This window comes from Gorilla gorilla, chromosome 4 (assembly GCF_029281585.2).
Source record: "Gorilla gorilla gorilla isolate KB3781 chromosome 4, NHGRI_mGorGor1-v2.1_pri, whole genome shotgun sequence".
NCBI classification, from domain to species: Eukaryota; Metazoa; Chordata; class Mammalia; order Primates; family Hominidae; genus Gorilla; species Gorilla gorilla.
The window spans coordinates 91,760,320-91,904,498 of NC_073228.2; the positions used below are offsets into that span (position 1 = coordinate 91,760,320).

The following is a 144,179-nucleotide window of genomic DNA, read 5'->3' on the forward strand; positions in this document are numbered from 1 at the left end:
ACATTTTGATTTAACAGAAATATATTTTCCAATCCCAATTTCTTTTTTTAGTCTTTTATTAACTTGGGTTACTTCAGCACCACAGTTACATTCCTTTATCCTACAGGACCCTGCTTAAAAAGTCAGTAGAGTAGAAGTCCTAAACTGTGTTCAACTGTTCTTCAAAACTTGAGAAATTCAGCTAAATGCATGGGCTTATGCTCATGTCCAGGTGCAAATGCACATACACACACACAGATGCCACAAGCTCCCACTGTGATGGGTGTGTTTAAAGCTTAGAAGAATGCAGCTTATTCATTATTATAGTGGCTGAAATCACAGAGAGACCATCAGTGCTTCAGATGAAGTCCCATAATTACACTCTATTACACTATTTGTATACGAATTGCCAAAAACAATGCTTTCATCTGCCAAGTAGACCCAGAGGTGAAGGTGAACAGCAATTTTGCCAGCAACACCTTCTATTTTAATAGGGGACACGAGCAAACCAATAGTTTAGAAAAAAGAGACCCCTAAACCAATGCAAACTACTTATGTGTTCCAATAATGATATAGACCCCAGGCAAAGGAGGGAAATGTGGTATAGTTTTTTGAAATGTAGAAAGTCTTTCTATGATATAAGTTGAGTATAAGTGTAAAGATAGTCATGTGGAGGATTATTTTTGCCTAAGATGCTTTACATAAAGTGTAATGACATGGAAGAAATGAGAGAAATATGTAAAATTATAAACAGCATTATTAGTTCTATTTCATACTTTTTACATGCCATCATTACTGTAAAATGTTTAGGGGATATATGTGAATAGTCCTACCCCTTATTCTCTAAAAAGGGTTAAAATGTTTCAAGATAATTGTTGCTTTTTATTTACCTCTTTCAAAACTTTCACTTTAATTTTCCTTAAATGTCTGCTGTGTAGCCAACTAGATATTTCACTTAAAGGTACCCAAAACCATCTGAGGAAGGACAGCCAGACCAACCCTCCATGAGGCAAACAGGCAATGTCATTAAGATGGACTAAACACTAGCATCACTATAATTATTCTATGCTTCTTGCCATAATATACTGCAGCAATTCATCAAATATGACAAATATTGCTGAGTGGAGACAAACAGAGATCAAAGAGATAATGTCTTTTAATGCACTTAATTGATAATGATTTCTGAGCACCTAAAGATCTAGGACCCAGCTTTAAATTTACCCTTTGTTAGAGTGACAGAATTTCTTGGTATATAATGTGCATGCATGCCTATGGTGTACGATTAGTGCAAGACTACACATTATATACCTCAGCCATAGTTTTCCTACAACCACGGTGTTCCTATGTTCTTTTGCTAGTGACTTTGTCTTAAGCAAGTTGGCCTTATGAATGCAATACTAATATGTATGAATTTATTTTCCCTTAAAATGTGTAAACCTAGATTGTTAATACTGAACTCCCAACTAGTCTAGTAAGAAATAAAGTCATTTTCCCACAAAGTTTCCTTACTATCAAGATTAAACTAAATAACCGGGACAGTTATTTTTATTGTCTTGTCTCATGAAGTAAAATTTAAATAGTTAAGCAAATAATTTATTTGTTTCCAACATACTGTTGCAAGGATCTGCTAAAAATTTATAATTTTTATTCACCATTTACCCAAGTATTCTATATTATGTAGCATTTTCTACATTTAAATAATCTTTAACCTGACAAATTTATGTTAATTTTAGTGTCAGCTGAAAAAAATGCATCATGTTACAACTTTCACAATTGCATGTGTATGGAAATGTCATTTTTTAAATGAAACTTGCAGTTGTTTCAGTGAGTGTGGGCATGTTGCAAAGAATTATAGATGATGATGTATATGCATAATTTCAAAAAGGTAAGTAATTTCCAAAACAAGTTTAAGTCAATGTTATCTTCAAGTTCCTGTGTTTCCCTTCCAAACACTGTAAAATTTTATTCTGTAACTCTATAGATCTCACACTATTTGAATAAGAAGGATATTCACTACTTACCTATTTTAACCAAAGTAATTTCATTATAAATATTACATGATAATTTATGTGTTAACTGTTTAGAAATTATCTAAGAGAAATTTCATGTTTTTGAGCTATAAAATAATGCATTACTTACTATTTTATAACACAGTTATTCTTTAAGAACCATCTAAACAAATACCAAAATGGCAGAAACTAAGTAAAAAACTTGCTTAATCTACATTTTGGTTGGTATAAAATGGCATAGACTTTAAGAGATACTTGCAGTATGAGGTATTTACACATTTAGAAGGTTGTAGATGTAATGTGGATTCATGAATTTTCCCCCAAATCTGTAGAGTCACCTTGTCAAATTTAGATCCAACCAAGTTTCCTGAGATTCTTCACACTGGCACAAGGTTCCATTGTGACATTCTGGTTATTCAGGTATTGCCTTGGTTTTTATCTTTATCATGGGGTTGATATCAGTAACTACATGAAAACCTGTTCTTTAAAAGTAAAATACAGAGGCTGGTGAAACTTCAGCATGTACACTATTGGGCCATGTCACTTATAAGATACATAATCAAATTTCTATTACAGATGTTATTCTACTGAAATCTTGGATTATGACATAAGCTATCCCTTAGGTAAATTCATCTCAGAATAAGATTCATAAGTTGGTAATATAATTCAGGAAAAGAAATCAATTCTTGCTTATTTAAAATTTTTGTTTTACCAGGTGTTAAATGAAGCATTTAACCTAGTTATAATGATAATACTATTCAAAACAAATGATAACACTTGAAACCAGATGAAAAAAATGAATATTTTTCCATCTTGGAACTTAATAATATGACTATTTATTTGTGAGTTTATCAATGTAACATCTAGTTCATATTAAGAGCTTGATTGAGAAAGATGTTTAAAATCACTGATGTTTCTAATTCCAACACGTAGCATCCATCAGAATTCTGTTTCCTTTAAAAATGTATTATTAGTATTTTTCACCTCTGAATGATTTTGCATGTCTCCCAAAATATAAACAAAATGTTTAAAGCATAAATAGACATTGTAAGTCCAGCATTGTATGTCATTCTCTATCAGTTATTTATCACTACAGTTTGTGGTGTAACAAACCACAAACTCTGAAACAATTATCATTTTAAACATATATGGGCTAATTGGCTAGGAGACTCTGCTGATCATGGCTATTGTTGCTCAAGCGTGTATGGGTAGGCTGGCTATTGACTGACCTGTGACGGCCACAGATGGGACAACTGCAATGACGCAGCTTGGTTTCTCATGTCTCATTCTCCAACAGCTCAGTTGCGGTCTCATGGCAAAAGCAGAGAACCGTCTGCATGGGTCACATCTGTGAATATCCAATTGGCCAAAGAAATGTACATGGTTAAACTCAGTATCAAGGGGTAGTGGAAGGAGCTTCAAATTTATGTGTCAGAAGGTGTTGAATTAGGTACAGGAGAAGAATTTGGCTAATAATGCAACTATTTCCCCAGTCTACTGTTTATTTCATTTTACTTAAGAAATGACTCTATTGATATATTCATAGCTATCAAAACAAATAAATAAACAAAATAACATTAAATAATTTAGAGAAAGAGAACTTTCTGCCATAATGGCACAACCTGAATGTTCTTATATTTCAGTGTGTATTCTTTCAGGCTTTGCAAAGTATTTGTGACACATGAGATTAAATTATGAATTTGCTATTGTTACATAAACTGTGGGCAAATTCAGAATATAAGGAAACTTTAAAAAACTTTAAAAAAATTGATCTGTGCAAACCTACAGTAAACTCATAGTCAATGATGAAATTTTAGAAATATTTGTTTTAAAGTCAGGAATAAGAAAATGAGGCCCACTATTATTTCTTCTAGTCAACATTATCTTGGAGTTCTCATCAAATAAAGCAAGAAGGAAAAAATCAAAGGAATATATGATGAAGAGAAAAAAATAACATTTTTCAGACAATATTGACAGCAAGAAAAATCTAAGAATATTCACAAATCAAGCTATTAAAATTATGAAAGGAATTCAGCGAGTTTGAAATCAATAGCATTTCTAGACACCATCACGAATGTATTTAAAAAAAAACAAGTCATTCACAGAAGAAAAGATATAAACACCTAGGAATATTAAACAAGAGATGAGAAACATGATTATGGAGAAAAATTAAAATGTATTCTTGAAGACATAAAATGCCAATAATAGATGCTGTGTGCTATGTTTACATATAAGAACATTCAATATGGAAGATTTTGCAATATTTGTCAGATTAGTTTAAAAATCAATGAAATTTCAGTCAACATCTGAACCAGAGATTTTGAAGAGGTTAATTTTAAGAATAATCATGGACACCTGAAGAAGAAAAGGGAAAGGGAACAGGATGTATTTGCCCCTTATTATAATTCCTAGTAAATTTCAAAAGTGTGGCTTTGATACAAGGGTAGACAAATAGAAAAATGTGGCAGAATAGAAAGCCCAGAAACAGACATGATAAACACAAAGAAAATTGGCACATGGCAGAGTAATTATTAAAAATCTGTGGAAAAAAGATGGACTGTCCAATAAATATTGCTAGTGGGCTAAAATTTATTAGCCTAATGAAAAAACCTATCATATTTTAATATCTATAATAATAAGCCCAAGATGGATAAAGACCTAAGCATGAAAACAAAAATTTTAAAACTTTTTGAAGAAAATGGTATTTTTGTAATTTTAAGGTAGAAATAATTTTGTAAACAGGATACAAAAAGTACAAATGTTAAAGAAAAATATGGGAAAAATGGAATATAAAAAAAGGAGCATTACTACTGATCTTACAACCTTTAGAAATATAATAAGATAAAAATGGGCCAAAGACCTTAACAGACACCTGGCCAAAGACACATATATATATATATAGCAGTTAAGCATATGAAAAGATGCTCTGCATCATATGCTATATGCAGAGACAAAAGACCCAGAATAGCCAACATACCATTGAAGGAGAAGAAAAAAGTTGAAGGACTGACACTATCTGACTTCAAGACTTACTGTGAAGTTACAGTAAAGAAGACAGTGTGGTATTGGTGAAAGAATAAATGTAGATTAATGTAACAAAATAGAAATCTCAGAAATCAGCCCACATAAATATAATTAATTGAACTTTGACAAAAGGGCAAAAGCATGACAATAGAGAAAATTGTTTGTTTGTTTGTTTGTTTCCCAACAAATAGTGCTGGAACAAGTATACATCTTGCATATATGCAAAAAAAAAAAAACAATTAAACACAGACCTTATCCACCCTTCATAAAAAATAAATCTAAAAGAATCGCAGACCTAAATGTAAATGTGAAACCGTAGAACTACTAGAAGAAAATCTAGATGACCTTAGGTTTGGTGATGACTTTTTAGATACAATTCCATATGTATGATTCATGAAAGAAATAACTAATAAGTTAGACTTCATTATAAGTAAAAATTTCTGCTCTGAGAAAGACACTGTCAAGAGAATGAAAAGACAAGCCACATAATGGGAGAAAATATTTACAAAAGACATCAGATAAAGGACTGTTATTGAAAATACCCAAAAAAAGAGTCAACGATAAGAAAAGGAACAAGCTGATTTAAAAAAATGAGTCAAAGACCTTAAGAGACATCTCACTAAAAAAGATGTACAGATGGCGAATAGTCATATAAAAAGATGTTCCACAACATGTATCATTAGGGAAATGCAAATTAAAGCAATAATGAGATACTGTTACATACCTATTAGAATGGTTAAAACCCAAAACATCAACACCAGTGCTGGCAAGAAACTGGAACAACAGGAACTGTCATTTGTTGCTGGTGGGAATAAATATAATAAATTTGAATAGGCCAATATACATGGAAGAAATTAATGTGTAATTTAAGACCTTCTTATAACAAAAATTTCAGGCCTAGATGGCTTTACTTGTAAATTCTTCAAAATATTTAAGAAAGAACATCAATCATATTCAAATAGAATAACGCATAATAGTGTAGAAAAAAAACTTCTCAAGTCATTTTATGAAAGAAAACAATAATCTTACAGAAAGAAATCTTATAGATAACTCTTTCATAAACCTAAATGCAAAGTCCCCCCCAAATTTAGCAACAGATTCCAATGATTTCAAAAGCATAATAAATCATAAAAAATTGATTTATTTCTGAGATTCAATTTTTCACATTCTGAAATAAATTTAAGTCAGAAATCAACCAAGTTAATATAAAATAAGACAAAAATTACATAGTCAATTCAATAGATACAGAAATTTACTTGATAAAATAAAATTCCATATTCATTCATGATTAAATAAACCCTTCTAACAGGCTAGAAATGGAAGGGAACTTCCGTAAGAAAATTTTTACTTATAAAGAACTTACAACAAACACTAAGTATTTGTTGTAAGCTCTTTATGTACTGAGAAATATTTCATATTTATATACAATGAGATATAGTGAAAGTTGTTCACCTGAAACTGTGACAAAGACAAGTATGTTTTTCATTAGTATGTCAATTTACCATCATGTTAAAGGTCTAAGCCAATGGAATAAGGCTAAAGAAATAAAAATTCTATGAATTGGAAACGAAAAAGTAAAGCTGTCACAATTTGCAAATTAGTATGGTTGAGTAAGTAAAAATTTGAAAGAATGCATAAATAAATATACTTTAATGAGTTTAGTAAGGTTTCTAGATGCAAGATCAATATACAAAACTAAATTATGTTTTTAAATAAGCAATAACTAAAAATGAAATTCTAATACATAATACACTACAATGGCATAAAAATTACCTAGGAATAAGTGAAAATTTGTAAGACTTCCTTAGCAAAAACCACAAAATATTTTTGAGAAAAATTAAGAAGACCTATACAAATGAATGATTCAAGTTCATGGAAAACTCATAAGGTAAAGATGTCAACTTTCTCCAGATTGATCTATAGGTTCAGTACAATCCTAAAACAAATCCTAGGTTTATTGTGGGAGTTGACAAGCTATTTTAAGATATATATGGTAATGATAAAGTCCAGGAACAGCCTAGACAATTTGAAGAAAAAATAAGTTTGATGATCTATTCTGCAGATATAAAGACCTATTGTGGAGGCTAATGTTAACTCTATCTTGGAAGCTAATCTTCCATGACTTCCAATTAATCCCAGTTCTGGGGATGCCTTTAAGATTTCCAGTTCTTCTATTGTTCCTTGTGTAAAAGCACATACTTACTGCAAATCCTGCCCTTAGATCAAATCAACTTTGATAAACTTATACTTACCATAAATCTTGACCTTAAATCAAATTAAGCATGTATACCTTTTCCCTATGGTATATAATCCCTGGTTCTGGGGGTCAATGGGATGGAGATCTACTTGTCTGTGGCCACTCAAGACCACACTTCTGTCTGTTATGTTCCCCAATAAAATTGTCCTATAAGGACAAGCTTGATTTGTTTGCCTACTTCTTAGGTTTCTTGGTTTCTTCTGCATTTGTTGGTTGCTTTGCACATACAGCCTTTTCTTGAAATACCTATTATAAAGTTTTAATAAGCCATGCCATGTGTTATGGGCAAAAAGTTATCCAAATAGAACAATAAAAAAGAATCAAGAGTTAAGAAACAGACTCATGATATTTGGTGACATGATTTTTGAAAAGTTGACTGCAGAGCAGTAGGTAAAATGTGGTATTTTTAACAAATGATGTGAGTAATTGGAAATACATGTTGGGGGAAGGAAAGATTGACTTCAGTTGATCCCAGAGACACAATTTAATTCCAAATTGGTTATAGATCTAAATTTGAAAGGTAACATAATAAAGCTGCTAGACAAAATTATAGGAGCATGTATTCATGATCTTCGGATTGGCACAGATTTTTTTAAATGAGAGTTGAAAAGTGCTAATCATAAAGAAAATATCTGATAGTTTTTACTATGTTAAAATTTAGGACATCTATTAAAAGATACTTTTAGGAAAGTAAAAATGTAAGCCCTGGAGTAGGAGAATACATTCATCCCAAATAATGGTCAAAGGGTTTGTATATTGAACCTATAAATATGTTTTCAAGTCAATATAAGAAACACAGATAATCCAATAGAAAAATAGAAAACATTTGAACAGACACTTCACAGCAGAGAATATCTAAGTGACCAAGAAACACATGAAAAGATGCTTGGCATTATTAATAATCAGAAAAATACAAATTAAGATGACAATGATACACACTTCATATCCACCGAAGTGGTCAGGCAAATAGGAAAAATACTGACATGACGAAATATTGGTGATCGTGTGGAGCAACATCAATACTGTTGCTGGTGGAGTGCCTATTACATTAAGCACATTTGACAACTTTTAAAAATTGTCTTCTCAAGTTGAATTTATCCTGTATTCTAGAGATTCAGTTTCTAGGCATACAAAATGCACCAATACATGAACCAAGAAAGGTATACATTAATGTTGATAGCAGCATTGTTCACAACACCCAAGAACTGGAAACAACCCAAATGTCCATCAATAGCAGACCAAGTAAGTTGTGTGCATATGCACAACAGACTGCTATACAGCAATGAAAACGAAGGAATTATATTCATCCTCACATCTGAATAAATCTCACAACCATAATGTGGGTAGAAGAAACCTCAAACAAAATAGTACATACTCTAAGATTTTTATCTGTAAAAATTCCAAATATATGCAATACTAAAGTACAATATTTAGAGACAGATGATTTAGAGGAGGCATGAGGATGTTTCTGGGGTGCTGGCAGTGCTCTTGACCTGGTTGATGGTAACATGGATATTTGCTTTGTATTATTATAATGGGCTGAGATATACATTTTTGTTTTCTATATTTTATAAATGTGTTATATTACTATAGAATGCCTTTGATAACAGAGATTACTTTTCTAAAATTGGGAAATTTGGTTGTTAGAAATGCTGGAAATAATCTTATCACAGGTATTCTGGTCAGAATGATACACCAGCACTTGCTGTTGGTAAACTTTGCGGATGAATGTTCTTCAAAAGGAGGTCCTATCTCCCCACTTCACAAATACAGTTTAGTGTCCTCTAAGTATGGTTGAGGGTTTTTCAGTCTTCCCCACTTTTTTTTTATAATGTCAGAACATGCAATATATTTTAAATCTATGCAAGATCTTCCTTCCTGCTGTGCTTAATTTCTGAATCCAATGCTGTCACAAAAACAGATGCAATGTGATGCCCGGTGGAAAGAGCAAGTACCGATTTTCATCAGCACTGCATAGCCCCTCCTGTAAATTGGTCCTGTGCACCCTGTTCAGGCAGATGAACCACATGTTTCTTGATGGTTTTATATTAAGATGGTAATGGAAGACAAAGTTACTTTTTAAAGTGAGGTAATTATTTTTCACAGTTTGGAAACAAAATCATCAAAGTAGAGTTGAGTTTGTTTTTTTTTTTTCCTATTTCAAGTATTTAACTTTAGCTTGTGTCAGAAAAAATATTTACTAAAATTATTTCAAAGAATACTTATTAAACTTGGTAATGCTAAAAGGCTCATAATATCTGTTGTCTATTTTGAGTCTGATTTGAAACTAACTTGATGATTAGATCCATAATTTAAAGAAAGATGCCAGATCTAAAAACATTTCTAATTATTATAAATAAATGAAAATGAGAACTCCTGGTACACCTAAAATGTTAATTTGTTTAAGGGAGAAGATAAATATTCTTTCTCCTTTAATTGATTATGTAATCATCTCAATTGTGAATCTGACCTATCTATGCAGCAAGCAAATAGATTTCAAAAAGGAATTATTAAGTAGACAGACCTTAGTCAGGCAGTCCTTTTTTTTTTTACATGAAAATTGGTCCTGCCTTACAAAACATGCAATTAAAGTATTGAGTGACTGTAGGTAGTTGGAGAAGTTACCAGACAAAAGCTTCACATTTCTGTTTATATATAATATCATGTTTCCAGCCTAACTCATGTTGAATGTTACTGAAGGAGAAAGAATATGTTTCATTTATATTATGACTGGAATATACTTGTCCTATATATAAATAAGACTTTTCCCACTTCCTCAGTTTTGGTGGTACAAAATAAATTCGTATCTGCAGATTATTCAGATTAACTATTTCAAGTCTTGTTTGGCTTTCTCAAGCTTATCTTTCTTTCCTATCATGATTCTTTCACCTTAACTCCTTTTTGATAATTCCAGAAACTCAGAGGTTGACATTCATAGCCTAATTCCTTTTACAACAGTGTTACACAGAGAAAGCTGGAAACTCAGAGTCCTCCTTGGCAACTGGTAATACCTCATGATACTTTCTTCCTGCAAAGAGTCAGTGCTAAAACACTGATTCTGCCAATACTTGCCCATTGTACGATGCTTGTAACAGGGAGGGAGGGTGAAGTGGGTGGGGGTGGGGACAGTGGGGTCTGTCCTGCTATTCCGGCAAATTCCTCTTTGACTTCTACTAAAATATGCTTGAGTGAAGTATGATCACCTTCAAAATGTGGAAACCTAGCAGCCTAATGTGATGCCTACAGCTACTTCTGCAGTTACACAGCACTAGGACTTCCTGTGTCAATTGCATTGCCCCAGCTTGGCACCTACTGAATACTTAACAACATTTTCAGGTCAATTTGTATTTAGTTTGCAACTAGCCATCTTGGGTTTTCCATCTCTGGAGTACATTATTTTAGACTTGTTCCCATTTCCTCTCACCCTCTACACTTTTTCTCTCCCCAGTAGTACTGTACTATCCTTATTTGCTTCCCTTCTCTTTATGAAAGCCTACTCCAATTTTCAGTTCCCAGGAGAAACAAAACTCTCTTTTTGAAAAAAATCCACTTTTTCACTTATAGAGCTAAGATTGGTTTCCAAACTTCACAGATATAATTACAGTTAACTACTAGAAAGCCTTGAATGAAGAAGTATAACATTGATTACTTTTTTCCCCAGCAGTGACTTTAGTTTTACTCTTTACTCATCTCTCTTATTCATTCTCCTCTTCAAGTTATATTGTTTTCTTCTCTCCAGTTTCATTCTTACTACTTAACGAGGGCCTCCATCAACCATCCAAAAGTCTCCCTCTGCTTTAAATTTACCTCTTTTGGCAGGTAAATGGGAGTGCCTATCCTCACCTAGGTCCAGGGGCATAGGCCCAGGGGTGGAGCCCTCGCCAGGGACCATGCCCTTCTCTACCCAGCACTTCCCTGATCCCTCCAATATCACTATCTCTCAAATCAGTCTCCCCAAGAACTCAGAGGCTAGGGTTTTTATGGATAATTTTGTGGGTGGGAGCTATGGAATGGATGCTGCTAATTGGTTGGGGATGAAGTCATGGAGTATGGAAAATGGTCCTTGTGTGCTGAGTCCATCTCTGGGTGGGGGGACACAGGACCGATTGAGTCATGAGTCATGGGTCTTGGACGGGTCAGTCAGTTCCCAGAATGCAAAAATTGGAAAAACTTCTCAATAGACCAATCTTAGCTTCTACAATAGTGATGCTATCTATAGGAGCAATTGGAGAAGTCACAAATCTTGTGAACGCAAGCCACAGGATTTCTGAGCAGTAAGAGATTATAAAGACTATGCCTACGTTTTAGCAGAATTCAGGACCCTCTCATAACTCTAATCTTGTGGCTTTTCATTCATTTTTTGTCCCTAGCAAAAAGGGACTTAGTTTTAGGGAAGGTCTATTATTATCTTTGTTTCTAAGTTAAGCATAAACTAAATTCCTCCCATTGTTGGATTGGCCTACACCCAGGAATGAGGAAAGACAAGCAGCCTGTAAAGCTAGAAGCAAGATGGAGTCAGGCATGTTGGATTTTTCTCACTGATACACTCTTTGCAAAGGTGGCTTCACTTTCTTTAGCAATTCATTCTTTTCCATCATGTCAGTTTGTAACAAATTATCTTCACTTTCCTTTATCCAAGAATGTCTTTTTTTCACCATTATTCTTGAATGATATTTTCATTGGATATAGAATTCCAGGTTTATAGTTCTTTTTTTCCATCACTTTAAAATGTTGCTGTTTCTTTCCGCCTTACATGGATTAGGATGAGAAATCTGGAGTTAAATTTAGTAATGTATTATTTTTCTATGGCTGCTTTCAAGATTCTTTCTTTGTCCTTAGTTTTCAGCAGTTTGATTATAATATGTATTTTGGAAGAGATTTCTTTGGCTATGTCATTTTTATGTGTGCTGAGCATTCTGAAATTCTAAGTTTACATTTTTCACCAGATTTGGGAAGCTTTCAGTGATTATATTTTTAAACATTTTGTTCTGCATACATTCTTTTCTATGTCTGGAAATATAAATAAATTTAGACCTTTTATTATTGTGTTACAGGTCCCCAGGTCTCTATTTTTTCAATCTTTTTCTCTGTCATTCAGATTGGATAATTTCTATCAATCTATCTTCAAGTTTATTAATCTTTCCCCTTTTATTTCCATTATGCTATTGACCTCAACTGAAAATTTTTTATTTTCATTGTTTTATTTTTCATTCTAAAATTTTCGTAATTTATATTGACTATTTTCATGTTAAGACTTCTTATTTTCCCATATATTTAAAGGATGTTTGCTCTTACTTCCTAGAACATGGTTATACTCACTATTTTAAAGTGTTTGATAGTTCCAATATCTGTATCATTTTGGTGTAGTTACTCTTGTGCCATTTTTCTTATGAGATGTTGAAATGTGTCTGGTGCTTCCTACACCAAGTGATTTTGAATTGTTTCCCGTGCTTTTAAAGTATCATATTTTAAAACTCTTAGTCTTGTTTAAATCCTATATAGAATGTTGATATTTGATTGTTTGTTTGTTTTAGCAGGCAATTGATCCAGTTGGGCGCAGACAAGTCCATATCTATCTTTGTATGTTGTGATTTCAATGTTAGTTCAATTTTTAAAGCCTTTGCAGTGGTATTCCCACATGCACACCACTTAGTGGACAGTCTGGGACCTGGGCTGTAGTCAAGACTACAGTTAAGTTCTGAAAGCTTTTACTAAGCTCTTCAGGGTCATATTCATGCACATGCGGCCCAGGAGTGAGTCATGGCATTCATATGCAACTTTATGGAACTGCTTTTTAAAGTTCCCTCCATATCTCTCTAACACCTTATAGTTCCCAGAGGCCCTCTCCTTCTGGTTCTGTGGCTAAAAGCTGGTGTTCTTGCTTCTCTGGCTCTGCCATGTACTTTCCATTACCCTGTATACCTACAGGGCAAAATGGTAAAAAGAATAGAAAGAGATAAAAAGGAAAAGCAAGTGGATTCTCCTGTGCTCTTGTGACTACAGGTCCTCTGATCAGAGAGGTTTTCTCTTTGATGAAGTTGTAAATATCTTTCAAGTTATCTTTTCTGTTTCTGCTACTGCCACTGTGTGATCTCCTGCGGAGTAGGGTGGTAAGACAAGAGAGCGAGAAAAAAAATTGAACAACACAGAAAGTTCCTCATTATCTTTGACAAAAAGAGATCCCTCATAACAAAAATAGAGAGCTTCTTTTGAAACACTTTCTGTCTGTACCTTGTATACAGTATTGGGTTCTGGACTGCATTTGCATTCAGGCCAGGTAATAAAAAATGAAAAAAATCTGTTAACTTACTGCTTGTTTAGTGGTACTATCATTTACTTCTTAGTTCTCAACTGTCCCGTATATTCTCTTCTGGGATTTTAGTTGCATTCATTTTGAGAGACAAGTTGAAGTGTATTTATTCTATCTTGACAAGAAAAGAACTTTCATTTAAAAAAATTATAATTTTTAAAATTGTGATAAAAAACATAAAATTTACCATCTTAACCATTTTTAAGTGTACGCTTCAATAGTGTTAAGAATATTCACATTGTCATACCACAGATCTCCAGAACTTTTTCAACTTGGAAAACTAAAGCTCTACACCCATTCGACAAAAACTCCCTAAATCTCCCTTCCCAAACCCCCTGGCAATCCTCACTTTACTCTTTTGTTTCCATGAGCTTGACTACATGAGATGTCTCATGTAAGCGGAGTCACACAGTATTTATCTTTTTGTTATGGGTTTGTTTCATTTAATGTAATTTATGCAAGGTTCATCCATGTTGTAACATACGATATGGTTTGGCTCTGTGTCTGCACCCAAATCTCATCTTCTGACTCCCATAATTCCCAAATATTGTGGGATGGACCGTGTGGGAGATAATTGAATCATGGGAGTGGGTCTTTCCCGTGCAGTTCTCGTGACTGTGAATAAGTCTCACGAGATCTGATGGTTTTAAAAATGGGAGTCTCCCTGCACAAGCTCTCTCTTTATCTGCTGCCATCCACATAACACGCGACTCGCTCCTCCTTGCTTTCTGCCATGATTGTGAGGCCTCCTCAGCCATGTGGAACTGTAAGTCCATTAAACCTCTTTCTTTTGTAAATTGCCCAGTGCGGGTATGTCTTTTTCAGCAGCATGAAAACAGACTAATACAGCATGTGACAAGATTTTATTCTTTTCTGAAGGCTGAATAATATTCCATTTTTTATATATATATACATTTTGTTTATCCATTCATCTGTGGAATAATGCTGCTATAATCTTGGGTGTGCAAAAATCTCTTGGAGATCTTGCTTTCAATTCTTTGGATATATATGCCAAGAAGTGGAATTGCTAGATCATATGGTAATTCTATTTTTAGTTTTTTGAAGAATTTCCATACCGCTTTTCATAGTGCTGTACCATTTTATGGTCCCAAAACCAGTGCTCAAGGGAGTCTAATCTCTCCACATTTTCGGCAAGATTTGTTTTTTCCTGTTGTTTTGATTGTTGACATCGTAATAGGTAAGAGGTGATATCTCATTATAGTTTTGATTTCATTTTCCTTATGACTAATAAGGTTGAACATCTTTTCATGTGCTTTGTGACCATTTGTATATAATCTTTGGAGAAATGTCTATTCAAGCCCTTTGCCCATTTTAAAATTGTGTTATTATTTCTTCGGTTGTTAAGTTGTAAGTGTTCTTCGTATATTTTGGACATTAAACCCTTATAAGTGTTTAATTATATTCTCCCATTCCAAAGACAGAACCTCCATTTTCTTTTGTCTTCCAGTGTCGCTATTGAGAGATCTGCCTTCTAGATCCTTCATATGAAATCTTTCTACTTCCACACTCTGAGAGCTTTTATGATCTTCTCTTTTCCACCAGCAGTACAATATCTCATGGCCATACACTTTGGCATGTGTGTATATAATAATTTGCTCCATTATTATGGGCTCTTTTCCTTTGAAAACGTTTCTCCTTCAATTCTGGGAAAAAATACTTGAATTAGTCTGATGATGATTTCTTTCTTTCCATTTTTGGTTTTTGTGTCTTCTCTTATATTAGAATAACAGAAGACACAAAAACCAAAATTGAAAAACTCACTTGAACTTATTTTTGAGATTTAGCTTTTATCAGTTAAATTTATATTTATCATGGCTACTAGTTATTTGAGCTTTTTCTATTATATTGAATGTTTAATTTACTGTATTTCACGTTTGCTTCTTTTTGTCCTCTTTTTAGGCTATTATTAGATTGTTAGAATTTTCTTTATTCTATTTGATGCTTTCTACTGGTCTGAAATTTACAATATTCTCTTTTTTCCATAGTGATTTAGCCTTAAGGCCATATCTTCTGGGTCCATGTTGATGTTATAACCCCAGCCCTATTCTCTTTAACCTATATTCAGTATCCCATACATAGTCTGTGGGCTGCCTAATACTTACTGCCACCCATTGAGTTTGGTCCACTTGTGGCAAAAACAAAAAAACAAAAAAACAAACAAAAAAAACCTGCAGTGGGTAAATTTGTTTATTGTATTTCATCCAGCACTTCTGTGTTTGTAACATTGAAGATTTCAATCTATCATGTTGCTTTACAGAGTTGTTTACCTCTAGCAAGTGTCATCAAACACAAATAAGTATGAATGTATAGTCAGTCCTCTGTTTCTGTGGGTTCCTCATCCATGAATTTAACCAACTGCAATAAAAAATATTTGGGGGACAAAAAGAATGGTTGTGTCTGAACTGAACATGTTCATATTTTTTATTCTTGTCATTTTCCCTAATATTTGTTAATATATAGATATATAAATTAGAAATTATGGCAAAACATACAAAAATGTTAACTGATTTTCTCTGTGGCGTGATATTATTGGTAATTTAAATTTTCTTCTTTATGTGTATATATTTTCCTAAATTTTGCAATAGTAATATTGTTTTTTATAAAGGAAAACTAGAAAGATTTTTCTTTAAGCTTTTTATATTCATAGTGTTAAAACACTGTTTTATACATATATCAAAGAGATGATTGAACACTAGCTTAATTAATCAATAGTATTAGTGTGGAGAGAAAAATGTGGGCATATGGCTTTAAGTTCAAGTAAAATATGCTTGGAAGAAGTCAGGAGTTGGTAGTATCGTTTAATTTTTAGAGTAGTTTTTAACAGGAAGAGACTGAGAAACTGTTACCTTTTCACCTCTTGTTTTAAACAGAATTATGTATGTTCAACCTGAATCTATGGGATGATATTTTGCATTACAGTTATTTACATAGCATTTACATTGTGTTAGGTAATATAAGTAATCTAGAGATGATTAGATGGGAGGACGTGCATAGGTTATATGCAAATACGACACCATTTTATATATGGGATTTGAGCATTCCATCTCCCACGGATACTGTGTACATATATGCATGTGTGAATTTATCAATTAAGTGATGTAGTAGAACTGGTACATTATTGTTTCATTTGATTCCATACTATATAGCCTATGTTAGCATTAACTTGATAAAAAAAGAGCTATGTTATTTTGTAGTAATCAAAGGCAATTCTTTACAATTGACATCTTTCAAAACCTTTGTAGTTTTAGAATGAACTCTGTATAATATCTCAGTGGAATTTGAAAGATAATGAATATTGCAAACAATAGTGTACTATAATCCCCAAAACGAAAAATTTGTAGCTATTGCAGGGACTGAAATTTGGAAGCACTTATCAGACCTTCTGAACTTTTAACAAAGTTAAAAAGCCTGGCAGCATATTTTTCTCTAAAAAATGTGCTGGTTGACTTAGAAAACAACTTTTCCATTTGAACCATGGCTTGTGTGCTTCTGTGTTAGCCATAGCAAATGCTGATCATTATTTTAAAAGCTAGAGAGTAGGAGAGAGAGTAAAATATCTGCCTCAAGCATTTTTTTTTCTCAAAAAATAAAAATAAAAAGAGAAAGGGAGGGAGATGCATAAAACAATATTACACTGCATTCACCACTTTGTGTTCAATGCTTTACAATTGCCTAATTGTTCATCAGCTTCACAAAAGAAATGCCTTTTATTTTCTCCAGGCACTTAGAGATGACTAAGTGTCATTTAGTCAATTGGCAGAACAAAGAAGTCAATTTATGGATTGCGTTTTCACTGTTTCGTTATTCTTAAAAATAATTCAGTTTATTGGTTTAGTGTTCTGAAAAGGTGAGGGGGGATTGACAGGTCTGGAGTACAAAATATCATCCCATAAATTCAGGTTGAACACACATAATTCTGTTTAAAACAAGAGGTGAAAAGGTAACAGTTTCTCAGTCTCTTCCTGTTAAAAACTACTCTAAAAAAAAACAATACTACCAACTCCTGACTTCCTCCAAGCATATTTTACTTGAACTTAAAGCCATATGCCCACATTTTTCTCTCCACACTAATACTATCGATTAATTAAGCTAGTGTACAATCATCTCTTTGATATATGTATAAAACAGTGTTTTAACACTATGAATATAAAAAGCTTAAAGAAAAATCTTTCTAGTTTTCCTTTATAAAAAATAATATTACTTTTGTAAAATTTAGGAAAATATATACATATAAAGAAGAAAATTAAAATTACCAATAATATCACACCACAGAGAAAATCACTGTTAACATTTTTGTATGTTTTGCCATAATTTCTAATTTATATATCTATATTAACAAATTATAATCATATGAATGTTATTTTATAACTTCATTTTTATATTTATAAGCATTTATAGGAGGTCATCAAATATTCCTCTAAAATGATTTTTAATTGCTAAATTATTTTCCACATGGATATATCCTTATTTATAAAACCAATCCCCTTTTATTAGACAGTTAAATTATTTGTAGTGGTGTAGTTATTATGAAAACAGTGCAATGAATGTCACTTGATGTCTGTCTTTGTATGCATCTCTGATAAGTTATAAATTATTCCTTAGAATAACTTGCTTGTGGTTAACTTACTACACTAATACATACTGACATCTTTAAGGTTTACACAGTATGTGGCCAAACCCCCTTTCCCAAATTTAGTAATTTACTATCCTAAGAGTACGATAGTATATTCATAATTAACTTTTAAATGGTGAAAATAATAGCTTAACAATCAATGATGATGGATGCTTTGAGTCAAAGGGTCTAATTTTTCCATTAGCTTGTATAGAAAATTAAATTTACTATTGAGGAATGTTTGTTTTTTTATTAATATATCTGTAATTTTATCAGCATAAATTATCTTTATGCTTTTAACTATCCTTTAGTCTTTTCTACTATTAAATCTCATAGATATTGTTATTCTAATTACTTTAATGTAAATGTATTACTCAGAAGTGTAAAACATATTTATGTAACATTTTCTTATTTTTTAAAAAAGTTTTCTATTAATAATTATGAAATACAGGATTTTACTCATTTTTTTACACAAACACGAACTATTCCTTTTTAAATTGAACAAAAAACTTTGGAAAATTTGATGAAAGTTGGAGAAAAAAATTGAAGAAAAGATGCACAGATGTTTGCTATTCTCTTTTAATCACTTTTTCCCAGAAATTGTTCATTTCACCAGAAAATACTAAATGTAGGAATAAAACTGCTGCATAGTACACTCTATACTCACAAATGAAATTATCTAGTTATATTCAATCTATTTTGTATTTTTTTAACAGCAAGTGGCTTTTCTATATGCAGACTGAGCATTGAAATGCACCGCAGCCACAAATTGTGATTAGAAAAGCTGCTTGTTTAGCAGTTTCAAAGAGAACCAACATGACAATCAAACATGCAAAGAGCAGATGGAAAATTTATTTTAGGACATGCAGCAATAATAGAGAAATTAGGGAGCAATTAAAACATGAAAAAAAAACAGTTTAGCTGAAAAAGTAAATCCAAAGTTATTTCAGTTCAGTTCCCAATTATGCTTTTTCTTAAACCAAGGTTTGAATTAGGAAGAATGAAATGTGAATGTTCCTTTAGCAAGTAAGGTACAACTTAGAGTGACATGTGGTGATTGTTTAAAACAGCCTTAAAAACCAGAGCAATCACTCGATACTAGCATTTCTTTTTAGATAGTTAAATTGTTGGTAGATGTCAACCTGTATTTAGACTGTTGGTAGATATCAACAGTATCTAAAACTTGTATTTAGCTTTGTACTTTAAAAATTTAACTATAAAAATTAAAAATCTGTTTTAAGTTGGCTGCCTAATAGTTAGGGCCCCATGTATTAGTTTCTCAGACATCTTGCACCAAATATGTCAGCATAAATTAATGTAACCTTTGAAAATAAAGCTTTCTGCAGGTCTCTACTTCTGGGTCTGAATGGAATATGCCAAGGCACAAGGGTTCCTTGTTATAGACACCAAATACACAATGTGAACAAAATACTTTCACTGGGACAGTTCTAAATGTAAATGAATTGTAGCATCAGGTGGCGGTGACTCCAGATTCTTACACAAAATCGTAGTACTACTGGTGCTGGAGCTTAATGCACAAGGCTACAGCTGTACCCTGAGAAGATGGGGCCCATGGAAGAGCAGTGTGTTTGCCAGTGTTAATGATAGTGCCTCAGGTTGGATTCTTTAGAAGCAGAGCCTCACCCAGGGATTCATGTGCAAGTGATTTAGTAAGGAAGTCCTCCCAGGAGAAACCAATAAAAGAGAGACAAAAGCAAGACAGTGAAGAGGTTGAGAGTAACCAGGTGCGATTTTAGACAAAGGCCCCTTTAGACAAAGGGTGGCTTCTGCCTGATCCAAAAGGAATTTTGAGGTGTTAGTTATGCCATAGTTTATTGAAACACATAATTCCTCCACCAGGGAACATGTGGTTAGATTAAATCAACTTGTCACCAAATGGCTGATTGGTTTCCTGCAGGGTTGATAACATACTGAACATTTAGACTCCATTCTTGACAAAGTCAGATATGCAGCCTCAATGAGAAAAAGTCCAAGTTTGTGCTGTTGGGCCCATGCGTAATCCCCAAGTCTAACACCATGGCTACATTTGTGGGCCTGAAGTGGGAAAGACCGTGGTTGGAGCAGGATTTTGTTTTTGTTTTTTGGATGGAAAGTGTGTTGGTGAAGGAGGAAGAGGTGGAGACCAGAGGTTCAGTCTTGTATTGCTATGAAACATCCAAATGGAGATGTCACATAGATAGTTGGATATACAGATCTGAAGTTCAGAGGTTTCCATACTGAAGTTATAGAAATTCAGATATTTTAGGCTGCAGGTAGTATATAAAGCTAAGGAATAGAAGAGTTCTTCCATGGATTGATGGGCATAGAGAAGAGGTTCAGGACTAAAACCTGCTGCATTCCAGTGTTTAACGGTCAGGGGGATGAGGACCAGAAGTGAAAGAGACCAAGAAGGAGCAGCCAGTGAGGAAGGAGAAACCCAGGACAATAACACGTCATGCGATAGAAGTCAAATGCTATTGATGCCTCCGATAGGATGAGGGGTAAGAATCACTCATTAGATTTAGTAAGGTTTACATCATTAGTGACCTTGCTTTTGACAGAGTGATGGGAACACAACTCTAATTATGGTAGATTCAAAGGAGAATGAGAGGAAAGAACTTGATGGTGGCAAGTAATGGACATCTCTTTGGAGAAATTTTTGTTGTTGCTGTTGTTGTTGTTGTTGTAAAAGGAAGTAGAGAAATAGAGCAATAATGGAGAGAATTGAGATAAAAAGAATTAAAAATAACAACATTTTTATTCGGATGGGAATGACCCAACATCAAGGGGATTTTGATATTGAAACAAGGAGAAGACAGAATCAACAGAGCAACATCCTAAAGTATCAGATGTTTGTGTTAACAGTGTAGGAGTAGAACATAAGAATCAAGTACATATTATCCTAGCATTCATTCTTTCATTTTTGAAGAATGAGTAAGAGTAACAGACATAGTTATCTGGACCTTCTCATTCCAAAATTTTTGAGGAATGCATCTAGAAGATGCTATGTGTGATGGTGGTAGAAAGTGTCAAGAAACACAGCTGGGCCGGGTGCAGTGGCTCACGCCTGTAATCCCAGCACTTTGGGAGGCTGAGGTAGGCAGATCACTAGAGATCCGGAGTTTGAGAACAACCTGGCCAACATGGTGAAATCCAGTCTCTACTAAAAATACAAAAGTTAGCCAGGCATGGTGGTGTGTGTCTGTAGTCCCAGCTACTTGGGAGACTAAGGCGGGAGAACCACTTGAACCAGGTAGACGGAGGTTGCAGTGAGCCAAGATTACGCCACTGCACTCCAGCCTGGGTGATAGAGTGAGAGCCTGCCTCAAAAAAACCAAACAAACAAACAAAAGAAGAAACACAGCTGAAGCATGCCAAATCATGGGTAACAGGATTATGACTCATTACAGCATAATATTTATCCTAGATTGGTGGAGAATTGGTATACTCTTGCTGAAAAACTTCCATGTAACATTCTTGGAGAAGAGAGGACCAGCATATCTCAGTTATTCAAAGAAAGTGTTGAGTGCATAAGATATTGTAAGATATCATGGTGTGTTCTTAATGCTGGCTAAAAAGAGAAAATGAATTGAGGCTTATATAATGGCTGACTTCATAAAAATCTTTCTTTTGCCACAAGATATGTTACTTCCTAAAACATACCAATGATATTGAAGGGGAAAAATACTATAAATCCGTTAGAAATTAAAATAAAATCTTGACTGCAATAAATATTTGTAGATAATACCATTTAATTTTCTAATAGTAAATATAATTAAATAATACCTTGGTACTTCTTTCCACTGGAAGTTTTAAAATATATCCACAAATTTTTAAATATGTCTTCCTTCAAAACCACCTCCCTACTGCTTTTTGAGAGTGGAAAAAAGTGACAACTGTGATTAGGACATGAATGACATTGTGGCTTCTCTCTCACTACTCATTCTGGGGGAAGCCAGATGCTGTGTAATTAGGGCAATCACGCAGCCCTAAGGAGATATGTACTTGGTGAAGGATTTTGGAGGCCTCTTGCAAATAACAGCAAGGAAACTGAGTACTTTGCCAACAGCTTTGTGAATGATCCTCTAGCAGATTCTGCAGCCTCAATCAAGTCTTCCTATGACTGCAGCTGTAGCCTACATCTTGACTCATAAGAGACTCCGAGTCGGAACCACCCAGCTAAGCCACCATCAAATTCTTTACCCTTAGAAGTTGTGACAAAATAAATGTTTGTTCTTTTAAGTTGAAAGTTTTGGGGAGATTTCTTATCTGGCAACAGATAACTAACATAGACTTTTTCTCTGAATTTTAAAATTTTTATTTATTTTTTAAGCTGGATATTGCTGCATCATCTTTCTTCTCCAGAAGAGCCAAGAATTCATCTCTGCCTTTAAATCAGAGGCCAATTTAGCTGAGCATAAAATCCTTGGGTTAGATTTCCTTTTCTTCACAATTTTGTACATTTTGATTGTCCATTTTCCAGCACTGACTGTTTTACTCATTCCTTTACCACAGTTTTTGCATTCATTTATTGAATGTTTTAACTTGGTTGTTAAGTCTTTTTGAAATAAAGTTAATTTTTAAGAAAAGTTTTAGATTTATGGAAAAATTATGAAGATCATTCAGAGACTTCCCATATGCCCTGCATTCAGTTTCCCCTGTTGTTTATATCTTACATATATTGAGTTGGAGGGTTCAAAGATTTACAAAATGAGTGATTCTGACTAGACATTAAATATAGGTAGCTTTGGAGGCTCTCAACATGGAAGAAATTGCCTGGGGAGTGAGTATAAGAGGAAAGAAACTAGGGTAATGCTTTTTTAAAAATCCCAATACTTACACTGGAGAGGAAGAGGCAACACAGTAAAAATACAGGAGAAAGGTCAGAAATATTGGAGAAAACAAGGGAAGCACTGTGTTAAATAAGCCAATGTTAAGAGTTTCTAATGAAAGAAGCAGTCAAGGTTACTAAATGCTACAGAAAGATGAAGCAAAATGAATATCCCTTCAATAAGTGACCTGGAGATCCCACTTTAAGTAGGAAAACAGAAAACTCACCAAAAATGAGCATATTAAGTATTTCAAAAGAAGAGTGACATTCTAGGGAATGTTAATAAAGATAGTGTAATATATTCTAAAGATTTCTATTTATAGTTTTCAATAAAATGTAAGGCAAAGTTTTATTTATAAAAAAATTATACGCATTTCTGAATTTCCAAGTTCTGCATTTCCAATTGTTGTATACAAGTTCAACCTATATGTTTTGGGGACATTTCAAGATGCATCAGTCTCCTAGGCATAGTTGATTAGACAAAGGGTGAATGCTTGATTATTATATGGCCCTGTCAGGGTTCTTCCCCAAACCCAAATTAGGATTAGGAGTGAGAGAGCAAGAGTCAATTAATTTCTCCATAAAATTGCAATAATAATAAACTTGGAGATCATTTTGCCCCCAGCGAGGTTTGTAATCACCAGAAAGCCATCTGCTTACCAAAAACAGGCAGCTCATTTTAATCTCTCATTCATTAATTCTCTCGTTATGTCTTATTTGCCATTATACTATCCAGAGTATTCTTACCTTTTTTGTGTGCATTTTATCCACAGAATTTCTAGTTTTTTCAAAGAGATTATGTCACTTTTCATAATTTCTAGTTCTTAGCTGATATTTGGATATTATACTTTTAATTCTAAGAGCATAGTAAGTCATCATTATTTTACAGTCTGTTGCTAGTAATTCCATTGACCAGAGTGCTTGTGGATCTATCGCACTTTTTATCGTGTAGATTGTTTTCCTATATTGTCCTTTTTTCTCATATTTAGTTGTGTGCTGAATGTTTTATTTTAAAAAGTCATTTGTAGAAATAATTTGAAGTTAAAGTTTATTTCCTTTGGAGGAAATTTTCTTTTGTTTTTTTTTTCAGGTATTTTGGGGCATGTGCAAAGCAAGTGATCTTAAGTTAATTTCAAGATGTAAGGTTTTCTGTGTCCCCAGATGTCTCTGAGGTTGACTGAAGTGCTTGCAAAGGGTGCATTACTTTCTGTTCATTTTTACTCTGAGTGTGTGACCCTCAGGAGTTGTTTACCATAGACATCTTCCCTTGCCAAGGCTTGGACTCCACTTTTGTTGCTCTATATCAAAGAATTTGTCAGAGGTGCTCCTTAGGTTCTCAATGTTCCTTCTAAATCTGTGCACAACTCCTGCACAGAAATAGTCCTGAAGACCAGGCTTACCTGGATTTCTCCCGTTTCTTTGTCTTTCTCTCTCTTCCTTCCCTTCTTCCTTCCTTCCTCTTTCTTTCTTACTTTCTTTCTTTCTTTTTCTTTTTTTCTCTCTTCGTTCTTTCTTTATTTATTTTCTCTTTCTCTCTTTTCTTTCTCTTTCTTCTTTCTTTCTTCTTCCTTCCTTCCTTTCCTCCTTGCTTCCTTCTCCTTCCTTCCTTCCTTCTTCCCTCCCTCCCTCCCTTATTTCTTTCCATTCCTTCCTTCCTTCTTTACTTCCTTCCTTTTCCTTTCTTTCTCAGTCTCACCCTGTCACCCAGGCTGGAGTGCAGTGGTGTGATGAACACAGCTCACTGCAGCCTTGTCCTCCTGGGCTTAAATTATCCTCCTGCCTCAACCTCTCATGTAGTTGGGACGACAGGTGCCTGCCACCATGCCCAGCTCATTTTTCAAATTTGTAGAGATGAGGTGTCACTATGTTGCCCGGGCTTGTGTGAAACTCCTGGGCTTAAGTGATCCTCACTTTGGCCTCCCAAAGTGATGGGATTACAGGCATGAACTACCACTACCAGGCCCAGCCACTTACCTGGATTTCTATATTTTCCTAGATCTTGACATGGTTATTTTTCACCATCATTTTGAAATTTTTAATTGTTTTTAGTGGCTGTCCTATTTTGTGGAGCCCAAAGCTGACCCAACTTGTAGGTTCCTCTTTAAGAAACAGAATGCAAAATTAGATATGAGGCCTTGGGAGGAACTGTGCAAGTGAAGAGCCCTGTAATCTAAGCTTAAGTAGGTTCACAGTAAGTCCTCCTCTGTTGGCTTCACTTAGTGGTTAGGTCCAAATTATCTCCTACTCTGTCATTACCAAAAGTGGAAGGCATCATGACGTATCTTTAAAACCACATATCATTTTCACTGTGGTGTAATATTTGCATCACGAAGAACAGCAAAGCTAACAGAGCAGAACAACTCTCCCTTTTCACATGCACCTTCTGTTTGAGTGGAACAGCAGGCAGAATTACCCACACTATTTCTCTATTTATTTATATCTCACTCTCCCTCTTTTTCTCTCTTATAAGTAAGCATAGTTGAATATGCAAAAGCTAAATTTGCTATGATGGAACTCCATTATTATCTGTAATTTGTTGTGGGTTTCTTTAACATGAGTTACTTCTAAGTGCATGCCAGATGAATTTTTAGCAATTTTTATTATTAATTACCATTATTATTGCATTGTTACTAATGTTATAATCTGCATGGTTTGTACTTTTTGGAATTGGGATTGTGTTGAGGCCAAATGGTTACCTTTTAAAGTTTTGTGTGTTTTAAAAGAATGCATATTTTATGTTGATAGCAGGAAACTCTATAAATCAATTAAATTAAGTTTATTAAACTTAAGGATAATAACATGAAAAGAGAAAGCTTTAACCCATTGGTTTATTTTTCTAAAAATATACAACTTTATTTAGAAATAAATATAATTTTAAAAATAAATGAAAATTTAGTTAATCAAAATATAAGAAGATGTCAAAAAAGAATATATATTACACAAAATAAAACATTAGGAATTCCTAATAAGAGGCAGCCCATAATGTAAGGTAAATAAAGGCCTATGTATGTCATCCTAAAAAGTTGTAGGAAGAAAATGGGAAATAGAGAAGGACAGGATAGCTGACAGATGTGTGTTCTATGAAACATTTGGGCTTCCACTTGGAAAAAAGGAAGTCTTTTACACAGGCATAGGAAATTTCAAGGGAATATGGTCTTCCATTAGGGCTTGGAAAATTTCTCTTTAGGGCTTCAGAGAGAGGTAATTTCTTAGGATGATCCTCAGGTAATCTTCAGTTTCCAGGCAATCTTAATGTCCCCTGTAGGAAGAATGGAATCCCACAGTTCCTAGAGGATGGTACTTGGGTAACAGCCTTTTGAGAACTAAAGTGAATACTGACATACTTGAATTTTTAAAAATATTTTATTTCGTGTGATGATTTCATAAACATCTTTTTAGTGGACCTACCATAGGGAAGAGTTGAAGTAGTCCTACTGCCAGAAAGATGATGTGACAGACAACTTCAGGAAGAGCTAATTTTGAGCACTCAGGGTGAACTATTAGAATCTGCCCAGGTTTGGAGAGACCAATTTTTAACTTCCATTTTGGAAATGAGCAAGTCACCCAGTGATCAAATGAATCAGAGGAAAATTTAAAATGACTGTGAGGATACAAGCATTACTTCATTCATTCTACCACTAGGAGTTTGTGTGAGCCCTTCCTCTTTCTACCATATACCAAACACTAAAGGTAATACTAAAAATATTTAAGAACCAATATATTAAAGGTACTGAATAATTGAAACAGACACCTGTTTCACAAGAGTTAATAGAATATCAGCTGAATGTCAGTTCTGGAACACTGTCTTAGAGATAAATGAAAGAGAGAGTGAAATGTGAAAAAACGAGCAAATAACCCCAAAGACTTAGCATTATCTAAAAGAATTAGTTAGCTTACTGTATTGGGCTAAATGTTAGGAAGTGTTTGAGTACTTTCCTACCACTTCCTAATGGGTGAGGGCTTACAGGGAAGACCAGATAGATCTTTGCAGGTCTGAGTTGTTTGCAAATTTGTGACTTCACACACACAAACACACACACACATATATATATATTTCTATACACACACATACATATATACACACACATATAGACTTTAGACTTTTTGAGACAGGAATGAGAAACCAAAGGGGAACTCACTAGTTCACTGCCATATTGAACTCTTATGAGCTGAGGTGAGTGAGCTCTGTTTAGTTTTTTGATTTAGTGGGACATCCTGGGCATGTCCAACTAGATGTTGTTCTCAGGGAAGATTTACTGTACTGGACTTGTACTATATTTTGTAATCAAACAGGAGTGGCATATGATACCATGGGAGAGAGAAAGATTGTCCAGATGGAAATTTTGTAGCAAAAAATAGAATGGCCAATCTATATTTAACTTATGGATATAAAAAGAGTAGATAACAAATGATATGTGAAAAGCTGCTCAGAGACTTATGAAACAAAACAGGAAAGTAAAATATCATGGAGAAGATGGAAAAAATATGACAAGTTCTTAGTATCATCAAATTCTAAAGAATCAGGCAGGCCTGTGTTCAGAATCTGGCTCTACCAGGAGTTGTATAACTATGAGTTATTTATTTAAATTATCCAAGCTTTAATTTCTCTATCTGTAAAAAATAATAGTTGTACTTATATCATAGGTTTAAAATAAGGATCTGTGAGATAATCCATGTAAAGTATTTAGCACAGTGGTTAGCATAAATTCTCAGTAAATATTAGGCATTATTATTATTATTGGTTTTTGGATCAGAGTTGGTCTGTGGCAGGAAGAGAGAAATCTTCCTTTGATTCAAGGACTGAAAGAAAGAGTAGAGCCTGAATAAATTTGGGGGTGAAAGATAGAACATACAACGGAATTTATGTGAGGTATCATTTATCTCATTGCAGTGATCAAGATCGAATGTGATCATATGAGTTAATACTGCACTCAAAAAAAAAGAAAGAAAAAAAAGAAAGAATTTAGAGTTCATATGCCTGACTATATGGGAATGGGAATAAAGTAAATGGATGTTGGGTTTATCCCTAAATAGGGTGAAGAGAGCTCTTAAAGTGGATAGTTAAGGGGATAGGACACATTTAATGTGGCTGATTGTGGAATAGAGATTGACACAGAGCAAAATAAAAACTGGAAGGTCTAATATGCTAGATGCAATGAGAGGAAAAGAAGCTTAAATGGTAGAGGGGAAATGAAAGGTAGTGGAAGAGAGGAAGCAACTCATAGGTATAGGAGAAAGATTTGAGAGGAGAATTTTTGTTCATAAAAAAGGTGCAGAAATATTCCAGGTGATGACTAGGTTTGAAATTTACAGAAATGGAAATGGAGATGTTTTAAGACATTGAATCCAGATGTAGAAGTCAGAATCACCAAGTATAATATAAAGGATGTTTGAAAATAGGTCCTTTGAACCAACTAATTAAATCTTTGAGAAAGAAAAAAAAACCTGGAAGGCTGTGAGTTATTGCAATGAAGATGGGGAGATCATAATACAAAACAAATTTTATAGACACTACAGATACATTGTAGTAGACCATTAACCTTAAGACACTAGCTGTTTACTATTCTGCAAATATTCTTATCCAAACACTATTCTGTGCTCTGAAATATTTAAGTTCAGAAATTATCTTTGGAAATGAGACCCTAGGCTGCAACAATGTTACCTATATGAATATTAAACCATAGGTTAAATCAAGCCATAAAATAGCCTCATACCCTCACTAAAATTAGATTGGTAGTGTGTTTTTAAATGTTATTTTTTTCAAATGAATTTACTCGAACAGTACTTCTTTGTTTTGGTTTTAAGGCTTAAATTAGGTGCCACTGGAACCGTTACTGGCTTGGCAGATACTTGCTTCTATAGTGTGATTTGAGGGGTGTTTTGAGAGAAGGTTCATTTGAACCTAATTGTCTCTACCACTGGCACTTTTATTATCTATTAAACTGTTGCTCAGATGAATTTATCAAGATAGTTTTAATGAACCAGACGTCAACCAGAAACTTTAAAGAAGAGAAAGCAGTAAAAAGAATTTTGAGATAGAAGGAAAAACAAAATCAAGAGCAAGGAGTATTGCCAGAAGAGCTGAACGTCATGAGCATCTCTACAAATGTGGCATAAGGTCAGTGCATACCAAACTAAGGGAAGAGGAAAAAAAGGAAGAAATATTTTTTACCTATTTTTCTGATTTGGGGTAGAGAAGGACTAGTTGTCTGTGCACTAAATTCCCATCTTTATGTGTAATAAAAACGAAATGTTCAAGAAGCAGTTAAGCCTCCTTGAGTTGATTTAAAATATTTTCCTTTTGTGAAGATAGAGCCTTATTTTAGAAAAAATAATCAACTGAATCGTCTTATTAAACAGTGGTGATAGCCGGGTATGGTGGCTCTCGCCTGTAATCCCATCACTTTGGGAGGCCAAGGTTGAGTGGATCACCTGAGGTCAGGAGTTCGAGACCAGCCTGGCCAATATGGTGAAATCCCATCTCTATTAAAAATACAAAAAATTAGCCGGGTGTGGTGGTGGGCGCCTGTAGTCCCAGCTGCAACTCGGGAGATTCATAAACATACTTATTTCGAATAAAAATATATAAATCAGACATGGCCAGTGGATTTAAAACAGTCTCAAAATTTAGAACTCCCCCAGATTTCACAAATCCAACTCAAATGCAACAGGTCACAAATTCAGATACCTGCAGGAGTAGCATAAAGGAGAGAAGCGTCCTGGTAAGGACTCCTAGCAAAGGGAGGACTCAGGAGGCAGGAGAATGGCGTGAACCCGGGAGGCGGAGCTTGCAGTGAGCCAATATCGCGCCACTGCACTCCAGCCCAGGCGACAGAGCGAGACTGCGTCTCAAAGAAAAAAAAAAAAAATTAGCCAGGTGTGGTGGTGCATGCCTGTAATCCCAGCTACTTGGGAGGCCCAGGCAGGAGAATCGCTTGAACCCAGGAGGCGGAGGTTGCAGTGAGCCGAGGTCGCACCATTGCACTCCACCGTGGGCGAGGAGAGCAAAACTCCGTATCAAAAAAAAAAAAGGGGGGGGGGGTGTTATCTAATTGTAAGTGTACTTGCTTACCCTCATGGACAATGCTTGCTAAGGACTCAAGCAGGAGAGAAATGCTGCTTTAGGTAAATTACAACTAAAAGTATAAATTATCGTAGGTGAGAGTTGTGGAGTAAATAGTTTCTCTATTACAGTTAGACAGAACAATTGTCTTCTTGTGACTGGACTAGATCACAAGGTTTTTGCCAAAGGGTTCGTGTGAACTCAAGTAATCAGTCTTGTTTTGTGTAGGGGCCACATGGAGGAGAGAATGAGGCGGTTCTCAGGAGTGTCCCAGATCTTTTTTTTTTTTTTTTTTTTTTTTGCTTTTCCTGCACTCTTACCAATTAGAGAGGCAGAGTATTAGGTACAAATCCTGAAAGCTAGGAGGAAAACTATGAGGACTGTGATCTCTGGTGAAACCAGAGATATGTTCTAGAAAATTAATGTATTTGAAAGTTGAAGCAAGGAGAAAAGAGAAAAGACTCAGGGTTCTCTCTTCAAAGTTATTGCTGAAAAGGATATTTTAAACAGTTGATGGTATACCTAGTGTACATAAGGGTGTGTGTGTGTGTGCATAGTGTGTATTTTTATGTATGCTATAAAGAAATAATCTGTAAATATTTGTATGATGTTTTATTTGACTTTTCTATTAGAGATGCTTTGTTGATGTTTTTTATTAAAAGGATAGCATGATAATACCTGGTATAAGCAGAATTGTCAAAACGTATACATAGAAGCAGCCTGGATACCTAGGGCAGCTTACTCTTTGTGTGGGTTACCTTTTATTCTGAATTACTTGAACAATAGATTTATAAACATACCTATATCGAATAAAAAATATATAAATCAGACATGGTCAGTAGATTTAAAACAGTCTCAAAATGTAGTGCTCCCCCAGATTTCACAAATCCAGCTCAAATACCAACAGGTCACAAATTCAGATACCTGCGGGAATAGCATAAAAGAGAGAAGCGTCCTGGTAAGGACTCCTGGCAAAGGGAGGACTCAGGACTCGCTTAGAGGGGGATTCTCTACCTGGCTCCAGGGGTTTGTTGCCTAGTGGGAATGTCAGCTCTGATTTTCCAAGGAAAAAAGAAAATTCTGTTTTTTTTTTAATGTAAAATCTTATAATTTTAAATACTGGTATCCAGTTTTAATTTAAAAACATGTATAGACCAAACAAATTTTACATCAGAGATAGTCAACTACCGATTTCACCTGATTGACTGAGTTTTTGTTGAATCTCTCTATATATTTATTCGCATTTTTTTGAATTTGTTGAAGTCCAAATGAGCTGCTCAAAAGGGAGTTCAGACTTCTAACATAAATGTCAAATGCGCTAAAGTTTACCTCTTTGTGAAACATTGCAAGAATTTGTAAATAGTCCTTTAGGACTTTATTGTGCCCGCAGAGTAAAATAGTGAATGAATTATGAATCTGGAAATTATAAATTCATAATATAAGTCAGTTAATTCAGTCTCAAAAGCATTGATTTATTTAATCTGGAACAGATGATTTTGATTCTTATAGAACTGAATTCACTGACTAAGCTATTCTTGCCCTGCACAGATACCGGATAAGAGGTCTGAGGCAACCATGGCCTACAGCAGTTTGGATTTGGTTTATAAATATTTTAAAGTTGTCAGAAATACCTCAGAGTTGTACAGGGCCAGAGATTAAGAGATTCAATCCAAGAAAGGGAAGGAAAAATTCCACTAATAATATCAAAAATTGGACAAAGGACGACATTAATGATACCCCTTACATTTTCCTCTGGCAGTTCATTTGAGGTGTGTGTGCAGGGCGGGGCGGGAAAGGGGGTATATTTTCTTTGAAAATAAAAATATCTTTCTGAAGGAAACCTTAGCTTTTTTGCAGCCTGAAGCATGGTCAGTGTCACTTAAATAAGCAATAATTAGTCTTGGTAAAACTTGTGTTTGAATTTTAATTTGAAAGTTGGAAAATTTTGATATTTAAAATATTGACTTTTTCAAAAAAGGATAATTTTTATAGCAATAGAAAACCTTTATTTATTTATTTATTTTTTTTATTATACTTTAAGTTTTAGGGTTTGCTGATTAACCTAAACATTGTTTCTCAGAAGCTTTTAGTTTAGGATTCTTTAATTAGAAACTTTAAGAAATTACTAGTCTACCTTCTATATAATATGTTCTTAAATCAATAGAAGAAAAAGAATTGCATGATGATAAAGGAAAGTGTACTACTAGTTATACATTCATTTTATTCTGTATTTTGTATGAACAGATATATATAAATATAATTAATTAATTAAATGAAAGAAATCACCAATAACAAAAATGGAAATTCACAGCTTCTAAAATTTTAACAACTTAATTCTTAATTTTAGATATGTTGATCACAGTGTTTCAAGTCAATTCTGAAACTTAGCAAAAGAGAATTTTAAGGAGACGTTAATTAGATTAAATAAACGCAATATATTTTATAGAAAATGTATGTATATGCACATCACTATACATCTGTGAAGATTACTGTCATGGAAAGCTAAAGAGCAACTTTACAAGAAAGGAAATTATTTGCAACCATGAAAGCTGTAATTAGGAAAGCATAAGGTGCCACAAAGAAGTCCCTCTAAATCCTTCTAGGAAAACAATGTCCAGGAATTGGATTCAGTCTTCATAGCATTTATGATAAGTGTAGCCAGCTTTGTATAGATGCTTAAAACTTTAAATATTATTTCCTAGAAGTGCTTGAAAATTCATTATGTTATCTGAGGGAGACCAAAGTCATTGTGGAATGACGATGTGAGAATTATTAGGAAACCATTGGAAAATGATAAATACTCTTCAGTCAGTGGTAACTGCCATGGAGAATATTGCCTTATTCTTATTTTTGAAGTTTTGAATGTATGTGACAAAAAACAAAGAGATGAACAAAAGCAAACAAAAAACCTGTAAGATACATTCTAGCATTTTTAGCCATCTCTGATTCTTATTCAAGAAATAAAAGTGAAGATCCTTCTTAACAGTATAAAGCATTTTATGCCAGACATGTGTTGTATCCTTTAAATATTATGAATCTTGCCAATGTCTTTAATCGGTTCTCACATACATACGTGAGGATTCACATTTTTTCATGATTAGGACACTACATATTAGCATGCATTTCAGAGAACATTATTGTATGTGGGTTCTAAAAGTGAAAATCCTTGGAATTTAAAGTCGCATGTGGCAAAATCTTCTTGGCCAAAAGATTCAGTCTCTCATCTAATATAAAATAATCCCCATATCAAATGAAGCAGATATCTATCAATATTGAGAAAGCAACGTGCTCGACATGTTGGAGGTCTTCCATTGACACTACTTAGTAAGGTTTTACCAATGAAGAATCAGTACATAAAAGACTTAATATCGTATCACACATGGGTCTGTGTTTGGTTATTATTCTACCGACTCATATTTTTATCATAATTGTTTCTTTCTTCACTATTCTATGCTTAGGAGATCTGCTAATATGAATGGCTAAAGGATAAATAAAGCTGACAAACAAACATGAAGATATCTCTTGGCATTAAGATAATTATAGATCATTACATGGTAGGAATAGCCGATAGTTCTAAAGTAATATAACAATTTAAACCTGTACTTCACCTCAGCTTTTTAATATTTTACTATTTCTCCTTTGTTGCTTCAAAGCTATGAATTTCAAGATTTATTTGTCACTCTTCTCTATATTTTCTGCTGTACACAGTATTTGTGGTCTATGGCAACCAATCCCCTTGGGCGTTCTTTTGCTTTAATTTGCATAAACACAGGCATCATATGAATATTCAGTGAGTGGCTTTGCATTAAGTAAGTGCCCTTAATCAGCTTTTCAGTTCAGTTTTATTGGTTGCACGCACAGTCAGTTATTTCATCCAGAAAATCTGAAGGCCCTACAAACTAACCAGGTAAGGATTGTAATTCCTTGATGCATTTAATGAAAGAATATTATCATTTGATTTCATAGGTTCTAGAGAATGCTAAAAACATGATGGGGTTTTTTTTCCCTATGTTTTTTCCTTCACTTGGTGGTCAGGTGGATGCATGATTCTCTAATTTGCATAAACATCAGCTCTATGAATAATTCATCAGGGTTATTTTAAACACTAGGCTTCTACTTTGGATGGCACTAGGGTACCACCATTTGATTGGCTGGATGCTGTTTTCATCACCAGCAGAATTCCTATAACATGAAAGCACCTAAAGGAGCTGAATTGAATATACAGTTTTTGTTTTTTGAAAAATATCTGTTATCTTTTCAAAGCAAATTGTGCTGCTTTTCCCCTTCCCTACCATTAGAGCTTCTAGCGTTTCATAAATACATTACAAGCTCAAATGTGGCTCTTTGTAGACTTGACCGGTGTCTGTGATTTCTGGAGAATGGGGTAGCAGCTGTATTCTTCTGAACATGCATAAACATGAGCAACATGTAAATAAGAAACCATCACATGCATATGGAGCCCTGGACAGCTCCATTGCTAGGTTTCATCTATTTTCTTTATCAGAATCTTCTCTTTGAATGATAACTTTGAGACAGTTTTATCTATTTTAAAATGCCATGAACAATTATGGTACTATATATGCATATAATAAGCATATATGATCAGACAAATTATTCCTTGTTGAATATGTTATTTATAGTTTTTTCTCAGCTCACCTGCAGATTTTTAAATTTGGTAGCTCTTTGTAATACAATAGTGGCAAGAGAAGTGTTAATCAAGAATGACCAGGATAATTAATTTAAATATTAGGGTGTAATTCACTCCCATAATTTACTAAAAATAAATTGTGCCTTTCTTTATGCTTGTGGAGATGAGGAATATGGAATTTCAAGGCATTCTTTGTTAGTCTTCTCAACATCACCCATTTGCCTCTCTGGTCTCAGAGTCCTCACTGACAAGATTTTCATTGTAAACATTTGTGAAAGTGAAACATTACAGACATACAGGACTGGAGAATGGTGCAAATTGAATTTAGTCTTTGGCACATTCCATTTTTGTTTTCCCACCCCATAGAGACATATTGCACAAATAAGATGCTAAGTATTTTCTGTTATGAAAGGTGTATTAAATGTTTTGTGCAATCAGTCTGTGAAATCAACTATAAAATACTCCACATTCACTGTATTTCCTATACATTGTATGGATAAAAATACCGAAGACATCTTTAATAGGGAATAAAGAAGGCTGAAATTTTTTCAGTATTTAATAGGTTTTCCACATGAAAATTTAAATGTTCCCTTTACATCAATTTTGCACTCTAATATTCTTCACTGATTTTTTGTAAATAATATGCAAATATATGAGTTACATATGATGCTAAAACTGAAGAAAAATAAAATCCTTTTTACTTTTTCTTTCTAGCTTTCTATTCATCTAATGATAGAGTTGGGCTAGTTCCTATTTTCCTTTATTTGAATTATTTGTAATTAGGTGGGTCTATTTCTATTTTCTTTTCTTTCTTTTTTTTTTTGCTATACCTTTAGAATAAAAATATTAAAGGAATAGTTCTGAGACAATACTCCTTCACTCAGGACCAATATTCATAAACACATTTGACATATTTGTTATATTGTCTGTTGTCAAATGCTCCATAATTTAAAAAATGGAGTAAGGAATTCAAAACTAAAATTGCTTAAAATGAGAGGAAATTGCAAATTTCTCTCAGAATTCCATGTGACCATATTAGGAATTGTGTTTTACATGTAATTATAAATAGTAATTTAAACCTCACATCTGCAGTGTGCTATGTTTAATTAAATCTTGCAAGATTCAATATGGATGCTGTTTAATTATCAGCCATTAAATGTTTACAGCTGTAATAAACACCATGCAGTCTTTACCATTACTATATGAAGATTGTAGATTTGGAACCATTTAGCCAAAGATGCTATTTAAGTGGTGCTCATTCTATTGAATACTTTTTTAAAAACCAGCTAAATATATATATATATATATATATATATCCAATGTATATTTCTTTCATTTGTTTCAAAATAATCCAAATTATTTTCTAAACAAGAAATAAATTATAATTTCAGAAGAGAGTCCTATTATTCTGTAGATCTGTAAATATATGTCTATAATTCTATTTTATGTGTGTATAATTTTGAAAATGAAAAATTCTCATCTAATTCTTTTTGATTGAGCAATTGTGAAATGTACAATTTCACATGATAAACTGAATTTCTTTATGTTTTTGCCATTTATATTATTTGTAGAAATCACTGAAGCTTCTTTAAAGAAAACATATTTTTAATAAAGTTGAAAACTGCAAAGCTAGTGAGTGACCAAAGAATTTACCTTCCATTTCAGTAGAGGATTCCTCCTAGAAGGGCAAGAAGCATCTTGTATTGTATAAGCCTTGTTTAAATAAAACAAAGCATTCAGTTAAATTTTAAAAAGAAATCATCACATCAATGAAATTAAAATTATAATACATTTCTAAGGAGGAAAAATAATTTATATCTTGCACATACAGTCTTTTATTTCATGTAGTGCTTTTATATTTTTAGACATTTTTAAAAGAAAAACAGTGAAATGTTTTATATATATATATATATACACACACATATATATACATTCATACAGTCAATTAAAAGATATTTTCATTAACATCTATCTGACCATCCTGCATGTGGTGAACAAAAAAAATCCATACACTATTATCTGTAATTTTGCATCCTTGTTTTAATCTTCTGATTACATTGTCAAAAAAATGTTAGTGAGGGATTTAAGCAATTAAGACTGTGTATATATCATTGCTAAATCCACTGGTAGTTAAGGAAAATTGCAACCAACCAGTGCTTTAGTCTGAAAAGGATAAAACCTAAGTTAATCTACATGGAGTGAGTACTAAACGAGGAATATTTTGTCTGCACAAAAGTTTTGGAACGGAATGATACCTTAAGGCAAGAAATATCAATTAGCTCATATACATCCCCTAGCAAATTCACACACCTTTATGAGAGACTGTTCTCAATGAAGATAAGATAGACCCTCTTAATCTAAACTTAATCTGACTGCTGGTTGTAAGTGTATGACTTGCACACCTATTTTCAAATCCCTCCACCCTGTGGCACTCATCGCACAGGAACCCAATCATTCAGATTTGCAAACTTACTTAAAGCTTTCTTGTCATTGTTCTGAATGGATACTGTTTAAATCTAGATGGACAAAATAAGTCAGACTTAATAACCTGTGTCTGAGTTAGCCAGTTAAGTTTCTTAGCACAGAAAAGGATGAGGAGGAGGAGGGGTGTGGCTTACTTTTGAGCTTTCCTGTTCTGACTGGAGCTCCCTCTACCACTCTAATTGCTCAACTCCATTAGTTAGAACTGTACACTTAATTTTTTAATAGGGTTAAATTTTATAAAGTTATTGGGTAACTTGAATTTGTATAGCTACTCTTAAAATATGATCCTAATTATAATTAGGTTATCACCCAATCGAAATAAAAATGCTGTAAGCTTTGGTAGTGTGTTTTGTAATTAAATTTTTAATTCAGACCCCGTTTGAAATTTCCCAGTGGCATTCTGAACTTAGTGATTAGGGAAGCAAACAAGTAATATTTGTGGTTAAAATTCCATTTTAAATATTATTTTGGGTGAAAATATACCACTTTCTGTCTCCTTTTATCATACTATTTATCAAAGGCATATATGACATATTGATAGTCTACCTGGAATGGATACTTAAAACAGAAAAACTTTTAGAAGGAATGTTTAATAAAGGAGGATCTTTTAGAATTACCATGTGTTCTTTTTGTGTTTGTTTGTATAGTGCATTAAATATACAGATTTTTAATAGTGAATTTTAAATAAATATATCCGGATTCAAATAGTATTATACATAGTATTTTTTATATTTCTACTTATAAGTGAGGCTGGTTAAAAATGGAGACATTATATTTTCTTTCATCAAGTTATGGTATCAAAGTTATATTAGCCTTATAAAATGTGTTGGACAGTTTTACCTCTTCCATTGTCTCTGATACAAATTGTACATGAATTATCCATTTCTTCAAGTTTGGTACAAATTGACTATAAATCCATCTGGGCCATGTATTTTTTGGGAGGAATCTTTTTTTTTTTATTCAATTTCTTAAGTGGTAGTGATCAGTTGGGTTATTTATTTCTTATTGCGTGTATTTTGATTATGTATATTTTTCTAAGAAATTTTTCTTTTCATCTAAGTTTTCAGTTTCACTAACATAAACTTATTCATTGTATTTCTTATGACATAAAACTTGTACTATGTGAACAATATGCCTCCTTTTCATTTTGTATTTTATTTGTCTGTGATTTTCTATTTTCTTCCCCTTGGACTTTCTTGTAAGAGTTTTGTCTATTATCAGTCCTTTCAATGTAACAGTTTGGGGTTTTGCATCTTACTGATACTATGTCCTTGTTCTTCATTTCATTGATTTTTGATCTTTAAAGCTTTGTGGTCTTGGATTCCTTAGAGGTATCTCTAAGAATTGTACCAGATCTAAAATTCTATGATTCTGTGAAAAGTTATTCGATGTTTAGAAGCCATTGGAACTCTCACATAAACATAAAAGGAAGTGGGATACTAGTTTTTATTGGGTGAATTTACTTATGTAGGTATCCTTTGTCTGGAGTAATTACAACTAGAGTATTTCACATTGCTATGAGTAGACTTTAGCCTTTAAGGAAATCTACTTGGAAAGACTCTTGCAACTCATGATAATAATATGATTTAAAAAATATTTTTAGAAAGTCTATCATTTTATTTAGACAGAGAGAACTCAATCTGCAGAGTAGTATTTGGGATATGTTGTTCTTAGAATTAAAAACCAACACATTAATTGCTTAGAAAAGGTTTGTGAAAAGTTCACAATATAACATGAAATCATTTTATACTCATATAAAGGGTCACTAAATCTAGTTGGGTTTTTTTTTTTTACATTTTCTATTTTGTGAGTGGACCACTCATATAAAATTATTTCAAAATCAAGCAAAGCTAATAAAAGTTCATCAGGATTCTTTGAAAGCATTTTCTTAGTAAAATAAAATTCATGCCTTTGGTATCTTAACATTAAGTCAAGTTAAACTCTTGGTTAATAAATAGACACACACACAAATCACAGACTGAATTCTTATCTGAGTGAAGAGTTGGCTTTTGTTTGCTTGCTTATTTACTTGCCTTTTGGTGAACTGTCCTAAAATGAATTGTTTATTCATAATAGCATTTATTATTTTTCTCTTAGCCTGCTAATGTGATAAATTGTATGGACTTAACAAATGTTGTAACTGATACTACATACTGGAACTATTTGAGATTTTATGCAAACATACTTAAATAAACTGTAGGAAGAAAATGAGAACTTTTTTGAATACAATATTTTAACAAAATGATCTGTTGTCTTTTGGAATATAGTAGCTTGGAGAACTATAACATTAGACTTTTATCATCAGTTTTAACCCCTTTACCCCTCTTTGATTTATAGAACACTAGTTTGACATACTTTAGTTAATAAAGTCACTGGTTCATTTATCTGCTTAAAATGGTAATATAAATTTGAGAAGGTTGAAATAATTCTTTAAAGATTGGTATGATATACAAGTGATCCAAGATGTAGAAAATAATTTTCTCTTAAATATAAATCATACTTACTGAAAATACTTTTCTAGACATGATTATTTTTATTCCAATGTGATCAGTTTTACATTTGCTTTTTAACATGGTTTCAAGAGTAATTTTCTACTTATTCCAAGGTCTGTAAATTGTTTAGTTCAATATCTGGTTCCCAGATACTTGTATCAAAATATGTCTGAGCTTGCACCTATATTTTCACATGAAATTAGAACATTAAACCTAACTTCAAATATTCAATTCTGTGATTCTTTTTCTCTGGGAATATCCAAATTCGTTTGCCACTAATTTTAAAGTCTTCTGGTCACAGTAAGAAGAATTTTGCCTACCAACAGACTATTTTAATAAGTTATATAAAGTACCCTGGAGAGAATTTGATTTCACATAGAAAAGATAAGAAAGGCTCAATAATAGTTGCTTCTTGATACATCTGAGACAATAAATTATATTTTAAAAGTAGTAATATCAAGATTTTGAGGGGTTTTACTAATAATTAACTTACAATACTTTTGTGCAATGTGATAGGATTTTTACCTGGTGGCCGATTTGTATAACATAATGGAACAAGCTGGGAATAGACTCAAATCTCATAACAGGCCTTGCAATTATATAAGTACTCTCCTGGAAAGGCATTATCATTCTTTTTAATGTAGAATGCAACATTATTTTGCCAGTATTTATATTTCATAAATTAAACATCAAATGTCTTCTGTCTTCTAGTTCCTTCTGTGAGAAATAAATGATAAATAACTTTTTATAAGTACTGAGACTCACATGAGGCAATCTGTTGAGGGGAAGCCACAATAAAAAAATATGTTGCTACAAATACTTCTCTTTTTATGTCAAAATTTGTAGGATTTTTCTCTGTATATTATCAGAAACAGAGAGGAATCTTGCCTCAAGTATTCATCCACTTCTTCTGTTTATTCTCCACCTTAAATGCTAATCTTAGCTTATTATACCACTATAATTCTCATTGAGGCTTATTGTAATATTCCAAACAATAGATCCAAACATGGGAAGGAAAATAAGGAGAAATTGCAGGTGATGATTTAAAAAAAAAAAAGCAAAAAAGAAATTCATGTAAATGCTTGAATGTGGGGCAAGAGAGACAGTGAAAGACAGAAAAGAATAAAAGAATATTACAATATGCATATGCAAAAGAATGAAGTTGAGTCCTTATTCTACATAATATACAAAAGTTAACTCAAAATGCATTGATAACCTAAATGTAACACCCCAAGCCAAAAAACTCCTAGAAGGAAACATAAATGAAAATCTTCATGATATTAGATTTGGCAATCGTTTCTTGGAAATGATACCCAAAGCATAGGCGGCAAATGCAAACATAGATAAATGGGACTATATCAAACTAAAAAACTTCTGTACAACAAAGAAAACAATCAATAGACTGAAAAGGCAAAATATGAAATGCATTAAAATGTTGGAAATAATTAATCTGAGAAGTTAGTGTCCAGAATGTTTAAAGAACTCCTATAACTCAACAACAAAAAACCATCCAATTAAAAATTAGGCAAAGAACTTGAAAAGATGCTTCTCTAAGGATCATATCCAAATGGTCAGCAAGCATATGAAAATATGCTCAATAGCAGTAACCATTAGAGAAATGCAGATCAAAACCGCAATGAAATACTACTGTATATCCATCAGGATGGTTAATATCAAAAGAACAGAAAATAAGTGTTGGTGAGGATGTGGAGAAATTAGAAACCTTATGCACTGTTGGTGAGATTTTAAAATAGAGCACCTGCTGTGGAAAGCAGTATGGTGGTTCCTGAAGAAATTAAAATTATAACTTCATATTACACAGTAGTCACACTTCTGGATATACAGTGGTCTCTTGGTATCTGTGGGAGATGGCTTCCAGGACTTCTTAGAGAAAATCAAAATTTATGAACGTTCAAGTCCTTGATATAAAATAGCACAGTATTTGCATATAACCCATCACATCCTCCCATATACATTAAATCATCTCTAGATTACTTCTAATACCCAATATAATGTAAATGGTTATTATACTATATCATTTAGGGAATAATGACAAGAAAAAAATGTCTGTACACATTCAGTGGAGGTGCAATATTTGTTTCCAAACACTTTGATCCATGGTTGATTGAATCCACAGATGGAAAACCCATGGATATAGGGGGCCAAGTATCTAAAAAAATTTAAAGCAAGATCTCAAAGAGACATTTGCATATTCATGTTCATGGCAACATTATTCACTATAATCAAGAGGTGGGAACACACAAATGTCCATCACTGGATGAGTGGCTAAACAATATGTGTCTATACACACAATAAAATATTATTTAGCCTTAAAAAGGAAGGATATTCTTTCACATACTACAACATTGAATGAACTGTGAGGGCATTATGCTAAGTGAAATAAGACTGTCACAAAAGGATAAATACCAGATGATTCCATTTATACAAGGCATTGGCAGTAGTTAAACTCACAAAACAGAATGGTGGTTGCCAGAAGCTGGGAGGAAGGAGAAATGGGGAATTGTTCAATGGGTATAGAGCTTCAGTTTTGCAACATGGAAAAATTCTAGAGGTAATTGCACAATGTGAATATTCTTAACACTACTGAACTGTACACTTTAAAATGGTAAATTTTCTCTTATGATTTTTTGTACTACAATAAAAAAATTTAAAAGAACGTTGCATAATTCAATATGCACTAAGAAATATAGATGATTTTGCCAAACTTTTCACTATTAAGAAAATTGATTTAAAGTGAATTAAAAAATATATCTCCACAAATTTTTGAAAGAATAGTGTAATGCCAAAGTATTTTTATAGTGAAAGTCAGTAACATACACAAACTTAGAGTTTGAAAAATCTGGATAATTGTTACATTATATTGAACAAACAGGCAATTTGGCAAACCAAAAAAATGTTCATTTCATTCAAAATGTTATCTACTTATATTAGCTTTTGAGAGACTTAGAGCACATTTATATTTTATTTTATATCCTGATTAGAATTTTTGTCATTTTATGCTTCTAGTATTTTAAATTATACAACTGGACATCTAGCTCTTTATCCATCCATCCACCCACCATGCAGTCATGTGTGTAATATTTATAATATATAATTTTCCTCCTTTTTCTTCCCTCTACATTGTAATACCTGTGAATTATTACCATTGCAATACCTGTGAATTATTACCATTGCTATGTATCTCCAAATATCTTAATTTTCTAAGAACTTAAAGAATGATGAAAGAAGATTCGTTACGATTTTTAAGAATTATGATAATACTTGATGATACGGTGAGGCAAATCTTGTACTTTTTTATCTGTTTATAAAATCTCTGAAATGATAAAAGACAGCAAACTTTACTCTTACCCTTTTCTTAAACTAAATGAAAAGAGAGCTGGATCATGATTCACAATAGATGATCTTCTCACTCACTAATAACAACTATTTCATTTGCCATTCTTCACACCAGTTGCTGTGTCAGGACAACCACATATTTTGTACAGCGCTCTCTAGCACGTGGTTTGAAATTTATCCTCCAGAGACCATCTGCTATAAATGGGCTGCAGTGCAGTTAATGAATATTTTATTGCTTTCTCTCCTTTTTCTCATCTAGAATGGAAACCATGGGGAAAATGTGAAGTGTCAAATTGACAGAGATGTTTCGTTGATCCACTCATTCTCCGAAAGTGTTTTGTTAAGTATATGTGTGTATTTTATGTAATCAATTTACTAATGCAGATACACATCAGGGAAAACATGAAAGACTCAATATTAATGTGTCTAATTTTTAAGCATAATTTCTGCCATTATGAGTGCATCACTTTTTATTAACTTGAAATAAAATAGCCGTTGACTGGAAGAATGAATCTAACAGGTCATACGTTCTCTAGAAAGGCAACTGTTATGAGAAAATCTGTAGTGAAATTATTCACCGCCACCATATTTCTGTTGTCACTAAAAGATCATCTTTGCCTTGTGCTCCTGTGAAATAGTGCTAAATTTCTCAGATTGTTATTTGTCTACCAGAGAATGAATGAGAGGTCCAGGTCAAATTTGGGGCATTACCCTTCCAAGTCCCTTCTTTCTGGGATAATTAATGAAATAACTCTGTTACTATTAGTGAATCAGTGTCTTGCAACATCACCCCTTTGCACTCCAGCAACTTCATATACGTTTTCTACGGTTTTAAAACACATTAGCTAAAATATCATGTGAAATTTGACAAGTTTATATTGCTCTGGCCATGTGGTGCAATTAAAGGAGAACACTTATTGAAGATCTAGTATGTGTCCAATATCGTGTTAAACATTTTAGATGTATCATCTCATTTTATCCTCACAACCACACTAATATGTATGTACTTATGATTCACAGTATGTGCTCATGGTTCACAGCTGCATGCCTCTCCAGGAATTCCCCCAGCTGAAGGTAGCTCCCTCACTTGATGGTAGAATAAAGGAAGAGAACAGCAAGGAGCTCAAAATGACTGAAGAGATGTGCCAGGAACTGGAGTCATGCCAAGCAGCTGAAGTGTTATTCCTTAGGCCATTGTACTTAGGATTAAGTAATATATATAAGTTGACATAAAATGTAGGTATGATCTACATTTTATAATTGTGGAAGTTCAAGTTAAGAAAGGCCAAACAACTTATTCAAGGCCGCACATCTACTAAGTTGAAAGTTGGGTTAGTCTAATGCAAAGGCCTATACACTTTATAGTATATCATGTGGACCCCAGGTTAATATTGATAGCCCTTTACATTATGAATTAAATTAGAATTATGGTAGATAAGTTCATTGCATTTCTAAAATAAAAGTAGAAACTGAAAGAAAAATTTGAGTTCTTATTATATAATGAACACTACGCAAGTTTTCCAAATGCTTTCAAATGTTTTCTGCTGAAACCTTAAGATAAAATTAGATAATTTCTACACATAAATGTGATACATATGGTTAGAATTCTGAACTCTAGACTTCATTTCTAGTTAATATAGTACATATTTTTCTCAATTAAGGTGGATAATTCGTTCTTTTAACCTCATATAAACATTATAATTATGTAGGTTTTGCTTTTAGATGGATTAAATGATTTTTTTGTTGACAAATCAATCTATTTACTCATCAAATATTTGCTGAGTATATACTATATGCCAGGCACCCTTCTAGGTGTGGGAGTTGAGCAGTGAATGAGAAATATATGTGCCTATGAATTTCTAGTCTACTGATTTTCATCTCTGGAACAAACTCACACACTACATTGAAATATATTAAAGTTATAGACAATATGCCTATTCAATAACTGTTTTCTGCCATTAGTTTGATTCAAGTTGTCGACATGAACAAAACATCAAACCTGGGGTACATGAACTTAAAGTATAATAATAATAAAAATACATTCTAAAAAAATCGAACCTAAGGTATATTTTAATCTACTTATTGGTAAAAACAATTCCTTCATTTTTTTTTAGTCTCAAGAATTGAGTAGAAACAAAGCCGAGACAGGCATTTAGTTAAAACAGTAATCTTACCTCTTTCAGTCAACAAATAGCATAAATAGCAAATTCTTAAATGAAGTAAGTGGTGGTGTTGCTGAATCTTGTTTAATTAGTTTTTGGTAATCATGTCTCTTATGTTCCTTTGCTTTCTTATCTCTATTTCTGTATCTAATGCCTAAGTCGTTTAGTTTACATGGATCTCCTTATCTCTCAACATCTTTACATTCACCCTTTTTCATATTTATTTTCACTCATTGACCTTGCTTTTTCCGTTTCTCCATTATTTCCTTACTTCTGAATTGATGGCATAAAAAGATTCAAATCCATTGTATATGTGAAGGTGTCTAGTACGTGTAGTTACAATGCTATGATATAGTACTGTGATGTTTCAGCATATATGTTGAGCCATTACAGATTTTGTTCAGGTCTTCAAATTCATTATTATGTATATATGAATTTTCTTTATTTTCTTATTACTTGAACAGAATTTAAAAGATAGAAAAATATAGAGAATAAGGGTGAAATTCCCCCACAAAATGCAAATATGCCCATACAAAAATTTTTCCCAGTAAAAAGTGGACAGACCAGAAACAAAAAGGGGAAAAATAAGTAATATTCACAAAAGCTAATGTAGGTGCTTCTTCTTTAATTTACACACAAGTGGGCATAAAAATTGAAAAACAATTGTTAGGTAGAAAGTAGACTTTTTAAACCTTTGCTGCTGGTGGGTAATTGACACAGGAAGGGAGCTTTGAGCAAAGACTTTTGGGTACAAGAGACGGAGCTGTTTTCTTCCTGTCAAAGCCACTACATCAAAGAGAATGTGTTTAAACATTTTCCCTAGTAGTTGACATGCTTTCAGAATTGGAAAACTTAGCCTGAAATTGAAATTACAGTATTTGCCTATATATGTTTATTAGAAAATAGAAATAGACCTAGAAATAGCCTGTGATATAGAATTACAATTGGTGAATACTCTGCACTTTTAAAATCAAAACTTTGAACAATATGCTATTAGCCTATTGAGATTCACACAGGGAAGCAGATAATTGACATGAATTGGGACATAGTTGATGTTGATTTAGTGACATCACCAGATGATAAAAGGAGAAGTGGCCGACACCGGAACAATGGCAGAGATATGCTGCATAGCTACACCACAGTTAAAGTACAGACAAATATTGTAAAATTATTTATTTATACATTAATTTATTGGGATTGCATAATTTATTGAAAATCTGGGCACTATGATAGATGTCAGGAATATAACAGTGAACGAAACAAATACAAACAAAAAAAAATAGTGGTATATACACTGGATAGTGGTAGTACACACTGCCTACCCAGTACCTACTCTCCCCTTTCCCTTAGTAAAAACAAAAAACAAAACCCAAAAAACTCTATACTATTGGGACCACTAAAGTGCTCAGATAATAATGACACTTTCCATCCTCCCTTTCAAATAGACGTGGCCAGTGAAATGTAAGTAGAAGCCAATGGATGAGTTTTTCAAGAAAGTTATTCAGCTGGGAGGTATATTCGTCTGCACCTGCTCCTTTCTCCTTTCTCCTATCCAGAATATGAATATAATGCCTGGAGCTGAAGCAGCCATTTTGAGATCATGAGACAACTGGAAGATAGAAACAATATTTGAAAATGTAGCGCAGAAAAAATGGAGCCTGGTTCTCTGGCAAATTCTCAGAGTAATTGTAGAAGTTCAGAAAAAACTCATCTCTGAATTCCTTCTGCATGAAAAATAAAATCATTTATTCATCTTGCTGAAGCTATTATTACTTGGGTTTTGAAAGATATGAAGGTCTTTCTAATCTTGACAGATTCCTACATAATAGAGAAAATACATTACTTGTAACACAAACATGAATTTATATACATATTGAAATGTTATTCCAGATAAGGATTTGGTTATTTCCAACCAAATCCTCCATGTAACCCTACCACCACTCTAGGCTTACAAAGCCCTCAGTTGAAAGACTGCTTTCCTAAGAAAATAAAGTATTTTAAGAAAAGTTGTCAAACCAGAGAATCTGGTCGATCATTCTAAGCAGTTTTTGGTGTTCAGGATGGATGAACTAGCCAAGAGCCTCTCACCCAATAAATTCCGAGGTAAACTGCTCTTGTGTTATGCTTTCTCTTGTGTCTGCTTTGCTTTCAACTTCACCATTTTCTAAATTTTCATAACACATCCTTTATAACAAAATTAATTGTTGAATTAACTAACTTTAATAATTTTCTCTCTTCAGTAGAATTACCCTTGCAACAAGAACACTGTTTCCTCATACTAGGTTAGTGGCCATGCTCAGACTAGGACAGGCTACTCAGTTATTAACTAGATGACTCCATGATCCACGGATCCTTGTTCAGTGAATAAAACATGGTCTTGCCATTTTTATAGGAATATTTTAAGTTTTTTAGTGTTTCTATCTGTATGTCTTATAAGCTAAATATGTTTTATGACAACATTTAAGAGTTTCATCTTTTGTTGCAATTTACAGAAGTATTTTTAGAAGGGTGTCTTTAGAGGAGATCTTAGTGATATATTTAGTAACATTACTCAACATGTTGCTTTTTCATTCTTTCATTTAACAGATCTTTCTTGTACTCTCTATGTAGCAGGCACTAATCTAAATTGGAGGGGAGAAAGGGGCAGACAGGACAGGAGTGAGTGAGGCAAAGTCTACCCCACAAAAAGTCTACACCACAAAAAGTCTATGCCACAAAAAATTCACACTCTAATTGGGAAAGCAGACTATAAATAAGTATGCAAATGCATAATGTACATAGTAAGAATACATAGTAATACATAATATACATATTAGGAATAAAATGTGTACAAAGAATAAATAGTAAGAATAAAACGTTCTGGTAAGAAATTAAAGTAGGATAGGAGGGGAGAGAACACTGGGATGAGAATTAGTTTGATGTGAAAGGTAGCAAAGCCAGCAACATAAAGATCTGGAAAAAAATGGATTCCAAGGCCTGAATTAGAAATAAACTGGGTTTATTTCAGAAATAGACAGAAGGCTAGTGTAGTGAGGACCGTGAGTGAGGCAGAATGGTAGGAGAGGAGCGCCCAGAGGGAAACAGGTGATGCAGGACCTTGGAGCTGAAAATAAGAATTGGATTTTGCTCCAAGGGTAATTATAAGTTACTGGAAAGTTTAATCAGGGTAATGCATTATCAGAATTATTAATATGAATTAAATTGTTCTTCTGGCTACTGGGTAAAGGGGAAAATATTTGTGAGCCTGAGTAGAAACTGGGAGACCAGGTAAGAGAGGAAGAATGTAGTTCAGGTGAGAAATAATGTACATTGGACTAGGAGGGTAACAGTGAGGAGTGAAAAGGGAAAATTCAGAAAATATTCAGCAAGTAGAACTGACAAGACTTGCTGATGCAGCGGATATGAGGTTGGCAGTGTTTAGTGCAGGGTCAACATACAGAGCAGATGAAATCCCAGAGTGACAACCTTAACACACTGAGTCATTGAATAAAATATATTTTTTTTATCCTGAGAAAATGCAGCTTTCCTTAAAAGAGCTGGCCTTTCAACAGGATGACCTGTCAGACGATAAAGGTAGTCACAGAATCCTTTGTGAAGAATTTTTAGCTAATAATTCTTTTAAGTGGCTAATCAAGAAGTGGAGACTGAAAAAACAAAAGATGATAATTTCGTAATAAATACTATTTTATGAACAGTGTAAATGATCTGATTTCTAAATCACAAATGTTTAAAAATTCTTTTTTTATTTTGTCTCAGACTTTCACTTTGTCCCTGGGCAACTGGCAATTTTAATTATAGTGAGAAAAACAAAAAAAATTGACAATTTAAAAATTTATAAGACTAGATTGGTTAAGTTGAAAGTATTCTCTTAGAGTAGGATGCGAGCTGTATTTTATTTGAATTATCAGGTACTATCAGCAATGTAGACATTTGGAGAAAGAAGTGCATATCAGAAAATTGACAGCTTTGTGGATGGCTTGAAAGGTAGGAATAAGATATATTTTTAAAAAATACCAGAGAAAAGGAATGAAGCTTCCCAAATGCAGATAACTCGGTGATTAAGCACATTGTCAATAGAGTCTGACACTAGGTATGCAATAAGAGTTTGGGTATTTCCTACAAAGATGCTATTGCGCCAGGGAGATAAACACACATCCACCAATTTTCTCTTTGGGTTTGATGAGTTTGCCCCAGTTCTTCCACAGTCAACAAGACTAGGATTTAATGGTATTATTGTTGATTTTACTGATTTTACTGGGAACATTTATCTGGAATATGGTGGGTTTGTAACAGATCACAGAGGGAGGAGATTCAGTATGTGATTGATAGATAAGCAGATAGATAGACACTGAAACAGCTGTGGCTAGGTTGTTGTAGGCAAATGGAAACTGAAAATATTTAATGTGCCACTAAATAAAATTTGTTTTTTACATGATAGCTTTTAGACATTCTTTGTAATTTTAGAAATTAAAGGCCAAAAAGAAACTGATGAATACATGGGATTAAAAGCTTATTTGAAAACACTAAAATTTTAGCTCTCAATTCCCATTAAAAATCTCAGTGTAGGAAACTTCTAAAAATGAAGCATGATCAAAGAGCATGAGCAATAAAAGTTTTTGCCAGAGAAAGCTTGACTTTCCTAACTTAAGCTAGACTGTCAGGTTCACCAGGAGCAATAGTGTAACTCATAGTTGGAACTTGAATTTATCAAGTAGGGACTATGCATTAAAATAATTTCATTTAGTGTTCAAGCAACCCTAAGATGTGGTTATTATTGTAGACATTTCACAAGATAAGGAAGGCAAATATTATCTGGAAGTGAAGTGGTGGAAGTATGATGCAAACTCATACTCTTTTCATGAAATTTCTACATCCTTCTCTCAGTAAGTCTCTTTGTTAGCAGTAGGGAATCTTCCATTAGTTAGAAAGAAATGATTAAGAGGCAGATTTCAGCTCCAAAGGTAAAAGGAAGCACCGTCTGCCCATTAAACACTCTCAAATAAAATGAACTTTCCCAGAAGGTATTGAGATCTCATGTCTATGATTATATTCTGTAATCATGATGAAATAAATGATTAAGAATGGGATTTTATTAATAAATTCAACCTATTATAAAAAAGGAGTAAGGTAAGTAGATGTCACTGATAATAGCACCCAAGGAAGATCAGGAAAGTTCAGACCCTAACCCCTTCACCTCTGTGCAGAGACCCGAAAATCATCACTGTTCGTCTTCCATTGCCTTGCAGAACAGTAAGGGTTGAAACTGAAGGCCGATTGTGAATACTATCCACCGGGAGCTTCTTATGAATTGACTCATGTTCCTCAGATAATAAATAACACTAAAAGACACCAGTTAGCTTCTGACCTCAAGGAGTGCTACTTTCATCTCCTGCAAGCTTTGAAAAGAGATCTGATACCTGACAACATCTTGACAAAAGCACATCCCATCTTCTGATGGAAGCTGAACCAAAATTATTGATGTCACTAGTGATTCAGGGTACTCTAGATTGTTTGGAGTCCTATATAAATACATTTAATAGACAAAAAAATTGCTGCCTTAATCTAACAAATGACCTTAGTAGATAGATACTGCTTACCCCGCTGATGCATTAGAGCTATACTAGTTCTACTCCTAATTCTTGAGAAGCTGTGTTTTCTCTATTTCCTTTTTGATCTTCACCTATAGTTTTGCTAGGCTTATTTGTAACTTCTGTATCCATAAATAAATAATTACTGTGGCTTTAGCATTAAATAATATCTATCTATTTAATATTTTGAGTCATCATTTTTATTGTGGCTAATGATAATGACTGGGAATTAACAGAAAGGTGACAGATTTCTAAAGATGCCTTTGAAAAATGGCTATTTGCCTCTGTCCTCTCACCTTTTAAAATAAACTGTATTTTTATCTTTATTATCAATGAATATTATAAGATCTGAACACTGTTATGCTAATATATATGTGTGCATATATCATAAGAAATATAGAAAATATTTATTACAACTATTGGCAAGAATGTGGAGTAACTGGAACTCTCTTACACTGCTGGTTGGAAAATAAAATGTTTTAAATACTTTGATGAATAGTTTAGTAGTGTCTTAAATTTTTAGATACACATCTACCAAATAATCTGTTATTCCATCCTTAACTATTTGTCCAGGAGAAATAAATATAATTTTCCGCCCAAGATTTGTATGAAAAAGTTCATATTAGCTTTATTTGTAATAACCCCAAACTGGAAACAACACAAATGCCCAAATACAGGTGAACAGTTAAAAAAAAATATGTTCTATCCATACAATGGAATACTATTCAGCAATTAAAAGGAATGAATTATTGATGCAGACTACCATGTAGATGAATCTCAAAATTATTATACTGGTAAAAGAAGTACACACTGAGTGATTATATTAATTTAAAGTTCTTTAAAAAGGCAAACTAGTCTATAGTGACAGAAGCAGATCAGTGGTTGCCTGGAGAGCCAGCTGGAAGGGGAGGATGGGCATGGGAAAAGGAGGGATTATTAAGGGACAAGAGGAAATTTTGAGGGTTGACAGATTTGTTCACTATATTGCTTTTGGCAAAGCCTCTCTGACAAATATTTATTTCAAAACTTACATTGCGTTTTCAATACGTGCACTTCATTTTACGTCAATTTTATCTCAATAAAGTTGTTTTAAAACTACACTACATAAGTGAGGTGCTTGTTTTTGAAGAAAAATATTTATATTTAAGTCAAAGGTCATAATTACATTTATGAAATTTGATTAATATTTTGTTAATATATTCAGAAGGAAGACTAGTCACTTTAAAAAAAATACGCAAAATGCCAAACAACAGTCACAACAGAACATGTGTCATCCTGACAATACCTTCTGGTCTGTCCCCACTGAGAAAATTTTGGTTATAGAATTCATACAAGTCTTTTCAAAGAGCTGGTGTTGGAGATGTTGAAATAAAAGAAAAAAACCCTATGCATAACCTGTATTACAATGGATATCATATTTGGTCTATGTTTAGCTCCATTTTGGTTCCAACTAACAAAAAGGAAAATGAATTTTCAAATAGAAACGAACCTTCTTTATAATGAAATCTGAATCTGCTACTCTGTTATTGCTGTTTGCAATGAACCATTACCTAAGTCCCAATCATGTATCATGTAGTGATATTAGTAGTCACTCTGGATAGTACCCACCTCATGGAAATGATAGAATTGGAGTCTAGAAAATGTCTTTATTTCATGCTTCTCAACTGTGCTGTACTTCAGTGTGAAGAAACTCTTTTTTGTTCAGTACCAATATTGCCTTCTCCTGGTAGTAGCCTCAGTACTACTGTATATCTTTCTATTTACTCTAAAGGTAAAAACAAAACAAAACCCTTTCATTTATTTGCATTCCTGCTATTTCTTGTCATCTAAGAATTGTACTATATCACCCAGGTTCAGTTCTAATCGGATGCAGTTATACTTGCTGTTATAGTACAGAGTAAAAGGAGCTGCTGTCTGTAGGCTAGTATTTAGTTGTAGTTCTCCCTTGCATTGTAAGGTCCTCCTTTGTTGCAGGCATTTACTATTTTCAGACAGAAACTCAGTAAAGAGTTTCAAGTCTTCATAATACTTTGATACCTCACTGAGTAGCAGTGTGATATAGGTGGGATTAAACATCCAGATCCTGTCTGTGAAAAAGGATCTTTCTTCCAGGCATTAAAAAAGGCATTTCAGGTCAATTGATAATGACTTAACAACTCTGGGTACCCCCAGGAACCTCACCGTTTAATAACTTACTCAGAAGAGACAGAGTGTATCCAAAAGGTTAAAAGCACAAACTTAAGGGCAGGTAGGGCTGGCTTTCTGGGTGTGCAACCTGTGCTTATAAGGATCCTGTTCAGTTTAAGGTTCTGTTGTCACTGTCTTGAAACTCTTAATGATTTTTGAACAAGAGGTTCCACATTTTCATTTTTCACTGGGTCTGACAAACTAGGTAGCCAGTCTTACTTATGGCTCAATGCATAAATTGTGTGACCTTCTAAGAACAGGTTTCCTCATCCATAAAATGAAGATACTGTTGTACCTACCTCCCAGGATTGTTCTTAGGAGCATATAAGAAAAAATTTAGCTCAATGTCTGACACATAGAAAATACTGAATAAATATTGGCTATTATCTTTGTTGTTATTGAGCCATCAGGTTCATTTCTACGTGCTGTTTTAAAATGCCTATAAAACAGAACATTTTACTTTGAAGATGTATATTAAATTTTGTAATGTATATTGGTGTGTTAACTTTTAAAATGTACATGTAAATATTATAATTTAAAATAGGTTATGTATATTAGTGACTTACATGCCACTTGCATGAATTTCCTCAGTAGAATTAAGTTTAAATTACACTGAATTACTGAATCCCATATTTCAGAATGATCAATGATGAAGAATACTTTAGGGTTCACCTCACCTTGACTGAACTTTAGACAGGTTTCTTCTTGACTATAGGCTCCTGATCTTTTTATTAGAGCATTTACTTTAGATAATCTGCAATTATGTTCTTTTTCTTTATCCAATCCACTGTTGATGGGTTGATTCCATGTCTTTGCTATTGTGATAGTGCTGCACCAATCGTGACTATGTGTGCCTTTTTGGTAGACAATTTATATTTCTTTGAGTATACACCCAGTAACTGGGTTGCTGGGTTGAATGGTAGTTCTATTTTTAGCTCTTTGAGAAATCTCCAAACTGCTTTCCACAGGGGCTGAACTAATTTGCATTTCCACTAACGGTGGCTAAGACTTCCCTTTTCTTCACAACTGTCCCAACATCTATTATTTTTTTTACTTTTTAACAATGGCCATTTTGACTGGTGTGAGATGGTCTCATTGTGGTTTTGAATTGCATCTCTCTGATGATTAGTAATGTTGAACATTTGTTCATGTGTATGTTGGCCACTTGTATATCTTTTTTTGAGAGGTGGCTGTTCATATCCTTTGCCCATTTTTTAATCTGGTTATTTGCTTTTTGCTTGTTGATTTACCATTTGACCCAGCAATCCCATTACTGGGTGTATACTCAAAGAAAAATAAGTCATTCTACCAAAAGACACCTGCACTTGGATGTTCATTGCCATGCTATTCACAATAGCAAAGACGTGGAATCAACCAAGGTGCCCATCAGTGGTGGATTGGATAAGGAAAATCTGGTAAATATACTGCACAGATACTACACAGCCATGAAAAAGAATGAAATCATGTCCTTTGCAGCAACATGGATGCAGCTGGAGGCCATTATCCTATGTGAACTAACATGGGAACAGAAAACCAAATACTACATATTTCACTTATAAGTGGGAGCTAAATCTTAGGTTCACATGGACATAAAGATGAGAACAGTAGACACTGGGGACCCCAAAGGACAGGAGGAAGGACTGAAAACTTCCTATTGGGTCATATGTTCACTGTCTGGGCAACAGGATCAATAGAAGCCCAAACCTCAGCACAATGCAATATACCCATGTAACAACCTGCACATGAACCATCTGAATCTAAAAAAATGGAAAAAATAAAAACAATAAATATAATGTTTTTCTGTCCCTTTGATATGTAAATCTCCTCTGAGCCCCTGGACAGTTTTACAACTTAGGAATGTTTTTTCATGGATCTGGAAGCCATGTCTTTGAAATATAATCACCAGAAAAAGATTGCATTCCCATCTCCCAGTCTCTGTGAGAAGATAGGGGCCTAACTTCTTCAATAAGCAACAATTAGCAAACTCAGATGGCCTCATTGCATTGATCAACCTCCTTTCTAACATCTTCCAGTACTTGTTTTTCACTAACTTACTAACTCCTCCTGTCTTTTGTTTCAGTGGAGTTAAGTTTAGTCTTTTTCCCCTATTGCAAAAGTCTTGAATAATATCTTCTCTGCCTGTTTAATTCTGTCCGGTGCACTTTTTCTTTGACATCGAGGACACTTTAGGTGTAGGCTTTATGAAATGCAGGTTGAAAGTGTGACCAGGGAACCAAGCTGTATGGATTAGATCCTGGTGACACTGTTTATCATATAGGTGTGTTTGGGCAAGTATCGATCTCTCTGAGTCTCTGTTTCATCATTTATATAACAGAAATATTAACAGTATCTATTTTATTGAGCTGTGAGAAATAATTGAGATATCCATTTATAGTGTTTAGCCAATTTAAGCTTGGCTAAATAAATGTTAGCTATTAAGAACTATCGCAATAAATGTTACCTGTTAATTTTAGTCACAGCATAAAAAACATATTATTTGGCCTTGGCTTTGGTCCTAGCTTTCATCATCTCTTTTTATGACTACTGGAAGAGTTTGTGATTTTCTTTTCCAGCCTGCAGCTTTGACTACTCCTTCTGATCAATCCTTAACACAGTTTTTTTTTCCCTAAAATACAGCTTCCATTATTTTTCCCATTCTTAGTACCCTTCAATACTTTCCCATTAATTTGAGGATGAAATTTAAATTACATAGTATTGCATTCACAGGGCATCCAGATATGGCCTGAGCCATTACTCCAGCTTCATTTCTAATGACCTTCCCAAATCTGGCCCCAGCCATCTCTCCAGCCTCATTTCTGGTGACTCCCAGATCTGGCCCCAGCCATGTCTCTAGACTCCAAACTTATTTCTTATAATGCTCCCACTCACATCTCTCTCAATGTACCCAGTCCCTCATCATTCCAACTTCATCAGGGTCCTGGCAGCATTGCGTTGTCTACTCAGTGGCTCACACCACTCTCTCTCTCTTTGCTGGAACATCTTTTTCTTTCTTATCTCCCAGGTACGAAGCATCCAGTTTTTAAGATTCAGTCAAGTGTGAAATCCCCTGTGAAGTTTTTATGTTTGTTTATTTTTCTCCTAATTTTTTCTATATCTTAATTTTGAAATAACTTGTGCTCATGGTTTAATATTTACAAAATTCAAAGATGAAATGTGGAGATAATTTTCTTCATATTTATCTCCTTTTCCATACCCCTTCTGAAATCTCTCCCTTGTCGAGTTTCATTTTATTATTCTTTTTATTGCATGTATAAATATTCATACAGAAAAACACACTTGGTATACATGTTTACACAAAATTATAGTCAGACTATACATACAATTCTAAAACTTGTTTCTTTTAAAAATGTATTTTGTGAGTGATATCATTTAATCCCATAAGGATTCCATGAAATAGGAAAGAGTATTATCTCCTATTTTCCAACTGAGAAAACAGGTTCAGAGAAATTAACTCTACTGCTTAAGCTCATATGGATAGTAGTAACAGGCAGAGATGGATGAAAAATTAACCTATCTGACTCTAAATTGCTTTATCTCAACAATGTTAGTATGCGGGTAATCTCAGTAAACAAGAACTGGGCTGACAAGTTGGGAGAATCTGGAGAGGGTTGAGGGACCAAAGGTGTTGACAAGAACATCATGAAAGCTCAGCAAGAATAAGGTATGGCAGAGGTAAGAGAATGGGAGGTGGGCATTGGGAAAAGGCCAGGATTTGACGTCTTCTTAGTAAAAGAGTTTGGGACCAGAGTAGGCTTAAAGAATCATTAATCTTGGTAAGAGAAGTGCAGCTGGAGGTAACTGGGAAAGATAAGGAACTTTGGAGTCTTAAACCTCACTTCTCAGAAAATGTGGTAGAGACAGGGAAAGCTGCCTGAAGTTTCCTAAATCTGACACCTAAGGTCTGGCCATATGGGACTGTGTGTGTTTCGCTGTTTGTGAAGTTAGAAGGAATGGCAGGAAAGGTGTTGATTGTTCTCTAGGTGATCATCCATCTGGGTTTGCCCTTTACCCATGACATGTGTCTTAGACCATGAGGGTTGCTATAACAAAATACAATAAACTGGGTAACTTATAAACAATAGACATTTATTTCTCATGGCTCTGGAGGCTGGGAAGTCCCAAATCAAAGCACTGGCAATTTGATGTCTGGTGAGGGCCCTCTTCCTCATAGACAACCATCTGCTCACTCTAACCTCACATGGTGGAAGGGGTGAGGGGTCTCTCTGGGGCCTCTTTCATAAGGGTACTAATCCTTTTCATGAGAGCTCCACCCCGATGATACAATCACTCCAAAAGGCCTCACCCCCTAATATCATCACATTGCAGTGAGGATTTCAACATATGAATTTGGGGGGATATGAACATTCAGATCATAGCAACATGGGACCTTCAGTACTAAAACTGGAAAGTACCAAACAAACAAGGATGAACTGGTCACCCTGCTTTAAAATAACATTTTGGAACTACTCTTTCTCATGTATTTTTGTCCCCTTCTCACTTAGACCTATTTGGATCCTACTCAGCTATAAAAATCCTCCTGAAGGCCAAGCACAGTTGGTCATGCCTGTAATCCCAGCACTTTGGGAGGCCGAGGCGGGTGGATCACTGGAGGTCGGGAGTTCGTGACCAGCCTGGACAACATGGTGAAACCCCATCTCTACTAAAAATACAAACATTAGCTAGGTGTGGTGGCATGTGGCTGTAATCCCAGCTACTTGGAAGCTGAGGCAGGAAAATCACTTGAACCCTGAACCCGGGAGGTGGAGGTTGCAGTGAGCTGAGATCACACCACTGCACTCCAGCCTGGGTGACAAAGTGAAACTGTCTCAAAGAAAAAAAAATCCTCCTTAAGGGTTGATTCCATCCTCAATTCAGAATTATAATTGCTTACCTTTACTTTGATTTTACTTAACATTTAGAATTTGTGTCATTTTATCTTGAATCACAGTTATTTGTGGCATGTGCCTCTTCTCTATTAAAATTTAAACTCCTCACCTAGAGATCATTATCTTAGTTATGTTGAACCACCACTACCACCAATGTCAAACTCTATACTTCCTATTTGGTAGGTACTTAATAAATATTTACTGAACTTAACTAAAAGAAGCCTACTATTGTTATAAGTCCCTTTTCTCTTTTACTACTTTAGAGCAAGTTACAAGATTCATGGCAATTTTATATTTGCTAGATCTGAAAGGCTATATCATTTCAATCTGTTTGCATTACAAAGCCATAAAAACTTGTTCAATAATTTTATAACTATTTACTTGAATTACATTTCAAACATGACATTACATTTAGTTCTAGGACAGAAAAATGCTGTATCATTTTAATTTAAAGCAACCAAAGTACTCTTTTGAAAATGAATATGAAGATGGAAGAATGGTTTTCAAAATTTATTTGAAAACATGGAGACACTGTTTGTGAAACAAAATTATGTCTATTGACATTCTAATGAAAATGAGATCAAGACAGTAGCAAAGAAATGTGTTGTTGGGGAAAATCATGTACTATATAAGATTATCAAGTTTCTAGCTTTTGTTGTGAGTGACATGTGTTTATTTATTACTTAAAATAACTAATTAAATAATAACTAAAACATAGGCTATATATGAACCAATGATAAGACCACATTATAAACTATAGGTTATGATTAATCCTAGGCTGTACAACTAAAGTACAATAAAAAAAAAGTATGGCTGTCAATAATGTAGATAAACAGAAATATATCATGTCTATATTTTTACACTGGATGTCAGCCCACTTCAACACCCATATATATGCTGAACATGTGTTACAGACTTCAGACTTGAATTTTCTTGTTGTTGCTATTGTGGTTAAAAAAAACCTACATAACATGAAATCTACCCTCTGAAAATTTTAATTATAATTATATTAAAATAATTATAATTATATTAAACTAATTACAACAATATTGTTAGGTATAAGCATGGTGTTGTACAGAAGATTGCGAGAACTTTTTCATCTTGCATAACTGAAACTTTATACCCATCGAACAATGACTCTTCACTTCCTCTTCCAGCCCAGCAACCACCATTCTACTTTCTGTTTCTGTGGGTTTGACTACTATATATGCCTTGTATAAGTGGAATCGTATGTTATTTGTCTTTTTGTGTCTTTTGTGAACATTATTTCACTTAGCATAATGTTCTCAAGGTTCATACATGTTGTTGAATATGATAGGATTGCCTTCTTGCTTTAAGGACAATAATATTTTATTGTATGTATATGCTACATTTTCCTCATCCATTCATCTGTTGATGGACATTTAGGGCATGGTGAATAATGCTGCAATGAACATGGGTGTGCAAGTAACTTCAAAATCCAGCTTTCAGTTGTTTTAGAAATATATACCCAGAAGTGGAAATTCTGGGTCTTACGGTGGTTCTGCATTTAAATTTTGGAGGAATCTTCATACTTTCTACAGTAGCTGCCCCATTTCACATTCCAACCAAGAGTGCACATCAATCCCAACTTCTCCACATCCTCACCAATACTTGTTAGTTTTTTTTCATAATGAGTATCCCAACAGATGGTAGGTTATATGTCATTGTGGTTTTGATTTGCATTTCCCTGATGATTAGTAATATTGAGCATCTTAACATATTTTTGTGGCCATTTTGTGTCTCCTTGGAAAATTGCATGTTTAAGTCCTTTGTCCATTTTTTAAACTATAAGGGTTTTATTGCTATTGAGTTGTAGAAGTTCTTTATATATTTAAGATATTAACCCCTTATCAGATACTTGGTTTGTAAATATTTTTTTCTCATTCTGTAGGTTACTTTTCCATTCTGCTGATTGTTTCCTTTGCTGTAGAGAAGCTTGATGTAGTTTAGTGTAGTGCCACCTGTCTATTTTTGCTTTTTGTTGGCTGTGCTTTTGGCATTTTGTAAAAGAAATAATTGATAAGACCAGTGTCATAAAGCTTTTCCCCTTTGTTTCTTTCTAGGAGCTTTAAAGTTTCAGGTATCATATTTAAGCCTTTACTCCATTTTGAGTTGATTTTTCTGTATTGGGTAATGTAAGAAAGAGTCCAACTTCATTCTTTGGTATGTGGATATTCAGTTTTCCCAACACCATTTGTTGAAGAGACTTTTTCCCATTGTGTATTCTTGGCATACTTGTCAAATATGAGTTGACTGTATATGTATAGGTTTATTTCTGGGCTCTCTATTCTGTTCTATCAGTCTATATATCTATTTTTACTCCAGTACCACACTGTTTTAATTACTGTAGCTTTGTAATGTGCTTTGAAATTACATATTCAAGTGTGAGAATTCTAGCTTTGTTCATTCTCAAGATGGTTTGGCTATTTGAAGTCCTCTGTGGTTTCATATGAATTGTAGAATTGTTTTTACTATTTCTGTAAAACATTCCATTAAGATTTGACAGAAATTGCATTGAATCTGTAGATCATTTTCAATAGAATGTACATTTTAACAATATTAAGTCTTCCAATTCATGAACATGGATAGTCTCTCCATTTCTTTGTCTTTTGAAATTTCTTTCATCAATGTTTTGTGATTTTCCGTGTACAAGTCTTTCACTTCCTCAGTTAAGTTTCTGTCTTATTCTTTTTTTTTTTTTTTACTTTGAGATGGAGTCTCGCTCTGTCGCCCAGGCTGGAGTGTGGTGGCACAATCTCAGCTCACTCACTGCAAGCTCCACCTCCCGGGTTCACGCCATTCTCCTGCCGCAGCCTTCCAAGTAGCTGGGACTACAGGCATCCACCACCACACCTGGCTAATTTTTTTGTATTTTTAATAGAGACACTATTTCACGATGTGAGCCAGGATGGTCTTGATCTCCTGACCTCATGATCTGCCCACCTTGACCTCCCAAAGTGCTGGGATTACAGGTGTGAGCCACCACGCCCAGCTGTCTTATTCTTTTGGATGCTCTTTTAAATGGGCTTGTTTCCTTAATTTTCTTTTTGGATAATTCATTTTTAGTGTATAGAAATACAACTCATTTTTGTATGTTGATCTTCTGTCCTGCAACTTTACCAGATTCATTTATTAGTTCTAATAGTTTTTTATGGAGTCTTTTTTCTACACATAAGATTATGTCATTGCAAACAGAGATAATTTTACATCTTCCTTTCTGATTTGAATTTCTTTGATTTCTTTCTCTTGCCTAATTGCTTTCCCTAGGACTTCCAGTATTACACTGAATAGAAGTAGTAAGAATGGACATTCTTGCTTTGTTCCCAATCTTAGAGAAAAAGATTTTAGTTTTTCATCACTGAGCATGATGTTGGCTGTGGGCTTTTCATATATGACTTTATTATGTTAAGGTAATTTCCTTCTATTTTTAGTTTATTGAATGTTATTTGTAAAAAGTGTCAGCTGCTTCTTCTTATCTATTGAGATAATCATGTGAGTTTTATCCATTATTCTACTAATATAGTATATCACTACATTAATTGATTTTTAAATGCTGAACCATTCTTGCATCAAAGAGACAACTCCCACTTAATCATGGTGTATGATTCTTTTAATGTGCTATTGAATCTGTTTGCTAATGTTTTGTGATTTTTCTATTTATGTTCATTAGGGATATTGGCCTATAGTCCTCTTTTCTTGAAGTGTCTTTGTCTCGTGTTACTATCAGGATAGTGTTGGCCATAAAAAATAAGTTTAAAAGTGTTCATTTCTCTTCAATTTTTGAAAGAATTTGAGAAAAATTGGTATTAATTTTCTTTAAATGTTTAGTAGATTTCACCAGTGAAGCCATCTGGTTCTGGGCTTTTCCTTGTCAAGAGGTTTTGATAACTTATTCAATTTCTTACTGGTTATAACCTATAGGTCTGTTCAGATTGTCTATTTCTTTATGATTCAGTCTTGGTACATTGGGTGATAATAGAAACTTATCCATTTCACCTAGCTTATCTAATTTGTTAGCATATAATTATTCATAGTAATCTTTTTGATACTTTTTATTTCTGTAGTATCAATTGTAATGTCTCTTCTTTTATTTTATTTTATTTTGAGACAAGGTCTCACTCTGTTGCCCAAGCTGGCCTTGAACTCCTGGGCTCAAGCAATTCCAATGCCATGCCTCAGCCACCCAAGTAGCTGGGACTATAAGCGTGTGCCGCCATGCCCAGCTTCCTTTTTTTTTTTTTTTTTTTTTTGAGATGGAGTCTCACTCTGTCACTCAGGTTGGAGTGCAGTGGCGTGATCTTGGCTCACTGCAACCTCTGCCTCCCAGATTCAGGCAATTCTCCTGCCTTAGCCTCCCGAGTAGCTGGGACTACAGGTGCATCCCACCACGCCTAGATAAGTTTTGTATTTTTAGTAGAGACGGGATTTCACTGTGTTAGCCAGGATGGTCTTGATCTCCTAACCTCAAGATCCACCCGCCTCGGCCTCTCAAAGTGCTGGATTACAGGTGTGAGCCACCGTGCACAGCCTCAGCTTCCTGTAATGTCTCCTCTTTCATTTCTGATTTTATCTGAGTCTTTTCTCTTCTCTTTCTTGGTAATTCTGGCTAAAATTTTGTCAATTTTATCTTTTCAAAAAAACCCTCAGTTTTATCACATAATTTCTATTGTTTTTTATTTCCCATTTTGTTTATTTCTACTCTAAGCTTCTTTATTTTTCCCCTTCTACTAAATTTTGTGGTCATTGAGGTGCAAAATTAGGTTGATTATTTGATATCTTTCTTTTTTTAATGTAGGCATTTACTGCTATAAACTTCTAAGTACTGCTTTTGCTGCATTCCATAGGTTTTGGTATGTTGTATTTCATTTTTGTTTTTCTCAAAATATTTTCCGATTTTGCTTTTGATTTCTTCTTTGATCCATTAGCTGTTCAAGAATATGTTTTTTACTTTCCACGTATTAATGAAAAATTTCCAGTTTTCTTTCTTTTGTTGATTTCTAGTTTCATTCCATTGTGGTCACAAAAATACTTTATATTATTTCAATCTCATTAAATTTGTTAACTTATTTTGTGACCTAACATGTAATCTATCTTGAAGAATGTTCCAAGTATGCCTGAGAAGAATGTGTATTCTGCTGCTGTTGGATGATATGTTCTGTATATATCTGTTAGGTTCATTTGATCTATTTTTCAGATTTGCTGTCTCATTAATTATCTGTCTGAATATTCTATCCCTTATTGAAAGGAGGGGTACTGAAGTATTCTAATATTATTGTATTGCTGTTTCTCTCTTCAGTTATGTCAATATTTACTTTATATATTTAGGTACCCTGATGACAGATGTATATGCTTTGTAATTGTTTTATCTCCCTGGCAATTTAACGCTTTTATGATTATATAATGTCCATCTTTGTTTCTTGTGGCAGTTTATTACTTAAGTCTATTTTGTCTGATACAAACACAGCCATCCCTGCTCCCTTCGGGTTACTATTTCCATAGAATACCTTTTCTCCACCTTTTATCATTCAGTCTGTGTGTCTTTAAATCTAAAATTATTCTCTCATAGACAGTAAAATGTTGAGGTTTCTTGTATCCATTCAGCCACTATGCGTCTTTTGATGGGGGAGTTTAATCTATTTACATTTAGTAATATTGATAGGTAAGGATTTATTATTGCCATTTTATTTTATTTTTTTGTCTATTTTGTAGCTTTTTTATCTCTCTTTTGTTATCTTCCTGGTGTTTCAATTATTATTTTGTAGTGATTTGCTGCACCTATCAACCCATCACCTAGGTATTCAGCCCAGCATGCCTTAGCTATTTTTCGTGATGCTCTCCCTTTTCCCGGCCCCTCCTGAGAGGCCCCAGTGTGTGTTGTTCCCCTCTCTTTGTCTATGTGTTCACATTGTTCAACTCCCACTGATAAGCGAGAACATGTGGTGTTTGGTTTTCTGTTTCTGTGTTAGTTTGCTGAGGATAATGGCTTTCAGCTCCATCCATGTCCATAAAAAGGGACATGATCACGTCCCTTTTTATGGCTGCATAGTATCCCTTGGTATATACGAACCACATGTTCTTTGTCCAGTCTATCATTGATGGGCATTTGGGTTGACTCCATGTCTTTGCTATTGTGAATAGTGCTCCAGTGAACATAATGTGTACATGTATCTTTATAACAGAATGATTTATATTCCTTTGGGTATATACCCAGTAATGGGATTTCTGGGTCAAATGGTATTTCTGGGTCTAGAGCTTTGAGGACTCACCATACTATCTTCCACAATGGTTGAACTAATTTATGTTCCCACCAACAGTGAAAAGCGTTCCTATTTCTCTGCAGTCTCACCAGCATCTGATGTTTCTTGACTTTTTAACAATCAGCATTCTGACTGGCATGAGATAGTATCTCATTATGGTTTTAATTTGCATGTCTCTAATGATCAGTGATGTTGAGCTTTTTTTCATATGTTTGGTGGCTGCATGTATGTCTTCTTTTGAAAAGTGTCCTTTGCCCACTTTTTAATAGGGTTGCTTGTTTATTTATTGTGAATTTGCTTAAGTTCCTTGTAGATTCTGGATATTAGACCTTTGTCAGATGGATATATTGCAAAAATTTTCTTCCATTTTGTAGGTTGTCTGTTCACTCTTATGATAGTTTTCTTTGCTGTGCAGAAGCTCTTTAGTTTAATTAGATCCCATTTGTCAATTTTTTGGTTGCAATTGTTTTTGAGGTTTTCATTATGAAATCTTTGCCATTACCTATGTCCTGAATGGTATCGCCTAGATTTTCTTCTAGAGTTTTTACAGTTTTGGGTTCTACATTTAAGTCTTTAATTCATCTTGAATTAATTTTTGTATAAGGTATAAGGAAGGGGTCCAGTTTCAATTTTCTGCATATAGCTAGCCCGTTCTCCCAGCATCATTTCTTAAATAGGAATCCTTTCCCCATGCTTGTTTTTGTGAGGTTTGTCAAAGATCAGATGGTTGTAGATATGTGGTCTCATTTCTGACTTCTCTATTCTATTCCATTAGTCTAAGTATCTGTTTTTGTACTAGTACCATGCTATTTTATTACTGTAGCCTTGTAGTATAGTTTGAAGTCGGGTAGTGTGATGCCTCCAGCCTTGTTCTTTTTGCTTGGGATTGTCTTGGTTATTTAGGCTCATTTTTGGTTCCATATGAAATTTAAAGTATTTTTTTCTAATTCTGTGAAGAATGTCAGTGGTTGTTTAATGAGAATAGCATTGAATCTATAAATTGCTTTGGGCAGTATGGCCATTTTCAAGATACTGATTCTTCCTGTCCATGAGCATGGAATATTTTTTCACCAGTTCATGTCCTCTCTGATTTCCTTGAGCAGTGGTTTGTAGCTCTCATTGAAGAGGTCCCTCACTTCTCTTGTTAGCTGTATTCCTAGGTATTTTATTCTCTTTGTAGCAATTGTAAATGGGAGTTCATTTATGATTTGGCTCTCTGCTTGGCTGTTGTTGGTGTATAGGAATGTTTGTGATTTTTGCACATCGATTTTGTATCCTGAGACTCTGCTGAAGTTGCTCATCAGCTTAAGAAGCTTTTGGGTTGAAACAATGGGGTTTTCTAGATAGAGGATCATGTCATCTCCAAACAGAGACAATTTAACTTCTTTCTCTTCCTATTTGAATACCCTTTATTTCTTTCTCTTGCCTGATTTACCTGGCCAAAATTTCCAATACTATGTTGAATAGGAATGATGAGAGAGGGCATCCTTGTCTTCTGCTGGTTTTCAAGGGGAATGCTTCCAGCTTTTGCCCATTCAGTATGATATTGGCTGTGCATTAGTCATAAATGGCTCTTATTATTTTGAGGAATGTTCCTTCAATGTGCCTAATTTCTTGAGAGTTTTTAACATAAAGGGATGTTGAATTTTATGGAAGGCCTTTTCTGCATCTATTGAGATAATTTTGTGGATTTTGTCATTGGTCCTATTTGTGTGATGAAATACATTAATTGATTTGCATATGTTGAACCAGTCTTGCATCCTTGGAATGAACCCAACTTGATCATGCTGAATAAGTTTCTTGATGTGCTGCTGGATTTGGTTTCCCAGTATTTTATTGAAGACTTTTGCATTGATGTTCATCAGGGATAGTGGCCTGAAGTTTTCTTATGTTGTTGTATCTCTGCTATGTTTGGTATCAGGAACATGCTGGCCTTATAAAATCAGTTAGGGAGAAGTCCTTCATTTCCTTTTTTTTATTATTATACTTTAAGTTTTAGGGTACGTGTGCACAATGTGCAGGTTTTTTACATATCTAAACATATGCCATGTTGGTGTGCTGCACCCATTAACTCGTCATTTACATTAGTTATATCTCCTAATGCTATCCCTCCCCACTCCCCCCACCCCACAACAGGCCCCAGTGTGTGATGTTCCCCTTCCTGTGTCCATGTGTTCTTATTGTTCAATTCCCACCTATGAGTGAGAACATGCGGTGTTTGGTTTTTTGTCCTTGCAATAGTTTGCTGAGAATGATGGTTTCCAGCTTCATCCATGTCCCTACAAAAGACATGAAATCATCCTTTTTTATGGCTGCATAGTATTCCATGGTGTATATGTGCCACATTTTCTTAATCCAGTCTATCATTGTTGGACATTTGGGTTGGTTCCAAGTCTTTGCTATTGTGAATAGTGCCACAATAAACATACATGTGCATGTGTCTTTATAGCAGCATGATTCATAATTCTTTAGGTATGTACCCAGTAATGGGATGGCTGGGTCAAATGGTATTTCTAGTTCTAGATCCCTGAGGAATTGCCACACTGACTTCCACAATGGTTGAACTAGTTTACAGTCCCACCAACAGTGTAGAAGTGTTCCCATTTCTCCACATCCTCTCCAGCACCTGTTTTTTCCTGACGTTTTAATGATTGCTATTCTAACTGGTGTGAGATGGTATCTCATTGTGGTTTTGATTTGCATTTCTTTAATGGCCAGTGATGATGAGCATTTTTTCATGTCTTTTGGCTGCATAAATGTCTTCTTTTGAGAAGTGTCTGTTCATATCCTTTGCCCACTTTTTGATGGGGTTGTTTGTTTTTTTCTTGTAAATTTGTTTGAGTTCTTTGTAGATTCTGGATATTAGCCCTTTGTCAGATGAGTAGGTTGCAAAAATTTTCTCCCATTCTGTAGGTTGCCTATTCACTCTGATGGTAGTTTCTTTTGCTGTGCAGAAGCTCTTTAGTTTAATTAGATCCCATTTGTCAATTTTGGCTTTTGTTGCCATTGCTTTTGGTGCTTTAGACATGAAGTCCTTGCCCATGCCTATGCCCTGAGTGGTATTGCCTAGGTTTTCTTCTAGGGTTTTTATGGTTTTAGGTCTAACATGTAAGTCTTTAATCCATCTTGACTTAATTTTTGAATAAGATGTAAAGAAGGGATCCAGTTTCAGCTTTCTACATATAGCTAGCCAGTTTTCCCAGCACCAATAATTAAATAGGGAATCCTTTCCCCATTTCTTGTTTTTGTCAGGTTTGTCAAAGATCAGATAGTTGTAGATATGTGGCATTATTTCTGAGGGCTCTATTCTGTTCCATTGGTCTATATCTCTCTTTTGGTACCAGTACCATGCTGTTTTGCTTACTCATTCAAAAGCTAGCAGAAGGCAAGAAATAACTAAGATCAGAGCAGAACTGAAGCAGATAGAGACACAAAAAACCCTCCAAAAAATCAATAAATCCAGGAGCTGGTTTTTTGAAAAGATCAACAGAATTGATAGACCACTAGCAAGACTAATAAAGAAGAAAAGCGAGAAGAATCAAATAGACGCAATAGAAAATGATAAAGGGGATATCACAACTGATGCCACAGAAATACAAACTACCATCAGAGAATACTATAAACATCTCCACACAAATAAACTAGAAAATCTAGAAGAAATGGATAAAGTCCTCGACATATACACCCTTCCAAGACTAAACCAGGAAGAAGCTGAATCTCTGAATAGACCAATAACAGGCTCTGAAATTGAGGCAACAATTAATAGCTTACCAACGAAAAAAAGTCCAGGAGTAGACGGATTCACAGCCAAATTCTAGAAGAGGTAAAAGGAGGAGCCGGTACCAGTCCTTCTGAAACTATTCCAATCAATGGAAAAAGAGGGAATCCTCCCTAATTCATTTTATGAGGCCATCATCATCCTGATACCAAAGCCTGGCAGAGACACAACAAAAAAAGAAAATTTTAGACCAATATCCCTGATGAACATCAATGCAAAAATCCTCAATAAAATACTGGCAAACCGAATCCAGCAGCACATCAAAAAGCTTATCCACCATGATCAAGTGGGCTTCATCCCTGGGATGCAAGGCTGGTTCAACATACACAAATCAACAAATGTAATCCAGCATATAAATAGAACCAATTGCAAAAACCACGATTATCTCAATAGATGCAGAAAAGGCCTTTGACAAAATTCAACAGCCCTTCAGGCTAAAAACTCTCAATAAATTAGGTATTGATGGGATGTATCTCAAAATAATAACAGCTATTTATGACAAACCCACAGCCAATATCATACTGAATGGGCAAAAATGGGAAGCATTCTCTTTGAAAACTGGCACAAGACAGGGATGCTCTCTCTCACCACTCCTATTCAACATAGTGTTGGAAGTTCTGGCCAGGGCAATCAGGCAGGAGAAGGAAATAAAGGGTATTCAATTAGGAAAAGAAGAAGTCAAATTATCCCTGTTTGCAGATGACATGATTGTATATCTAGAAAACCCCATCATCTCAGCCCAAAATCTCCATAAGCTGATAAGCAACTTCAGCAAAGTCTCCGGATACAAAATCAATGTGCAAAAATCACAAGCATTCTTATACACCAATAACAGACAAACAGAGAGCCAAATCATGAGTGAACTCCCATTCACAATTGCTTCAAAAAATAAAATACCTAGGAATCCAACTTACAAGCGATGTGAAGGCCCTCTTCAAGGAGAACTACAAACCACTGCTCAATGAAATAAAAGAGGATACAAACAAATGGAAGAACATTCCATGCTCATGGGTAGGAAGAATCAATATCGTGAAAATGGCCATACTACCCAAGGTAATTTATAAGTTCAAAGCCATCCCCATCAAGCTACCAATGACTTTCTTCACAGAACTGGAAAAAACTACTTTAAAGTTCATATGGAACCAAAAAAAAGCCCGCATTGCCAAGTCAATCCTAAGCCAAAAGAACAAAGCTGGAGGCATCACGCTACCTGACTTCAAACTATAATAGAAGTCCTTCCTTTTCAATTGTTTGGAATAGTTTCAGAAGAAATGGAACCAGCTCCTCTTTGTACCTCTGGTAGAATTCAGTGCAAATCCATCTAGCCCTGCGCTTTTTTGGGTTGATAGGTTATTTATTACTGCCTTAATTTTAGAACATGTTATTGGACTATTCAGGGATTGAACTTTTTTCTGGTTTAATCTCGGGAGGGTGTGTGCGTCCAGGGATCTATGCATTTCCTCTAGATTTTTCAGTTTATTAGCATAAAGGTGTTTATAGTATTCTCTGATGGTTGTTTGCATTTCTGTGGCATCAGTGGTGATAGCCCCTTTATCATTTTTTATTGTGTCTATCTTTGATTCTTCTCTCTTTTCTTATTAATATAGCTAGCAGTCTGTCTATTTTATTAATTTTTTCAAAAAATCCAAATCCTGGATTCGTTGATTTTTTTGAAGGTTTTTTTTTTTTATCTCTATCTCCTTCAGTTTTGTGTTGATCTTGGTTATTTCTTGTCTTCTGCTAGCTTTGGGGTTTGTTTGCTCTTGTTTCTCTAGTTCTTTTTGTTGTGATGTTAGGATGTAAATTTGAGAACTTTTTAGCTTTTTGATGTGGGCATTTAATCATATAAATTTCTCTCTTAACACTGCTTTAGCTGCATCCCAAAGAGTCTGGTATGTTGTCTCTTTCTTCTCATTAGTTTTAAAGAACTTCTTAATTTCTGCCTTAATTTCATTATTTACGCAGGAGTCATTCAGGAGCAGGTTGTTCAATTTCCATGTAGTTGTGTGGTTTTGAGTAAGTTTCTTAACCTTGAGTTCTAATTTGATTGCATTGTGGTCTGAGAGACTATTACGATTTCAGTTCTTCTGCCTTTTCTAAGGAATGTTTTACTTCCAGTTATGTGATCAGTTTTAGAGTAAGTGCCATGTGGCACTTAGAAGAATGTATATTCTGTTGTTTGGGGGTGGAGAGATCTGTAGATATCTTTCAGGTCCACTTGATCCAGAGCTGAGTTCAAGTCTTGAATAGCTGTTAATTTTCTCTCAATGAACCGTCTACTATTGACAATGGGGTGTTAAAGTCTCCCACTATTAATGTGTGGGAATCTAAGTCTCTTTGTAGGTCTCTAAGAACTTGTTTTATGGAGTGGTCCTGTATTGAGTGCATATATATTTAGGACAGTTAGCTCTTCTTGTTGAATTGAACCATTTACCATTATGTAATCTCCATCTTTGTCTTTTTTGATCTTTGTCTGTTTAAAGTCTGTTTTGTCAGAAACCAGGATTGCAACTTGGTTCTATTCGCTTGGCAAATTTTCCTCCATCCATTTATTTGCACTCATGTGTGTCTTTGCATGTGAGATGGGTCTCTTGAATACAGCACACCAGTGGATCTTGACTCTTTATTCAGCTTGCCATTCTGTCTTTTCATTGGTACATGTAGCCCATTTACATTTAAAGTTAATATTTTTATGTTTGAATTTAATCCTGTCATCATGATTCTAGCTAGCAATTTACATTTAAAGTTAATATTTTTATGTTTGAATTTAATCCTGTCATCATGATTCTAGCTGGTCATTTTGCAGACTTGTTAATGAATTTAAACCTGTCATCATGATTCTAGCTGGTCATTTTGCAGACTTGTTAATGTAGTTGCTTCATAGTGACATTGGTAGGTGTACTTCAGTGTGTTTTTGTAGTGGCTGGTAACAATTTTTCCTTTCCATATTTAATGCTTCCTTCAGGAGCTCTTGCAAGGTAGGGCTGATGGTGATGAATTCCCTTAGCTTTTGCTTATCTGAAAATGACTTTATGTCTCCTTTGTTTATGAAGATTAGTTTGACTGGATATGAAATTATAGGTTGGAAATTCTTTTCTTTAAGAAAGTTGACTATTGCTCTCCTGTCCCTTCTGGCTTCTAAGTTTCCTCTGAGAGGCCTGCTGTTAGTCTGATGGTGGGCTTTCCTTTGTAGGTGATCTGACCTTTCTCTCTGGCTGCCCTTAACATTTTTTTTCTCCTTTCAACTTTGGAGAATCTGATGATTATGTGTCTTGGGGCTGATCTTCTCATGGAGTATTTTACTAGGGTTCTCTGGGTTTCCTGAATTTGAATCTTGGCCTTTCTTGTTAGGTTGGGAAAGTTTTCCTGGGTGATACCCTGAAGTATGTTTTCCAACTTGGTTCCATTCTTCCCATCTCTTTCAGGTACCCCAATCAGTCATAGGTTCAGTCTTTTTACATAATCCCATAGTTCTTGAAGGTTTTGTTCATTCCCTGTCATTCTGTTTTCTCTAATCTTGTTTGCCTGTCTTATTTCAGCAATATAGTCTTCAAGCTCTGAGATTCTTTTCTCTGCTTGGCCTATTCAGCTGTTGATGCTCGTTGTTGCATTGTGAAGTTCTCACGTTGTGCTTTTCAGCTCCATCAGGTTATTTACGTTCCTCTCTAAATTAGTTATTCTGGTTAACAGCTACTGCAATATATATATATATATATATATATATATATTTTTTTTTTTTTTTGAGACAGAGCTTTGCTTCTGTTGCCCAGGCTGGAGTGCAGTGGCACAATCTTGGCTCACCGCAACTTCCGTCTCCCGGGTTCAAGCCATTCTCCTGCCTCAGCCTCCCAAGTAGCTGGGACTACAGGCGCATGCCACCACACCCGGCTAATTTTTGTATTTTTAGTAGAGACAGGATTTCTCCATGTTGGTCAGGCTGGTCCTGAACTCCTGACCTCAGGTAATCCACCCACCTTAGCCTCCCAAAGTGTTGGGATTACAGCCATGAGCCACCGCACCCAGCCACTCCTGCAATATTATATCATCGTTCTTAGCTTCTTCTGAAACCTCCTTCTGTCAGTTCATCCATCTCAGCCTCAGCCCAGTTCTGTGCTCATGCTGGAGAGGTGTTGTGATTATTTTGAGGAGAAGAGGCTCTCTGGCTTTTTGAATTTTCAGTGTTTTTGCATTGATTCTTTCTCATCTTCGTGAACTTATCTACCTTCGATCTTTGAGGCTGCTGACCTTTGCATAGGGTTTTTGTGGGGTCTTTTTGTTGATGTTGTTGTTGCTTTCTGTTTGTTTGTTTTCCTTTTAACAGTCAGGCCCCTCTTCTGTAGGGCTGCTGTAGTTTACTGGGGGTCTGCTCCAGACCCTATTCACCTGGGTCCCTCCTGCACTTGGAGGTGTCACCAGTGGAGGCTACAGAACAGAAAGATGGCTGCCTGCTCTTTCCTCTGGGAGCTTTGTTGCAGAGGGACAACAATTTGATGTTAGTGGGAATGGTCCTGTATAAGGTGTCTGGTGACCCCTGTTGGGGGGTTCTCACACATTTAGGAGGCATGGGATCAGGGACTTGCTTAACAAAGAATTCTGGCTGCCCCTTAGCTGAGCAGTGTGCTGTGCCAGAGGGAATCCCCCTCATCTGGACTGCCTGGAATCTTCAGGGCTAGCAGACAAGAGAGATTAAGTCTGATGAACCATGGAGATCATGGCTGCGTTTCCTGCCATGGGCTCCATCTCAGGGAGATTAGAGTTCTGTCTGCAAACCCTGGCTGGAGTTATTGAAATTCCCACAGGGAGGCTTCACCCAGTGAGAAGGAATGGATCTGAGTCCCACCTAAACAAGAAGTCTGGCCATGATCTGCACACAGCCACTGTGCTGCCCTGTGGAGAATTCCTCTTGGTCCAAACCACCCAATCTCTCTGGCACCAGCAGGGGAAAACAACAGACTGGAGCCACAGTGATGGCTGTTCCCCTCCCCTTGGGAGGGAGTATTTGGCAGTCATCTTAGGCAGTCCCAATCATCTTATGCAGTATCCAGCCTGCAGCTGCTGGCTGCAACCTGAGCGGCCATCAAGCATCTGCACAGCTCTGTGCTTGGGAACCTAGGCCCTGGTGGCATGGGCTCACAAAGAGATCTCCTGATCTGAAGGTTGCACAGATCTGTGGAGAAAGTGTTGTTTCCCAGGTAGGGTAGCACAATGACTCACTTTCTCCCTTGGCTGAGGGTGGTAATTCCTCTTGTCTTGTGTGGCTCCTAGGTGAGCTGTCACTCCACTTTGCTTTTCCTCTCTCTCCATGGGTCACACAAACTGTCTAGTCAGTCCCAGTGAGAGAACCTGGCTACCTCAGCTGAAGGTGCAGGATTCACTTGCTAGTTTTCTTCTCTTTGGTGGGAGCCACTGACAATAGCTGCTTCTAGTCAGCCATCTTGGCACATCCTCCCAGCATCTTTATTCATGAGGCACACAACATTTTGTGGAGTTAACTAGAAGCTTCTAATTTTTCTGGGTGCATCCAGCATAATCCCTATCACAAGAATTCATGGGCCACAGTCTTTATAAAATGGGGTGCTTCATTCCTCTCATACTTGCATGTTAATGATATTGCAGCCTCAGCATCAGTTCAGCATGACTGGGGAGGCCTCAGAAAATTTGCTATCATGGCAGAAGGTGAAGCGGAAGCAAATCACCTTCTTCAGAAGGCAGCAGGTAGGAGAAGTCCATTATTGAAGAAAATAAGATTCTTCCCTTTTCTCTTTCTGCTCCTTCTGGGACTACCACCATGTGTATATCAGTTCACATCATGGTTTCCCATAAGTCCCTAGAGATTTCTTCACTTTTTAAAATTATATTTTCTGTTTGTTCCTCAGACTGGATAACTTTAAATGGCTTGTTTTAAAGTTTGCTTATACTTTTGCTTGATCAAGTCAACCGTTGAACCTTTTTAGGAAATTTTTTATCACAGTTATTGGACTCTTCATTTCCAATTTTTTGTTTGATTTTTAAAACAATATATATTTTCTATCTTTTTGTTGAAATACTCCTTTTTTATGTATTGTTTCCTTAAACTTGTTGAGCATTTTTATGATGGTTATTTTGAACTCTTTGTTAGATAATTCATATACCTCTGTTTCTTTAGCATGGCTTTCTGAAGATTTACTTATATTTGTTTGCTCCATATTTTCCTGTTTCTTTTTGCTTGACATTTTGTGTTGGTGTCTAAACATTTGAAAAAACAGCCACTTCTTCCAGTGTTTATAGACTGGCTTCCTACAGGAGACCATCTTCACCAGTCAACCCAGCTAAAGATTTTAGGGACCTCTCAAACTTTTTTTGTGGATGTGACTTCTCTAGATGTGTGCATGTAAATTTCTATTTAAATGGGTTCTCCAGTTTCTGTTTCAGGAGTTTATTATATCTTGCTTCCTCTGATGTCCGTTTACTGTACTGTATGTCCTCTGGAGCAGCAACACACCATCCAACTATTTTTATTTTTTGTTCACAGTATGCTGTGTTCCATCAGTGCTCCAAGACAGGAGAGACAGAAATCAGTCCTCAGGCAGCTCCCAAAAATGTCTGAATGTTAGATCTATGCTTAGTCTTCTCTTTCTCTCTCTAGGGAGAAGCTGTATGCTACGGATTTTTCTGATCATTTCATGCTGAGCTCAGGGGAGGGACTCTAAAGTGAGTGCATACAAGTCCAAACTGTTACCATTGTTGTCAACTGCCCCCAGGCATGCTGAGTGTGCTGAGTCCCTACAGTGTTCCTTTGCGAGAAGAAGAAGAGTGAAAAGATGAAGGTTGGAAGTCTGAACAGGCTCATGTCAGATGAGTCTTCCTTTATAATGGCAATTCCTTCTTAAATTGCATTGGCCATGGATAGGCACATAGCTAGCCTCAATTGTGTTAGTCTGGAGGTGCAGCATTTTTAACATAGCACATTTCCCCCCACCCCCTGCAAGATTAGGATTTTATCAAGAAGAGAGAACGGATTCTAGGTGAGCAATCAGCCAAGATTTATCAGAGCTTTATATTTCTCAGCAAAGCACTTAGTTTTGCTGAGATTCAGTTTCTTCATACTTGAAATGGGAAAAATAAAGTGTCTCATGGGGTTGTTGTGAGGACATAAGGCATGTATGTAAAGCAATCAGCACAATGCCTAACATATAATAAGCACTCAAGAAATTTCAGCTATTACATATTAAAATGCTTATAAACATAATAATCTATCATATGATTGTACCTCAATTTCATTGGCAACGCTAATTGAATTTTTGGTTATTGTAAATTTCTTATAAATAATAATAAATACTTGTATTTTTATTTAAGCTTATGCTGCTGGGAATAATTCGTGTGTATATTTTTCTTCAGTTTGTGTTATATTCTTAAAAATTCATAGGAATTAAAGTAATGGATCAAGGTGCTTCAACATTTTAAAAATACTCAATTCATCTTGATGGCTTGCTCTTCAAAATGCACTTTTTACACAATTCATTTCCACAGCAGTTCCCATTTCTTCATTCTAAACTTTACCTCATTGAGTATAGTCATTAGAAATGAAATTGCTAATATGATGGGTGATATGGAAGACTATTACCTACTCATCAAAGCCCAGCCTCTCTTCTTCTTCATGGGAATACTGCTTATGTATATTCCTCATCTGCCCTTGCAGATAGGTATGTTCGTGTCACTGAGTTTTAGTCAGTAGAATATGAGTAGACATGATGTACACCATTTCCAGGTTCCCAAAATTCTCTCACATATATCTCTCCATATTCTTCTTCTCTTTTGGCTAGCTGGGATGGGGACAATGATGATGACTTTGGAAACTGCATCTTGAACAAGGCAAACGTCCTTCAGCTGGTCCCTGGTCCCCTGAGGTCTCCTTCACCTGAATCCTGCTTCTCTGCCTTTCCATGAAAGAATATTATATGAGGAAGAAATAAACTTCTATTGAATTAGCTTCTAATTTGAGGCCCATAGATCTCCAAGGGGTCTGTAGATTGAATTCAAGGGGTCTGTGAACTTGGAATGGGAAAAATATGATTTTTACTAATGTCTTCCTTACCTCAATTTAGCATTTTCTTTTGTTATGAGTATAGACAACAAACCAGTAGCATTAGCAGTACCTAAGTATTTACAAAAAAAGTATTTTTGTATCACATTACAATTGTAACAAATATCTGAAATTTAATTCATACTCATCAAGATTTTAAAAATATAGTAGTAATGAACCTGCTGGTATATTTTGTTATTTGATGTTTTAATAAATAAGCATCGTTATTATTATATCATAAATTATTTTAATATTTTAGCACTGCATTTCAATGTAATTAGTTTCTTTTGAAAGTTTAAAAATTTTCTTTCATGTATTTAAAAACATTATTTTGATGATGTGTACACATGGGCATAGAGAGTAAAATAATAAAGGCTGGAGACTCAGAAAGGTGGGAGAGTGGCAGGGGGATGATGGATGAGAAATTACCAGGTACAATGTATATTATTTGGGTTATATTACACTAAAAACCCAGGCTTTACCACCACACAATATATCCATGTAACAAAACTGCACTTGTACCCCTTAAATCTATAAAAATAAAAAATATATAAAATACAAAGAAATAAAAAATTATTTTGAGAAGGGATTCTAAGCTTCACCAGACTGCTAATGTGGCCCTGGTATAAAAAGTTTACAAATGCTTGTTTCTATTATGTTTGAGCCCTTTTACAATTTGGGATATTTTTGTTATACCTTTTAACATCACCCTAATTTATAGAAGTAATGAATGTTATTGCTGGGGATTTGGGTGTTGGTCATTACATATACATGAATTCATACACAAATCCTGCGAGGATATAATATTTATTGCAAATGCTTTTACCAGTTATTCTTTGTCGTAATTTGTATAAGACAAATTAAGTTTGATGTATAATATTCAACTGTGTTGATATGGTCAAATTGATGAATCTCACTTATGTGATTTTCATATTGCTTTCCCACTTAAAAAATTCTTTCCCAACCAAAAATCAGTTGCAAGGTGTTAAAACCATTCACCTAGGTGGATGTGTCATTGTGCAGCTGCACACGACTTGGGCAACCATATCTAGCATTCCCAATTTGTTAAATACTTAACTATACATTTTATTTGCATTTAATTATTTCATCTACTTGGAATATATTTCAATCCCTGTTGTGAGATGAATAAAAATGATGGATATTCTTTCTAACACCATTTTTTGAATAATTTAACTCTTACACCTCTATTTCTTTTGGGGCATATAAAAGTTTTTTAATATATTTGGGACTGCTTTTGAACTGTTCCATGATGTGTACTAGTACCACATTTTTAAAGTTATTGTTAATCTTATAACATTGTTTAATATATGACAGGGTAAGTTTCCTTTCATTAGTACTAATTTTTGGTGTCTTCGATAGTCGTAAAAAAAAAGTATTATTCCAAAAAATTGCAGAATGTGCTCTTGCAGAATGGAACTTTGTTTGACAGTTGCAGGAAAAACCTGTATTTCCAAACAAAGAATGATTGCAAGATTTCTCTGTATATTTGGCCCCAAAGAAAATATTTTATGTTTCACCCACAAATTTATGAGTGACTTCACTTCAGCTTTCTCACTTAGACATAATGTGTGGTGAGAAGAGCTCTGGAAAAAAAGTCAGAAATCCTCAAGTTGAAACCAACTATAATTCTTTGCAGGTGTCTAACCTGAGACTGGTTGCTTATTGTCTTAGAGTTTTTGTTTCCTTAAGGGTAAAATATGAGTATAATTTCTATTCTACCTTTCACACAGGGCTGCTGTAAAGAATGAGATAATATATTTGAAATCTCTTTTAAAACTACGTAGCATTATAGGTAACAAATTAACATTTAATTAAAAAGTTACTGTTGTACTTGAGCCAGAGATGTATTTACTCTTGTCTACATCCACTTTGCCACATTCTGTAGAGCAGAATTTGATTTAAAACAGATGTGTCTTGGATATTATCCAAGAAGGTTTAGTTTTACTGGAGAAGCCAAAAAGATCTCATTATAAGTTAGTCTCATGACATGGACTCTGAGGATGGTATTAGACACTGGTTACAATTTATGTACCTTCCAGTGTGCGAATGGGATAAATGGGGAACAAAATTAATAACCTGGTCTGATATGACCCAAAGTTAAAACTAGGGGATGCAAGCTAGGAGGATGTTATACAAAGAAAATGAGAGCCTGGTTTTAGTTGTATAAAAGAAGAATCTTTGGAACAGGGATTAAGATTCTAAATGGTTAAGAGTTGTCAAATTTATATATGTCAAAGTCCATATTTGCAAAGAGTTTTAGTATAAGGTAGAACACAGTTGTTTTCATATATATATATGTATATATATATATATATATATATATATATATGGTAACATTTAATGAAAAGTTACATTTTATTTCCTTGCAAAACAAACACATTCCTGGAAGACAGTGTATAGCACACTATGCCTTCCAAAATTATATGTACAAATTGTGATTGATATGTTTCTACTCTGAAATTACCATTATGTGTGTATAGTATAGATAGTATAGTCTGTGCTGCTGTTCTGGAGAGAATTACTGCAAGCATCAGCAGGAGGAGTGCATTTTCTTACAAAACGCCCAGTACTATAAACGTGTTTACCTAAACAAAGTGTATTTCTTTTAAACAGACTCCATGTTCAGTCTTCTGTTGTTCTTTCGAAAATAAGTAATGTCTTTACCACTTAAGTGGGAAAGTGGTGAAGGAACTAGTATTTTATGGACTCTTACTACGTGTTGCCCACACGCAGCAGTATGTTACAATCATAGCATGAAATGCTTCTATTCATAATAACTTTGCAAGTTGATTTATAAGTTTACCATTGTTAACCTGATAAGGCAGAAAAAGTATCCATAGTGCGTGGCCTCTAGAATCTTCAAAACTGGGTTTGGAAGCTAATTCTGGTTCTTAGGCACCATAAAAATTACTTGACTTCTTTAAATTTAGGGTTGATTTTTTTCATTTCATTAAAATAGGTGTAATACCACCATTACTAATAGGAGTAATTATGATATCAACGTATTATAACAACATATTAATAGTAGTAGGTAATAATAATAGTAGTGTGAAGTAAGATAATACATGCAAGGAGTTTATTTATTGCTTTTTTTTTTTTTGAGATGGAGTTTCACTGTGTCACCCAGGATGGAGAGCAGTGGCACAATCTTGGCTCACTGCAACCTCTGACTCCTGGGTTCAAGTGATTCTCTGGCCTCAGCCTCTCCAGTAGCTGGGATTACAGGCACATGCCACCACGCCCAGCTAATTTTTGAATTTCTAGTAGAGACGGGGTTTCATCATGTTGGCCAGGCTGGTCTCAAAGTCCTGACCTCAGGTGATCCACCTGCCTCATGTTCCCAAAGTGCTGGGATTACAGGTGTTAGCCACTGGACCTGGCCATAACTGTTCATAATTATTATTAAGACTCCAAAACTTCTCCTGGGGACAACAAAATTTTACCACTAAAATGACTTTTCATAAATATTTTTTCTTACTAAAATTTCTGCTACAACTATTAAATTTCTAATTGATTCTGATTACTAACTGAATCTATTTAATGTGTACAGCATCATAAACAGATAGGAATTCAGTCCTGCTTCATGTTAAATTTCTAAACTGCTATCTTAATGCCATGGACTGAGTGAAACTGGCTAACTCAACTTTATCTTCCAGGAAAAAAAAAAATTCTTCTTAGGCTGACTGATTTAACATTAAAAAAAAACTATTTTAAAATAATACATACATGCAGCATGAAGTGAACAGCTAGAGTTTAATATATTTGCAAAAATAATTGAATTGTAGCTCTTTAATTTCTCCAACAAAAAATTTCTCAAAGCATTGTAATTGTTAAAGAGAAGACTAAAATTCTTTCAAATTCAATCCACTGGCTTCCAACTCACTGGGAGAAAGACTGACATTTTGGAATGGCCCACAAGGTACCAAAAAATCTGCCTCCCTTGGTGTTTTTCCTCCAACATTCACACCTTTACCTCTAACACCTTGCTTTCTCCTATCAGCACTAATTCTAGCTACACTAGTTTTTTCACCAAGACCAGAAGGCTCCTGTCTGCATCTGTCTTTTCCTGTGCCTATTCCAGGATCTTCTCTGAGATATCCTGATGACTTCCTTGCTCACTCCATTTGGAAATTTACTTAAATGTGACTATTTTGGCAAGGTCTATTTTGCTCCTCCACATAACTAACTTCCCCTTTTTCCAATGCCCTCTGTCTCCCTTGCCTATTTAATTTTCCTCTACAACACTTATCAACTATCTTATATACTTTGTATTTTACTCATTTATTTTCTTTATTATCTGTCTCCTCTGTAACAGAATATAAGCTATATGATAGCAAAGATTTCCATTTTGTTCATAGCTCTATCTCCAGTGCCTAGAATAGTTCCTGGGACATAATAGACACTTGTGAAATCTTGACCAAATGAATACATTCTTTCTTCACCTTTTAATTGGTGACTCCAAATATGAAAAATAAATGGACATGTACCTCTTTGGGATGGTAGACACTTAGATGTCTACTTTCAGTCCAAGAACAAGAAAGAACTCTAGGAGCTTAATTTATTTAAGAGGACATTCAGACATAATGTTATACAACTGGAGGGAATGAAAAATGTGAGAAATGTAATGCTGATAGGAGAGACTGAGCTTAGGGGTACTGGAATCTTCAAGTGCAATGGAGACAACTAATTGAGTCATACAATAAATTATCGAAAGAAGTACATAATAGAGATCTTCTATACCAAAATAAAATAGTGTTAAACTATGGAATAACATATGTTAAAACTGTAAGTAAAACAGGTATTGATGCGTGTTTGTCTTGATTGTTATGTTGCATTATTTGGAATGATTTATTTTTTTAATTTTGTGGCCCTTACTACTGGTGTGACAATTTCTAGTTGCATATCCAACAAAATTACCACTACTAGATTTTTGCAGATCTGCTAGCAATATTTGTTTATTTTGTCTTACATCTGCGTGATTTTTTAAAGCTCTATCCCAATGCCATACAGCATGACCAGATTGATAGGTCAATCCCTTCTTTAACTTTGAGAATGCTACCTAGACATCATTTTCAATCCTGATAATTGGTACAAACAGTACTGTGGACAAAGGAAAAGTGAAATGGAATTTGCTCAATTGTTGTGAAGCATGCAACACAGCATCTTATTAATGCGATAAAAGCCTAATAAAAGCCTTGGCACCCATCAGCTGGGCTGTAATGAGCACAGAAAAATTTCTTCTATAAAACAAGGATAAGGCTTATCTTTACTAACCAGTAAAAAAATACTGGAAAAGATGATGTTAAAGTGATCTATGAACTTCTTGGATTATGAAGCCTTTCATCTCATGTAAAAAGCATGTGAGTAGCTCTTTGGAATAGTGAGGGGCAGAGCTTGTAACATCATCTCTCAGAGAAGTAAAGCTGTTTGCTTCTCATACAGACTTGTGATGACAGAGACTTGCATTTTGTTGCTTTTATTATTTCGTTAATGTTGACTGTCTTTTTCATGGAAACAATTGCTAAAAATATTCCGTTTCATCATTTAGATTCTTATGACTTGCTGAGAACGCTTTTCAGAAGGATGTTTAAATCATTAATTACAATAAACATTGGCTTTGTAACCTTATCTAAGAACTACAACTCCAGTATTTCCAAATGTTATTTTTAATAACACAGATTGTCTAAAAGCATAGTTAATCAAATTCAAAGAGTCGTCTCACATTCGTGCCTCTCATCTACCTCATTCCATGACAGCAGAAAGAAATTGACTTTTTATTTAAAATTTCTCGGTTTTCTAAGTCATTACTTTCATTAAATTGCCTTCATAATATAAGACTAACAGCTTTTTGATAAACAGAGGTCAAAAACATGACTTTTATTTTTAAAAAATTAATATATATCCTAATTTTGGCTGCATTTGAAGAAAGCACAAACACAAAATAACTCGCGGGTATCCTGGCCAATATGTTTCAACTGCAACTTAACTTTCTTTTTATGTACACAACTGGAAACAAGTAGGTGAAATTTTTTAAAAAGCCAAAGAATGAGAGCCAATGGTCTCTCCCTTGGTATATCTGCTCAATGTGCAAAGGGATCAGAATTTATTCATGGGAAACTGCTGTCTCATTTTTCTCTGGTGTCATAAGATATCCTTGCTTGTAAGGACATTCTAGAAACCTGTAGATAATCTTATTTGAGGCTTTCTAGTCTACATTCAAGTTCCAAGAATCAGTGTCCATATTTAGTATGTCATTTGTCTACAGGTTTTTATGTAGACAATACAGGAAATTTACAATACAGGAAAGCCCATTGCTTTCTTATGGTCATATACTACTTTTAACTTTTCAAAGTGCTTTCAGAACAAAAGTGAAAAATAAGTGTATTCCCTGTGAGGGTGACATTGCCATATATGTCCAGCTTAGATATTAAGAATGTTAAAGTAAAAAATAATGCCAAATAATTTTTAAGTGTTCAAAATTTGTTGAACATTATCAGGTAAACATGACATAATTGGTGAATCATATTTTCATGTGAGGCTCAGCCACCTATAACATAAGTATCACTATCCATGAATGTGCCATGAGGCTTCTCAGCCACTTATTCAAATGCAACTTAAAGGGAAATGGAAACCTTCTACTCAAATATTTAGATTCTAAAGGAAAATGTGTTTCTAGATTTAAATGATTTTTCCATTTTTATTTATTTCTTATATTTCTTTGTAATATAATTGTTCTTACCAAGTATTTATCAACAAGTTATGCCTGTCTTTTATTAAAAAAATTCTTAAATTTTTATTTTAACTGGTCGACAATCATCTACCTGCTGAAGAATATTGTAAATGGAATAATGCAATAAACTCCCATAAATATGTATCTTGTTTATCTTAGTGATATATAAAATATTTTCTAAAACTGTATCTACAAAGTCAACATGAACAGAGGTGAAACATGGGAATAATTCATGACATGATATGTCAATATATTTAAATAAATTTATTTCTTGTGTGATTTTTCTCTCACTTGTGAAGACATAAAAAATAAGTAAAGTGCTTGATGGTCTAATATAATTTATCATAAAAATTAATTCTGTGTGCATACAATGAAATTTCTTGTTAAATTACCTTTGCTAAGATATTAAGGTTTTGTTTTGCCTTATTAGGTCATTTGCCTTTACAGAATTATTTTTGGGCTTTTTAGATCAGTTTTTAAAACTGAAGAATACAATTATAAAATGACATGTTTAAGGCCATGGATAAGAACAGTAAATTATTATCAATAATTATTATAATAGCTACTTCTTATATTTGGATTTATATAGTATGCCTCTTCATCTAACTACTAGATAAATTTAATGCTAATTCCATGCAGATGGACCACATAATCCAATCTCATATTTTGCTAAAAACACCCAGATGTTCGATGTATTTTTTAGGTTCTGCCTGGGTCCAGTCACTGTATATCATCTATTTTCCCAATGGACCATAAGTCTCAACCTTATCCTGTCTCCATCACACCTAAGGACTTTGACTTATTTTTATCAGAGATAATAACTTACTATAGTAGTATTTCTGGGTAGGGTGGGAGGAAAGAGAAAAATAAAAACTAAAAAAAGAGGTGATCTGAGAAAAAAAGAGAAAAGTGTGAATAATTTAAAATATCTACCACCACACAAAATGATCTGATGAAACTTGCTTTCTACCCGTGAATTCACTCCCATCATATTCTCTAAGATAAATCCCAAAGTAAGACAAGAAGGTGTCTGAAGTGGCTTGGATTAATGCTCTGGCACTCGATGCCAGCTTCCTCATGAAGCTACCCTAGAAGCAGTTTAAGGAGGCATATTTTTAAAACAAGTATTCCTCTATCTTATTTCCAAGTCCTACTGTCTACCTTGGACTCTATTTCATTTAGCTGTGTTTGGGCCTGGTTATGGGGTCACTTTCTCAGCAGGCCTTCATCTCCCCAACACTGGGGCTCTGCCATGTTCTTGCTTACCTTCTCCCTAGGGCTGTATTGTTTATTCAGGTTTGTAGCCTAAATGTAGCATTTTAAAGCTGAAAAACCATTAAAGAATCATTAAATTCAATATCCTCCTTTCAGGAGTGTGGAAACCAGAGGTAAAATCAGAGGTCAAATTTTCCCAATTAAGTACTAAAGGCATGGCTTGAGTATTGCACATCATGCAATACTTTTCTTTTCCTTCTCACCATGACTACTAGTAGTACTACTAGTGTATTTTGTACAAAGTAAGTTCTTCCTCACCTAACATATATTTCCTCCCTTCTCAATTATACTTTCTTTCTGTGTGTATCTTGTGTCTTCTCCCACCAGCAGAAAGATATCTTTCTTGAACAAAATGCAAGTCTGTAGCTGCATTCAGGTACAGGTGGTCTGCATTCAGACCTCCATTTGTTGGAGAGAAACTTCTCATTCTTTCTCAATTCAGAGAACCTAGGATGTATCTGGCGTTCTTTGAGCAGATAGAAAACAATGTCATTTATCCCACTGAAATGCAGAATTAAGAAAATGGTTTTGAAACCTGTTCCCATCTCTAACTTTTCTATCGCCTGGCCTTTTCCTTATGCATCTGCTGCCACTATCAGAATCAGTCACACCTGCTTTTGAAATGGCCCAGCTGTGAAAGTCTGGGGCTTGAAATATTTTCTTCCATGGAAACAATGTGAGATATCATTGAAACAGTACTATTATTACCATTACTTAAGTACATTATGCATTAAATAGGCATTCTTTTTCATTCTGTCTCAAGAACATAACCAGCAGATACGTATAATTTCAATGAAAAACAATGTTCTCAGATCCAAATAATCAATTTCAAAATTAATATTTTTACTCTTGTAATCCACTAAAAAGTCCACAACTACCAGAACTTACCAGTTTATAGTAGACTGCATTTCTTGTTGTGATGTTTTGAATGGTGTTTCAATATAATTGCATTTCTTCCTTTTGAATTGTCTTTTATAGCATTGGCAGTCAAGAGTTTATATATAAACATGAGTAAGAAGTAACAATTCATTATCAAATGTCTGTTAAAGCTCTTTCTTCTTTCTTGATGGATTAGAAAAAAAAAACATAATGTTAGAGCAAAAGATAGTTAGATGGTCAAGGTTCTGAACAAAATTGGCCAGGGACTGCCTGTTTGACCTTAGGTTGGGTATTGCAGCGTTCTGTAGGTCAAATTCCACATCTACCAAATACCCTCAGCCCTTGCTTGTAAAATACAGGAAAGTCCTTGAGAAACTCTATTATAATGTGTTACTGTGCAAAGTAGGCTTATCACTGAGAAGAATACATTAAAGGGCTCATCTTCCACCTTTTGTGCTCATAAAATCAACCCATGTTTCTGGAAATGCATGCATTGTCAGGGCTATAAAAAAAGGATGCATTTAATACAGCAAAGTGTTTTACTAACTAAATGTTGTGTGCCATGGTTCAGTTGTAACCGCCCAAGGGGTTCACCTTGCCTGCTGCCTAGACAGAGCTGATTCATCAAGACAAGGGAATTGCAATAGAGGAAGAGTAATTCACACAGGAGCTGGCTGTGTGGGAGACTGGAGTTTTATGATTACTCAAATCAGTCTCCTTGAGCATTCAGGGAGCAGAATTTTTAAGGATAACTTGGTGGGTGGGGGGAAGCCAGTGAGCCAGGAGTGTTGATTGGTCAGAGATGAAATCAGAAGGAGCTGGAGCTGGAGCTGTCTTCCTGTATGCAGTCAGTTCCTGGGTGGGGGCCTCAAGATCAGATGAGCCAGTTTATTGATCTGGGTGGGGCCAGCTGATCCATCAAGTGCAGGGTCTGCAAAATATCTCAAGCATTGATCTTAGGAGCAGTTTAGGGCAGGTCAGAATCTTGTATCCTCCAGCTGCATGACTCCTAAACCATAATTTCTACTCTTGTGGCTAATGTTAGTCCTACAAAGGCAATCCAGTCCTCAGGCAAAAAGGAGGTCTGCTTTGGGAAAGGGGTTTTACTGTCTTTGTTTAAACTGTAAACTAAGTTTCTCCCAAAGTTAGTTCAGCCTTCCCCCAGAAATGAACAAAGACAGCTTGGAGGTTGGAAGCAAGATGGAGTCAGTTAATTTAGCTCTCTTTCACTATCTCAATCATAATTTTGCAAAGGCAGTTACAATCCCTCCCTTTGGGTTTTATAACACCTTCATCTTAAGGTGTAGGCTATGAAGATGGGAAAAGGCCATCAATCAATCTGGCTTCTTCCTGCTAACAGGAGACATAGTGGGAATGGGAGTTAACCCCGAGATGACAAGAGTGGAACTGCTTTGCACTGATCTGGGTGTAATCATGCAGGCCTGGATGGGATTTCAAGGCTTGCATGGCAAAAATATTAGTACTCTCATCTATAGTTTTACTACAGTGTTTAAGTGAACAGCCTACTATAAGGCAAATAACAAGCCCTAGGATGAGGAGTACAATTCCCAATTTTAAAAGCAAAGATTTAAAAACATTAGTTTGGGGACTTCTAACCAACAAAGAATTTAGGATTTAGTCTAAACTACAGAAAAAAACCTCAAGAACAGTAATAACAGTGTACTATAGTTTTTCTTTTGAAGCATAATTTTTCTCTCCCTAGTCCCCATTTTAATTAAAAACAAATCATGATAGAACTGATTTGTTTACAAAATAAACTCTAGTCTTACAGTACTTGGCATGATTATTTGCTTAAAGTGCAGCAAGAATAATTATTTTTCACTTAGGCTTTTTAAATTGGCTTTGATAGAACTCTGTTACATGAGGAATCTCAGATAAGACTTTTTAAAAGCTGAGCCCAGGTTGGGCACAGCAGCTTACACCTATAAACCCAGCACTTTGGGAGGCCAAGGTGGGTGGATCTCCTGAGGTCAGGAGTTCAAGACCAGCCTGGTCAACATGGTGAAACCTGGTCTGTACTAAAAATACAAAGAAAAAAAATTAGCCAGGTGTGGCAGCAGATGCCTATAATCCTAGCTACTCAGGAGGCTGAGGCAGGAGAATTGCTTGAACCTGGGAGGCAGAGGTTGAAGTGAGTCAAGATGATGCCATTGCACACCAGCCTGGGCAATGAGAGTGAAACTCCATCTCAAAAAAAAAAAAAACAAAAAAACACCCGAGCCCAGCCATGGGTTTGTACCCTCAACACCTATGAGTTTGGCAAGTTCCTCTCCTCTTAGGGCCCAAGAGAGCTTGGGGTTCCTGGGCCTGTTAGAAAGTGACATTCTTTACTTACCACAGGTCAGGAAACTTGTACAAGGACTCTGTGTGGACAAGGTATGAGGCCAGATTCCCCAACAGGGCTTAATTGGCTGTATAAGTCAAGCTTGAATTTTTTAAAGGAATCATGCCATTCCAGTCAAAGCCTGGGTAAAATAATCAGTTTCTCCAATTGTGTCCTGTTACAAAAGAAAACAGATTCTTATTGCACTTATGCAATTAACTATACCGCCATAAATCGAAAATATTCACAGATAGTTTCCAAATTCTGGAGAAATCAGGCAGAGAGGAACAAATATGCTCCAAATTTTGTTCACAAGAGTTGCAAAAAGCTCTAAAATATAAGTTATCTTGACTCTGATAACAAAAGGTTTACCAATGTTTAACACATTTGCTCTCCAGGAGAGTCCTAGAAGTTTGATTTTTTTCCTCTATTCCAATAGCACAGTTTTTAAAGTTATCTGAAACCTGCACTTACAGTCCTATATCTGATTATAAACTGCCTTTTGAAAAGGACCAAAGCAAGACAAAGCAAGAGAAAACATCTGTGAATGACAAAAGTCTACAGCCACTATTAAAGCTACAATTGACTAGGAATTTTGTTTACTTCTGTGGCATACAACAATTTTACGTAACAATTATAATTATTAAGAATGGACACTAAGTTTCCCATAATTTTGGAACACATACTAATAAGATATTTATACAAATACAGTGCAAAGTAAACCAAAGACCATTCACTTTTCTATTCAACAATTTTTTCTCTATTCTAATGTCACAATCTCCAGTGTTATTAATCAGAATCCTGCATTTAAGAGCACCTGTTAAATTTTATAGGTGATTATAAAACCATCTTTTAAAGAGGACCAAAATGAGATAACAGGTGTCTATGGATAACAACATTTTAGGGCAGCCACAGGTAAAGGCATGATTGTCAAGGAAATTTGTTACCTCTGTGGCACAGTCTGTTAACACAATAATTGTAATTACTACTGATAACATACACTAAGCTATATTAGAATTATAGGAGTTTTATGTAATTTTGGAACATACACCAATAACACATTTACACAAATATAGGCAAAAGAAAGCAAAACACCATTTCATATTTGACAATGCTTCCTGTATGATTTTTGCGCCAAATAAGCCAAATGTCCTTTTTGGACTTCAGAGGACCTAATATCTATAATATTAGGTAAGAAAGAGACATAATTTCTAATTTGATTTTGGAAAGTTTGTCAAATATCAATGGTTTAAAACATTGGATATCACAAAATAGGATCCCAGGTCACCATAAGTCATTCATTTGGCCAAAATAACTGCAAAATTTTTTTTAAAAAGAAAAACCTTTATTCTGATAGAGGAGACTTAGCTTTCCAAACGAGACCCTATGAAGATAGCATAAGATGAAATGAATCTGTCTCTTCTCTCTCTCCTATTTTTTCCTGCCATTTACTCATAGGAGAAAACAAAACACTTTCATTATCTTTTAACAGTACATAAAAATCATATTCATGAGAGAAAACCAAATTTAATGTTGCATTAGTACATCTTTAATGTTAAAGCTAGTTTTTTAATATAAAATTTTATATCTCTATCGAGTTTTAATTAGTTTGACCGTAAGATATGATTTTCACAAACCTTTTAGAACCCTTTACAATTTTCCATCAAACAGCAGATCAACTTTGTAAGAAAACCCTGTTGTTCAGACACATGGGCCCAGATTCTAGCCCCACATCAGTATGATTTTAATTTTTTTTTTTTTTTTTGAGATGGAGTCTCACTCTGTCACCCAGGCTGGAGTGCAGTGGCAAAATCTTGACTCACTGCAACCTCCGCCTCCAAGGTTCAAGCAATTCTTCTTTCTCAGCCTCCTGAGTAGCTGAGATTAAAGGTGTGTGCCACCACGCCCACCTACATTTTGTACTTTTAGTAGAGATGGTGTTTCACCATATTGGCCAGGCTGGTCTTGAACTCCTGACATTCTGATCCACCTCCCTTGGCTTCCCAAAGTGCTAGGATTACAGGTGTGAGCCACCGTGCCCAGCCAATTTCTTTTAAATCTTAGCCAACTTATTTATGCCCACAGAATTTTTACGATATCAACCCTTTACAAACTCTTTTCACTTTGCTAAACCTTCAGTTTTGTTCTGTTAACTCTTTCAGGTTAAGACAATCTTTAAAACCCTCTGAAATAGACAAAATTACATTCCCTTTAACAAAAGCCACATTCCCGTGCCTTCTTATAATCTTTTACCAAAAACACATTCCCTACACACATTGTATGTAAAACTGCTTCTCAGGTGGTCTCAACTAGATGTTACAATGTTAACTCTTAGCAACTTTTATTTTTAGTGAAAAACCTGATAAGTAAGCAATTTAAATTATGTACTAGCGGTGGAGCCTAGGACATCAGACAGAAATGAAGATAAGGTCTGACTCCTTTTAACATAGCTAGCAGGTATGGGTCTCCATATGTCTCTAGGCCTTATCTATAATCTAATGCTCCAAAGTAGGTAAATCGAATAATTTTCAAAAGTCAAAGACACAGTTTGACCTTAATGCATTTAGCAAATCTGATATCTGACCTTAATTTAGACCAAATGTCTACATTTTCAAAACATTTTATTTTATCAATAATCTTTAAAACTGTCTTTATATCCAAAAGATTCCTAAAGCCATGTGAACAAAAAGGCATTAAAGTTTCCATTTTTCTGACAAAATATTTGATTTAAGCACTTATTTTCCTAAGCCAATTAATCAGAACTCTTTTATATATAAACAAAAAACACACATAAATACACAGACAGAAAGACAGAAGATTCAGCACTTGTAAGATTTTTTATTTGCCAGTTTCTTTTTTTTCTTTCTTTTTTTTTTTCTTTTTTTTGAGACAGAGTCTTGCTCTGTCGCCCAGGCTGGAGTGCAGCAGCGCAACGTCGGCTCACTACAAGCTCCGCCTCCCAGGTTCAGGCTATTCTCTTGCCTCAGCCTCCCGAGTAGCTGGGACTACAAGCGCCTGCCACCACGCCTGGCTAATTTTTTGTATTTTTTGTATTTTTAGTAGAAACGGGGTTTCACCGTGTTAGCCAGGATGGTATAGATCTCCTGACCTCGTGATCCGCCTGCCTCTGCCTCCCAAAGTGCTGGGATTACAGGCATGAGCCACCACGCCAGTTTCTTAATTGAATTACTGGCTTCAGGGAGGAGGAACAGGGCCAGGAAAGCATGCATTTCTAGGGCCAAATAAGCAGCAAATTAGCAGCTGAAGGCAAAGACAGATCCCCAAAATTAAGTGTGCCATTTTATACTGGATCCCGGATCCACAAAAGGAGGGAAATACTACGGGAGAAGACAGTGCAGTGCTTCTACCCTACATTTCATTGCAAGACAACCCAAAGCCAATCAGTCCATCTCTCATGGAAGTCTTATCTCCCAGTGCCGGCTGGAGATGTTTCCTTATTTTCCAGGTGGACAAGAGCATGCTTCTCTGATCCAAGTATGCAAAGATTCAAATATAACTACTATTAGCCATCCCTTAAAGTATATTTCCCACCTAGTTATTACACACCAAAGCTCTCTCATAATGTGAAGTAATTTTTGATGCCCTCAAAACTCAAAACTGTCAGATAATGGAATGTAAAACAGAGAGAGATCCGTCCGCTTTTAGTTCCTGGGGTTTCATGAGGAAAACAGAGGGTTTTTTTTTCCCAAAATGGGGTCTGTGGCTCCCCCTTTGCTTTTCCCAATAAGTCCCAGGCTACCAAAAGTTATCTTAGAGCCTCTCATGTGTGCATTAAGAGTGGCAAGACAAAAAACTGGAGAAAAATAATTCAGTAGACTGAGAAGAAAAAAACTTTTTCCAGAAAAACAAGTTCCAAGAAGACAAAAACATAAAGGCCTTTTAAATACATCTATAGTTTATTCAATTTTAATTAAGCTGACTTTTAACCATAGTACTCTTTAAAAAAGAAATCCTTTCAAATCTCTTATTACCTGACTTTAGCCATGCCAAGCCAATATATCTAGCTTCTGAAATTTACCAAAGGTAACTTCCTAGGTGCTTCAAATACATGGCAAGCAGTTTCTTTTTTTACAAGATTTAGAATCTGCACAAGGTAGCTCTGAGAAAGGAAAATTCAAGAGAGGAAATCAGAAGCTATCTATGAGGGGGGAAAAAAAAACCTCAATAAATGGCAAAGTTACACAATTAACAAACCAGAAAGCAATCATTCCAGAAGCCAACTATTGAACCCAGGCCACCACTGTTGAAAGATAAAGCCTTAGCTGCTGAGCTCTACAGCATTGAGCAGTTTCTATTGCTTTTCCTAGAAGAGCCTAGAGAAGCCAATTTCTAGCTTGCAAGGCTTTTAACTGCTCAAGAAAAATTTTTAGGGCTAACTATGACATGAACTCCCAAATTTCTGTCCTCTGGGTGGTGGAAACCAAAAGAATGTATCCCCACATGGTCACAAGGTTAAGCTCTTAAAACACAAAACAAGACAGAGAAATTTTATAAATACAGTATTTGTTTCAGCGACCCATAGCAAAGTTTGTAACTGACCAACCTGCCAAACTGACCTGAAAAGCAGGCTTATAGGGGCCCTAAACCCACATTTTATCCTGTGATACCTCTCTCTCCATTACAGAACACAGAAAGACAGATTCTTAGCACAAAGTACACCAGATTTCCTACAGCCTAAGACTAGTCTCACAAATCCTTCTTTCTGTTAATCAAACCCTTGCAGAGGTGACAAATAGTTTACTGTTTATCCAGACAGAGAAAGACAGAGAGAGAGAGACCAGAAACTTGGCTGGTAAGAATTTCTTACCCTTTTTGCTGGCATACCAGGTTTCTGGGTTCCCTTTCTCTGCAGCTTCCAGAAGAACAGAGCAGCTTCTGATGACCCTGCTTGCTTGTGCTATAGCTGTGGAGCTCAAGGCACTTTACAAGAGAAAATTCCTTTTATTGCTTTATGGAGCCATAGATAAGATTCTCAGTTTGCAACATGCTGCCCAACAGGCTGCTTGGGGAACCAAATTAACATTTTCCATCCCAGAAAAATACAAATAACAAAACAGACATTAGTCACCTCATTCAGCACCCAGTATCAGCCTGGCCAAGCTCAAACTCTTTCCCTTTGGTCCCTGTTGTCTTTGATACACTCCAGGTGGGGATGGACGACCTCTGAATGGTAATTCACAACAGGGTTTCTGGGCAAGGGGAAGAGCAGAAGTCACCCTGAGAGACAGGCCTGTTGAGCCTTCTTTAGATCTCATCGAGTGTGACCACACCAATAAGGAGGGTTCTCTGAGTTAGGCCTGCTAGATTTCCATCAGCAACCCCTCTGAGATCCCTTCCACATATACAAACACATACAAAGATGAGATGGACAGAAGGCCTTCCAAATCAGATCCCTAACCAAGAACTCCAAGAGTATCCCTTCAAAACTATCCTCTTATTCTCTGTCTGAGAAACTTCCTCAAAAACTTCCTGATTGAGGAGAAGTTTCCCAAACCAGGATTCTTCCCACTAGTTAGAAAGAACCAACTGAGACCACCCCCACTGCCCCCACAAGGAGCTGAACCATACAGCTACAGAACCAGTTGGGAGAAGGAAAGAGGTGTTGACAGTACCTAAGATTCACCAATCCAGACACCCCGTAACGAGGCTACAGACAGACACCCCACCATGGGGCTACAGACAGACACCCTGTGATAGGGCTACAGTTAAGGATGTCTCCCCAGGACTATTTCTCCATTGCAATTAAATCCATGCACATTGGGTTGGCAGCACCCAGCCAGTAGAGAGAGTACCAGAGTCAGTCCCCAGTCCGAGAGAACTAGGCAGTCACTTGGGCTGGCTTCTGAATCCGTCACTGGAGGGGGCCCACTGAACCACGGGAAGGTAGCCACAAAGGCAATCCTGGATGAGCCCTCAAACTTGTAACCGCCCAAGGGGTTCACTTTGCCCACTGCCTAGACATAGCCAATTTATCAAGACAAGGGAATTGCAATAGAGAAAGAGTAATTCATGCAGAGCCAGATGTGAGGGAGACTGGAGTTTTATTATTACTCAAATCAGTCTCCTTGAGCATTCAGAGAGCAGAATTTTTAAGGATAACTTGGTGAGTGGGGGAAGCCAGTGGGCCAGGAGTGCTCATTGGTCAGAGATGAAATCATAGGAAGTTGGAGCTGTCTTCTTGCATCCAGTCAGTTCTTGGGTGGGGGCCATAAGATCAGATGAGCCAGTTTATTGATCTGGGTGGGGCCAACTGATCCATCAAGTGCAGGGTCTGCAAAATATCTCAAGCACTGTTCTTAGGAGCAGTTTAGGGAGGGTCAGAATCTTGTATCCTCCAGCTGCATGACTCCTAAACCATAATTTCTACTCTTGTGGCTAATGTTAGTCTTACAAACACAATCTAGTCCCCAGGTAAGAAGGAGGTCTGCCTTGGGAAAAGGTTGTTACCATCTTTGTTTAAACTATAAACTAATTTTTTCCCAAAGTTAGTTCAGCCTACGCCCAGGAATGAACAAGGATAGCTGGGAGGTTGGAAGCAAGATGGAGTCAGTTAAGTTAGATCTCTTTCACCATCTCAGTCATAATTTTGCCAACGCAGTTTCACAGTTACTGAGGAAGAAGGGCAGAGAATATTTTATCTGATGAATCTGTGGAAATGCATCTTTCTATAGCCAAAGAAATTGCTCTGTCAGAAGGGGAAGGCAAGGAGAATATGTTATATGGGCATATTTCTATTTAACAAAACCTAGGGAAAGCTAATTGTTCCAAGCTAAGATCAGAAAGATAGAACAAAAGTGAAAAATGTGAATTTGTTTTACAAATCTTGCCGGTATCTGGATACACAACAAATGACTCATCCAGGGGCCTATTTTTGCACAGGACCACAAACACTGGTAACTGTTTATGAGTGGGCATAAGGAACCCAGCAGAGTAATCATCTGGCAATTCAGATGCAGATTGCAGGCATGCAGGAAAAGGGTGGGAACTTGCAGCTTTGATGGGTAAAACTGCTGACTTTAGTCATAAAGACCAAGGATTAAATATGTTTGCTTTGTTAGGGATGAATCAGACTGAACAAAAATTGTCTCTAGTTGAGGTAGTTGAGTAGAGTGGCTATGTGTTGTGAGTGCCTGGCAAATGTTGCTCTGTGTGAGACTGAAAAAAAAAAGTCCCTACTACTGCTATGTGTTGTGAGTGCCTGGCAAATGTTGCTCTGTGTGAGACTGAAAAAAAAAAGTCCCTACTACTGTCTCCATTGGCCAAGTAATCTTGTTGCAAACATTTATATAAATTATACAAACACTGCAATGCACTTTATGCCATGTTGTGATGCAAACTAGTTAATTAATATTATTGAACATATGGCATATGAAAGAAGAATGAGTTGAAAATGAGATATCAAATCTACATAATTAATAGTATTTTGATTTAGAGGAATGGTAAGACAAGTGTCTCCAACATAGAAAGAGTGTGACTTCAGACAGGTCAGCTCAGCTTGTCTGTCTGTACAAATTGCTCTAGACCTGACACTACAACACATTGTGAGGGATAAATTCAAGGGAGAAGCAACAGCAAGAAAAGAAGGCCATTCCTCAGGGTGGGGCCGGGGGTGGAATTAAAATAACGGTAGATGCGTGTTCAAGTACTATGTTGTAGGGCCAAGATTATAAATCCTACAGAAATTTAAAGAGATCACTCAAAATGAAAACAAGTTAAAAATTTTGATGATCCATTTTACATTTGGTCAGTTGGGAAGCAATACAGTGTGATATAAAACTAACTATATAATTTTAGAAAAATTACTCATTTCCTTTAAGCTTCAGCTTTTTTACTTGAAAATTGAAATCACTCTAGTAAGAATAAACAATGCTTACTGACAATATATCCCACTGAGAATTTCAAACTAGACTTTTGAGCCCGTTTATGAGCCATTATTTCACTCTTAATGCCTTACCTCTAATATGTCAATATTCATTTATTGACTGAAATCAGTGAGGCTTAAAAGCAAACCATAACTATCTTTATTTTATTTATTTTTTTGAGATGGAGTTTTGCTCTTGTTGCCCAGGCTGGAGTGCAATGGCATGATCTCAGCTCATGGCAACTTATGCCTCCAGGGTTCAAGCGATTCTCCTGCCTCAGCCTCCCAAGTAGCTGGGATTATAGGCATGCACCACCATGCCTGGCTAATTTTCTATTTTTACTAAAGACGGGGTTTCTCCATGTTGGTCGGGCTAGTCTCGAACTTCTGACCTCGGGTCATCCACCCACCTCAGCCTCCCAAAGTGCTGGGATTACAGGCGTGAGCCACTGCAACCAGCCAAAAGATAACTATCTTTTAAATTAACAACAAAACATAAATTAGACAGTGCTTATGGTGATGTGATAATTGTGCAATTGCTGATGGAATTGTCATCCTTTGGAATGCAAATTGGAAATATCTATTATGCTTATATCTTTTGACCTAATAATTCTGTCTCTGTCTAAGGTATAATATATATTGCAGGAAACCTATTAGTACAGAGGTGCTCACTCCAACCTTCATCAATAGAGCAATGTATTATGTGCAACAAAATAAAAAATATATAGAGCTGATTAGGAAAATTGATGGAATATCATAAAACTACTAAAACTGACAGTTAAAGACTATAATAAAGGCAACCCAAGTGTCCATCCAAGTGAAAATAGAAGAAAAAAATGTGGTATATTCACAATGGTTTATTGTACAGAAATCATAATGAATGACATAGAGTGACAGACAACATTGGGAATAAATCTTAGTAATAAGATTATTAAATGAAAAGATAAATTCCAAAAGATTACATGCAGTATGCTCAACTTTTAAACAATCTAAAAAAAAAATAAGCTTTTAAGGAGTGCATCTAAATGCAATACATGAAATAAGAGATTGGTAAGAACAGAATTTTGAATGATTGTTACCTTTAGTAGGGAAAAGCAGAGTGAGGAATGAGGAACAAAACATTTGATGTAGGTTAGTATGAAGCTCCTAATATATGAGGAGATGACGGTGAATTTGTGAGAGATCTTATAGTGTTACAAATAAGTAAGTAAAAAATTAATAGGGCCTTGCATGAACATTAAATAGCATTTGTCATGAACAAAGATTGTAATTCCTGTAATTATGTATACCTAAGGGCCAAAGGGAAGGAAAAGACTAAGACACATATTTTTAAAATATACAATAATTTTTAAGGATTTATTACTAAAAAACTAGGTAATAATAAACACAAATAATAATTGTGTTACTGTGGTGACTGTGATATTTTTCTTTTCTCTTTCAAATTTTCTAAAATATATTTTTTTAATGACAACAAACGCTTACAACTCATTAAAAAACAGTGTGTCGAACTACGGGTCTGTATGTCAATGCACTTTTATAAACATGAAGTAGACAAATGAAATAAACTAAAATTGCTTGGCATTTCAGCAGGCTGAGGACCAATCCCCATGGCTGAAAGACCTGAGAGGGGTCACTGTTGACCTTGCATTGACAAATAGTTTAAAAATCAATCAAGAAAAAACAAATGTGACTATTTGTGAGAGTACATGCCAGATCCAATTAGTAGGGAAAACTTATATTGCCTACTAGAAAAATCTCTATTTGGCATCGACCCAGAAGGTGCAACAGTTGGGCTTCAAACATGAAAGCAATATGACTGATATGCGTTCTGGCTCAGTTATTTCTGCAAAGGTTGTATATGGAAGAATTTTAGATGAATATACATAGCATGGGCTTTTAGTCTATTCATTGAATGTTGATGTGCAGAAAACCAGTAAGAATAGGGCATGATTCATAATAGAAGCAAATTGATTGGACACTTTGCAATGATGTTCATAGAGAAGGACACCGGTGCATGCTTGCATGTGAATGTACAGAAAGCTGGCTCAGAATTGGAAAAATATTATACCAAATTTATGTTTTTATAAAACATTTAGCTACAAACCTTTGATTTCTAGATATTTTAGGCCATTTTCAACCTTCCTTTTGGCTTTTGAAATATAAAGCATAGTATTACTTTAAACTATAATAATTTTCATATTTGAAGAATACTAGATGCATGAAATGAGCGGTACATTTTGCAGCACTGTAGCATGTATATTTTTCTCTAATTCAGTATTTTCTTTGTAGTATACTCTCTTTAATACAAATAAATCAGTGTATTTCATAGCATATTTATTCCAGTTTTTTTCCCCCAGTAATTGAAAAAATATCTTCTTGGACAAGAAGTAATTTTCAAAAAGAAAACGTCTGTTTGGGAGTTTTAAAGGATCATTTTCCTTTTTCTTCTCTTTTGTTTGGTTCTTCATTGCAAAGTACCAATACAATTGCAAAGTACCACTTAAAAAATATTTTGTGAAACACTTATAATTTCTTATCAATCATATTTTATAATCAAAAGTGTTTGGGTTTTCTCTTCTTCCTAGTTATTTAAAGACTAGGCCCTTCAGCAGTAGGCATGGAAGGCTGTAGAGTGAAATGAAATCGAGTCTAAGGTTTGAAAGAAAGATAGTTGAGTTTGAACCCTCATCCTGCTCTTTAGAAAAAAATCGTGTAAATTCTTTGAATCTCATTTTTCTAACATGTGAGTAGGAAGAAGAGGAAGGCAGCCAACATAGCTCACAAGATTCTTTTGAAAACAAGTAAGTTAGTGTACATTCATATAAGCAAAGGTCTTATTGTTTTTACTATTAGGATAAAGAACTTGAAGCCAAACTCTCTTCCCTGTGCAAGTTGGTTGAGTATGTCCTAAAAGGACATGAAAACACCAAACAATTTTTTTTTCAAAGTTTCTCCTTCAAACTCAGGCACCTATTGTGAGACAATGCCAATGCCTGCCATGTTTCCCTGAGAGTGAGCATAGCAGCGTTTGCTCTCAGCAGAGATGAACTGCATGTCTATAGGCTCCTATGTAAGCACCTATATAGGTGTGCTGAGGAGATTATGAGTGTGAGGCTTCACTGTGTCAGAAAGTGGAATAGAAATGTGGCACAAGTGAATTCTGACAGTATAAACATAGCCTCTACGGCTTCTTGCATTGCTATAAATCACAATGTTTCTATATATATATATTGCTTGTGTTTGTGCATTTTTAATTGCTTATTCATATTTATGTAGAAAGATTAGAAACAAAAAAATAAAAGCAAGCGGGAAAAAATTGCCCATAATCCTATCACTATTGGCATGATAGCCATATTTGCACTGTTAGTGTGTAAGCGCTAGTATCATTTTGGAGAATACTTTCTTTTAATGTGTATGAATGAAATAAATGTATCTTTAAGGTGGGATCATCGTAGATACAGTTTTTGGGAAACTACACTTAGCATATAGCAACATGTCATCAACATGCCACGTATTTATCAATATAGACCCCATCATTTGTAATGATTGGGTAGAATTTCATTTTATGGCTGTATGAGTTATTTAAGTATTAACCTAAGGCTGTCCATTTATTTTCAATTTTCCCCCTTTTATAAAGAATACTGTGATATTCAAATCTTCACATTTTCATTTTTATGAATCCATCTGATTACTAGGGAAAATTCTTAGAAATAGAATTTCTGAATTAAATGCATCACTTCCCTTTATATTTCATAACATTTTTACTAATTTTAATCTGTAAGAGTGTGTTGCTTTTCAGTCTCAATCACAGTGGCAATTTTCCTCCTTTGATAGCCTAATAGTTGGTGAGGGCAGGGAAGACATCTTGTCTTATATTCATGGTTATGGTTACTAGTGAAGTAGAATATTTTCATCATATTTTGTTAATCACTTACATTTTTGATTTTTGTAAGTTGCTTGTTTATACTTTTTGCCCACTTTCCTAGTGGCTTATATATTCTTTTTATTGACAATTTGTAAGATTTCTATATACTAAATTCATTAACCCTTTCTGTCACACATAGTTATATTTCTGTCATTTGCTTTTTCACTTGGATTGTGTTATTTTTCCCCATACGAATGTCTTAAAATATTTATTTAGTTAGATCTTTCCATTTCTGCCTTAATTCTTCATTGAAAGAGCTTTCTTTATCTATATAAATGCATTTATATTTTCCTCTAATATTGTTAAATTTCGTTATTTGTACTTACATCTAATTCATTTGGAGAATTAATTTTATTTTAAGGTGTTAATTAAGGATCTACATTTATTCTTGTCAAATGGTTAGTTGTCATCACACTTTTAAAAAAGAAATTATCATATTATACACCTTTTCTTCACTGATTTAAAAGGCCACCTTTATTATGTACTGAATTCTTATTTGTAGTTTTGTCTGTTTCTGAACTTTCTGTTTTGTTTCCTTGATCTCTGTATTTTGGCGCAAGCTTCATACTGTTTTAATATTTGAAGTTTTATAACTTTTTAAAAACTTGATATGATCCCCTATAATTATTTTGTTTTAAATCTTTTTTGACTTATTATTCCATGTTTAGTTTTCTAGTTGAATCTTAAAATTATTTTGTTAAGTTCTAAAGAAAAATTATAAGAATCATTTCCTTATAATGTGTGTCACTTTAGGGACAATTAACATCTTTAGAAAACTGAGTTCTCCCATTCAAAACATGGTGGTTGTCTGCTTATAAGAACATCACTTTTTAGCATTCCTTAGAAAATGTTTGTATACCATCTCCACATTTTGTGCAAAGTTTTTTCCAGTTTATGAAAGGTTTTTGTTTTGTACATTCATTTATTTAGTTTATAAATGTTTATTAACACATTATATACCAAGCCACGGGCTAAGTCTGATACTGAAGAAATATCAGTGGGGCCAGAGAAGCACTGTTTAATAAAAATATACTGTGAGGCGTATCTGTAACTTCTAATATTTTCATGGCTATAATAAAAAAGTAAAAGAAACAGATAAAATAAATTTTAATAATATGTTTTATTTACCCAATATATCAACAAATTTTATTTCAATGTCTAATCAGTATAAAATTATTGATATATTCTGTTATTTTAAACCTACATCTTCAGCGGGGCATGATGGCTCACGCCTGTAATCCCAGCACTTTGAGAGGCTGAGGCAGGCGAATCACGAGGTCAAGAGATCGAGATCATCCTGCCAACATGGTGAAACCCCATCTCTACTAAGAACACAAAAATTAGCTGGGCATGGTGGCACGCACCTGTAGTCCCAGTTACTCGGGAGGCTGAGGCAAGAGAATCGCTTGAACCTGGGAGGCAGAGGTTGCAGTGAGCTGAGATCGCACCACTGCACCCCAACCTGGTGACAGAGTGAGACTCTGTCAAAAAAAAAAAAAAAAAAAACTACATCTTCAAAATTCAGCATTTATTTTACGCTTATAGCACATCTTAATTTGTATTTGCAAGATTTGAAGCATTTAAGAGCCAGATGGAGCTACCACACTGAACAGTAAGGGACTAGAGAATTTGATGTCATTAATATTTAGACAATAATTGAAACTTTTCTTGTGGTGAAGCTTGTCCAAGTGGAGTCAAAGATGGATATAGGAAGATAGCTTTTAACAGAATACTTAAAAAGCACTGAGAGTTAGGAAATGCCAGCGAAGAGGGGCCCGCAAAAAAAGGTAAGAAAGAATGGTTTAAGAAACAGGACAAAAGGAGCATGACACCTGAGATTTGGAAGATGAAAAAGAGTGTTTCAAGAAAGAGGAGGTTGTTCCTACATTAAGAACTTTGCTAACTTTACCAAGGTGCATCTTCAGTGAAGAGTTGGATAGCATCAAAAAATTATTGGCAATAAAGAAGTAATGATCAAGTAATTGTTTTAAATTGAGTATCTAAAAAATTTGGCTAGGCTGAGAAGAATTTTAACTGTAGTATAACTTTCAAATTATTTCAAATGTTTAATTTTTATCTAAAGATACATTTCACATCTAAGTATAAAACTTTTGATTTCATTATGTAATGTGTAAAGTCATCCTTTACTCCTCAATTTTTCTCACAATTCAAATCTAATAAATTATAAAATCTTGTAGTTTACACATTTAAAATCTTATCTCAAGCTGGGTGTGGTGGCTCATGCCTGTGATCCCAGCACTTCGGGAGGTCAAGGCAGATGGATCCCCTGAGGTCAGGAGTTCAAGACCAGCCTGGCCTACATGGTGAAACCCCATCTGTACTAAAAATACAAAAAAGTAGCTGGGCGTGGTAGCGGGCACCTGTAATCCCAGCTACTTGGGAGACTGAGGCAGGAGAACCTCTTGAACCCGTGAGACAGAGGTTGCAGTGAGCCGAGATTGTGCCATTGCACTCCAGTCTGGGCAACAACAGCGAAACTCCATCTCAAAAAAAAAAAAATAATTATCTTACAACTCATTCCCTGTCATCCGGGCACATGCCACCTTCACCTACTGCAATCCTTTTAAACCAGACTCCCTGATTTCATCTGGCCCCCTATTCCATATTTCACTCTGAGCCAGAGTGATTCTTTTACAATGTAAGTCAGTTCCTATTATTCCTTTGCTGAAAATCCACTGAGGGTTTCCTATCTCTCTCAGAGAATAAGGGAAAGCACTTAAAAATTTCCTGCAAGTTCCTCTGTGATTTGACCATCTGTTGCCTCACTGACAGCAATTCCTGCAGCTCTTCTCCCTTATACCATCCAACTATTCTGATGGGTCCTTGAGCCTAGAAAGCCTGTTTCCACCTCTGAGCTCCCTCCTTCAATTCATTCAAGGTTTTGATCAGATGTCACTTTATCAAAAAAAGACCTTTACTGGTATAATAAAAAAAGCAGTCCCCTTCCCCTCATCTGCTTTAATTTTTCTTGATAACACTTCTCACCATATGACCTATTCTATTCTGTTCTTTTCTATTCTCTTTTCTTCTCTTCTCTTCCCTCCTTCTACTGTAAAGTGGGTGCCATAAAGTAATAGGCTTTCTTTTTCTCACTACTAAATCTCCAGAGCCAAGAACAGTGCCTGGCACTTAGTAAGTCTGCAATAATATTTGTTAACTGACTGACTAGCTGAATGAAGGATGTCTAGACATGAAATAATCAACATACATTTAACAATTATTTCTGGAATTAAAAATAACGTTTCCAATTTTGAAGCCTTTCAGAAAGAGATTTTTCTCCCCAAGAGAGGATTCAATATCATGCTTTGAAAAACTGAAATAAAAGGGAATTTGAGTTATAAAGACAGAATTTGCAAATATTACAATTTTAAGAATTTTTTAACTGATGCAAATTTATTGTGATAATTGAGAATAAAATTATTTCTCAAAATGTCATACGACATAGAAATAAAAAGGTTAACACTTTGGAGACCTTACTGCAAGATTCTTAGGGCTTGAGTCTCAGCTCTACCACTTTCTAGCTGCACAACTTTAGGTTCCTCTCTACGCCTCAGTTTTCTCATCTGTTATTTCTTAGGGTTAATGATTGCATCTAATCTATAAAGCTGTTGTAAGGAGCAAATGGCTTAAATTATGTAAATGACTTAGAACAGCGTTTGGAACATAGTGTCTCATAAGAATTTATTACTATTTATTTGATAATATAGTATTATCCCTTCTCAAGAAAGTAGGTGCTCTTACTTAAGAAAGTAGGTGATGGATTTGGGGGATTTTATTTGTTGTTTGTTTATTTTTCTCTGCAATGTTTCTAAGGAGAAATCTCATAGGAGGAATCCAGGCAGTGTAAATTGTGTAGATACAATAAGTGGATGAGAGAATTAAGGCAATTTCTAGTTATGTGCATAAACACCTTATTTTTTTCACATGTGGAATGCAGACAAACTTTTTGAGCCCTTATGTTTGGCAAAAGAATGCTTTATTTCTTCATTTTACTTTACACGAATAGGCAAAGTTAAATAGCAAATAAGGCAAATTCAGCAGGGGATACCTAAGGCTCCAACCCCAAGCTCTAACCTTGAGACTAAATGAGGATAGTACACATGCGCAAACCTTAGATTTAAAAAAAAAAAAAACTGACAATGAAAAAGTCATATCCTTAAATATTTATCCTCTTCAGGTAAATCTTATTCAAACTCTTCATCCATACTTTTCTCCTAGAAATTAACTCCAATAGTGATATATTTTAGCCTTCCAAGCTATTTAGTGTCATAATTGATGCTGAGTTTTAAATCATTCCTATCGTCTGTGTTTATATGTATTTATCATCCTATTTAGTTGTTATCTTTATAAAATTAGGTCTTCTGCTTCCTTAGTTATTCCCAATAGAGCCAAGAATAGTGCTCAGCAAATAACATTATTGGTGGAAATATGACAATCAAACAGAATTACTAAGGATGAATGTCATGTCCTCTCTTTAAAATATTATGCTTTAAAAAATATAATCTGTTATTTAAAAGTAAGTTTTAACAAGGAAAAGATTATTGTTCCATATGTAAAATATTTGACCTGGTTTCTTGAACATAATGAACACTTAACTAAAAGTTGGTTTCTCTTCTCCTACCATGACCTGAGACACATTTATTAGCTGCTCTCTGTCTAAATGTCTCAGCCTAAAATCCAAGAACAATCAAGACTTGGCATTCAATTTAACTGAGCAAAATATTCACTTTAAGGATAGAAAATACAAAAGAATGATATAATATTACTTTTCCCCAACTTTGCCCCAAGGTTTGTAATCTTATCAGAGAGCAAGTCATACAAACAGGAAATGATATCTTATGAAATGCTGAAACAGCACTGATATAAACAAGAGATCAAGAAGGGAACAACAATCACTTTGTTATCTTTTTAGATAGGAATTGAGTCAGGGAGAAAGTGGTTTCTCAGCTAAACCTAAAAAATATTTACAGTTTGGAGAAGAAGATTGGGGGAAAGATGGTTAAGAATCCTTCTTTGGAAATTTCAGATTTTTAATCTTTGGCCAGGACACATTTACAGACCATCTATTAAATTTAAAAGAGATCTTAGCTACCTTTGTAAGCTTTGCTCTTCCCTAATCTACTCAAAGATAACTCAGAGTATAAACAAAGTTTAGAAGATCAATCTAAGACAAAAATCTAATGGAATTATATAAAATGGTTCCTTTAAAAACATACTGAAGGATTTGTGTTGCAGGGAAATAGGTCTTAAGAAGGGGGAAAAGTGAAATATATCCTCAACATTTATCATAATAGAGCCTAGTATCTTTTATTTTGTCACCTACACCCTAGGGAAATATACTATGAGCCACGTTTTTACCTGCATATTTCTTTCTCTTTTGTAAAAAAAATTAACATGAATATAGTCCTTAAAGTCATCATATTGATATGTCATAATTAAAAATTAACTAAATAAACAATTAGTTATTTCATTATTTGCAAAATGTGATTTTCCTGAAAACAAAACTAACCAGCACTACAAAATCATTTATAGGACATAATCCAGTGGAAAGCAATAGATTAAAGGAGTTGGGGGTGGAGAGAAGGTAATTTGTTTTACAGTCCCAGCTTTATTTTATTTTAATACATGTCATCCTGTAAAAATCCTGCATCTTAACTTTAAAAGAAAGGTATTGATGTAAGATTTGGAGAGGGTTGGAGAAAAAGAATGAGAAAGCTACAGGAATTGGGAGAAATTTATAGTTAGAACTGATACTGAGTGAAAATTTAGAGTACATACCTAGCATGTTTTGTGCTTCCTTTCTTCCAGAGAGGAAATGACACTTTAGATTCCCTGGGATGCTGGAACCACATGCAAAAAAGGATGGGCAAATTTGTCATTCAGAATTTATGAAGGATATTTTTTCTTCTCGCTGACTAAAAAGAACAAATCAAACACTAGGTTTCCAATTCTGAAAATTAGTGGACTCTAGAGAGCCAATTAAACATTATTCCCCTATCTCGACTCTGTTTTAACATCTTTCTTTATTGCACTGTTTCTTTCGCTCATAAGGCAGGTAGATGGTGTTATCAGGCTAATTTGGGGACAGTTATCATTATAATGTAATTTTTTGCAATTATGTGGTAGACCAGGTGGCAAGACAGCATGGCTTTGCATTGCCAAGGTGCAAAACAAATTCAGTGTTCAATCAACCTGAGAGAGAAAGGACAATTCTCATTTGCATAAACATGTAGCCACGGAAACGAGATGCACAGAGGTATAAGGGGAAAGAGACCTATTTTACATGATGTGCATAGAATATTTGACAGTTTAGATTGGAGGCGTCATTGATGTGGGTTGGAATGGTACGGCTGGTTGCCATGGATATGGTTTTCCCTACTGGCAGTGCAGAGATTGGCAGGGATGGATGCTGGAAAAAAAAAAAAAAACCCAAACCACTGCAACACTCTGGCAGCCTCATTCTTTTCTTTTGTTGAAAAGCTATGTATCCTTTCTGCACTAATGACAGCTCATCAAGTATGCAGTGTAATCTAGAAACACTGATATTTCTGTAATAAATCATTCATGTATAATATATATGTATTTATACATTCTATGCACATATATATGTGGCAATCTACATGTATATATTTGGAATAACATGTATGCAGATTAATAAAAGATTAGATTCAGGAGAAAAATATTTACTTTTGCCACTAGTTTCTATTTAGTATTAATTTGGGAAGCCCTTAGATATGAGGATTTATTAAATAAAATAAACAATGTATAAATCTACTGAATTATCATCTAACTTAGGAAAAGAGAATTGCATAGTATGTTTTTGTGGATAAGACAAACAATGAAAGGAAGGAGGAGTGGCTTGCCCCAACGGCCTAGTCTCTGAGTATTTGACCTCTATAGCCACTGCATTGCTGTCATAGAACTATGCAAATGGAGTTCGTCCATGAGAAAACAAGGCACTTTTTATTTCCTTTTTGGTTCTATCACAACATATAGCACAGTGAAAACCCAAGCAGGCTATTTATACTGTTTTTCAGAAATGCTGAAGGCACTTAATTTTCCTTTTCTAAAGGCTCACCCGTTTGTTATCTTGTTTTCATACAGTTAGTCCAAAACCTTGCTTTTATTAAAAGGTTTTCAGGGATGTCTTTTATCTTTAGAATTCATTCACTAACATAACATGCAAGCTGGGGCTAAAGGAGCAGAGCCCCAGCTGCCCAATCCTGCAGGGCAAGAACTGAGGACCTTCGTCTCTGCTAATGGGCAGCTTTGTACTCGGCCATACTCCCGAGATTTGAATTCTGGTGGACAAGTTCTTATGACCTTGTGAGTTTCCTTCTACCCCTTCTAGACTGTGGAGGAATGTTGAGTGTCAAGGCATTTTGTAAATTATCTGTCCACCCTAACACTGGAAACTGAGAAAAGGGTCGGAAACAGTACTTATTGTGCAATTACAACATAGGATCATTTTTGAAACATAACCTGTCTTCTGCCCTTAATATTTGACTTTGCCATGCATAGAACCAAAATCTGATGAATAATTATCAATCAACTGATCTCAACTGGATTAAGACTTAAAATAATATGTAGTTGAAAGAATAATCAAAATATTCTTCTCTCACTTTATAAGAAAGTTCTTTTAATGGGCAAAATGAAGAAAGTCTGCATTGATATTACATAATTTTCCCCTTATTTAACATTTTAGGTGAAAATCTATTATTTATTGATAAAACTCGTGAAAAGCACTGGTTATTTTTGCTATTGCATCTTTTTTACATGAAGTGTACCAGTGGGTCAGGTCCTGTAAGAATCCACCCCCCACAACCCCAGCCCCATCGTTGTTCTCAGCTTTTCCCTAGGAACCACTCAACAATTGCTAATATCCTTTCTATGATAAACTAGTCAGTGACCTGTTTGTCAAGATGAAAATCAGCTGTAATCATATCATTTTTATTTTCATTTTCTTATTTCTTAGTTTACTTTTGTCAGTGCTTCTTAGAGTGATGAGCTCTTACTTATTCTTCAAATTCATTTGCTCTTAGCTGTACGTATTGGACATTAATAAATATTCATTGCAAAAAAGTAAGTTAGCAACTGCTTTAATCTCTGTATTTCACTGTTTCTTAAGTTTTTAAAGATGAAATAGAACCTTAAATTCTATCCAGAGTTACAAGTTTATTATATAAGACCTATTTATGAACAATGAGATTCAAAATGATTATGAAGTGTTTAAGAGTGAGTACAAATTTTAATACAGAAAATCAACATAATGCACAGGGTCAAGGTAGATGCACCATTTCATCAAACGTAAATGTTCCTGTTTGGGCACCTCTTTTGCTTATACTTTGTTGTCTCATGCATTTTGTTTTCTTTATTTCCTTTAACACCCCATGTTATTTTTTATTTTTCTTTTCCACTCCTGTGCTTCCTGTTTGGGTACACTCCTCCATTTGTAATCGATATAAAAGATACTACGTTGAAGAAAAATCAAGTGATGCTTGGGGCTTGTGCACCTTTGCCCAAATCTCTTGCAGACACTGGCAAGATTTTAGTATGTTCCTTTGTCTTATACAAAATATTTAGATGCTATAGCGTTGAGGCCCTCCACATAATTGTACATACAGATGGTCCTCGAAAGCTAGTATGTAACACACACAGAAATAAAAGGTTTAAAAATCTTATTTCTAATTCAAAGAAAAAATTGCTTGCTCATCATTAGAAATCAATTCTTAGTCCTACAGGAATAAAGAAATATGAATGTGGTTATTTTATGAGCAGAGACCTGATTATTTCATGCTGTGAGTGTGATTCTTCAGTGGTCAGAAGGAGAGTTCTGGAGAGGTCTACTTTTCATGGGCAAGTGCACACTTGCCTCAATCTCACTCATAAATCAGGAGACAGTCACATGCACTTGGGCCTTAAATGTGTTCATTTCAAATCAGGCAGGAGGCCTGACTCACATAGTAAATTTTCAGGATTAGGATCTCCAAATCTTTATTATTGCATATGTAGATGGATTCATTTTCAGACTCTGATAACTGGTTCAATATTGTATCATTTTAAGGATTTGGTTGACTATTTTACTTTCTCACTTTTAGGTTGTTAAGATATATTATCATACTAGTTTTAGTCATGTCCATAAAAGAAAATGTAAATTTTACACTTTGCATCATAGGTTCATTTGCTCCCTCTGAAAATAGACATTTTCCTTGTTTCTTAGACTCACTCAAAATATAGGCAGTATTTCTTCCTTGAAAGGAGAATAAGGAAGCAAACTGATTATTTGTTGTGATCAGGCTTATTAAAATAGAGACAGAAAACTAGAGTTCATTTCCTAGATCTGTCATGAGATGACTAAAAAGTGAGGGGCTCTCTTTCTTGTCTTACTTTCCTCATTTGTAAAGTGACGCACTCTGATCTTCACAAGCACATTTTGACTCAGTAATACGTGTAAGTCAGGATTTCCAAACTCTGAGATAAGGAGCAGTTATTGACTTTCCTTATGTGTTTTGACTGCAGCTTCAGGTGGGACAGGTGCTCTCCTGGCCATGATAGAGCCAGTTCCTGATGCAGACAGTGACAGGACAAGTCAATGACCAAAAGATATGAAGGCAAAAATTACTGACACAGACTGGATGTAATCAGTATATGGCTTTGAGAGCTAATGATTTATTATGATCAATCTGTTGAGAACACCTAATTGTTGATGTCTTAGAATTTCTTGTAGAAAGGATTGCCTATGCTGACATGCCCTTTATACCTCAGCTTCTTTATCAATAGGTAAAATTAAATATCCCTTTGTCTTCTATTTAAATCCATCCCCTTTCTTCAGATGGCATAAACACTAGTATAATAAAGCATAGGAAGTACAATGGTAATGTGCAAGGTACTGAAATTCCTAATATAGCATATATCTCAAATGGCATTTCTTGTATTCTGATAAAATTGTACTGACATTAAATTTTTACTCACAACCTGTCTACCTGCTATCTATAATTAACATGACCCCACATCTTTGCCATCAATTTTGTATTCTTTTAAGGCTACTTCTAAAGAGTTAATAGAAAAGAAAAAAAAAACTTTGGATTTCAGAATTACTGGATAGTGTTTCTTTATCTGGCAAAGAAAAAGCACTTTCATTCAGGGATAACCTCAAATTTTATTTTTCTGGTCTTCAAAATGCCACGTTATTTTCTCACTGTACCACTGCTCCATGTCACCCATGATGACATCAAACCATGTGCCAATATGAACTTACCCTTATCCAGTCTGCTCAATAGGATGATGCCCTTCACTGTTCAAATTAAATCTGAACCCTATGTCACTGCTCCTAAGCTGCTATTCATCAATTTATTTTTTTCATGTTGTCATGTAGCCATGCTGTGGCTTTTTCTAATGTCCTTATCTCTATCATTAATTTTACCTTCTGATGTAGTAGTACCGAATGATGTGATTTACAACTTAATGAAATGAGTTTTTGAAACATTAGATAAAATAGTAAATCAATTTTTATAAGAGTCAGTGGTCTAGAGTTCTGAAGGTAGACTTAATTTGCCTCCTTTGCCTGATTTCATCTCAGGTGAAATGAATGGCATAGAACAATACAGTACACAATGCATCATGCATAATACATAGCAATTGAATTCAATTTTAGTGGTTCTCCTAATGGTGTCCAGATGAGGACAGGGTGGGAGTAAAAACATTGATCGGTGTTTTGAGGCAGCTCCTTGACTTTGTAGTCTCACTTTCTTACCTTTTGTTTAACCTTTATGCTTGAGAATAAAATTTGTCTCTATGGACACACATCCTTTGGGAAAGGGTGATTGACTTTTTTACTGCTTGGGATGCCAAGATTTTAAAAAAAGGACTCAGTTGAAGGATATGTAGATTAACATAATAAAGAATATTAATAAACAATTGGGTCCAGTTTTCTGCCTTTAGGCAAGTGATTAGACAAACCACCTAAGTCCAATATTTTATGCAATCAAAGATATTTATATTCTAAGTGGAAAAAGAAATAATTTCTTCTTATTTCTCACCGAGCAGCTCATTTAGGGTCCTAAGACAGTTCCAAATATTACTTATATGTGTCTGGTATGGTAATCTGAATTCTATAACTGGGTGGTGGTAAATTCCAGGGTAAAACAATTAGAATCCAATCTGTTAAAAAAAATCGTATTTTTGAACACATATGGGGTGTGATGCGGTTGTAATTAATCAGTTCATGAAATTCAGCATGAGCTGTTCCTGTCATCTGAAGACCTTGTGTGTATATCTGCAAGATCTACTGTGAGGGGATCAAAAGGAACTGACACCAAGAGAATTTTTTAGTGGCCCCAAATGGTGGGATAGGAATATTCCAGACTCCCCTACTCATCACCTCATGCCTGAGGAGATGGAACACTAAGTGAAATTTCCAAGCTCAAAAAAAGGTATTTTTTCCATCTTAATTTTGAAATGTCTGTGGAAAAAGTCAGATTCAAGTAGGTGCCCACAGTGCAGGTGAACATGGAGCAAAGCGACAGCTGAACTTCACAGAAAACAAGTAGGTTGCTGTTATTCTTTTAGTGAAATATAATGGAAGCAATACTTATAATAAGAATGACACACTAGCAAGACAAATATAGGAAGCTTTGTAAACATTCCTGAAAGATGTTGACTTCACTTCCCTGGGCCTCAGCATCCTTATACATGAATAAAAGTATTGGATAGCTTCTAGACTTACAATTTCAATATCATCTGCGGCATAGAACACAAACATTTGTTGAGTCTCATTATGAAATGCATTGATGATGAAATAAATAGAAAAACATGTTCAAATTAATGGTGTGTCTGCACTTTGAGTTTCTCTGGCATTTCTGCTTCTGCAATTGAAGAAATAGTATCCAGTAGATATAACACAGATTAAAAAAAATAATAACCTGGAAAGATCCAGATCCCAGTGGCAGCTTTGTGATTATATATTTATATTCATTGGCCAGAAATATTTATATTCACTGTCCAGAAAGACAGGCTTATTGGACGTAGAATCCAAGTTTATAAAATAATGAGAAATTTCTACTTAAAGTAAACAAACTATCTCATAAAATCCTGAAATACTACAACTGACTACTCATGGAAACTTGAAAAACTTAATTTTAGCATAGGTCAGTATACCTGTAAGTATTTCATTACGTACCATATCCAACACAGGGCTCAATTCTGTAGCAGATATCAAAATATAAGATGTGATTCATACAGCCCAAATTTACAATTTAATTGGGAGGGAAGATTAATAGACAAAACAACAATGAACCATGAAAGAGCTTATAAGTATGTGCTAAATTGTGCAGTGCAGACTACAAATATGCTATTTTACTGTTTTTACTGTGAGTGGTATAATATGGTACTCAGAAAAATGAAAAATCAAACAATTAGAAGTTAGATTAGGTGTCCCAAAGTATGTAACTCAGGACACAAATCATAGATGCTTTTAAACATGTTGCTTTTTTTGTTGTTTTTTGTTTTCTTTTTTTGCGACAAAGTTTCACTCTGTTGCCCAGGTTGGAGTGCAGTGGTGCGATCTTAGCTCACTGCAACCTCCAGCTCGAAGGTTCAAATGATTCTCAAGCCTCAGCCTCCAGAGTAGCTGGGACTACAGGCATGTGCCACCATGCCTGGCTAATTTTTAGCAGAGGCGGGGTTTCACCATGTTGGCCAGGCTGGTCTCAAACTCCTGACCTCAAGTGTTCTGCCCGCCTCGGCCTCTCAAAGTGCTGGGATTATAGGCATGAGCCACCGTGTCCACCTAACATGTGGCTTTTGAGGACAAAAGAACATTGTACGTTATAGCCCTGCTATTAGTTAGTAATAGTGTATCTCAGCATATATAATTTCATTTAATCTGGTATTTCCCAAATTTCATTAACCATAGGACCTTTAATGTCCCTGAGCACTTGTATTTATCCCAAAAACATTTTAGAAAATTCTGGACTTTGAAAATTCATAAGTCACAGAAATATAATGTAGTAGTAACTAAAAATAAGAAAGCCAGGAGTATGTTTGTTTTTGAAAAGATGAATTTCAGGATGACAATCAAGATCCGGGTTAATATAAATATTTGACTGAGGCCCGTGGCCCATCTAACTTGACTCTGGATAATTCTTAGGAATTATTGTGCTCTTAGGGATTTAGACCAGGCTAATATTTTTGTGTTTTTTATAAAATCATGACAAGGGTATAAATATAAGAAGAAATTATTATTAAAATATAGCCATTAATGGTAGCCATGAATTAATTAAAACTTACCTCAGCAGTATATCATTTGACTCATCTGCATGTACTATCACAAGGTTTTAGTGACAAATTTGCCCTTGAGAATAAGAGCTTAGTTCTGATTGTAAGAAGTTTTAGTTGGAAATTACTAATATAAACTGTAGCTCTGATTCAATAGGAAACTGGTCTAGGCCCCTCTATGTCTTTTCAGGGTAAATTACATTAAAGATTTACTCTTAAAAAACAAACGATTTCAAACACATTATTTATAGCACTTTCTCCACCTCCACAATAAAATAGTTCATAAAAGTTAGTAATGGTGCTATCAAGATTTTAACTGGGATAATTGGCCCACATCATTTTATGTTAAATCCAGCCACTGCTGTGTCTCAAAGAATTTGCACTCTTTAGTTAGAATAATTCTGAAGCCTCTTGTGTCACTAGGCTACTTAGAACCACAGTGACAGGAAGGGGGTTTAAGGGTAAGTTGTTCGTGTAGAATGACATTTATAAGGATTTTTGTTATTACTGTTCAATGATATACTCCATTGTGAACCCTTGACTCAGAGCAGTGTTTCTCAAACTTTCATGTGCAAAAGTACGACCTGGTGGATCTTGTTAAAGTGCATATTCTGATTCAGGAGGTTTGAGATCAGTTCCAAATTCTGCATTTCTAAGAAGCTCCTAGGTGATGCTGGTCCCTGAACTACTCTTTAAGTTGCACAATTAGAGAGAATACTTAAGAGAAAGACTTGCTCCTCTTCAGTCCTAGGAGCTTACTGGTTTTTAATTCCCTGTGACATACAGTACAGGGATATCAGGTACCGAACATTTGTTTCAAGAATGTTTCAAGAATGCCCCATTTCGACAAAATTTGGTCATTGTCATATCCAAAGCAGTGTTTTCTTAAAATGGGTAGTTTACTTCTTCAAGTAAGTTGCTGATTACTTTGTTCTCAAACTTTTGAAAAAGGGCAAGAAATTATTTGTGGGAAATCTCTGATTAATCCTGTCTTTAAAAAGTGAGACCAGAGAGACATTGCCCTTGCTTAGACCATATTGCCTAAAGTCAACGGATCCTTGCACAGACTTAGTTGAGAGGATTTGTGGTTGCTTAGGCTTTAAATCAGAGCTTGAGCAAGACACTCGTGGGATTGGTCAGAATATGGCAGGGGCAGTTTTCAGGGAATGACCACTTCATTTTACCCCTAATGAGGTGGCAATGCCAAGATGCTGTGGATTTTACCCAAGTTGTTGTGTAGGCACTTTTTAATGAAGTCTCAGGCATATTTTTGCATGCTCTTACCCAGCAGTCTAACCATGCTTCAAAGTTTCAATCTTTTGATTGATCTCACTCATCTTGTTTGGGGGTGGGGGCTCGGGGGTAAGGGAAAGCTTCTGTAGCTGGTTGGAGGCAGATCCCACAAGAAAGCAATAAACTTCAGAATTGAATAAGAATCCAATTTGTGTAGGCTAACTCTTTTTGATAGTGTTAATTTTTTTCATTCTATGTGTACACTTCCATGACCAAAACTTCTTTTTCATCGGACCACTCATTAACTATAGCCCACAGCAGTTAATTTCCTGGCTCTCCCTCCCACTGCTACTTCACTTTATTTGTTTAGCTGACAGGCTTTTGAAGCAAGCCGGCTAAAGCCTACAAGAATTCCTGGTTTTTTTCTTCCTTCATTCTTGTTCTTATTAGGAATATGGACAAGATGCTAGTGTGTATATTCCAACTGAAAATTGTGCTAGAGTTTTCTATCTCTTGGGAAAGAATCAAATTGCTTCATAATCATCATGGACCCAATTCTGTAACTATTCGTAGACAAAATTCTTGTTAGTGCCAAGGGGAGTTTTGCCCTCATTTACGGCTACAAGATCAAGTGGTAAAGGTATTTATAGCCACCTCATTCTCCCTAGGAAAATAAGTTAAACTAGATGGAAAAAAATTACTAAATGTGCTATAGATGTTTTACTTTTCACTAAAACAATTCTTCTAAGTAAAAATTTTTTAAAAAAAAAACCTTACAAAGAAGAAAAGAAAATTAAAATTAACTGCTGACTAGTACTTTAGCTGAAAATTATCTTCTTTCTCACTTTTCATAATATAATGCACATTTTACTTACAGGACACAATGAAATATAAAAATTACTGAATCTCCTTTCTTAGCCAAACATGGAGTGCAAATTCTGTCCCTCATAAAACACATACAAAACTTTAAAAGTTACCGGGCCCTTTGAAAGTCAAACACATTCAAACAGTACTGTCTTTCCAAAAATGTATAGGCATCGACCTTTATCAACACCAAGCTCACTCGCAATAGTACTTAAGTCTCTTCTCAGCCTTCCTCTTCCCCTCTTTCCACTTTGGCTTTCAATAGGTGAATGCTGAATAGTAGAAAAAAACAGATAACTTCAAGCTGGAACTTTAGCTCTATTCTAGTTTCACAACTATCCCTTTGGAGAAAAGTCCTTGACCTTTCTGGTCTTAATAATTCATTTATAAATGAATGGGGTGGAGTAGCTATTCTCAGGTTTCTTCTAGATAAAAAAAAATCTCATGATAGCGACAGGTTATAAATTTTACACAAATATTTAACTTTATTTACATAATGGTAAAACTGAAAAGGGGAAAGCCAATTAATATATTATTCATGTCCTACGCAACTTTATAAACTTGTTTCTGATTTTAAAAAATTAAATGACTAGTTCAGCAGCAAGAGAAGAGACTTTAAATTCACACCGACTTGTATTAGATTGCTGGCTCTGTAAGGTGACTTTGGGCAAATCACTTTGTCTCAAAATAGAAATTTAAAATCGACTTATCAGTAAAATAGGGATATTGATACCTGTCTTACAGGATTGTTAAGATAATAAAGCAAGTAACACTTTCCATGCCAGACACATAACATCCCAATAAATGGTTGCCGTTCTGACTGTATTATGCCCTATATAGGTACAGCTGAGGTGAACAAAAGTTCTCTGAAAAGGAATTTGAAGGAAAGAGACTTTATTCCAGGGAACACTTTGCAAACCGGGGAGATGCAGCCTTCAGTGTAAAAGCGGCCTTCAGTGTAAAATGAAGATATGTTCCAGAGAATAAGGAAAGCTTGACTTCTGTACAGAAAGTTCCAGCCCAGGTTCCCAATTTCCCAAGTTCACTTAGGCAAATGAAAAACGTCAAACTTGCTTAGTTCTGATTGGTTGATGCTATTGAGTTCTGATTGGTCAATGCATCTGAGTTCTGATTGGTTGATGCATGCCAGCCTAAGTGGTTGGCTCAGGCCAGGTGAACAGGAACAGTCAGGTATGAAAACCCTAAAGTTAGACAGCAGTATAGGTGTTCTGGTAACTCAGAGAAATGTTTGGCTGTATTTTAAATTTATGCCCAGTTAGCCATTCAGGATTCATCTTGAGGGATTGACTTTTTCAGGTTCACAGTAGTAAAAAAAAGTAGTAAAAAAGTAGTAAAAAAAAAAAAATTGGTTTATTATAATTAGGAGACTTGAATAATTCTAGTTCTTCCACAACTAGTTCAGTCACAGTTTGCTCATTTATAAAATGAAGTATTGAAAAAAAGATTTTTTTTTTTTTTTTTTTTTTAGAGAAAGGGTCTTGCTGTGTTGCCCAAGCTCATCTTGAACTCCTGGCCTCAAGCAATCTTCCTCAGCCTCCTCAGTAGCTGAGATTTAAGGTGAGCACCACTGTGCCTGGCACCAAAGGATCTTTAGCTCTCCTTCTAGCCTAAATGTTTCAATTTAGTATTGAAAACATTTCAATTTAGTACCCAGCATACAGATATTCTTTCCTACAAGGATTTTAATAATCTCAATTGTTTTCAATAGTTTGTTATAACAGTTCTTGTTCTTCTCCGACTTTGCTAGTAAATATTGAGCCTTTTCCCTCTGGTGTCTGTATTAGTGGTACTTAGAATTAAAGTAGATTTTTCAAGGACAAACAAATTGATCTGTATTTGAAAACTAGGTCCTTGAATTTTATAGGAAAAGACATTTAAAATAATAAAATACAAATATTGTATTTTTAGTATTCAAATCAACCCCTTAGTAATTTGGCTTATGAAGAGCAGAAAGAAAGGAATTTAGAAGAACCTCAACAGAGTAATAATTATTTAAACACAGAAACATTTCCCTTGAGTTGATAGTGCAGTATATTTTTTTCCTATTCAAAATGAATCTACAATAAAATATGCTAAAAACATAACTGGCACTTTTGTGTTGTACTGCGAGTGAATTTCAAGTACATACTATTTTACTCTCAGGTATCCATTAGGATTGGATCTTCATTTGGTAGTTGGATAGCTTTAATAAAATGAGAATCTGATTGACAACTCTTAACATATAGCCATTGTTCATTAAATTATCTGGTTTAAACAAAATAAATCTATTTAACAAATTATCTCTTATACCACATATGTGTTCCCTAAATATTGACAGTCACTCAGAAATACCTATATTGCTATAGCTGGTTTCTCCTGGCACCAAAATATCATAGCTTGAAGAGTATTTAGAAGATTGCAATTAATTTTACATTTGAAACCACTAAACTATCAATGGCAGATAAAAGTCTGTATCTTTGTAAAAACAAATCTCTATCCCAAAAATCATGCAAAATATATATCCATGTTAGAGAAAAAAATGCTGCTAAAATGCCAATGAATTTTTCAAATGTATTTGAATAGGAATGCAGCCGGTGCATCACCTGATAATAAGCACATAAGATGTAAAACGAAATATATTGTGTGATGAACCTGTATATATATTCTTAAAGACATCTTGAACCATCATAAAATCATATTAGTATTGATTTTGGTTTAAATAAGGATTGCAGACTGAAATGCCCTCAGGGCATAGGCAAGTATCATAAATGTACGAAGGAGTCAGAAACAATTGAGAGGTGTTAGGACTCCACTTTATAGCATAATGTATGCCTTAACTAAAAACTGTTCACACTACATTAAAATCCAAATAAAAACCATGATAACCACATTCAACACACAGGGGACAGATTTTTATTCTCAAACAAATAAAAGAGTCAGATTCGCACAAGAGGCTTAGAGTTATATTCCTGCTTTAAAAAAGGGATAGTAATGGAAACTAAATACAGGAAGAAAATTTATTTGAGAAGTTGAGGATGAATGAGGAACAAATGGAAACTTAATTAAATTCAATCACAGAGAAGTCCTGAAAAGTGTATTTTATAATTCAAAGGACATAGCCAAGATACTTCCTCAGTTTTCCTCAAAGGAAAAAAAAATTGGAACGTTGACAGAAATGTTCTGAACTTTGACCCTAATAATGAAAATTCTATAATCACAGCTGAGAACCTGAAAAACGAAGACTCCTGGGACAAGGTTATCAATTTCAAATTCTTTCAACTTCTCTGTAGTAGGGACTTCAATGTAAAAAGGAAAAGAAAAAGAAGATGGAAGAGGAGAGGAAGAAAGAGAAAAAGGAAGTAGAGAAAAAAGATCAGAATTTTTTCTTTAGCCCATTGGTTCATGAGGTTTGACTGAGACAAATATACCGATCAAATTTAGCATTCTCTGTATTGAGACAGTGAAAGCATGTGGTCAAAATTTTCTCCTGTCTGAATGGCCACATTCAATTTATTAATTCATTTTAACTTCAAACAAATCAAATTATTTTCCTACACATCTAATCTGGTTGATTGCTAATCACTCATAAGATGACTGACAGGATGTGTCCCTATGGCCTCTCTGTCTAATCTCCATGGGAGGGCTTGATTGGCTTGGGACTTCTATTAAACTGACATTTTACAGGCAAGGCTCTCATCTTATCTGTGAGGTTGTCTTATTCATTATTTTCTGTTCTCTTTTTTTTTTTTTTTTTTTTTGTTCTCTGTGGCTACATTTTAGCTGTATGAGGTTTTAAAGAACATGGGTCATTCTCCAACATAGGCTCCAAGTCTTAGCCTTTGAGGTAGTTGTGGGATGTGGTTTTAGCTCCCTGTGTCTTAATACCTCCAACTGTATTAAGACATGGCTTTGAGCATAGTTTTCTCAAGGTGATGATGAGGCTTAACTGCACTAACTAACTAAAAGAGCTGTGACACATAGGGGAGTGAGCACTCAGTAAGCATGTGTTCCTTTTACACTCCTTACAACAAGAACTGGTAATTATAGCAAATCATCTTCAAGACTTTCAAAGCAACCCTGCTGATTACTAGAATCAATTCAAATGCTCTTTCTGGTCAGAAATAAAAATTCTCAAACAAAGAAAGTTTAAATTAATGCCTGAGAGGAATCTGAGGATTCCATCACTGGCCAGGAACAAGGGTAGCAGCTATTGTAAACATGGAGATCATAAAGAATTTGGCTTATGGCTCTTGAGAGCAGGTACAGAAGCTTCTTAAGTAACAGTGACGCTTTTCTGAAGGAAGTCAAAGGTGGGGTTCTGACCACAGCTCAGAGAAACAAAGCCAGAAATTTCCAGTGAAAGAATTTCTATTCAGGTGGAATTGCTGACTAGCCACGAGATCATTTCTGAACACCAGTCATAAAGCTGTGCCTAAAATATGCTTAACACATTCAATTGCAATCAGTAAAAGCCATAGTCTTTGAATTTCATGATCAGATGTACCAAAGGACCCTTGTTCCTCTAGTCAAGTGAGTAAGTGCTGGCAAATTACCAAAATCTAAATTTAATAAAATTGTATTAGTCACCTTCTGAGGTGTCATCTCAGAGTAATGCTGAGATCAAAACCCTGAGTTGAACATGTCAAACCAATTGCAGGATGCCAGGTGGCTTATGAAACAAAGAGAAACAACTGACATGATGGTCGGTGTGGCTCTGCTGGTAAAGGAAGAGCACATTTACATTTTGCGAGTCAAGACCCTGGCCTATCCCTCTTGTCCAAATATATTGTCTGCCAGACTCTGGGCTATATTTTGTGTTTGTGTGCTATCACTGGCACACAGCAGTCAGTGCTCAGTAAATATTTTAGGCCACTGGTCCATGCTATGAGTTAAGCAAAATCTTTATGGACACTGTCCTGGTAACCAGGATGAAGTAGCAAAAGCAATTCATTTAGGAGTCAGGAAAAATGATCTCTGAACTCAGCTTCTTAATCTGAATAATGGGAATAATGATAAATGCCTGGCCAATAGCAAAGGATAGTTTTAAATATAATTTCAAAACATAAGACAGCAAGTCACACATTCTGAAACCCTATACAAATCTGGCATTTATTTAACAATTATTTGTTATGCATATACCATGTGGCATGCACATTTTCCAGATTCCTAGAACAAATCAGAGAAAAAGAAAGAAATTAATCTGTGCTCTTATGAAGCTCACATTCCAGCAGGGAAGAGAGGCAACAAGCAATAGATGTTAAAAAAGAAAAATTAAAGTAAATGTCACCACGTATTAAAAGGAATAATTGTAATAAAAAGGTAGAGCCAGATGAAGAGGCTTAGGAGTACGGGGCTGGGGAGAGGATTGCAAAGTGAACTAGGAATGTCAGGTTAGAGTTAGTCTTTTTGTGAAGGTGACACTTGAGCAAAGCCTGTAAGGAGGTGGGGGAGTTGGACTTTCAGATATCTGCGGGGAAGCACTGCAGGTCAAATGAACACCCTAAGATAGGAGCACATAAACAGCGTGGGTGGAGCAGAGTAAGTTAGAGGAAGAGCGGTGATAGGTGGAGTCAGAGGTACTGTGATCCCGATCTTATAAAGCCCTGTAGGCCTTTGTAAGGACTTTGGCTTTTACTTAGAGTAGAAAAGGAAGTCATTGCAAGATTTCTGGCTGTAATTTTGAAAAACCTTTTTTTTCTTTGCCTACTGTTAAGAATAGATCATAGCGGTGCTAAGAATATGAAAGAGAAGGCAGGTAGGAAGTGCTTGCAGTAATCCCAGAGAGGAAGATGGCTTTCTCCAGGATGGTAATAGTGGAGGTGGTGAGAAGTAACATGCTTCTGAGAGCATTTTGATGGCACAACCAAAAGAATTTTCTGATGGTTGAATGTGGGGTATGAGAAAGAGAGGAGTGAAGATGACTCCAAGGTTTGGAACTTGATTAACTGAGAGAGTGTGCAGGTTTGGGGCATGGAACGACATTAAGAGTTCAGTTTGGGACATATTGGGTTTTATATCTCTACTATACCTCTGATTGTAGGTGTTGAGTAGGCAGTTAATGACATGAATCTGGAGATCAAGAAAGTCTGGAGGTGTAAATTTGGAAGCCATCAACATATATGTGGTATTTAAATCCATGAAACCAAAAAAGATTGTTCTAATGGATTTAAATAAAGTGCAATAGGGAAGGAGAAGAAGAGACCTAAGGACTGAGCCGTGGGTAACTCTAATATTTAGTTTGTTGGACAGAGGAGGAGGAACCAGCAGAGAAGACTGAGAAGGAACAGCCACTGACACAGAAGAAAAATCAGGAGAACGTGGTGAACTAGAAGTGAAATAAAGAAAAAGTTTCAAGGAGGAGGAGCCAACTGTGTCAAATGCTAATGTTAGGTAGGTAAGATGAGAACCAAAATTGAGCATTGGATTTGGCAACATGGTGGTAACTGGTAAGTTGGAGAGATTGGTCTGAACGGACAATGAAGGATAACAACTACAACACATACACAACCTCCAGGCCCATATGTATGAGGACTGTGGGAGAAAAACAAACAAATAACAACAATAAAAAAAAACCCAATCACTACCTCAGAGACATTGTAAGGAAAGTTGGGTTTTCATTAGAGTAAAAAGGTGAAAAGAATGTTCAGAGAAGAGGTTAAGGATCTAGGAGATTTTTTGACTGCAGACCATGAATTCTAGAAGACACAGTGGAAGGAGTTCATGAATTGGGGAGTGATGGGAAAGGAGTGAGAGGTCAAAACTGTGCAGAGCCCTGTGAGAATTCACATGACAGATATAACAGGTGCCTGAGATTATGGACTTCTTTTGATGACTGACAGGTCCTGGGATAACAGGCATAATGTAGTTAGGCCTGGTAGATTCAAGCATAGCATGTAGCAAAGCAGTAGATGTTAAGAGATTGGGAAGTCTGGGTGTCTAGGCCTCCTTCCGAGCCCTACTGGCAGAGGCTATAAGGTTTGGGGAAGCTGTGGATAGTTGCAATCCAAAATGATTAATTTGGCCTTGACACTTCTGGGTAGAGTTGAGAGCCCTGAGGAATTTGCTTGTTTATGTAACTCACAATCTCTTCTTTACCCATGAGGAGAGTTGGAAAGCCTAGAGAAGACACACGCAATGCCCTCATTTAAGAGTTCCCTTTAGACCTCTCTGGAGAAAGAACAGGAATTACCTCAAATACTTTTCCTTGTCTCTTGCTGATAGGACTGAAGACTTCTGGGGAAGCCACATATCATTTCTATCATTTGGATGCAAAGGATGGGAACCAAAGACCTTAAAGAAAGTGTGGTCTCAAAAAGATATTATTAGTTGAAGATATTCCCTAAAGAAATGGAATATGGAGGTGTGGGCTAGGAGAAGGGACATAATATTCATTGAGTGGCTATTATGTGTTAAGTTTCTAAACATATATGTTACATTCCTTTTAATCTAGCAATGTTATAGTTAAGTAGAAATGGTCATCCCTGTTATAAACACATTACATGCTTGAGCAGCTAACTCTGGGATTTGATATAAGGTCTAATTCTATGAAAATGTTGACAGGATCATTTTCCATATGTATTTCCATTCTTGTGGTGATACATACTGTTGTTAGTGTATCTAATTCCAAATATTTTATGAGTTGCTATGCATTTTCAGTAATTATTCCAAGTGTCTAGTATCTAGGTTGATTTTCAATGTTTGTTCATTGATTGAGTGGTTTGTTAATTCAGTCTTTTTTTTTCATTCAACAAATATGGGTGTTTACTATGTATAAAGCACCATAAATTTCTTCCATCACAGTTTTCATTAGCTGTCCAACTTGGTTGACTGAATCTCATTTTGTTTTCATCTTTAATTTAAACTTTTTTACATATCATTGCTAAATGTTAGAAATTCCTTAAATATTACAGAATCAGAGAAAAAAGGCCACCTTCAAAATAACTCCAATATTTAAAAATATTGGGTGTGTACTGTATTTATTTGAAACATGCAATATGGTTTTATGTTTTAACAATTTACTCTTCCTTAATTTGTAAATGTGTTTACTCATTCTACCAATTCACTAAAAACTCCAGTGCAAGGATTAAGAGTTACTGCTATGAAGTCAGGCAGACCTGATTTAGAATCCTGGCTCTACACATACTGACTGTGTAAATTTCAGCAAATTTCTGAAACTCTCTAAGCTTCAGTGTCTTCATCTGTTAAATGTTAATAACAATAATACCTACTTTACAGTGTTCTTGTAAAAACTAAAGAAGGTAGTGTGTGAAAACCTTGTAGCACAGTGCCTGAAGCATATCAACATTTCACTAAATGTTATCTAATATTATTACTAGTATTTTTATTAATTCAAAAACATTGTGGACAATGTAAAAATAGATGATACCTGGTCCCTAGCACCAAGGAGCTTATAATTCCGAAGAGAAAACAAGATGTATACAAATAATCATAGTTGGCAGTATAAATGCCATAAAAAGGTTTAGATCAAATGCAGAGGAAGAAGAAATTGCTTCTTCCCTAAATAATCAGGCAAGATTTTGGTTGAGGTTGACCATTCATTCACAGTTCTTGAATTGAACATTAGCTACAGGTTGAAGGATAATGAAAGTGAATCTAGAGATTTAAGGGATGATACCAGACTGACAGTAGCCATCCAGCAATGTCAATCTAGGGAAGAATTGTGGTATCCAGGGGCAAAGCCAGGTTCCAATACCTGCTTATGAGGATGAGAAGTTGCAGGAACTGAAAGGAATGAATTTCAGAATCAGAGTTATGAACCAAAGCCAGGTTGAAAGCTAGAGGAAGCATATAAGACACCAAGATTTGTTGTGGACTCAGGTACCAGAACCTATTTTCAGCACTAAATTTCCTTGCATAGATTTCCTTTTAAAAGAGCAAGAGCACACTTTCACAGTCACACTGTCTTTCATCCTAAAAGAAATCATTTGCCATTGGCCAGGCAGAGTTTTGGAAAGGAGATGTCTGTAGTTAGGGAGGATTCCAAATGAGAGTAATGGCACAAGCAAGAGTGCAGGGAATGGGAAAGTATGAGAAATGGTCATTCTTCTTTGTAGAACTTTAGGATTCACTCAAAAAAGAAAACCGTCTATGTAAAGCAATAATTATTTGGGGCAAAGTGAGATTTTAGAAATCAACTCGCTGTTTGCCTTTGACTTACATTGTATTTCAGAGTTGCACTCTGTAAAGACTGTTTTGTGCCATTCTTTTAGCCTCCCTGCCCATTAGATGCTGTTATTTTTGTCTTGGGCTCATTAAACAAAGTACTGGTGGGGTATAGGCTCTGGCTTCCCTTGAAAGTGACTTCATCTATTGTAATCATGTTGTGCGATAATGTAACAGTAAGCTCTCTGTCAGAGCTCTGAGTCCTAAAATAGACCGGCAGGACCTCGCTTTCTTAGCCTGAGCATGTCACTATTGTACTTTGGTTCTGACAGTGCTGGCAAGGAAACCCAGAGGTGGAGCTCAATCCGTTTGTTCTCATCTCAAAGAACTTATAATATACTAAAAGCACTCCCAAAGGAAGCAAATGCTCATATAGAGCCCAGACTTTATTTCAAAGACATGAGGCACAAAGACTGCCTAGTTATACAGGAAAGAGAAACTCACTTTAGACGCCGGATTGCCTCCTGGTTAAGAGCACAGAGTCAGACCAACTTGGGCAGAATTCTATGTCTACCACCAGGAACCACAGATAAACTAATTATCCTCTCAAAACCTCAGTTCCTCGTCTATAAGATAGAGAATTGTAATACCTATCTCAGAGGGTTATTGCTGAAAGGATATATAATGTAATGTATGCAGAGCATTTAGCTCTTAGCTTGGCACATAGTAAACATTCAACAGATTGTTGCTATTATTCATTCATAGACCCAAGAGGAATCTATATTGCAAAAGGAGTCAATGATTCAACACATATCTGGTTATAAAATTGGGGTTTCATACTAAACTAAGCTAAACAAGAGTTCATTGCATACCGAGACTGATTAAAAACATGACTTAAGAATTAGTAAGGTTAGCAGAGTGTGTCCCAGGAAGAAGTTTCCCAAAGGTTGAAGGGCTCACAGAAGCTCTCCGTGGTCACTCTGTGATGATCTCTACCCTATTCTTGGAACTTCACGTCCCCACAGACCTGCAGTACTTTTCCACTGGCAAAGATGGCTTACAATCCTGGCACTTTGAATTAAAGGTCATTGAAGTGTTGGGTCCCAGTATCCTCAGACCAGAGGGAGAACAGACCTGGCCATCTAAGTATGTGATACCACACTCTTAAAGAGCTACTCATTATCTAGTGAAATCAATCATTTAAGTAAAAAGAAGAGCTGGTGAATTTTTTTAAAAAGCAACTGAATCACAAAGAAGGGCATATGGAATAGATTAAGTGATCAGCATCACCTAGGTCCTTGTTAAAAATGCACATTCCTGGACTTCTACTTAATCAGAGCTTCTGAGCACATGGAGTCTCAGAACCTGTATTTTAAACAAGCACCCCCATGTGCTTCTGGTTTAAGTGGTCCCCACTTTGAGAATCACTGATTTAAGTAAAGCTTACATATGCTGGAGAAAATCTGGAGGGAGTTCTACCTACAAGGCAGCCCAAATGACTGAAGCCATTAAAAAGTACAAATAAAGCCTATTTCAACTAAAGCAATGTAGATGAGGAAAGGGTTGTGTTCTTTAGTAAGCCAGAAGTGAATTTTATTATTATTTAGAATGGTGGAAGATAATTAATCAATTTGGCTGTAACGCCATTTTGGATACTACTGCAGCAGCTTCTGAGATATGTCAATTTTATTCACAAGGAGCAATAATATAAGGCAATTTATTTTTCTAGGCCATTCATGCTTTAATGTACCCAATATTTATCAGCTCTTTGCAGTGTAAGTAGTAAAAAGTAAATTAAAACAAATAAGAAATAAGAGCTGAGAAAGTAGTCAGTCCTCTTTTTCTCTATGATCAAAATTAAAATTCTATCTGGACATAATATTTTTGTAAGCTTTAAGGCAGGGCAATTTGCATCTTCTGGCTTTTTCCCCTGTTCAGTTCACCTCTGTTATCAGGATGACGTTATTTATTTAATTTTTTTCAAGATCGCCATGTGTTTATTATGAGGATTTCTTTTTAATTGCTTGAATACAATCTTATGCTTCAGCCAGAACACAAGATGGTATAATAGATAACAGTATTAATTGTCATCATTTATGAGTGAAATCTGGGCACTGATTTAGATAGGTCAATGGGAGCAATGATATTTTTCCTTAAAAACAATGACATTTCTGTGATTTTGTACTTGCTTTACTGGGGTTGAGGATTTTTTTTTAAGTGTAATGATAAAATATTGTGATAGATGGCAGTTCGTCTCTCTTAATTGCACTAAAAGCAAAACACTTATTCCTAAGGAATAGTTGTGGCTTATACAAATACAAATCTCTTTCTTTTCAATATAGAGTAAGCCACTCTCCATTTAAAGGATCAGTTCGTGTACAATCACAGTCCCTGGTAGTCTGCCAAACACAATAGGGGCATTAATTAACATGTGCTGGGGGATTCATCAACATGCACAGTGGTAGCATGCAATTGGAGCCTTTTTTTCCTCCCCTTCCCTCTCTACGTTGGCAGAATTCATGAAAGATCTACTCTAGTATGTAAATCAGTTCTTGCTAAACGCCTTGTAATGGAGTTCCTTTATTTTTCAAAGCTGTTGTCAGAGCTACTCACATACCCTAGAAAGACACTTACTCTGTCTCTTTCTCATGTTTAAAATCCAACTACAGTGGGCAAAAATAACATATTTGTTTACTTGTCATGCAGTCTGCACTGTAAATAAATCATCTGATAAATTACTTCCCAAAAAAGAACAGAATGAGATTCATTTCCTTTAATGTTGTACCGGTGGGGATGGCAGAATTATTCTCCCTGTTAGCCCAGGGTGACAGTATGCTGGTCTGCTAACTTACCTGAGTGTTGAGAGAAGCACTGAATTTAGCGTCTACCACCTGGCACGAGTAGGTGAAAAAAATGAGGAGTAAATTTGATTTAAATTACTTCTCAGTTGGGTCTTTGGTTTGTCTTACCTTGCTAAGCCCTCACTGACTGATTTCAGTACCTTTTGCATGTTCTTTGAGATCGAGATATGGGTTAATCACTCAGACCTGTAAGAAGCAGACTTTGGACAATAGAAAATCTGCCCTCTAGAAGTAAAGAAAATGAAATCAAGGAAATAGAAAATTGTATCTTTATTTTCCACTTCTGAAAAAATGTATACATGTTTCAATTTAATTTGAGTTTTAGATTGTATAATTTGTGGCTAGTTATTTTAAAAAATGAAATAATATATGTAAAGTGCTTAGCAAAGTACCTAAAATAAATGCCTAGTAAATGGCAGTAGAAATTATCCTTCGAGGTGGTGTTGGAGGTGTTATTATTATCATTTATTTTCTTTTATAGCCTGGAAATCACTAGTATTATAAAAAAGTACAATGCAAATTTTATGTTTTAATCATTTTCAATATATATTAATAAAAGGCTTAGTTTTAGCATGTAGAGGAGATGTAGAATTTGAAGGTTCAATTTGATCATCTCACCTGTTCCGTAAATGTGTGTACTTTATATCACTGCTTAAAGAGAGGCAGTTTAGTGATTCAGATGTCTTTAGAGTTATGCACACCTGGTTTCCATCTCAGTTCTACCATCGTGTGACCTTGAGCAAATTATTTAACTGCACCAAGGCTCAGTTTCCTCTTTTGTAAAATAGAAATAATGGTTGTAAAGATCCAGTGGGATGACATGTGTCAAACATTTGACAGTATCCTGGCACACAAAAATGACTCAATCATTGGTAGAGACACACTCTTAATATACCAAAAACCTTCCTTTTCTTATGCTGAAAGACACAGGGAGGATTCTTTAATCCCCATCAGGGGTGCGATTGCCGTCTTTTCCTCTTGCAAAGAGCATGTTCTCCTGCCCACTAACACTCAGAGGAGCTGAGAAAACAAGCCATCTAGAAGCATTCCATGTTGTTGCCTTCTCCTCGATTATTCCCTGAGATTTACATTAGTATGTCATTAGTAGTCAATGAGAGTCAGATAATTAAAGCTGCTTTCATTTAAAACAAAAGCAAAACCAACCACTTTTAATAAATAGAAAATTCTGAAAAATTAAAATTTAAAAGTGAAAAATTATCTGTATAAATATACATTTTTCTCTTACTGGATATTTTTAGGAAAACAGGAAAATACCTCTGTTTCATAAGCTTTCATTCTATCATGAATTCCAGCACATTTATTTAAAAATTTTTTGGAAATGATAGAATATTTGTGGCAGTATTAATACTATATTTCCTTAAAATATGAAAAATCAGTTATAATATACTATAAGTGGTTTTTCACTGAGAATATTTTTTGGCTATTAACACAAGTGTTTTGATATGCTTCCATGGATCCATTTCTTCCTAAAGCTCTATTTATATCATATTTGATTTGTGAGATATTAAATTATATCTCAGATATACTTTTATCTATAATAAGAAATTACAGGGTAATTTTACTATATTGAACTTAAACAGATTTAAAAATATGACTGAACTTGGATTTTATGTGGAAAAGAGGTTCAGCATTGTAGCCTATGTTCCGCATCCTCAGCTGTTATCAGTATGAGGAAGTAAAGTTAGTTCTACAGGAAAAAGCTTTCGGAGGAAGACCATTATTCTTTTATGAGAAAACAGAGCATCCATTATGCTTCATATTTATTATTTCATTGCTTCGAGTAGATTTATTTATTTTACTTTATTTTTATTTATTATTAATATTTTTTGATTGACAAATCATAATTATATATATTTATGGGGTACAAGGTGATGTTTTGATATACGTATTCAATGTGGCATGATGAAATTAAACTATCATATCCATCACATCACTTACCTATCACTTTTTGTTTGTTTGTTTGTTTGTTTTTTGAGACGGAGTCCCACTCTTGTCACCGAGGCTGGAGTGCAGCGGCGTGACCTTGGGTCACTGCAACCTCCGCCCCCTGGTTCAAGCGATTCTCCTGCCTCAGTCTCCTGAGTAGCTGGGATTACAGGCGCCTGCCAGCGTGCCGTGCCCGGATAATTTTTGTAATTTTTTTAGTAGAGACAGGGTTTCACCATCTTGGCCAGGCTGGTCTTGAACTCATGACCTCATGATCCACCCGCCTCAGCCTCCCAAAGTGCTGGGATTACAGGTATAAGCACGCCTAGCCCACTTACCTATCATTTTTTAAGGTGAGAAATTGAAAATCTACTCTCTATTTTGGAATATATAATACATTATTTTTGACTATAGTCACCCTGCTGTGCAATGTCTTTCAAAACCTATTCCCCTGGTCTATCTAAGCTTTGTACACTTTGATCAACAATTTACCATTCCCTCTCTCCTTTTTCTTTTCCCCCAGTCTCTGGAAGCCATCATTCTACTCTCTACTTTTATGAGTTGCACTTTATCAGATTCCACATATAAGTGACATCATCTGGTATTTGTCTTTCTGTGCCTGGCTTGTTTACTTATCATAATGTCCTCCAAATTCATCCATGTTATCACAAATGACAAAATTCCCCCTTCTTAAAGGTTGAATAGTATTCCATCGTGTGTATACACATTTTCTTTATCCATTCATCTACTGATGAACACTTAGGTTGTTACCATATCTGTACTATTGTGAATAATGCTGCAATGAACATGAGAGTGCAGTTATTTCTTCAATATATTGATTTCTGTTCCTGTGGATATATACCTACAAGTGGAATCACCGGGTTGTATGGTAGTTCTACTTTAAGTTTTCTGAGGAACTTAATTTACATTCCTACCAACAATGTATGAGGATTGCCTTTTCTCTGCATCCTCTCTAATGCTTATACTTCATCTTTTAAATAAAAGCCATCCTAACAGGAGTAAGGTTATCTTATTGTGGTCTTAATTTATATTTCCCTAATTAGTGAGTGATACTGAGCATTTTAAACTGTATCTATTGGCCATTTGTGTGTCTTCTTTTGAGAAATGTCTGTTCAGGACGTTTGTCGAGTTTTAACTGGATTGTTTTCTTACTATTGAGTTGTTTGAGTTTCTTATATATTTTGGATATAGACCCCTTATTAGGTATATGGTTTGCAAATATTCCCTCCCATTCTGTGGGTTGTGTCTTTACTCTGTTGGCTATTTCCTTTGCTGTGCAGAAACTTTTTTGTCTGAAGTTATCCCATTTATCTATTTGTGCTTTTGTTGCTTGTGACACAAAAATAGTTAGAATAGGCCACAAAAAATAGTGAAAGAATGAATAAGACTTAGTATTTGCTAGCACAATGGGTGACTCTAGTCAAAAATAATTTAATTGTACATTTAAAAAGAAGAGTATAATTGAATCATTTATAACACATAGGAGAAATGCATGAGGTGATGGATATCCCATTTACCCTGATATGATTATTATGCATTACATGCTTGTATCAAAATAGCTCGTGCAACCCATAAAAAAAATATATATATATACTATGTACCCAAAAAATTAAAAAATATATATGATATTTGAAAAGATACAACATATTGATAAGAGCAGATGTTAAGTGTTCTCACCATCAAAAAAAATGAGTTAAGTATATGAGGTAACAAATATATTAAGTATTTGATTCAGCCATTCCCTCATATCAAAATATGGTTACATCATAAATATATATAATTTTTATTTTTGTCAATGAAACAGATTTTAAGAAAAGGTTATATCTAAAAAATAATGGCCTAACCCAATGTTGTGAAGCTTTTCTCCTATATTCTCTTAGTAGTTTTACAGTTTCAGGTTTTTAGTCCATTTTCAGTTGATTTTTGAATATGGTGTAAGGTAAGGGTTTACTTTCATTCCTCTGCATGTGGATATCCCGCTTCCCAACACTATTTACTGAAACGACTGTCCTTTGCCCATTGTGTGTTTTTGGCACTTTTGTCAAAAATCTGTTTACTATTAATGCATGGGTTTATTTATGGGTTTTCTATCCTATTCTATTGGTCTATGTCTGTTTATATTCTAGTAACATGCTGTTTTGATTAAAATCACTTTATAATGTGTTTTGAAATCAGGATGTATGACACCCTCAGCTTTGTTCTTTTTGCTCAAGATTGTTTTGACTATTTGGGGTCTTTTGTGATTACATGCAAATTTAACCATTGCTTTTTTCTGTGTCTGTAAAAAAGTCACATTAGAATTTTGATAGAGATTGCATTGAATCTGTGGATCACTTGAATAATATAGACATTTTCATAACATTAATTTTTCCAATCCATGAACACAGGCTATCTTTCCATTTATTTATGTTTTCTTCATGTTGCTTCATTTTAAAGAAATAGATAACTGCCTATGGCCTCAAGGAGCTCAATTCCTTGTTGAGACTGGTCAGACACATATGGAACTTACTTATTGTTAGAGAATATGGAAATTGGGGCATAAGTGGTTTTTCAATTGAGAATATATAAGACATTTGTCTATACAAATCTTCTGAAATTGCAATTTCAGTGTTAATAGGAGTGATAATTAGTTAAGATCAACAAAAGCTTTTGTTTTTTTCTTGATTGGAGAAAGGCCAGGAAAAGAGCCCTCCTTGAGCATAACTGAGTCTCAGTGAATTTGGGCTAAAGTGAGATAGGAATTGAGTGGAAGAAAGTGAGAGCAACAAAACTTGAACTTTCTCCTTTCTGACTGCTGCTGTTCCTTGATAAAGAGATGGTTATGGTCATCCAAGTTAATTATAATTTCCTGCTCATAGTGTTTGCTGAGAATATTTATTTATTATAAGTACTACTATGGAGTTTTCTATACGCCAGGTACCTCTCTGATTACCTTATAACTACTAACTTATTTAATCTTCAAAACAACCATATGAGTCATGAATCATTATTAACATCTCCATTTTATAGGTGAGTGTACTGCAGCACTGAACAATTAACTAACTTGCTTAAGTTCTCCTAGCTAGAAAGTAGTTGGGCTGGGATTGCAACTCCAGACAGTTCGGCTCCAATGTCTGTGCTCTTATCCACCAGCTGAACCATGCTTCATCTCCAGCAAGCTGCTCTAGTCTTTTTGTCAGGCAAAAGTGAAATTGAGTAGAAGGAGAAGATGGGTGGCAGAGGAGAGTTGATAGAAACGTGTCACCTATTCAAGGTCACCAGATTGCATATCTGGCATCCTTGTGAGTCCAAAGTTGATGCTATGGCTGATTACAGCAAACTCTTATTAATTCAGCAAGCAACAAACCAGAATTCAATAACATTAATTAATTGACTTGAGGTTAAATTCTTCCCGATTATTCAGTGTTTTGTTAAAGAATGCATAACATCTAATCAGTTAAAGACTACCAGTGACTTTGAATTACATATCATTTTGAATAAATCAGCACTGGTTTAACAAACCTTACTTATAATTAGTTATTAATGGTTATATCTTTGTTGGTATAAAAAACCATTATTGATACCAGTTTATTTTAAAAGGACTGTAATTGGAAGCAATTGCCAAGACTTCTTATTGTTCTTTTAGGATCCTGGAAGAACAAATGATTAAGCAGCCAAGTGTTTCAGCTATCATCTTTGTTTCTCAGTGGATTAACCCTTCCTCCTTATAGCTACAAGGAAATGAGAAGGAAAAGAAATGTGAATAGCCCTAGGAGAAATCACCGTGTTTTTTGAATATCCTTGGTCTCTGAATATTTCCCACTGCTAATATAAAAAATGGGTGGAATAGGCCCAATAACCTTCCATGCATTTGTAGGTCTGTGTGTGTCGGGATCTGTGTTTAAAAGAATCCTGCCAACTACCAATGACATAACACTTACACACAGAAATGCCATTTCAAAAACAAGACATCATAATCTTAAGACAATTTAATTTTCTTGGATATCTAACTTTTGCTTTCTGAGCAAGGATCACTAAGTTAGAGTTAAGACTATGAACTTCAGAAAAACTGAAATCCCCTATGTCATTATCAGGTTTGCTATGTGGTAAGGAACTCTTTTTGCCTCCTTTCCTCCTCTCTCACCTAGCCACACAAGCATATGTGCACACACACACTGATACACATTCACATACAGATGTTGCATTTATAAACCACAACACTCTGCCAGAAGAACTGGCATCAGCTGACTTTTTTGTCTGATTTTTCTTCTCACCACCAGAGAGGACAAACCCATCAGCAATTAAATTGACTGATTTGGATTTTTAAAAAATATTCACCTGCTCAGAACTAAAATCACTGCTTGGGTGATGATGTCAGTGCTGCCTTTGACCACTTTAGAGGCTTTCCTCTTTGCTCACTCCTTTCCAGAATTCCCTCGCTGCATTCCCTACACTCCCTCATGAATCCCTTCCTGTTGGAGTGAGGCTTTCAGCCTCCTCCTCTGTGAAATCAAAGTTCACATTTCCTATTAACCCATTGCCACTCTGATACATTTTGGTGCAAAACTTCTTTATAATTTCTATTAAGTGTAAATTGCTGTATAGCTCATGGGGGACACAAGCTAATTTGCAAAATTCAGCAATCCTCAGTGGCCATTCCTATCAATAGGGTCAATGAGCTATTGTGCTTGATGAGAGAGTGAATGAGGGGATGAGTGAGTGAAAGAGCAAGAGGCACTGTCCTTTCTCTTAATATATTTAGTATTCACCTTATTGGTGCTGAAATGAGCATAGTTTTAAGACTTCTAAGAGGTCCATGCAGAGAGAGCTCAAAAATGACGTGAAGTACAAAGCCTTGTGGCTACTTGCAGACACACAGTGATGGTGTGTTGGAAAACAAAATTTGACGGCTATACTCATATTATGCACGTGACAAATGTTGGCACAAATAATTTATTTCTCTAAAGGAATTTACCTTAATACTTGTAAATGGAAGAAGGGATGACAGTAGTATTTTCTATGTTGAGATTTTTTTTAAACAACTAGTATTTTTTAAGATGTCTGTAGCAATCATCTTTGACACTTTATTTTTTATTTTATTTTACTTTAAGTTCTGGGATACATGTGCAGAACGTGCAGGTTTGTTACACAGGTATACATGTGCCATGGTGGTTTGCTGCACCTATCAACCCATCATCTAGGTTTTAAGCCCTGCATGCATTAGGTATTTGTGCTAATGCTCTCCCTCCCATTGCCCCCAACCCCCAACAGGCCCTGGTGTAAGATGTTCCCCTCCCTGTGTCCACGTGTTCTCATTGTTCAGCTCCCACTTATGAGTAAGAATATGTGGTGTTTGGTTTTCTGTTCCTGTGTTATTTTTCTGAAAATGATGGCTTCCAGCTTCATCCATTTTTGACACTTTTTAATGGCTCATTTGTTGATCCCATTCAAAGCTTTAAAATACTACTGTTTAAATCTCTGACGATAAATGTTTTATTGTCATTCTTTGGTTAAATATGCACTATTAAAGAAAGTAGGAGAAGCTCAATGGAGTCCAGTCTCCTATTGACATTCAAGGGCTTTATATGTCTAAGATCCATCAAGGTTAATGAAAGTTGCCTCTGCAATTCCTTAGGCACTTGTGGGAGAATAGATCATTTAATTTCTACTCAGATGGCACCCCCACATGGAGTATCTGATCTGTTGGAGAAGTAAAAGACACAAGTTGGATGAACTGGAAGCTGACACACACAGCAGGTCATGTAAAATTGAAATTAACTTTTCTATTTGTTGTCTTCCTAATTAACATTATGTGACCAAACTACCAGAATGAAATATTATTTAAATCTTTTTCACCCCATTGGAACATTTACTCTGCCCTCATAAAGCATAGTGAATTGAGGCATGGGCAAAATTTAAGGACAATCACTAACAGAACAAAATAAAATTTAGTTTTGGAAATCACAGGATTTTCAAGTTTCAAATGGAAAGGCCAAATCATCTGCTCCTGGCTTCATATTATTGAAAGTCATATTTCAACAGTCTACTATTCATCCCTGGTCACTTGAGCTTAGTTATCATGAATGAAAATTGTGCTCTCTGCAAGATGTTGCCCCTCATAGGGAGCAAATACCGGGTTGGAATGACTATTAATGTGATTTTGTATGAAAACAAAAAAAAATTATTGTAAGTCATCTTACTTGGCTTTTTAGCAGAAAATATGACTCACAAATGATACCTACAAAGTAAATATAAAAGTACATTGCAACCTTTGTAGTTTCTTAAGCCTACAAGTCAAGTCAGAGGAGCTGGTTTCCAGGTTTATCCGAGACCCTCACTACCCCTGGGAGGCCTCATCTGATTTGATCTGCCACCACACTTCTGCCTTACCAGCTACCCTCTATGCTCCTCTGCCTCCTCTTCAGTCTCTCTGGTTCCTTTCTATTCTTCCAACACAGCCAACACCTGCTATCAGGACCTCTGTACTTCTGGTTTCTTCTGCCCAGAAAACTTCTCCTCCTTTATCGGCAGGGTTCCCTCCATCAATTGACTTCGCATTTTTGTTCAAATGTTGTTTCATCAAAGGTATGTTTCCTGATAATCATTTATAAAATAGCACCTTATCACCTTCCACCCCCCTTCCACTGCTTTATTTTTATTCCTGTCACTTATCAACAGATGACATATACTTATCTTTTGTTAATGTCTCCTTCTCCCCACATCACTACTAAAATATAAGATGCATGAGGGCCAGTTTTATCTGCTTCTGTTTCCTCGGCTTCAGAAGAGTGCCTGACCCATAGCGGGTCCCCAGTAAATATGTTGAGTGAATGAATGAAGAGCTTCTCTTTTGGCCCATTTCTAACAGCAGCACAGTTAATAACAGAAACTTGAGTTTGTAGCTTGAGACTGGAGTTTAAATTAAGACTTCATAATTTATGAGTTATAAAACATGGAGCAAGATAAATGACATCTCTTTGAGTTTAATTCCCCGTATCTATAACATGATTAGAATAACACCTATCTTACTGAGGTATCTAAAAATATAAGTCAGTGTCCATTACGGAGTCACTATTGAAACGCTTCATGACATAGTAAATGTAAATCCTCTTCTAAATGTGTGGAATTTAAGAATCATCATATTTTAAAATTTTTATTTTTCTAAAGCAGATAAAACTGCTTCAAGTCCCTTCTTAATTGAATGGAGAGAAAATGTTTCTAATAATGACATTAGAAATAATTTGAGAATCTACTCCTTAGGTCATATAAGAATTCTAGAGTCCTACACATTCCAGGTTGTTCTGTGGGGCATCCTCTCATCTTCAGTCCATATTGGCTACCCTAATAGACTCATTGTCTGAGACAGCAGGGTCTCAGGTGGCTCCACTGTTCTAAATTGAAGACTCAAGTCATAACGTCCACCCTCTCTAGGTATTACCATAAATGCTTCCATCTGAGGTCTAGCCACCTCTCTATGATGTTGCATGGTACCAAAGCCCTGGTCCTTTCATCTGCAGAACTGGCAGGACCCTAGTTCCTTCCTTCTGCTATCTCCAAAAAACTAAATCTCTCTAAACCTCTCTTACTTCTCCTATTGGCTCTCCTAATCCTTGGGAGTGGGGGGTGGGCCTTCTCCCTATTGATAAATATAGCCCCATCATTTCTAAGAGTCTGAGTTTTTCCAAACCAAAGTACTGGATCTTTGGATCCCTGGAAATATGACAACGTCTAAAGCACAGAAAGACAAGGACTAGGCAGTTTTTGCAGGATTATGTGAAGGGAAATAAGTATATCAGTAAGAATAGAGCACAAATTATTCTATCAATTACTCTGCCAAAATTGAATTCAATCAGGATTCTTGAAAGTGGGAAAAATACACTAGAATGCTCTTTCTTCTCAATCATATTAAACATCCTATAAAGAAAGTTGTACGTCAACTTAGAATTTTTGTATGTTTAAGTATCAGGTGCTTTCTATAACCAAAGGGGTCAATTCAAAGAATAGCAGTCAGAACACCAACCATAAAACTGACTTTATGGACCTGAGCCTCATCAGAGTAATTGTTGGAACTCTTCCTCGAGTCCCTTCCTTCTTAGGTAGCTGATATAAAGCTTGCTGCTTCTAGTCAGTTTTTCTTTCTTTCAGTGATGCTGTTACTTTAGTCACCTTACATTTTCAAGTTCTGGGCACAAAGCTACCCCTCGAATATTAACTTTCTGTGGCATCACAGAGTGACAGCCAATAACTGGGTTACTGGTGTTGCCACTTTTTTTTCCTAATACCAGAATTGTTAAGTGGAGAAAAGCTTCCTTTGGTGGTCCCCAAGTCTAGTACTTGTAACTTCTACTAGCAGCTGAAATCTTCCTCACACTTCTTATCTTATTCCTAGAAACTCAGTCAGGAAACCTTGACAAACTCCTGCTACCTCTAGAGCAGCGATCCCCAATCTTTTTGGCACCAGGGACTGGTTTGGTGGTGTGTGTGTGGGGGGGAGGTGGGGGGCTGGTGGGTGGTTTCAGGATGAAACTATTCCAGCTCAGATCACCAGGCATCAGTTAAATTATCATAAGGAGCCCACAAGCTAGATCCCTTGCATGTGCCGTTCACAATAGGGTTCAGGCTCCTGTGAGAATGTAATGCCACTGCTTATCTGACAGGAGGCAGAGCTCAGGTAACAATGCTTACCCGACAGCCACTCACCTCCTGCTATGCAGCCCAGTTCCTAACAGGCCACAGACTGGTGCGTTGGGACCCCTGCTCTAGAGGAAACGGATGTGTGTGTGTGTGTTTCTGTGTGTGTGTGTGTGTGTGTGTGTGTGTGTGTGTGTGTGTGTGTGTGTGTGTGTTCCTTATTCTTTAGGGACTTGGGCTTCTTCAAGGCAATTCTTTATCTACATCCAGCTCATACCCAAATTCAGGCCATCTGAACTAGAAGATCCCTGCTACATTTCTTTGTGTTTGCTTAGTAGTCTACTCTTTATTAAAAAATCGTTTTGAATAGATTGTCTTCTTTAAATCTCTCAAGAATCTCATGTTATAGACAGTTTTGTTGTTTTTATTTTACAAAAGAGGAAAATAGGATTTAGTGAGATTAAGTGTTTTTCTCCAAGTTAAGAGCTAGTAAGTGCTAACTGGATCTCAAACTCAGGTCATCTGACTACAAATCCTTGCCTCTGGCCCTACACAACAACTGTAGGATCCTGATTTATGTTTCACTTTCAAGCAGAGTATATTATTCATAATAGCTACTCAGTAAATAATTATTAGCTTATTTATTGCATTTGCATAGGCCAGACCCTATGTTTTGGAACTAGTTTAGAAGGTATGAACTTGGAGATCACATATGAATTTTACCAGGTAAACTCATACCTAATCAAATATAATCAGAGGTCAGAAGGTCAGAAGGTCTGAATTATTCTGTGTAAGCATCCTGCTATTACCGATGCTGTGATTGTCTAAGGGGCAGAAGGGAAAACATACTATAAGCCGAAATGAAGGAGATAAAAGTATTAACAAACTGAAACTCCAACTTTGCCCTCCCTTTCAGTAAGTTAGAGCAGCCTTCCCTACTTAGTCACACCCATCTCCTCTCACTTTTTTGCCACTTACCAGAAAGTAAGGATTTCTGTGGTTTTCCCTGGCAGAATTAAAATAATGGGCAAAGAACAACCCACTCATAGAGACAAAAGGAAAGGGAGAAGGGTAGAAAGAATGAGAGCCAGAAAGGGGTGGGAGGTTGAAATCTTACAAAAATAATTTGGAGGAAGCAACTCAGAAGATGGTTCATGGCAAGAATGAGATGTGTCGATAATGCATCTAGCCGGAGAATATAATATGGAAAAATTGTTCTCTGGGATAAGACACAAAAGATTCCAGAGGCTTAGCAATACCAAGAATTAGAAACAATCATGGAGCTTTTAAGAAGAACGAGTTTGAACTAGGTATTTCCATCCCCATCAGATGTTTATTCTGGAGATTTAAATAGATACAGAAATTCCTAATTGAACTGTATTTCTTTGAAAGCAAAGTAAGTTTATAACAACATGGGTGCCCAGATTTAAGAATGTTACATTAAGTCTGGTTAATATATATCAAGTGACTGAAAAAATATGAGTTATCCTGCATTTTTGTTAGTCACAGTATCTGTCATTATAGTACCTTCACAGGGATCACAAGTATTTTCCCTTTCTAAATTGTATTTTTAGTTGTAGCTATTTTCACTATAAGGGTAAATAAAATTTTGCATGTTGAAGTCAACAATCTCAAGCCAAGATGTAATGCCTGAATTAATGCCATTATTCTCAGGTTAAAAAATAATGATTTATTAGTTTTGAAATTGCAAAGACTAATGTCATATTTTAAATCTTATATATAAAACAATTTCTTTTCTTATAATTAAACAAAAGGGCAGCATTTATTTTTTCATCCAATTGCCACATGAGCTTTGTCTTTCCACTTCTCCCACTTGTCTTCTCACTCCACATATTGAGTATGAATGTGGGGACACTGATTCAATTATTTCGGTGTCAAATTGTTTGCTTCAGCTGTCATAATGGCTAACTATATGGCAATTTATTGGATTAAAAAGATGCGACATCAAAATGAATACAATGTGTCTGATCTGTCATTCACCTATTTACTATATATGACAAAAAATTGAACTGTTAGGCCATCAAAATAGCTCTAGCCCACCTTCAAATTCTACTAATCTTATACAGAATAACCTATTTTACTTAAAAAACACACTGAGCTGAAATTCACTCTTGCTGCCATTTCTGCTCCCCTATTCCAAGGGTCTTTCAATTAAAAAAAAAAACACAGAATTTGCCGTATTTTCTATAGCTAAGAGAAAATTATTTTAATTTATATAAAATTTTAAAAGGGATAATTTATCTCTGTCTTCACTAATCAAAGCTCAAATCTGTAAAATGGAGGTACCTTTTCTGTTAGCGATAAGTACGTTAGTGGGAGAATTGGATGGCAGTGGTTGGAACTCGGAATATTTTATTTGAATTATATGTCACTGTATACAGACTCTTCCATGTATTTTAATTCTTATAACTTTTCCAAATGTCAACATTTAGAAATAAAATTGTCCATACTTTAGGGAGGTTTGCAAGTTTATTTTTTAAAAGCCCAAAAAATACCTTTTCATCCAGTTTTGTTATACAATATGAACAAGATATCCTGTTTCACTTTCAAAGAAATGTATTTCTGACTCCATGTAACTCAGAAGTAATTCTAAGTATTTTTAAAAATAACAATACACAATTGCCACTAGACTTAGAATCATAAAATCATTATTGTTAGTGTGAAGTTTCTTAACAATTTAGTTTGGACATGAATACTTGAGTGGGGGATATATTGTCCATGACATCTATAGTCCTCTGGTTTAGTTCCAACAGGAAAGGGAAAAAAATAGAATTAAAGTTCAAGAAAAATCGTTAACAGTATAGGAAAAAACAGATAAATTATACATGAGAAGAAAGAAACAATATTTTACAAGCTACACAAATCACAGTTCTGTTAGACATTGTGTTGCTCTAAAGCTCTCAATTGCCTGTAGAATCACAACCAAACTCCTTAGTAACATCATCAAGTGTCAACATAGTTGTTCACACTTGATTTTCATCACTCCTCCTCAAGCAACTTATATTCCCCCTCTGTCTCGCTTATATTGGACTCCATGTCACACCAACATTCCTGCATTTTTTCCACCTGGATGCTTTTTCTCTTGGCATTTTCCTTTCCAGAATGTAGCAATTCTATCAGACTATTCTGTCCTTCTCCACTGCAGGCCAGCTGAATGCATCTTTCAAGGCAGTGTTTAAGTGCTCTCTCCTCTATGATGTCGTCCTTGATACAGCCAGACAAAATCTCATTGATATATTCTGACAGAATTTTGTGACTTTCTGTTCTTATTCATCATATTCTAGCTTTTATTATGGTTGTGCACCTTACTTTTTTTATAGATTCTAGAATCCTTAAGCATAGAGAAGGTGCTTTATTCATTCCTATTTCTCCCCGTAATCCCAGCACAATACCATATTGATAGTAGGAGATGAAGAAATATCTGTTTCATTCAACTGAACTGAATTTACACTAACTCCTTAGGGAATCCAGTAACCAATATTAAAAAGTTTCAGTGTATTTAATAGACTTTTCTCTCCTCCCCACCCCTTTAAGTGTATTTGGGAAATATAAAACCACTAAAGAAAAATTAGAGGTTTTAAAATTAGTCATGAGCATATTTCTCAAAATGTTGTGATCAAATATTGAAGTAGATAGAAAGATAAACTGGAGTCTGCTTGTGTGTTCCTAAGAATACACATTGGATGTGATTATGAAAAATTACTAGGTAGATGGCTTTGAGGCTAATGATTTCACAAGTTATTTAAATTGTCTGTCATTTAGAAGTGACAGACCTTAGTGTTCCTTCCACCTTGACTGAACTTAAGGCTTTTATCTGAAGGAGCTCTTCAATCTGAAGAGACAAAGTTGTATAACTTTCTTAATAACCACCTGGTACCTGGTAGTGAACTGTGTTCTTCCACTGGGACGAATGCCTTCTAATATTTTATATATTCCTGGTCAGTGACTTAAAAAAAAAAAAACCTACCCAATTGCAGTCTGCCATTCAAAAGGAATATTTCTGCAAAGAAAAAGATGTGAAAATGTAGGCATTCAAGTGAAAATTCAATCCTTCACAGTACAGAGCCTCTGCGAAGTCTTTTAAATGACCCTTTTTATCATGGTGCCATGTCTGTACCTTTCTGAATAGTGAGACCTGGTAAGAAAAATAGATGTATGTATACAAGTGGTTGAGTAATGTATTACTCATATGCACTTTGTTCTTTTTGGCAAACTGACCTTATCAAAGAAAAGAAAGCTATACATTGTGACAAGCTGAGCTTTACCAGAAAGTCTGAATTAGGAGTGCAAGTCCTCTGACATCTGGATTAAAATGTGATCGGAAAAAAAAAAAAAAAAAAAAAAAAAGAATCATCATTTAACCTCTTCAGAAGGGGAGATGCTGGAAAATTGACTTCCTTTTAAATCAAAACCTAAGCTTTCTTATTACATTTGGACTTAGCCATCAGAGATGATTTGCATTAAAACAATCATATTATTTCCTCTAAATATTTGTCCACTTTTTGATGTTCAAATAAACAGTGTTAGATTGTTTGATTATCTATACTTTACAGAGGACTATTATAAGAAGTTTCTCCAGGACAAATGCTGTGCCTTATTTTTTACCTCTGTAGATGACACTTAAATAAAAAATTAAATTTTTGAATTAATATTGTACGGTAATTAGAAGGCCTTAATAATTTTTTTAGAAGCTTGCCCATTCCTGGAACTAGTTTAAAAAATACTATTTCCTCATGCTCATTTAACCCATTTTAGTGAAAATATTAAATTATTTTAAAAATTAGTGAAAGAATAATGAACCCAATTCATTCCTTTAAAAATAAACAGAGACATGGAATTCAAACTTGCTCATCTAGATATCTTTTTCCTTTGTAATAAGCAACCTCTTTTCAAATGAGTACATAAAGATGGACAAAATAATCTGGAATGGATAAAGCCAAGAGGAAAAAAAAAGACATTTTACATAGCACAAAGGCACATAAAACTATTGCTATTTTATTCACAGTAAAAGAGTGTGTGTTGCTGCTGCCCAGTTACTGTGCATGTGAATTCACCAGATCTAGACGTATTTGCCCAATTAATTACTCTGCTGTTCGACAATGATGGGTAATGGTCCAAGCAGCCTGCTCCTCCTCAGATCACCGATGGAATTCATGCAAGCATAATGTCCTCTCTTCAGAAAATGATCCCAACAAGCTCTATAATTATTTTTTTCTTTTGAAATAAAGGCATCGATTAAATTATATGTTAAAACAGTTTGTGGGAGAAGAATTGGAAATGAAGCAGGATCTCTCTCTCACTACTTTTCTGGGTAGAAAGCTGGAAGATGAACTTCCCCATTCTACTCTTTCCAAAAGCGAACTTCGATATTAAAAAATAATTGCTGATCAAAATTGTTCATCATTACCCTTAATTAGTCTGTTGGTTTTCAGTGGTTTTCTTCATTAACACAAATGAAGGTGTGTTCTTCCACGTTCAACGATACGTGCTATCCCTCCGTGCTGGTAAGCTTATGATGTAGCAGATCAAACAAAGAACCCTCGTGTACAAATGCACAGCAGTCCCCGTAAACTGGGCTAATTAGCATTGTAATTAGCTCACGTGATAACTAAAACAAAGTCAGAGTAACACAGGAATCACTTAGAAAGGATATCAAGTGGTGTCGTCTCCCTTCACCCGCCAGCCCTCCCGCCCTTGTTTCGAATGCTGGGTAGAGCCCGGAGCCAACCTTCTTCGCAGCTCCCCACTCCCCAGCTCTCCAGCTCCCCAGCTCCCCACCTCCCCACCTCCTGGTGGTGCAAGCCGAGTTTTCTGCCCAGGCCTGGAAGTTAAGGGATGCGCAGGGCTTGCCTGAGGTTGCCATAGCGATGTTGTTGGGATATTAGTGTGGTGCACTAAATGTTGCCAGTTAAAGGAAGCTTACAAAAACATCTTCCCCCTTTGGCTTTGCTGGAATTGGCTGACAGTTCGCTTTATAAGCATGAGAACTGGAAGCAAGAGTGGAGACTTGGGCTTCCTTTCACGCAGATTTACCAGCTTACTTAGGAGTAAATGTTAAGTATAATTTGTGGAGTTCCACTCACACACTTCTACACCAACATGACTTATAAAACAGAAATCCCTAAATGGGGCCCACATGCCTAAATGGTTTTCTTTGGAATTTTACAATGTAATAATAGCTAAGGCATCTTGCTACTTGATGTGGGATTCTTTCTAATTTTATCCAATTATGAATAGAAGTTCCAAGGCTTTATTCAGAGGAAGTGAGGGCAGAGACCATCAATGAAAATCAAAAAGAAAAATTACCATTGTAGGGGAAAAAAAAGTCAATAATTGGGATAGCACTAATCCATTCTTTAAATAACTTTGTGTCACTTAAGATTAATGCGTTTTCACTCTTTATTATATTTGATCCTTACAACTACCCCGCAAAAGAGATATAGAAAGTATTTTCATTCCCATTTTACAGAACAGAAAATGGCCTCAGTGGTTCTGAATGACAGAGAATGTAATCAGCAGACAGCATCATCCTCAGGCTTCTAGTTCAGTGAGGCTTCCATTATGCCAAACCGACTGTGCTTAAGGCTTTCGTTTCTCTTAAAGTCAGTGAGACTGGGCAAGTTGGTCTTTTTTTTTTTTTTAATTATTCTTGGTTTAACTTAAACTCAATTATTATTTCTAATTTAAACTGTCTTATTTTAAATTGTTTTAAAGTTATATTTAAGCCCATTTCAGTACAAAAATATCAACCATTACTGAAAAAATTAAATCCATAAGTAAGAGCCATCACCACTCCCTAATCTCAAGTACCCAGGGACACAAACACTGCGGAAGGCCGCAGGGTCCTCTGCCTAGGGAAACCAGAGAACTTTGTTCACTTGCTTATCTGCTGACCTTCCCTCCACTATTGTCCTGTAACCCTACCAAATCCCCCTCTGCGAGAAACACCCAAGAATGATCAATAAAAAAAATAAAAATAAAAATAAATGAATAAATAAATAAAAATGGAAAAAAAAAAAAAAAAAAAAAAAAAAGAAAAATATTTTCAAAAAATTCCAATCAGAATCTACATACAAGGTGAGGAAACTGTCAGAGTTG

At 35.2% G+C, this 144,179-nt stretch overlaps 1 long non-coding RNA gene across 1 annotated transcript; it reads right to left on the reverse strand.

Moving 5' to 3' along the window:
* Positions 1-29,852: 29,852 nt before the first annotated feature.
* On the reverse strand, positions 29,853-104,966 carry LOC129533433 (uncharacterized). The gene is made up of 8 exons (XR_010133665.1): positions 104,905-104,966; positions 87,311-87,473; positions 84,964-85,137; positions 52,446-52,602; positions 41,490-41,614; positions 37,228-37,270; positions 36,408-36,467; positions 29,853-29,891 (listed from the first exon to the last, which is right to left on the reverse strand). It is a non-coding gene; the product is annotated as an uncharacterized lncRNA (long non-coding RNA).
* Positions 104,967-144,179: the final 39,213 nt, after the last annotated feature.